Consider the following 112500-nt stretch of genomic DNA (forward strand, 5'->3'; position numbering starts at 1 on the left):
TCGACTTTAAAGTAAGGAAAAAGGAAAAAGGCCAGTTATGTCTTTGTTAGACAGCTATCCCCAAAAAATCATCCCCAGCACTTTTCCATTCAGAGTTCAAGCCTTTGGAGAGAAGAGAAACTTCCTCACTCTTCGGTCTGTGCAGTTTTCATATTTCATATTGCAGAGTTTTGGTCCGGCCGACCTTCATCAGTCCGTCTGAGGAGAGAAACTAAAGTCTTCGGTCTGTTCTCTTCTTGCTATCTTTCCCTCCAGCCTTTCCACCACACTGACTCCAGCTCCCTCTCTCTCTCTCTCTCTCTCTCTCTCCCCTCCCTCGCTCACTCGCTGTCAAATCCTTGTATTGTCGTTCAGCGAGTCTTCAAGTCTTCACAATGAAGCTCCATTCATGTCCTGCAGGAGAGACGCAGCAGCGACTGCTCTCTCTCTCTCTCTCTCTCTCTCTCTCTCTCTCTCTCTCTCTCTCTCTCTCTCTCCCTCTCTCTCCCCCCCCCCCTCTCTCTCTCTCTCTCTCTCTCTCTCTCTCTCCCTCTCTCTCTCTCTCTCTCTCTCTCCCTCTCTCTCCCCCTCTCTCTCTCTCTCTCTCTCTCTCTCTCTCTCTCTCTCCCTCTCTCTCTCTCTCCCCCTCTCTCTCTCTCTCTCCTCCTCTCTCTCTCTCCCTCCTCTCTCTCTCTCTCTCTCTCTCTCTCCCTCTCTCTCTCTCTCTCTCTCTCTCTCTCTCTCTCTCTCTCTCTCTCTCCCTCTCTCTCTCCCTCTCTCTCTGTGCAGCAGCTTCATGGAGAGCGGAGCAAATTAACCGCCTCTGCGTTTTGATGCCAACATGAGCGGAAAAGCAGAATCACAAGTTCACCCCCCGATCTTTTCCTCTTCAAATGAGGTTTTTTTTGTGAAGCTCACGCCGCCACACTGCGCTGTCTGCTGGTGAGCGGCGTGGAGGAGCCCCGGGACGCGCCGGTAATGAGAGCCGCCGTCATCCAGCCGGAGTGTGAGAAGTGTCGTCCTGATGCTGAGTCTCTCAGATCAGACCGGGGAGCAGAGCGTTCGGCAGCTCAGCGGTTCATGGGAAGAGTCAGGCGGCGGGCGCACTGATCCATCAGAAGAGATAAGAGTTATTGCTGATAGACGTGTGTGTCGGTTTGTTCTGAGCGTCAACGTGAAGAACGGACGCTGATGAATCTGTCCGTTCAGAGAAAGTTCAGCTGGTTGAACTTTTGGTTAAAACTGATGGAAATCTGACAACAGACAGCTGTCAGTGGAAATGAACTGAAGTGAACAGAGACGACAGACAGACAGACGGATCAGAGGTTATTATCCAAAACTAACAAAAACTAGCTGTTAAAAAAAACTTTGTGAAAAAAGTAAAACAAAATCAAATAAAAATATACAGGACATTTTTGTAGTTGTAGTCTTTTGGTTTATATTGCAGGGTCTTTGACAAGATCACCGCAGTCACGACTGTTGAATACGCTAAGGTGCCAGAAGACCGAAGAACAGTATTAAGGAAGAAGGTTCTGCACACTTAGATCCATGCAAGTTTCTTTAATAAATCAAGTGCCAAGCTTTCGGGCACAAGACCTTCATCAGGGCAAAGCAGCCTTCACAATGAACTAGGTCCATATATGATCATCAATGCAATCAGCTGTATAGATAACACCTGTGCTGTATTGCTCTTGCTCAGATGGAAGTGTAGTTCAGCAGATGCTTCGTGTGTAGTCCTCTCTAAATACATACAGTAACTAGATGGAACACAAGAGGATGTATAATCCGCATCACAAGTGCGAACACTCAACAAGCACAGTGTGCAAAAAAAATGACAAACAACCAGAAAATAGAAAATATTGTGAAGGCTGCTTTGCCCTGATGAAGGTCTTGTGACCGAAAGCTTGGCACTTGATTTATTAAAGAAACTTGCATGGATCTAAGTGTGCAGAACCTTCTTCCTTAATACGGTTTATATACAGGGTAAAAAAAGCGAATGAATTTTGGGCAGAACATTTTTGGCTGTTTTTTCCTGAATGAAACTATCCTGCAGACCGACCTGTTCGGCTCCCATGAGCCGTATGATCACTTGTATGATCATGTCACACGTATGAGAATGTCACTATTTATTATGTGCTCAATTAACTAATGTACTTTTGGTAATGATGATATGTTATGACCATTTTCAAGTAGAAAAGCCTAACCAGGGACAGGGGTCACAAATTAGCCTTGACTAGAAATCCCGTATGCAACACATCTGTATCATGTTTGTTATGCATTGTCCTGACAAATAAACTAAAAAATAAATAAACTTCTAGCATTACAACTTTAAAAAAATACCACCGCTACCAAAAACACTAAAACTGGAACTGAAACTAAATAAATACTAAACTAAAACTAAACATTTATAAAAATAAAAAAAATACGAACTTGAAAACAAACATAATCTCTACCGCAAAAAAACATAATTCTGATGTTTATTTTTATTGTGTCAGCTAATATGGATAATATTGAAATAAACAAAGACAAAATAAGAAGAAACTAGAACTACCAAACCGGCTGAAAACGAACTAAAACTAAACTGAAATTCAAATAAAGAATGAAAACGATATGAAAGTAAAACCTGCTGCTGGGCTTCCTGTGTCTTCAGACGGTCAGAGCTTCAGATCTGCTTCCTGTCCTGCAGAGAGGGAAAAACCTTCAGACCAGACAGAGTGTTTCGGTTCATTTCTCTGTTACATAACAAACCATGAAACTTTCATAAAGTCAGCAGCTGCAGTGGAAAAACCTTCTGTGTTTCTCAGGCCAGCGGGCTGGAGATGCTGGAGGACACAGCTCTCTTACTCCAGACGGCGGAAACCTGATTTTGTCTCTGATATCCGATACGAGTTTGATATTTTATCTACAGCAAAAAAAACATGGATTCTTCCACTCAGATCGGATTTCAAGTGTTTGTCAGTCAGGTTCTCCAGGTTCAGATCCTGAGTGAGTCTGTTTCAAAGCACCAAGTCGGTCGCATCTCATCACAAATTAGGTTTTTCGTCACTTTCCGCACAACTTTGATTTGACGTCACATGATGTGTCAGGAAGAGCCGAAAGCAGCTGAAATTTTAGTTAGGGGTCGATGGGACCACAACCCAACTTCTGCTAAAAATTATGGCCTCAGTAACTAATTTAACTTCTTGTAATGTGTCTGCAATGTGTCATTAATGGGATGTAATGGATATAAAACGGGGCTTTTTCGGGTATTTTTGGCTGGTTGCAGAGGTGAATGTGGCTCCGTGGCGCAATGGACAGCGCATTGGACTTCTAGGCAAGTGATGTGATTCAAAGGTTGTGGGTTCGAGTCCCACCGGAGTCGAGCTTTAGCTGTTTAGAGATCTGGAGGAGCCGGGGTTGAAGGCTTGAATATAGGGCTGCAGGGCTGAATCCAGATGTCTGGACTTCAGCAGACTTACAGACTTTACGGTGCGCTCCCATGAAGCCCAGGAGGGTTTAGGGCTGCCCATTGGCAAAATGTGTCACGTCTGTAAGGCTCTCATGTGGACTTCTGGGACGAGTCCCACTGTAGTTGAACTTTATGAGGTTTAGAGCGGTCCTCCTCTAGCTGGAGGAGCCGGGGTTTGATTCCCACTGTGGTGGAATCTGCTGAAGAGTCTTTGAGCAAAATGCTTGGAGTGTGTTTTAGACGTTTTAACCTGCTGAACCTGGTCCACTTCTCCTTGGCTCTTCCATCTAACCCCAAGCCCGACCCTGACCCCATGACATGGAAAATGATCTAACCAGGAGAAAAAGTGTTTTGTGAAAAGGAGTTTTGTGACGAAAACTTATTCAGTTATGCTGGTGTACTGGGTTACTGTGGCTCCGTGGCACAATGGACAGCCAATTGGCCTTCTAGCCAAGTGATGTGTTTCAAAGGTTGTGGGTTCGAGTCCCACTGGAATCAAGCTTTAGGAGGTTTAAAGAGGTTTTCCTCTAACTGGAGGAGCCGGGGTTTGATTCCCAGTGTAGTCCAATCTGTTCCAAAAATACTTAAAGTCCTAATGAAATGACATTTGCAGAGCGCCTACCTTCCTTAATGTGATGTATTTCCTGCGAAGAATGCAAAGTACCTCACCAGCAGCTGTTTGTAACAGTGTTAAAGTGTTTTGAATTTGATTTGTAGAAAAATGTGTTTTTTGGATCTTTGTCAACCTGCAGCTCACAGCAGTTTGTTAACACACAGTCTCTGCATCAGAAGCTCAAACAAAACATTTCAGAGTGTAAATAGCATCATGAATCCAATAAATCACTGTGTAAACAAAGCCAGTTGTGTGGCAGCAGTGTGTCAACAGGGGGCGCTGTGCTGCAGACACAGTTAGGGACTGAAACACCTTTAACACTGACCTCTGTAGATATATATACTGTACACACAGATATATGTAGATGTGTGTGTTGGGAGCTCTCCTCTCTGAACAGACGCTTTTAATCTGAAAGCGGCTTATATGGCCGACATCTGACCTGTCTTATATGAGTCTGACAGCTGTGGGGGTTAAAATCCATAACAGTATAGTCCCCCCCCCCCCCCCCCACACACACACACACACCCCACCCTCCTGGGGTCTGACCTCTGGTTTTCAGTCCATTAAGCTAATCTCCGGCCTCCAGTTGTTCCTGGTTGATGAAAGCTCCGATGTGGACGAGGATGTCAGGATTTTCATCATAAATACAACATGCAGTTTACAGTAAAGCCAGAGGTTAAACCATCAGAAGGTTAATTCATTTGTTTGTAACTTCTTCTAATATCATAAATCACATGTAAAAACTAGCAGGGCACTCGGAGAGCGCAGACCTCCGCCAAGGTTCATGCCATTATTGCTTGTTCGTGAGTCCGATCCGGATCCGCTCCAAAGTTTAATGGGTTCTTCCTTGGCCCGTGCTACAGTGGTTTCATTAAAGTTTTATGAAGTTTCATGAAAATCGGGCCAATAGTTTTTCCGTAATCCTGATAACAGACAAACAGACAAACAAACAAACGGCACCGAAAACATAACCTCCTTGGCAGAGGTAAAAATATATATAGATAATTAGTTACCTTGTTCTGAATTATATCACTCACTAAATGATTTGATGGTTTAAGAGTTTGAGAGAAACCAAGGTTTGTTGAATTAAATGTTTTGAAAAATCAACCCAATTAATTTGAAATCAAACATAACCCTGCTTTGACATGAAGGCAAAGCTACATTTTGTTTTTGTGGAACTGGAAAATGTCCTCTGTGGGCTCCTGTACGTCCAGTTTCACCTGAACTAACCAAAAACCCTCCCAGTAAAAATCACTTGACAGCATCAACACACTTCCCGCTGCATGAACCTCTGTGTCGGACAGGATCGTTGCATACGAGCCTCACAGTGCTGTGTGAGTGAAATGTCCTCTGCAGGCTCCTGTAGGGAGCAGGACAGTAGTTACAGTGTGGGTGACTCAGGCAGAAAGAGCCACAGGGGGGACGCTCTCATACAAGATTAATTAGAAGTAGTACTGGCGGATCATTGGTGGATATAAATATATAAAGTCCCAGGGGTGAAATATTCCTCCGTCAGTGTCGTCCGTCAGCCAGATGAAGCCCCGCCCCCCGGCTGCCCTTGGCTTACTTTCACCACCTTTAAACCTCTAAACCTTTAAACCTCTGAAACACTGCTTTCTTCACTTCTCTGTTTATTTTATTTATTTATTTCTCCTTTATATAACCAGGTGAGTCCCACCTATTGAGATGTTCATCTTTTTTGCAAGGCAGCCCTGGCCAAGAGTGTAGCAAACAGATGTTACAAAAATACAACACAAAAACACAATATAAAATTACAAGGAAAATATATACAAATTACACAGTATACAATCTCAAGTAAAACAGCTACAAACTTCAGTTTTTAAAGACTGCAACAGACTTTTAAAATCACCCAGAGGGATGAAGTGATCCAGGTTTGCATCTTTCTGGAGCTGACTCCAGGACCAGGGAGCATAATAACTAAAAGCCATCTTCCCAAATCCTGTGGAAGGGCGAGGGACAGTGACAAGTAGTGAATTCTTAGAGCGCAAGTTGTGAGAACTTGTGATACGATTGAAAGGGCGATTGAAATAGCCAGGGAGTTGACCTATGATGGCTTTGTAGATAAAAATGTGCCTATGAAGCCATCTGTGGTAATATAATGAGGTCAGACCTGTCCTTTCATACAAGTGACAGCGATGAGTGAGTCATTTAGCATTCAGAATGAAACGTAAAGCTCCATGATAAACTGTCTATAGCCTGAATTGAGGTAGCAGAGGCATGCATATGAAGAATATCACCATAATCAGTCATAGGGAGAAATGTAGCTATGACAAGTCTTTTCCTTGTAGCAAAATGAAAACATGTCTTGTTTAGTCTAAAATAGAAACCCAGTTTAATCTTGAGTTTTTTAACAAGGTGTGTTTTAAACGTAAGCTTTGCATCAAGCCAGACTCCAAGGTATTTATAAGATGATACTTGGTCAATACACTTCCCATCAAGGGTTGAGATGTTGGGAACAACAAGCTGGGAGTGTGATCTAGAAAAATACATAAATGTTTACATTTGTTGCCATTCAGTTTTGGTGATTTTTATTCTTTAATATCTCGATGAAATGAAATCCCATTATTTTTATGGAAATGGCATTTTAAGTTGAGCTGGTCATGTGACATAAATGTGGCTCTGTGGCGCAATGGACAGCGCATTGGACTTCTAGGTGAGCGTTAGCGATGTGATTCAAAGGTTGTGGGTTCGAGTCCCCCTGTTTAGAGAGATCAAACTGTAGCTACAGGGACTGAGGTTCGATTCCCAATGAAAAAAACATCTTGATTTGATGTGTTTCCTGTTGAAACAGGATGTTGTGGCGCGACATAACACAGAGAGGGATCATTGAAACGTGTAAACCAATCAGAGATCAGTTAGGAAGAGAAAGGCATTTTGCAGCAGAGGAGCTGGACTGTTCGAAAATCTGTGATGTTTTATTGGTTTTTATTCCCTCCTCCTGGTGCAGCATGATGTCACCATTACAGATATTGTGTTTTCAGGAAGGAGAAGGAATGGGAGTTCAAGTCCCAATAATCTGAGAAACCCAGAAGCTCTCGTGACCCAAAGCAAGAGAGTCGCACGAGCTTCTGGGGCAACAGATAGAAATCCTGTACAGGAAATAGAACGAGGCGGCGGGGAGGTCTGAGCGAGTAAACACAACTATTTTTCCGCTTTTTTTTTTTCCCAAGCAGAGATCCTGTATTGCTACACGGTTACTGGTTAAATCACCTAATTCCACTAATGTTACTTAATCAGAATCAGAATCAGAAATACTTTATTGTAACCCGAGGGGAAATTGGGTTACGTTGCAGTTGCTCACATTTTAGAAGAGAAATATATATAAGCATAGAGAAATTATAAGAAAAATAGAAATAAGAAAATAAGAAATATGTAAAATATGTGCATTATACTACAATATATAACAATAATGATATAGAAATAAGAGAAATAGGAGAAATAAGAAATATGTACAAATATGTGTATCATACTACAATATATACAACAGTGTAAATAATTAAATAATTATTGCACAGTTGAATTATTGCACAAAATTAAATTAACTACCACAATGTAACAATGTTACCTACCGTTAAAGTTTGTAGGGCAGCAGAAAACATTATCAGGCTACTGTTTACAAATCCCGTTATTAACACAGGCGAGTTCGAAGCAAATTGTGGAATTTCACATTTGTTTTACAATTGGACTCTGTGCTCCTGGTCTACTGAGCATCTTCAAGACAGATATGATCGGGCCAATCAGAGCCTTTGTGGGCGGGACTAAAATTTGAACAAATTTGTGCAACGGTTTCATTGGCTTTTCGGCAGAATAGTATTTGTTGAAACACCTCCTTAACCAACAGATTATCTTTGCAAAGACAATATTTTAACAGATAAGGAGGAAATCTCAGCTGAATAATGGAGTGGAACGTTCAGTCTGAAGATCAGACTAATGAAATTCCAGAATGCCAAAATATTAACTTACAAATTATTAACTTACAAATAAAAACGAAAATGAAATTGACCTACAAATGAAAATAAATATTCAAGCCCAAGGCGCCATTTTTTTTTATGGCTGCACCATTACATGAAATGAAAAAAATCTAGATGTGTTGAGCTTCATTTCATCCACATTTCCCTGTTATTCAGCCTGACATGTTTGGTGTCTTTGGAAACCTTGAGATCTGGACTAGAATTTAAACTACAGTTCTGTGGGTTTGAACAAAGCCTGGCATGGGGAAACACGGGGTTTTGTAATGACGGAGCGACCGGCGGGAGGAAGAGGTTTAGGAACTGAACGCACACAGCGGTGCAGAGAGAAGAGAAGCCCGGAGCAGCTGCTGCAGGACGGACGCTCTGTGGGTGAACCGGTCGGTTTCCGGTGTGAGCGTCTACCGAACCGCCGCGCTTCCCCCGGAGAAATAAAGGTTAAAAAATAGGAGCGGTAATTGGATTGAAGCGAGTGCCTGAGGAGGAGTGTGAGAGCGGAGCGCTGCTGGGACTCTCCGGCTGGTGGCAGACTGTTTGCTCAGCACAACACCGGGTTATTTTTAGGCCCGAGGCACGACAGCATCTCCCAAACCACAACCGACCGTACAGAAGTGCTGCGTAGCCGGACGACCGACACTGTAACAGAGTCAGGGAAACAGAGAGAGAGAGAGAGAGGGAGAGAGGGGGAGGGGGAGGGGGAGGGGGAGGGAGAGAGGGAGGGGGAGGGAGAGAGAGAGAGGGAGGGGAGAGAGACAATTAACAAGAGAGAGGGGAAAAGGTGGGGAGAGTGAAACGAGAGATAGAGAGGAAGGATGAAAAAGAAGTTATCATTTTCGTTCAAATTACTCAAATCTGTTAAAGTGCTTTGGTAACACTTTACAATAAGGGTCACTATGTTAAGGGTTAGTTAATGCTTAATAAGGGTTAACTAATGTGTAATTTACTAATGGTGTTCATGTTAACTAAGGTATTAATTATTTAATAGTTTATAAAGATGACTATTAAATAATGTATAAATTAATACCTTAGTTAACATGAACACCATTAGTAAATGATTACCAGACACATTAGTTAACTGTTAATTAAGGGTTAGTTAATGCTTATTAAGCATTAACTAAATCCCCTTAACTTAGAGACCCTTATTGTAAAGTGTTACCAGTGCGGTATAATTACAGATAAAGAGACACAGCAGATATTTTACAGCATTCATATTCATCCAGAATACTGGGAATGAAGCTCCACGCTGTCCAGAAACAGCTCTGCTAGTCAAATTTATTCATAAAACACTTCTCCATAAGTCTCTATAAGTCTCAGAGTATAATTTACAATTTACAATCTCCCATTGGGCATCCCATTTGGTATAAAGTCGCAGGGAAACGGCATTTCTATGGTGTTCTGCTTCTGTAATTCGACCTGTTTCCGGTTGAATCAGGATGTTTGGGACAGAAACACTAAAGATGGAGACAAAATAAATCGAATCTCGCAGATTGACTCTTTAAGACGATTTACGAGCTGTTGGGGAAAATTCTGCATTCATGTGATTCACCAAGCAAACCTCATCTCCTGGTCTGCTGTTATTATTCTGTCTTTTGTCTTTTTCTATCAAAACACACCCTGCCCACCAAACATTTTATCCCTGAAATGTCCTTAATTTCTCATTACATAAACATGAATTATCCATTAAAAATAACAGCTTTAAAAAAGTAAGGTCAGTATAATGGGTTTATAAGTTATTTATTCATGGGTTGATTCACAGAGACACTAGACATTAAAGGATTTTTCATATCTTTTGTGCAGGTTCACAGGTTATTAATGAGTTATTAATGGAAAATGTATTTTACATTAAATTAGAAAGTAAGCAGTCAAACATTAAGGAGAGTTTAAGGAGGTTTTGACGGGATCTCCTCCATTAATAACTCCCTTAACTAATTTTAAGGGGATTTTGCATGAATTAAGGAGTTCAATTAATGTAAATTTGTAAGGTTATTTTAAGGGATTACTGGTTCGTAGAGCCCTGCGTTACGTCCCGCCCCAACATCCTGTTTCAACAGGAAATACGTCACATTAAGGAAGTAGGATTTAAGCATGTTGCTCCAGGACTCTTCAGCAGGTTGGACCACAGTGGGAATCAAACCCTCCAGCTACAGTTTGATCTCTAAACAGCTAAAGCTCGACCCCAGTGGGACTCGAACCCACAACCTTTGAATCACATCCCTAACTTTTGCTTAGAAGTCCAATGCGCTGTCCATTGCCACGGAGCCTCGTTCACACTCAGCTCCACAGCTGTCAGACTCATACAGGACAGGTCAGAGGTCAGAGGTCAGAGGTCGGCCATATGAGCCTCTTTCAGATTAAAATCGTCTGTTCAGGCAGCAGAGCTCAACACACACATCTACATACAGTACATATCTGTGTATATACTGTATATATATGTACACAGATCATTGTTAAAGGTGTTTCAGTCCCTAACTGTGTTGAAACACTGCTGCCACACAACTGGCTTTGTTACCTCCGCCAAGGAGGTTATGTTTTCAGTACCGTTTGTTTGTTTGTTTGTTTGTCTGTTTGTTTGTCTGTTAGCAGGATTACCGAAAAACTACTGGCTCGATTTTCATGAAACTTGGTGGAAGGGTGTAGCACGGGCCAAGGAAGAACCCATTACATTTTGGAGTGGATCCGGATCCGACTCACAAACAAGCAATAATAGCACGAACCTTGGCGCAGGTCTGCGCTCTCTGAGTTCCCTTCTTGTTTACACAGTGATTTATTGGATTCATGACACTATTTACACTCTGAAATGTTTTGTTTGAGCTTCTGATGCAGAGACTGTGTGTTAAACTGCTGTGAGCTGCAGGGTGACAAAGATCTAAATAACAAAATAACAAACAAAATAACAAATAGAAACAGCAGCTGGTGAGGGACTCTGCATTCTTTGCATTAATCGCATCACATTAAGGAAGCTAGCTGCTCTGCTAACACCATTTCACTGTGACTTCAAGTTTCTTGCTCAGGTTGGACCACAGTGGGAATCAAACCCCGGCTCCTCCAGCTACAGTTTGATCTCTAAACAGCTAAAGCTCGACTCCGGTGGGACTCGAACCCACAACCTTTGAATCACATCGTTTTCTTAGAAGTCCAATGCGCTGTCCATTGCGCCACGGAGCCACTTTCATGTAGTGCAACCAACGCATCACAGATGTTTGAACAGTCCTGCCCCGCCCTTCTTTTTTAACTGATCTGAACGAGCCCCAGGTTGATCTCAAAATGCCGTTTTGTTGAGACTTTAATGAACAGAAAAGGTAGAAAAGCTGAAAGCTGCCAGCTGGACGTGCAGAAGCTGAAAAGCTCAAACCGACGATACAGATTCAAAATATCAACTTTGAACATTTACATTTCAGGCGTTAAGCAGAGAGACTTTCAGAGTCCTACAGTAGAACAGCCAGATATTTTATTGATATTTATCAGGATTTTTCCCTGTTTTTGTTCAGGTTCACAGATTATGACGGAGAAGAAAGGCAATATTTCTATGCGATAAGTTTAATAGCTCTGTTAGCCAAATTTCACAGACATGAATACAAGTTTTCCTGTAAATCTCCTTTGTTTTTTGTGTTTGTGGAGGAATATGAACGGCACAGAAGATTAATTAAAACGTTAAAGAACAAGAAAGCTGTGAAAACTGTAGCAATACGCAAACTTTATGAAGTTGTTATGTAATTAATTTGATAGTGTGAAGTTGTGGCATGTAGATATATATGCTGACATCTGTCTTTTTCTTTTCTTTTTCTTTCTGTCTTCAGTTCAGGCATGTTTATTATTTTGTGTCGATACGAGAAAAGTATACTTTCGTTCTGCATTATTTAAAAAATGCTGTTTACTTCAGAAACATTTTCCCTGCATGAAGCTTCTCCAGTAGAGACAGGAGTGAGACTGAGCGTGAAACGATCTGAACCCAGACCTCATCAAACACACACAGATAGATCGATCGATCAGTAATGCCTGGTGGGAAATCGGTGCGGTCGGACTCATCCGGATCAGCCGGAGACGTCGGCTCTCCGCTCGTCTCTCCTCTCGTCTCTCCGCTCGTCTCTCCTCTCGTCTCTCCGCTCGTCTCTCCTCTCGTCTCTCCGTCAGGCTCCTGTGTGTGAGCCGGTCTAATAATAAACGCTCTGGACGGCGTCCGGATGTTTTATTGATGCTGCTCTGCGGCTCGGCTCGCCGCCCGCTGAGCCGAGTCCAGACCGCCGCCGCTGAGACGCAGAGCAGAGCTTCATCTGAACTCAACCTCAGGTGAAGACAACACAGCCGACTCACAGGACTCACCAGAGGAGGAGACTCCAGTCACATGACTTGGACTCGAGTCCCAGTTTTAATAGTTTGAGGCTTGACTTGATGTATGAAGAGAAGACTTGAGACTCGACTTGACTTGACTTGGGTTCTGGTGACTTGGGACTTGACTCTGACTTGTACTCTGATGACTTGAAAAGGTTTCTAAAGTCTTGACTTGAGATCTTGTGTTTGTGTAAATGACTTAGATTGAAAGTGATGAGATTTGTTCCAGCAGACGACTGAATTTAAATTCTGTTTTCTGAATTTGTATGGAATGATTGAATTTATTGAAGTTGAAACTGATTATAGAAATCAAACTCATGATGCTCTTACCAAGTTTTTATCCTATTAAAACCATATTGCATTGAAAAGTCCTAGATATTTAGTTTTCTTTAAGATATTAAATTGATACTGAACTCTTGATTTGTTCTGACTTGACTTGCTGTTCTACATTTAGACTTGAGACTTGACATTAATCACATGGACTTGACTTGGTAATCTACATTTAGACTTGGGATTGACTTGAGACTTGTGCCTCAAGCCTTGAGACTGACTCGGGACTCGAGCAGAGTTGACTTGGTCTCACCTCTGTGAGTTACCGTTCCTCCAAGGTTCATATTTCTTAAAGTTGAACCTTTTCTATCCTTTATTTCTCCAGGGAATCTTGGCTGAGCTTCACACTCAGACAGTTCAGTTCATTCACTCTGGGAGAGACCAGTACTACAGAAGCCCATTGAGGACATACAGTATATTAATACATTCATATATTCATATTTAGGTTTTTTCCCATGGTAACAAGTTAATTTTCTTTGTTTTCTGGAGATATGGAGTTATTTATGTCATTATCATGACATTAGATAACACATTTTGTTTAGTTTTGTGAGATGAGAAAATTAACTCGAGATCTCAGGAAAACAAAATCTGTTTTCTGTTTCTGTTTTCTGTAGATAATAAGATAATGTGAGGTCATTTTAATTGTTACTTTGCCTGAAGCTTGTGGGCGTGGCCTAAATTGACTGACATGTCTGTGACATGTTGGTCGAGCGAGCTTCACTTTACACTGGAGAGAGAGACAGAGAGAGAGAGAGAGCGGCGTGTTGAGGTCGACTTCTGATTTTTTTTTAATCCGCAGCAAAACGGAGAAATCAGCTGATCAACTTTTCTCAGCATTTCAGATTCTCAGTTTCATGTTGGTTTTTACACCAACAATGACAAAAAAAAAACATTTTAATGAGAAATGCGTATTTTTTTTATATATGCATATTTTAGTTGACTATCCCTTTAAGATCCAGTCGGAAAAAAAAATCAATCATTATTTTAGTTGACTTTATCATTATTATTATAACGGTTTTTCTTTTTTTATGTGGTTGTTGCCGTTTGTTTGTCTTATGCTGATGTTGTTTTTCATGTAATATATTTACTTATACATTTCCTGTTAAAAAAGAAAAATCAATAAACATTGATTTAAAAAAAAAAATTCTAAAAAAAAAAAAAAGAGGGTACAAGGCACAGCACAGGACAATATATACTGTATAGGTGGCACTGTAGGTGGTATTGCAGTATTGAAGTAGTATTGAAGTAGTATAGGTGGTATTGAAGTATTATTAGCAGTAGTATTGTACTTGACATTAATCTGCTGGAGCTTCATGCAGGTTAACTGACTCTCAGCCTCTTTCACACGTCTCTCCTCTCAGTCCCCGGACGCCTCTGACAGCTTCACTCGCTTAAGTGCTCACTGCTGTCAGAGGGAGTGTGTGTGTGTGTGTGTGTGTGTGTGTGTGTGTGTGTAGGTGTGTGTGTGTGTGTGTGTGTGTGTGTGTGTGTGTGTGTGTAACACGGCATAGGCAATACTTGTAAAAGCAAAAGAACTGTAAGAGCGTTTGTGTGAAATATGTTTGGAAGCCATTTTGTCCTTACAGGTGAAATAAGTTGTTTAGAGAGAACATCCCATAATGTGGACACACACACACACACACACACACACACACACACACAGAGAAGCTTTAGTATGGTGATAGAAGAAATATCCCTAACAAATAATAAGCAAATAAGGAATATTTCACCACAATGGAAAATCATCAGCAGATCAGATGAAACTGTAATCATCCCTAAGGGGAAAAATACAAATTGAAAAATTAAGAAAAAATAGATGAAATTGGGAACTACAGGTTTCATTTCCATCAGCAGGTCTGAAGCTCTGACTGGATGTTTGACGGATGAGTTTTATGACAGAAGTTTTTTAAAATTAATAATCAAAAACTAGACTCTCTGACATAATCAACATCTGTAACGAGATCTGGAGAGCTGTATGACATAATATTCATGTAACACGCTTATCCATCTTTTACTTTTTTTTTTTTATCATTATGTTTTTTTTTGCTTTTATTTATTCCCCGTCTGTTTTTTTTCCTTATCTAATCATTTTTTGTTGTGGTTGGAATCTGTCAGGTGGTTTATATATATTCTAAAATCCAATAAAAGCTTTGGTTAAAAATAACTTAATAAATCAGAAGTGAATGAAGCTGCTGCTTGTCTCCCAGCAGCCTCACGCCCGCTGCCTTGCTCCAGGGCGGCTGACATGTTGGGGGGGGGGGGGGGGGGTGCAGAGTGTGTCTGGGGATTGGAACCGGCGACCTTCTGTAGTGTCGATCTGTTTTGAAAACATCGGGTTTTCAGACAGAGGATTGGGAGATTTCCTCTTTTCATAGTCTAAATAAACGATAGAGTCATTAAAGTGTAAAACACGTTCAAGTAAAAACACTGTAAACTGTCATTTGTGCTACGGCAATAAGTGAAATTAAGTCAGCAGTTTCAACAAGGTAATTTTAATTCCTTTATTTAAACAGGTAAGTCCCATTGAGATCGAGATCTCGTTTTCAAGAGAGACCTGTGTACACAACAACAAGAAAACAAAACAAACAAATTCATGACAAGTTATTTCCAGACAATCCACATGCAGACAAAATAAGAAAACTAAGAGAAACAAGAACAATCCCTATATAATGCATCACCCAGCACTGCAGCAGCCTAAACGTCTCTATGGAGACAAGTCGGTCCGGTTTGAGTGAGTCCTGAAGCCTGTTCCATCTGTTAGGAGCGTAAAAGGTGAAAGCGGTCTTCCCTGACTCTGACCCCCTTTACACCTTGCATTAAAATGTGTTTTGGGTGATCGGATTGCAATCGGATAGTGCTTGACCACATGAAAGTACAGGTGTAAATGCACCCAAGACGCATCGAGGAAGGATTGTGATCCGATCGGCCAAACCGCCTCCGGAGGTGGTCAGGGACGCATTGTGACCATATTGAACACAAGTGTAAATGCAATCCACATACAACAACTACGTGGGCGGAAATACGTAATCCCACGTGACTGTTCCAAACCAGCGAGGTAGCAGCCATTAGCCAGTTAGCAAGGAAAGCTACTAGCATGGATATTCAAGTCCATACAATAGCGTGGCTTCATGGATGGGTATCATCTTTTTTTTTTTTTTTGGACCCGCGCAAACGAGAGGAGGATGTGACGTTCGGTTGTTTGAGCTGGACAGAGCGATCGGATCTCAGTCGGATCTCAGTGTGGACACTGGAGACACATATTAATACCAGGTGTAAATGTAATCAGGTTAAATCATATCTAGATACAATCTGGATACGAGACGCGTTTTAATGCAAGGTGTAAAGGGGGCCTCTGTGTTCATACGTGGAATATCCAATCTAATGTAAGCCTGAGAACGTGTCTGATGTCCTGTAGCACTGAAACTTAAAAGTGAAGACAAATACAGTGGTAGGTTGACACGTAAGGCTTTGTAAATAAACAAAAGGCAGTGTTGTGGTAAGACACGGCCATCCTACTTTCTCATAGATAATACAATGATGTGTTCTAAGCATGTCACCGGTTATAAATCTAACAGCAGTGTGGTAAACAGGATCAAAGGGTTTGAGTGTCAGGGCCCCAGTGTGCATATAGATCACATCTGCATAATCAAGCACTGATAAAAATGTTACTCGTACAATCTGCATCCTACTACTCATTGTAAGGCATTGCTTATTTCTAAAAAAGAAACCCAGCTTAAACTTTAGTTTCTTAGTCAGTTCACTGACAAATCAACGAGAGAGAGAGGCAGACAGAGAGAGAGAGAGTGACAGAGAGAGGGAGAGAGAAATAGAGACAGTTCAGCTGGTCTCTTGTTGTCAGGTGTCTTTCCTCTGGTAATAACATAATGTTTACAGCACTATTCAAGAAACAGAGTTTTGCAAAGTGCTTCACAGTCAAAGACAAATGAAAGAGACTGAACAAGGTTCCTCTGGAGGTTCCACTCGTCTAAATATTCGTTTTGGTGGAACGTCGTCGCCATGAAACCCTTTGGAGGGAATGGAAGTTTGCACAGAAGTTTTCTAGCTTGTTAGCGTTTTGTGTCTTCCAGATAATTCAGTCGTTCCCTCCGCCAAGTTTGTCCGTCCGTCCGTCTGTCAGCAGGATTTCTCTGAAAGTTTGGCCCAGATTTGCACAAAACTTGGTATGAAGGTTGGTTCTGGGCCGAGGAAGAACGGATGAACTTTTCTTGTGGATAGCAGGGTGTTGTCAGACATGGCGGAGGTCTGTGTTCTACTGAGCACATCGGCCCTCGTTTATCAATCTAAAGTAGAAACCAGCACAGAAATCATCTCAGGACAGGGTTCACGTGTGATTCATGAAACGTTCGTATCTCGCCGATCACAGCGTAAGGATGATCGGGCGTTGATAAATGTGGAGGCTGAAAACAATCCTCATTTAAATATCACGCCCCTAAATGTTCTCCGTTTAGAGGCCTCGCCCCCAGAGTTTACCACATGGAGAGGCGTAATACGTCCAAGAAGAGAAACTTCTCCGACCTCCAAATAGAAACTCTAACGTCACAAAGTCCAACTGAACCAATTAGTTCTGTTTGGCAGCCTGGAAAGTGGCATCAAAGGAAGTCGGAAAAATGCAGTATGGAAAGAAATCACTGCTGCGGTCAACAGCTTTGCAATCGAACTCCAGCTGAGGTTTGAATGTTTAATTTATACATCCGTGATATGTATAGCCTGTAATATAATAGCTTATATAGCAATTCTTTACATTTAGGTGAAGAAAAAATGGTCAGACCTCAAACAAGTAGGCTATCTCAAAATGAAAGAGAAATTAATCTTACACCAGAAAACTGTTAACCCTGTTAATTGCAAACAATTTGAAAATACATATTTATGTTAGGGATGGGCTATATGACACATAGTCGATGTAGGCCTTTACAAAATAGAATATTTTGCCATAGGCTCCATATTTTTAAGTGATGAATATGTGGCTGTATACGCTTAGATGCCAGTCAGAATATATGGTCTAATAACAATTCTCCGACTCAGCAGATTTACTCTGCTGCACCAAGTCCAGCTGACTGGAAAACTTGCTACAGGAGTTGAGACTTGACGTGAGATTTGATCGTAGCTCCGCTCTCGTCCAAACTGATAAATGCCGAGCTGTGCGTGGAAATGACCGAACGCCCAGTTTTCTGTCGGACGTTCATTTCGTAAATGAGGGCCTCAGTGTCCAGTAACGGTCATGCAGTTGTTTAACCACTGTGAAAAGGTTTTAACAAAACACCAGATTCATTTCACATCAATTATTAGAACACAGAAAATGTCGATTTGTTGTTTTACTCACAGAAACTGAATAGGGTTTTGCACTTTGCAGGCGTGGCCCATTTGAAACGTCTCGCAGCATCTCTTGGCTGGTCTTTGGTGTCAGGTGACATCAGCTTCTACAGGTTACAGCAGGCGGTGACATCACATGGCACCACACCACATCACATTGGCTCATCTGTGGTGCCATGTGATGTCACCGCCTGCTGTAACCTGTAGAAGCTGATGTCACCTGACACCAAAGACCAGCCAATAGCAGATGGCAACTGCAACAGCACGACATTTACTGTCATTAGATGGCAGCAAACCCACAGCAGAGTTTAGTTTAGTGTGTTTACAGATGATAGGTTCCTTCAACACTCCCGCATATTGATAAATCTCACATATTGATAAATCTCACATATTGATAAATCCCACATATTGATAAATCCCACATATTGATAAATCACACATATTGATAAATCTCACATATTGAATGCTGAACTTTGGACTCATCATGTCGATCTCACTCTGTAGGGGAAAGGGGAAAGGGTCGTTGCCATGGTGCTGAAGGAGCTTCCTGCTAAAAAGGCCTCCTCAGAAGGAAACCCCCTCCTCACCGTGACAACCAAGGTTGGCATGACGACCACGCACCAGGAAGTGCTCGGCACTTCCTGGTTTGTTTGCTATATAGCACTGTACAGCGTGTCCTTTTTCTGTTTTCATATGTTTTGCTTGTTAAATGAGATCAGATTTCCCAGGCAGCGGAAACCCAGACCTGGGGCTTGAACAGAAATCCAGGTTCTGGACCGGACCAACAGTCCAAAACCAAAAACACTTTGAGCTTTAACTTGTTAGCTAAATTTCCTTCAAAAAAATCTCTACTGGCGTCCTTCCGCCAGTAAGTCAGATGAGTTTTTTTGTCTTCATTCAGCTCCCAGCAGTTCTCCAGACTCACTGCTGGAGAAGCTTTCTGACAAACAGCTGTAGTAAATAGAGTCCAGTCCTTTAGGCTTCAAAAAGGTCAAAGGTCAAACAGTTTCCACAGATGTCCATAATCTGCTTTATTTTCATACCAGCAATCATTTTGTAACTAAGTGAATGAGTGAGTGTCAAATTCTTTAAATGATGGGTCTCATTTAGGGATAAAACTCATTGAAATTTGTTTTGCTGTAAAAAAAAAAAAAATTTTATTTAAATATTTTCGTTTATTTATTTATTTATGAGAATAAATGTCCTCATAAAATGTCCATAGATGTCTCCATACAGCTGCAGCATAATAAAGTCCTCTGACACCATGCGATCGCTCTGAGCGGAAAAAAAACCCAAATTTGATAAATTATTTAATGCAAATCAAGTGTTTCTCCATTGTTTTCAGCTTCTGTGTTCCATTAAAAAACTAAACCAAACTTACTGTTGCTCACAAGCTTAAATAAGTCAGTAAGTCCTGTAAACCAGAGGAACCACATCACTTTGAACCACGTCACTTTGAACCACATCACTTTGAACCACGTCACTTTGAACCACGTCACACTGTAGTGGGAATACTGACTTAAACTGAATGTTGTCAGTTTCTATTCAGTTTCAATTCAGTTTTTATTTAGTTTCTATTCCGTTTCTATTCTGTTTTTGTGTGTGTGTGTATGTGTGTGTGTGTGTGTGTGTGTGTGTATGTGTGTACAGTGGAAGTGCTTGTGTGTGTGCATTTGTCTGTGAATGTGGCTACGTGAATGTGCATGTGAGTACTTTATATATATATATATATATATATATACAGTATATATATATACGGTATATATGTATATATAATCCACTTCTTTATTGAATTTATTCATTTATCTCATTTATTTCTCTTGTAAAGCACAAAAGTGTGATATAAATGACATTTGTTGTTATCATCATCATCATCATCATCATTGTTATGAAGCTTTTCATTTTTTGATTTCATTCAGTTTTTAAGTTCTGCTTCATAAACTATTTAATTATCAGCATCGAAAAGATGCTGATAGAAGCTGTGGAAGTGACTGAGTTTGTTCTGTGGGTTCTGTGGATTATGTGGGTTCTGTGGATTCTGTGGGTTCTGTGGATTCTGTGGGTTCTGTAGGTTCAGTGGGTTCTGTGGATTCTGTGGGTTCTGTGGATTATGTGGGTTCTGTGGGTTCTGTGGATTCTGTGGGTTCTGCGGGTTCTGTGGATTCTGTGGGTTCTGTGGATTCTGTAGGTTCTGTGGGTTCCGTAGGTTCAGTGGGTTATGTGGATTCTGTAGGTTCTGTGGGTTCTGTGGATTCTGTAGGTTCAGTGGGTTATGTGGATTATGTGGGTTCTGTGGGTTCTGTAGGTTCTGTGGGTTCTGTGGATTCTGTAGGTTCTGTGGGTTCAGTGGGTTCTGTAGGTTCAGTGGGTTCTGTGGATTCTGTAGGTTCTGTGGGTTCTGTGGGTTCTGTGGATTCTGTGGGTTCTGTAGTTTCTGTGGGTTCTGTGGATTCTGTAGGTTCTGTGGGTTCTGAGGATTCTGTAGGTTCTGTGGATTCTGTAGGTTCTGTGGATTCTGTGGGTTCTGAGGATTCTGTAGTTTCTGTGGGTTCTGTGGATTCTGTAGGTTCAGTGGATTCTGTAGGTTCAGTGGGTTCCTTGGGTTCTGTAGGTTCTGTGGGTTCTGTAGGTTCAGTGAGTTATGTGGGTTCTGTGTGTTTTGTAGGTTCAGTGGGTTCTGTGGATTCTGTGGGTTCTGTGGATTCTGTGGATTCTGTGGGTTCTGTGGGTTCTGTGGGTTCAGTGGGTTCTGTGGATTCTGTAGGTTCTGTGGGTTCTGTGGGTTCTGTGGGTTCTGTGGTTTTTACCCCACAGTTGTGCCATTTGCTCGTTCACAAGATTAAAAACACACATATTCCATCTGACATGTGGACGGACACGGCTGTGTGGATTAGGATTAGGCAGAGCAGACAGTCACACACACACACACACACACACACACACACACACACACACACACACACACACAGATCTGTGATAGTGTCAGTGTGTTTACAGCCGGAGGTTAAGCCAGTATCAGCCTTCATATCAGACTGGCTGGGATTTACTCTGTTAGACATCAGCAGTCTGTGATGCTCAAGACATTCAGCAGTTATTCAGTGATGGAATTTACTTTTCTGGTGAAGCCCAAGGAGGTTCTATATTGTGAAGCCACCTTCCCCCAACCTGCCTCGTCTACTTCTACTGCAGTTAGGGATTCACTACACTTCCCAGAATGCCTTTCAGCAACCCCCAGAGAAGGGGCGGGGCCTTTTTGCTCTCAGTCAGATGTTGGCGTGAGGACAGATGTGTAAAATTGTGTAAATTGTGTATGTAAATTTTAGGAATATCTTTTTTTTTTTGGTAATTAAATGTTTTTTATTTTTAAATTTTTAAATTTCCCTTTTAGTGGGTGAATGACATACATAGGAGCATACAAAATACTACAGATTACATAACATTTCACCCCCTACCCCCCTCCCACCTACTGTCCCTCCCTCCAAGGGGCACACAAAACAGAGTGATCAAAAATAAAAATGAAAGTAGCAATTAGGGTTGCAAAGGGGTGGAAAAGTTTCCGGTAAATTTCCGGAAAGTTTCCGGTAAATTTCCATGGGAAGTTAAGCTGGGGAATTTTGGAAATATTCCAAATTGGAAACTTTCCATGGGAATTAACGGGAATTTATGGGAATTAACTGGGAATTGAGGATAATTTAATGGAAAGGTATCATATCCAAGCATAAATATTTAATACTAACTTATCAGCTAGCTATCTACTGTATGAATACATTTATATGTGATATTTGTAAGTTAAACATTAGTAATACATCAAATTTTTTCAATATATTACCACATAATATCATCAAAACTTACTTTGTGCAGTCCACAGGCTCAAATGTGTGGCTTCAATAGTCTTGTGCTCTGGGCTCAAAAGTGTGGTCCAGGATTCTAGAAATCATCTATGCATGTGATGGAGGAATGCACAGTGCCTGTAGGGGGCGTGGCCTCAACAGCCCTGCAGCAAGCAGGGTGTCAACTGTACTTGCATGATATCTGGTTGTTTTAGTCAGGATTATGCTAAAATATATTTTCCCCAACTATATTTAAGTTCCCTATTAAGAGCATACCTTCAATTTAGTAAATTCCTGGTTTATTCCTGTTTATTCCCATAAATTCCCGTTAATTCCCGTTAATTCCCATGGAAAGTTTCCAACTTTGAAAATTCCCGGAATTTTGCAACCCTAGTAGCAATATCCAGTTAAATGTAAAATAATCAGGCTTAGGATATTGAGTACATACAAAGTAAAATTGCAATTATACAAAGAAGAAAAAGAAAAAGGGGGTGAAAAATAAACAAAAAGAAAACACAAGGACACTTTAAATTCATGTCCCAATAACAGGCTTTTAACGTCCTGCAGCATTCCTCCACATGTCCAATGTTTGTGTTTTAGCACTATTAACCCTTGCTGTTTTAGGAATAATATATGTTTTAGGAATTTTAGGAATATCTTGAAAGCGTGTTCAATCAGCTGTAGGTTTTGATTCTGAGGGACTGACTGTGACATCACTGATTGGAGGCGGGGCCTGAATTGCAGTTTCAGTCTGTAAAGAGCAGAGCAACACCGACTTTCTGCCTCATGTGATTTAGTGCAGATTGTTCTCTGAACGCTCCAGCAGCTCAGCTTCTACCGCAGTGGTTCTCAACGTGAGGTCCGGGGACCACCAGGGGGTCCTTGAGGGTGTTCCAGAGGGTCCCCCAGCAAACTGATGAATTGTTAAACTTCAGCATTATTTAATTTACAAGAAGTTAACACAATTAGAGAATGTAGAAGAATGACTGTTCTGATCATAGTTTCTCTGTTATCTCTCTAGCTGCAATACAGACAGTCATGGAGTTCTGGACAAAATCATATCTGACAATAACAATATTCTCAGCTTTGGTAGACAAACAGTCACACCAACAAACTAACAAATGAACTTTTGAATGAAATTTACATTTTTTTTTACTTTCTTGCCATTAGCACACATTAACAGGCAATTAACATTACAAAACAAAATCACCTTAAGATTGGGCTTCACTTGACATACATACAGAAGTAGAACACACACACATCTACATATACCTACAAAAATTATACATCTAAACAATAAAGCACAAGATTCCTAACTAAGGTAGTCAATAACTGATGACCATTTTCTTATAAAAAAATAGGCGGTTTTAGTTGTAGCTGGGCAGTCATGTGTTCCATCATGTAAACATGTTTGACTTTTTGTAGCCATTGAACAGTGGTGGGAGGGTTAGGCTTCATCCAATTGATAGTAATTATTTTTCTTGCAACCTTCAACAAAATATGCAGTATATAACACTGGTCTGTGGTAAACAGGAGTTCAGGTGATACTTCCAATAAAAGCAATAATGGGTCCAGGGGAATGTTTCCAGAATTTTCTCCATTTCTTCTTTGACGTTAATAATGTGTTTTACTGTGTGAAAAGACGATTCAGTGTCACCTAAAGTCTTCCTGCAATGAGCCATGATGACTCAAAACTTTCCTCTCAGTTTATATAATACTGACTGACATCTTTTTCACAGTCTGTGTTTTAATTGTCTTGAAAGTCCTTTGTTGAGTTTCTCCTTTGTCTGTTCTGTAGTTTGTGTTCTGGGGTGAAGCTCCGATAAATTAAACATCTAAATGGATCGTAACTCTGAAATCAAAAGATGTCTGCGTATTAAAAATTGAATTTGTTTTGCTTCTCCCAAGTCGACCTCTGTCTGCTTGGACCGTACGCTCTTAAAACGGTTCTGCGTAGAACCAGGAAGTGGTTCTCCAGGCTTTAACCGCAGCAGAACCCTCTAAGAGAACCTGAACCGTTCTAAACCAGCAGCATTAAAATAACTTTTTAAGAACCATGCTGGGTTTTTATTATGCTTTCGACCCGTTTAGTGGGACATTTTATTTTGTTTTTCCCAAATATCACATTATCCTTCCATAATGTCACTTGCATGTTTTATACTGAATTATTTTATTTTATTAATTTCTTCTCCCTATTGTGTTTTTTCCTTTCTTACCTTTCTTTTTATTGCCAACTTCTTTTATTGTTAAGCACTTTGTAACTTCTGCTATGAGAGAATTAATTTATAGAAATTATTGGTAACACTTTACAATAAGGGTACAATAAGCATGAACTAACCCTTAATTAACAGTTAACCAATGTGTCTGGTAATCATTTACTAATGGTGTTCATGTTAACTAAGGTATTAATTTATACATTATTTAATAGTCATCTTTATAAACTATTAAATAATGTGTAAATTAATACCTTAGTTAACATGAACACCATTAGTAAATTACACATTTGTTAACTGTTAATTAACTAACCCTTAACTTAGTGTACCCTTATTGTAAAGTCAGTGTAAACCAATGGGAGATCAGTTAGGAAGAGAAAGAGTTTTATTGGATGGGAGGGACAGAGGGGCGGGACTGTTCAAACATCTGTGATGTGTTATTGGTTGTCATTGGAGATCGGGTGCGTGAAAGTGGCTCCGTGGCGCAATGGACAGCGCATTGGACTTCTAGGCAGGTGATGTGATTCAAAGGTTGTGGGTTCGAGTCCCACCGGAGTCGAGCTTTAGCTGTTTAGAGATCAAACTGTAGCTGGAGGAGCCGGGGTTTGATTCCCACTGTGGTCCAACCTGAGCAAGAAACTTGAAGTCACAGTGAAATGGTGTTAGCAGAGCAGCTAGCTTCCTTAATGTGATGTGATTCATGCAAAGAATGCAAAGTCCCTCACCAGCTGCTGTTTCTATTTTTTATTTTGTTTGTTATTTTGTTATTTAGATCTTTGTCAACCTGCAGCTCACAGCAGTTTAACACACAGTCTCTGCATCAGAAGCTCAAACAAAACATTTCAGAGTGTAAATAGTGTCATGAATCCAATAAATCACTGTGTAAACAAAGCCAGTTGTGTGGCAGCAGTGTGTCAACAGGGGGCGCTGTGCTGCAGACACAGTTAGGGACTGAAACACCTTTAACAATGATCTGTGTACATATATACAGTATATACTGTATATACACAGATATGTACTGTATGTAGATGTGTGTGTTGAGCTCTGCTGCCTGAACAGACGATTTTAATCTGAAAGAGGCTCATATGGCCGACCTCTGACCTCTGACCTCTGACCTGTCCTGTATGAGTCTGACGGCTGTGGAGCTGAGTGTGAACGAGGCTCTGTGGCGCAATCGACAGTTAGCGATGTGATTCAAAGGTTGTGGGTTTGAGTCCCACCGGAGTCAAGCTTTAGCTGTTTAGAGATCAAACTGTAGCTGGAGGGTTTGATTCCCACTGTGGTCCAACCTGCTGAAGAGTCCTGGAGAAAGATTCATTAGACGTTTTAACCGGCAGAACCTGCTCCACTTCCCCTCTAACCCCGACCCCCATGACATGGAAAATTAGCTAAAAAGCAGAAAAAGTCATATTTCATTGAATATGAATTAGAATATAATAGTGTAATCTATTGACAAAATGCCTTTAAATGCATTAAAAGGAGTTTCAAACAAGTAGAAGGCTCTGTCTTTTAAAGGAGAAGAGGTTTTTCTTTGTGACCTAAACTTGTTCAGTCAAGCTGGATTCAGATATGAAAGTGGCTCCGTGGCGCAATGGACAGCGCATTGGACTTCTAGGCAAATGATGTGATTCAAAGGTTGTGGGTTCGAGTCCCACCGGAGTCGAGCTTTAGCTGTTTAGAGATCAAACTGTAGCTGGAGGAGCCGGGGTTTGATTCCCAGTTACCCCACCAACATGGAATGGGTTCTGGTCCGGTTCGTGTACCTCATTTTGAACCGTTCGGAACATTTCGACCAAAAATAAATTGGTTCGGATCCCGAAAAGTTGGTTCCCAGCTGGAACCAAAAAAATAGCAGGTTTTCCGTGACATCAGTGGGACATCAGTGTCATATTCTACAGGTGCACGTAACAGTCGTCTACGTCTTCTTCTCATTAATAGTTGGTCCATGCTTGTTTTTTGGATAAAAACAAATATCTGTAATAACAGAACAAAAGCTCGCAGGTAATCAATGCGATCCGCCATCTTGCTACTACTGTTTACTTCCTGTGTGCATTGTGCCACGCCCTCCACTGATGACGCATCCATGATTACAATGGCTCTGCTCAAAACTGGTGGAAACGCGGGCCGGTTCGCTGGATAGCACCAAGGTTCCAAGAAGAAACTAGTCACAATGGCTCCATCCTTAATGTGATGTATTTCCTGTTGAAACAGGATGTTGGGGCGGGACATAAAGCAGGGAGAGATCATTCAGAAGTCTAAACCAATAGGAGATCAGCTGAAATGGTTTTGAAAAGGTTTTTCTTTCCTCCTGCTGCAGCATGAAGTCTGTTAAAGATCTCTGTTTACCAGGAAGGAAAGGAAAGGAAAGGAGAGGAAAGGAAAGGAAAGGAAAGGAGAGGAAAGGAAAGGAAAGGGGTTTTGATATAAAAATACAACAAAACAAAAAAAACTTGTAAATGTTTTGGTATTTGTTGTTAAATAGCAGTATATTATAATATGGAGAATTAGCTAACAAGGAGAAAAAGCCATTTTTCATTGAATATGAAACATGTCAGTCTAATCTGTTGACAAAATGCCTTTAATATAAGAAAATACATTTTGTTATATAGGAGTTTATTATGAAGTGATTTTTCCTGAAACTTTTTCTCTTTCTTCTTCTGCCCCTTCCTCTTCTTCTTCTCCTCCTTCTTCTTTTTCTTCTTTTTCATCTTCTTCTTCTTCTCCTTCTTCCTCTTCTTCTTCTCCTCCTTCTCCTCCTTCCTCTTGTTCTTGTTCTTCTCCTTCTCCCCCTTCTTCTCCTCCTTCCATCTCTTCTCCTCCTTCCTCTTCTTCTTCTTCTCATTCTTCTCCTTCTTCTTCTTCTCCTTCTTCTCCTTCTCCTTCCTCTTCTCCTCCGTCCTCTTCTTCTCCTCATTCTTCTTCTTCTCCTTCTTCTCCTCTTTCTTCTTCTTCTCCTCCTCCTTCTTCTCCTCCTTCTTCCTCTTCTCCTTCTTCCTCTTCCTCTTCTTCTTCTCCCCCTTCTCTTCCTTCCTCCTCTTCTTCTTCTCATTCTCCTTCTCCTTCTCCTCCTCCTCCTTCCTCCTTCCTCTTCTCCTTCTCCTCCTCCTCCTCCTCCTCCTCCTCCCCCCCCCCCCTCCTCCTCCTCCTGTGTGTGTGTGTGTGTGTGTGTTGCAGCTGGTGGGTGAGCAGCAGGAGAGTCGCCCCCTGCTGAGTCCGTCCATCGATGACTTCCTGTCTGAGAGCCGGAGCGACGCCCCCCCCCGCCCCGCCCCCCCCTCACCTCCAACACCGCAGGTAACACAGGCTCATTAACTCCTCCTCCTCCTCTCCTCCTCTTCTTCCTCCTCCTCTTCCTCATCCTTCTCCTCCTCTTCTTTCTCCTCCTCTCCCTCCTCCACCTCCTCCTCTTTCTCATCTTCCTCCTCCATCTTCTTCTGTCCTCCTCCTGCTCCTTTCCTTGTTTTCCTCTCCTTTCCTCTCCTCCTTTCCTCTTATTTTCCTCTCCTCCTTTCCTTGTTTTCCTCTCCTTTCCTCTCCTCCTTTCCTCTTATTTTCCTCTCCTCCTTTCCTCTTATTTTCCACTCCTCCTTTCCTCTTATTTTCCTCTCCTCCTTTCCTCTTGTTTTCCTCTCCTCTCCTCCTTTCCTCTTATTTTCCTCTCCTCTCCTCCTTTCCTCTTATTTTCCTCTCCTCTCCTCCTTTCCTCTTATTTGCCTCTCCTCTCCTCCTTTCCTCTTATTTTCCTCTCCTCTCCTCCTTTCCTCTCCTTTCCTCTCCTCCTTTCCTCTTATTTTCCTCTCCTCTCCTCCTTTCCTCTTATTTTCCTCTCCTCCCCTCCTTTCCTCTTATTTGCCTCTCCTCTCCTCCTTTCCTCTTATTTCCCTCTCCTCCTCCCTGATCCTCCTCTAACGTCCAGTTCTCCTCCTTTGCTCTCTGTTCTCCTCCATCCTCCTTTTCCCCCCTCTATCCTCCGGTTTTTCCTCCATCCTCCTCTTTCTTTCCTCCTGTCCTCCTCTGTCCTCATCTGTCAGCTCCAACACAGCAGGAGTTCTGCACCGTTAATTAACACCTCTGTCTTCTTCTGTCCTCCTCACTGCTCCTTTCCACTCATTTTCACTTTCCTCTCCTCTCTCCTCCTCTCCCCTCCTCTCCTCATTAAATATGAGTCAGTTGTATCTGTTCAGTTTGCTTCTTTCCTGTTTTCCTGTATCTCCCACAGCAAAACCAAACCAGACAGGTGAGTTCCTGACGCTGTAATTAAATGTTTCAAACTCCATGAGCTGCAAACAGACTCTCCAACATGTCCGGTTTTCAGGAGCTGGAAGAAAGACGGTCTTGTTTTTACATTGATCACCATGAGCTCAGAGTTGATCCATCATGTGATTGACAGAGTCTCATCAGACCAGGTGGAGTTTCCTCAGCCTGTAGAGGAGCAGGGAATCTGACAAAACATGAAAATCAAAATTATTCTGGGAGTTAAGAGGTTTTTGTGTTAGCCGTAGCTGTGCTCTACAACTTTTTCAACAGCTCCAGCCGAGTATGAAAACTGGATTTTCCGCCATTTTGACTTTTTCAGAAAAAAAAAACCCCAAACTAATTTTACAATAAGGGTTTGTCAATATTTGAGCGTTCAGCACCAAAATTGGTGCATAACCCAAACAGACCTAGATACACAAATTCTCTATGAACGAGCCCGATCAGAAAACAATGATTTATTATTGACTGAAATAATTAGATGAGCAATGACTGGCCCAATCGCCATTAAAAAGATGTTGCAATAATTTTTTTTTTTTTTATAATATTGCTACTTCAACTTGCTTGATTGGGATTTGCTTTGGAAAGCTCACTTAAAACAGTGGGACAAGAATGGTTAAAAATAAATGGGAGCGTAACTATGTTCCCAGGGTCCTATGTTCCCAGAGTCCTATGTTCCCAGAGTCCTATGTTCCCAGGGTCCTATGTTCCCAGGGTCCTATGTTCCCCAGTTCAATATTCTGTTAACACACATTAACCCTCCTATTGTGTTCGGGTCAAATTTGACCCGTTTCAAGTTAAAATATTTCATAAATATTATCCAGTTTTTTTTATATTGGAACAAGGCTTCAAAACAGCTATATAAACACAACAAAACCAATGGTTATCATTTTATTTGATTTTGAAGGTCTCTGACCCTAACCCTAACCTGGATAGCTCTGATAAAAAAGCCCTTCTGTTCTTTGAAACAGTTGTGGTCCGGGCTCTGGGTAAACATCTACAAGCAACCAACCTAACCCCTAACCCTAGAACTGGGGAACATAGGACCCTGGGAACATAGGAATGACTCCAAAATGAACCACAAGTAAAACACTTAAAACACATAGAACACAAAGTAAGACATGAGGTAGAAGCAATAAAATACCATAAGCAAAATAAACTAAGAAATATGTACCATGGAGATAAAAACACCCTCTGTACCTGTCATACTGTCACTCCCTTAGACCTGACAGACAGACAGTAGAGCCTCAGTAGAGTTCAGGAGGCAGACGGCCTCTCATGCGTACTTTCCACATGCAAACACATGACAAACAAACAAACAAACAAACACACAGAGTGAGAAACGCCAAGTCGCCATAGTACAGCGCAATCTTGCCATCAGCTATTTAAATTTATTGAAATTTATTGAAAATTTTCTGGTACAGGATATAAATCCTCCACACCACACTCTACAACTCAAAACAAACAACCATACAAAAAAAATACCACAATTTACCACAAGTTTTTTTTTTAAATCACAATAATTTCACAGATAATCACAAATAATCACAAAGCAGCTTTATAATTATACAAAATATCCTTTGTTGACCAGAATTTATCCAATCTATTTTTAAAAGAATGAACTGAAGGAGCACTGCATCCTCTGGAGGCTCGTTCCATGCTCTTACAGCACCAAGTGTGAAGAAGTTTTTTCTCTTTTCAGAGAAACACCTTAGTGGAAATAATTTTAAAGAGCTCCCTCTTAACTCAAACCTATTATTCCAAAAGTGCATGACAGGCTCGGCTGTGATGTCATATATTCTGTGAACAAGCTTCTAGACCTCCATCATGTCTCCTCTGTGTCTCCTGTACACTAGAGTTGGTAGTTGTAATTTTCTTAACCTCTCTTCATATCACATCTCTTTCAGACCTGGAATTAGTTTAGTAGCTCTTCTCTGAACCTTCTCAATGTTTTATATATATTTCAATTTATAAAGACACCAGACCGAACTTGCAAATTCAAGATGAGATCTCACCAAGGATTTATATAATGGTAAAACAATTTCCTTGCATACATTTTGAAAAGTTCTTCTAATTATTGCCAGCATGGAGTTTATCTTTTTAATTTTTTCAGAAATGTGCGTGTGGAATTCAAGTGAACTATCAACCACAGCACCTGTGTCCTTTTCCTCTTTCACTTGCTGAACCACCAATTCTCCAACTGTGTAATTAACCATGTTGACACTTGTTTACTCTTATTATGATTATATAGTAGTGGTATTAGCATCATCATTGTCAGACATCCTCCTCTCCTCTCTCCAGTTCTGTCCACAGCGCTGGACCTGGTGGACCTGAGCGAGCCGGGGGAGAGCAACGGGAGCAACGGGAGCAACGGGAGCAACGGGAGCAACGGGAGCTACAGGAGCAGCGGGAGTACCGGGAGCACCGGGAGCAGCGGGAGCGGCAAGGACCGCAGGAGGAGCCCGCTGAGGAGGAAGGGAAGCTCCAAGAGCCCCCGCCGCCGCCGCCGGCCCGACGAGACCGAGCTCATCCAGGTGGAGGTGGAGCGCCTCCCCTCCAGCCCCCGCACCCCCGAGAGGATCTCGCTGGACTCAGGTACCGAGAGGAAACGCTCTTCCTCAGGTTCAGGCTCATTTTGCTGAAAGCGGTTTGTTCAGTCGGTCGTGACTAAAAGAGTCGGCGGCTGGTTTTAATCCCGGCTCTCTCTGTAATGAGGAGATTCTCCTTCCTCCACCTCTCTGTCCTGTTTAGATTAGTCACTGATTTAATCATCACACAGCAGCCTGCATTCTGCCAGTTTTTACCCAGGACCCAGGACTTATATTTACTTGTTAAAAGGGTTGCCAGGTTTACATCTTGATAAAACCGGACATTGTGCGCGTGTACGTTTGTGCATGTGCACGTGCGCAGATGTGCGTGTACAGTAAACTAAGATGAACAAACTTTACTATTATTACCAACTAATAGTGAGAACAGAAAGTCACAAAAAAGAAAAAAAAACTGTCATCAAAAATGTGATTCTTCTCACGTTGATCTTATTGAGCTGCAAGTGTCTGCTACAAGCTGAATCCACAGCTGACATTTTTCTAAATAATAATAATAATAATAATAAACTTTATTTATATAGCACCTTTCAAAACAAAGTTACAGAGTGCTTCACAAGACAAAATAAAAATGGTGGACAACAATATTAAAAACAATTTTAAAACAGTTTAAAGGTTATACAACATTGGGAAGGAAATATAGGAGCAAAAGAGCTACATATGAGGAAGAGCATAATAAGTAAAATAAAACATTTTAAAATAATTAAAATAATCAATAAAATAAGGAACAAGGGAATGACTTTGTATAATAATAGGTTTTAAGAAGTGACTTAAAAGGTGAAAGTGAAATCAGACCACAAGCCCTGAGAAAGCACACTTATAAAAATATGTCTTTAAGAGGGATTTAAAAGAGGATAAGGAGCCTGTCTGATCTCCTCTGGGTCAGGGTTTGGGTTAGAGAGTTGTTCCAGAGAGCGGGGTCCTGACAGAAAAGGCCCGGTCACCCTTGGTCCTCAGCCCAGATCGTGGAACGGCTAGCAGAGCCTTGGCTGAGGACCTCAGGTTGCGGCCGGGCACGTATGGTGTCAGAAGATCTGAGATGTACTCGGGTGCGAGTCCAGAACGGGCCTTAAAAGTTATCAATAATATCTTAAAATCAAATTTACTGGAAGCCAATGAAGAGAAGCTAAAACAGGAGTAATGTGCTCTCTTTTTTTGTTTTTTTTTAGTGAGGAGTCTGGCAGCTGCATTTTGGACAAGCTGTAATTTATGTAGACTCTTTTGGCTCAGACATGTGTAGAGAGTAGAGAATAGTCCAAATGAGAGGAAATAAAAGCATGTATGACAGTCTCTAGATTTCTCCTGGATAAAATTGAACTGATCTTGGACGGTCTCCTGAGCTGCAAAAAACAAGACTGGACAACTGTGTTAACATGCTTGTTCAAGCTGACTTATTGGCTTGGGAAAGGTAAAATCTGTATATTCCCTCCCAATACTCCAGTTGCTTGATGTTTCTAGTAGATCCATGTGGCCCAAGAACATATTTTGGCCATATTTGATAAGAGTTCAAACGCAGATTACAACAATCAAACAACACATTTTTGATTGACAGGTGTCAATCGCCATCATGATTTATAATTTTCTCTTTTTTATTGAGGGGAGTGAGCTTATACTGTATAAGCATGTAAACATCATATTGCCTCCTGGCCTCTGCAGCATAGACTGTAAGCTACTGAGGAAAAAACAGACACAGACCCAGACTAGTCTAATGAGACAGACAGACAGACGCTTGCTTCTCTTACCTTTTTATCTCCATCACACAGGTCCCATAGAACTCAAAACTTTGCGCTATGCACTTACACAGCCCACACAATAAAACACACACACCCACGTGGGGTGAAATGGTCACTTGTGATTGGTGGAGATTACACCTGCTCTAGTCATGAGCCTATCAGCAACAGATACCCACCAATGATAGGGAAAATCGTCAGGGCTAGAATTAGTGGATTATTATCAACAGAATGATTTTGACATTTGAACATCCGGTCGAGCCGTCTGACCGGACCTGGACAGTCCGGTCGACAACCGGGCATCTGGCATTTGAAGTCTGAGACCTTTTTCACAAACTGACTCACAGCAAGTCACTGAGCTGAGAGGTTTTATAGCAAGAACCACTTTGTACTTTACTTGAGTATTTCCATTTTATGCTACTTTGTACTTATACTCCACTACATTTTAGAGGGAAATATTGTACTTTTTACTCCATTACATTTATTTCACAGCTACAGTTACTAGTTACGTTTCAGATCAATATTTTATATTTAAAACATTTGATCATCTTTATAAAATAACTATAAAATAGCATTGTTATAGATTAGACTACCCAAAAGTATAGCTAAATTGTTAAGATTAGCTTCACGTTGACAACTTTAAAATGCTGCTTACATGTACATGTTTGTCAATAAATCAGTATTAATATTCCAATAATTTATGAAAAATATAACTCTCTAAATGGGGACAGTTTGCATAATGAGCACGTTTACTTTGATACTCTAAGTACATTTTGCTGCCAATACTTATGTACTTTTACTTAAGTAAGATTTTGAATGCAGGACTTTTACTTGTAATGGAGTATCTTTACATTGTTGTATTGCTACTTTTACTGAAGTGAAAGATCTCAGTACTTCTTCCACCACTGATGTCCGGACTTGTGTTGTCACCATAGCAACTAACACTTAAATTCCATAATCAACATTTTATTCTGTACCAGACAAATTACCATGAGAAACAGTGGAAGGGCCGTTCTGTCCATTCTAGTTCTGTGGATACAACAGTGTGATGTTCATGTGGTAACAGCAACATGTGACCCTCCTCTCCTCCTTCTCTCCTCCTGTCCTCCTCAGTCAGCCTGTCCTCCCCTCTGGAGAAGTGGGAGGAGGTGAACCTGGACGGCCTGGTGGAGGCAGGCCGGAAGAGGAGATACGAGAAGAGATGCACCTCCCACCACTCCTCCAGCGAGCTGCTGTGGTAAACAAAACTAACCTCTCTCTCCCTCACTGCTGGGCCTGTCAGAAAGAGACGTGTTACTCATTATTCCTTACTCCTTACCGAAGTAATCAGTTACTCTGCTCGTTCGGTTACTTCTCCATTCCTCCTGAGGTCCGGACTGATCCTCCTAAAGTCAGACGGTCAGTTTCCTCTCCTGTGAGCGATCTGGAACCCAAACAGCGTTGATATTCCTGTCGTCCTTTAACTGGAGGAAATCAAAGCAGAGGGAATTATGTGTATTAAGGCCATTGTGGGTGTTTTTTTTTTACTGCAGTCGGGGGGAGGGGGGTAATGTACTGAGAAAAACCTCTGAGATTCAAGTCAGAAAGGAGTTTTTTCTCTGAATATCTGTCTGCATGTGGACCTTTACCTGTAAAACCGCTGTAATCTTAGTGCGATATCGTGTTTAGATGTTTTTAGTCTTTGATCTGATCCGTTTGGTGTGATGTGTGATGCATGTTGTTCTGCCGCTGCAATCTAAAGTGCAATCTTATCATATCTTATCTTATATATTCCAATATATACTGTATATATTTCACTGTGTATTCAGCCTGACACTGTGGAATACACACAGAGGTTTTATATAAACAGTATTTATAGTATTTATACTCATCACTCCTCTCTGTTCAGGTCTGCAGAGTTTAAAACTGATCCATCAACCAAGAACTCCTTCGACGTCCACAGCTTCGACGAGCTCGACTTCATATCCTCCACACAGGTACTACTGTGATACTGCAGTACTACTGTCTGATACTGCAGTACTACTGTCTGATACTGCAGTACTACTGTCTGATACTGCAGTACTACTGTGATACTGCAGTACTACTGTCTGATACTGCAGTACTACTGTGATACTGCAGTACTACTGTCTGATACTGCTGTTCTACTGTCTGATACTGCAGTACTACTGTCTGATACTGCAGTACTACTGTGATACTGCAGTACCACTGTCTGATACTGCAGTACTACTGTGATACTGCAGTACTACTGTCTGATACTGCAGTACTACTGTCTGATACTGCAGTACTACTGTGATACTGCAGTACCACTGTCTGATACTGCAGTACTACTGTGATACTGCAGTACTACTGTGATACTGCAGTACTACTGTCTGATACTGCAGTACTACTACTGTCTGATGCTGCAGTACTACTGTGATACTGCAGTACTACTGTCTGATACTGCAGTACTACTGTGATACTGCAGTACTACTGTGATACTGCAGTACTACTGTCTGATACTGCTGTACTACTGTCTGATACTGCAGTACTACTGTGATACTGCAGTACTACTGTCTGATACTGCAGAACTACTTCTAGTCTCTTATACTGCAGTACTACTGTCTGATACTACAGTACTACTGTCTGAAACTGCAGTACTGCTGTCTGATACTGCAGTACTGCTGTCTGATACTGCAGTACTACTGAAACTGCAGTACTACTACTGTCTGATACTGCAGAACTACTGTCTGGTACTGCAGTACTACTGTCTGATACTGCAGTACTACTGTGATACTGCAGTACCACTGTCTGATACTGCAGTACTACTGTGATACTGCAGTACTACTGTGATACTGCAGTACTACTGTCTGATACTGCAGTACTACTACTGTCTGATGCTGCAGTACTACTGTGATACTGCAGTACTACTGTCTGATACTGCAGTACTACTGTGATACTGCAGTACTACTGTGATACTGCAGTACTACTGTCTGATACTGCTGTACTACTGTCTGGTACTGCAGTACTACTGTCTGATACTGCAGTACTACTGTGATACTGCAGTACCACTGTCTGATACTGCAGTACTACTGTGATACTGCAGTACTACTGTGATACTGCAGTACTACTGTCTGATACTGCAGTACTACTACTGTCTGATGCTGCAGTACTACTGTGATACTGCAGTACTACTGTCTGATACTGCAGTACTACTGTTATACTGCAGTACTACTGTGATACTGCAGTACTACTGTCTGATACTGCTGTACTACTGTCTGATACTGCAGTACTACTGTGATACTGCAGTACTACTGTCTGATACTGCAGTACTACTACTGTCTGATACTGCAGTACTACTTCTAGTCTCTTATACTGCAGTACTACTGTCTGATACTACAGTACTACTGTCTGATACTGCAGTATTGCTGTCTGATACTGCAGTACTACTGAAACTGCAGTACTACTGTCTGGTACTGCAGTACTGCTGTCTGATGCTGCAGTACTACTGTCTGGTACTGCAGTACTACTATTGTCTGGTACTGCAGTACTACTCTCTGGTACTGCAGTACTGCTGTCTGATACTGCAGTACTACTGATACTGCAGTACTACTGTCTGGTACTGCAGTACTACTATTGTCTGGTACTGCAGTACTACTGATACTGCAGTACTACTGTCTGGTACTGCAGTACTGCTGTCTGATACTGCAGTACTACTACTGTCTGATACTGCAGTACTACTGTCTGGTACTGGTACTGCAGTACTACTGTCTGATACTGATACTGCAGTACTACTACTGTCTGATACTGCAGTACTACTGTCTGGTACTGCAATACTACTGATACTGCAGTACTACTGTCTGGTACTGCAGTACTACTACTGTCTGATACTGCAGTACTACTGTCTGGTACTGGTACTGCAGTACTACTGTCTGATACTGGTACTGCAGTACTACTGTCTGATACTGCAGTACTACTGTCTGGTACTGCAATACTACTGATACTGCAGTACTACTACTGTCTGGTACTGGTACTGCAGTACTACTGTCTGATACTGGTACTGCAGTACTACTGTCTGATACTGCAGTACTACTGTCTGGTACTGCAATACTACTGATACTGCAGTACTACTGTCTGATACTGGTACTGCAGTACTACTGTCTGATACTGCAGTACTACTGTCTGATACTGCAGTACTACTGTCTGGTACTGCAATACTACTGATACTGCAGTACTACTACTGTCTGGTACTGGTACTGCAGTACTACTGTCTGATACTGGTACTGCAGTACTACTGTCTGATACTGCAGTACTACTGTCTGGTACTGCAATACTACTGATACTGCAGTACTACTGTCTGATACTGGTACTGCAGTACTACTCTCTGATACTGCAGTACTACTGTCTGGTACTGCAATACTACTGATACTGCAGTACTACTACTGTCTGATACTGCAGTACTACTGTCTGGTACTGGTACTGCAGTACTACTGTCCGGTACTGCAATACTACTGATACTGCAGTACTACTACTGTCTGATACTGCAGTACCACTGTCTGGTACTGGTACTGCAGTACTACTGTCTGATACTGCAGTACTACTGTCTGGTACTGCAGTACTACTACTGTCTGATACTGCAGTACTACTGTCTGGTACTGCAATACTACTGATACTGCAGTACTACTACTGTCTGATACTGCAGTACTACTGTCTGGTACTACAGTACTACTGATACTGCAGTACTACTACTGCTGAAGTATCTGAGACTGTAGTACTACTGCTACTGTGCCAAAGTAGCAGTAGTAGTACAATACTCCTGCCACTGTGCTGCTGTACCTTGTATAGGAGAACCAAAGTTCTGTTGTTGTAATTCTCTGTGCTCAGCTGTAGGGGGCAGTAGAGGTCAAAGGTCACGTTCCGCCTCTTTAAATACGACTTTGACACTTTCAGAAGTTTATTTGGCCTCTGATGTCTCCTTACTGTCCACTAACAACCAGCGCTGACGGCTGCTGGCTGCTGGCTGACCTTGCTGCCTGTGTGTGTGTGTGTGTGTGTGTGTGTGTGTGTGTGTGTGTGTGTGTGTGTGTGTGTGTGTGTGTGTGTGTGTGTGTGCAGGACTGCGGGGCGACCAGGCAGCGGAGGCGAACTCGTTCTCTGCTGGCCAGGAACCAGTCGCTGGAGGAGGAGTTTGTCAGGGCGAAGGCTGCTGTCGAGGTACACACACACACTCACACACACACACACACACACACACACACACACACACACACACACACACACACACACACACACACACACACACACACACTCACACTCACACACACACACACACAAATCCTGCCAGATACTCACAGTTACATTACTCGTTTGATTTCATTCCCGACCGCTCTCCAGCCTGAACACAGATGCCCGTATCAGTTTGATCCAGTACCATCAGTATCAGTCTGGGCGATATGTCCTGAGAGTCATATCACTATATACTGCCACAGTATATAGCAATAACAATAACAATAACAATAAATTAAACGATAATTTTTTTATTTTTCTAACCCCGGTGCAGAAATACTACATTCACCATTAGCGTCATAAATATAAAAAGTATGCTTTTATTTTGAAGGTTACCCCACCTTACGTCCTGTACTTCCTGTCTCATTCTGTCCTTCTCTGTCTGGCTTGACACTAGGCTTGGGCCGCTATTCGATAATATTAAATACCGCAATATTTCACAAATATCGCTATATTTTCTCGATCGCAATTGTGAAAAAGTTTAAACTTATGAGCCTATAATCTACTAGTGGTAGGATAATAATAGCAAAAAATAATCATAGTTGTAGTGAAAAATTAGAAAAATTGTGTTTCCAGTTGGCTCCCTTTGGCTTTCCTGGAAATGGCAGGAATGAGAAAATTACACCAAACAGCCGTTGTTTTGCTTGAATCGTAAGATCAAATTTCTAGGCTGTTTTTTTTAATTATTAGCCTAGAAATTTGATGTAGCCTACTTTAGAAGAAATAACATGAAATACCAGAAAAAAAAAAGAAAATATATATTGTTCTAATTTGAAGCTCAACTCAATTTAAATGAAGCAACACAAATGAAACCGTTTATGCAAAGTTTGCTACTTGACAAATATATTTACAGAGCAGACTGACATGCAGGACATTTGGTCGTGAGAGAGAGAGGGAGGGAGGGACAGAGTAAATGTTCGGTGCATCAGCATCTGAACCATCTGATCCGTCCAGAGGAAGTCCAGCCTCCTTCCCTCCCTCCCTCCCTCCCTCCCTCCTTCCCTCCCTCCCTCTCTCCCTCCCTCCCTCCCTCCCTCCTTCCCTCCCTCCCTCCCTCCCTCTGCACATCATCTGTCCGCTCTCAGTACATTATGAAGCCGCCATCAGGCAGATTGATGACGCCACGCCGCCACCACCGCCGCAGGAGCCGAGACGCACTTTCACTTCCCTCATGATGGATGAACAGAGAGGAGAGGAGGAGAGGAGAGGAGAGGAGAGGAGAGGAGAGGAGGAGAGGAGAGGAGGGGAGGGGAGAGAGGAGAGGAGAGGAGGGGAGGAGGAGAGGAAAGGAGAGGAGAGGGGAGGGGAGAGGAGGGGAGGAGAGGAGGGAAGAGGAGAGAAGAGGAGAGGAAAGGAAAGGAGAGGAGAGCAGAGGAAAGGAGAGGAGAAGAGAGGAGAGGAAAGGAGAGCAGAGGAGAGGAGGGAAGAGGAGAGGAGAGAAGAGAGGAGAGGAGGGAAGAGGAGAGAAGAGGAGAGGAAAGGAGAGGTGAAGAGAGGAGAGGAAAGGAGAGCAGAGGAGAGGAGAGAAGAGGAGAGGAGGGAAGAGGAGAGAAGAGGAGAGGAAAGGAGAGGAGAGGAAAGGAGAGGATGAGAGGAGAGAAGAGAGCAGAGGAGAGGAGGGAAGAGGAGGGAAGAGGAGAGGAGAGGAAAGGAGAGGAGAGGAGAGGAGAGGAAAGGAGAGCAGAGGAGAGAAGAGAGGAGAGGAGGGAAGAGGAGAGAAGAGGAAAGGAGAGGAGAGCAGAGGAGAGGAAAGGAGAGGAGAAGAGAGGAGAGAAGAGGAGAGGAAAGGAGAGGAGGGGAGAGGAGGGGAGGGGAGCAGAGGAGAGAGGAGAGCAGAGGAGAGGAGGGAAGAGGAGGAGAGCAGAGGAGAGGATAGGATGAGAGGAGAGGAGAGAAAAGAGCAGAGGAGAAGAGAGGAGAGGAGGAGAGGGGAGCAGAGGAGAGAGGATAGGATGAGAGAAGAGAAGAGAGCAGAGGAGAAGAGAGGAGAGAAGAGGAGGAGAGGAGAGGAGAGGAGAGGAGAGGAGGAGAGGAACTAACGGCTGTGGTTGCACTCAGCGTGTCCTAAGTGATATTTGCGGCCCGGTCCTGCTGGCGGTGACTCTCCCACCAGTCATTACAACACGAGGCTTCAGATCTGTGATTTTATCAGATCACATCGTCTGTTCCCGCTCCGTCTCTTCACATTGTGTCTGGGTTTATTTAAAGCCGCACTGGAGGGAAGGAAGGAGGTAACTCAAATCGTTTTGAACTTCATTACCCAGAAATCCTGTGTGGTGATGTCAGTAAAGCGGTCTGTGCTGCTTTATACCAAAGGAAACCAAAGATCTAATGTTGGTGAGTCCAGCTTCCTCTGCTGATGTTCAGGACGCACTTTTGGAGGCACAAGTCTAAATGTAGATTACCAAGTCAAGTCCATGTCATTAATGTCAAGTCTCAAGTCTAAATGTAGAACAGCAAGTCAAGTCAGAACAAATCAAGAGTCCAGTATCAATTTAATATCTTAAAGAAAACTAAATATCTAGGACTTTTCAATGCAATATGGTTTTAATAGGATAAAAACTTGGTAAGAGCATCATGAGTTTGATTTCTATAATCAGTTTCAACTTCAATAAATTCAATCATTCCATACAAATTCAGAAAACAGAATTTAAATTCAGTCGTCCGCTGGAACAAATCTCATCACTTTCAATCTAAGTCATTTACACAAACACAAGATCTCAAGTCAAGACTTTAGAAACCTTTTCAAGTCATCAGAGTACAAGTCAGAGTCAAGTCCCAAGTCACCAGAACCCAAGTCAAGTCCAGTCTCAGGTCTTCTCTTCATGCATCAAGTCAAGTCTTAAAAACTTGTTCCCCACCTCTGTGATGATGTCATCTCTCTGAGACAGTGTAAAGCCTCCACAGCTCGTCTGACACTGATGTTCACGTGTTTCTGAACCTTTAGCTTTGCTCTTCTTTCTTTTTTCCTGCTTTCCTCCATTGTTGTTGTTGTTGTTGCTGTGACTCTCTAACCCAAGCACATCCATTGATCAGTGCTACAATAAATATGCAATCAATCAAACTGCATCATATCTGTCATATCAGAGGTGGACGACACTAATTGGACCAGATTTTATTTTGAATAAAAGGTGAATATCGGCTCCATATTTCAGCTGGACCCCGGTCCATCCAGACATGATGAGCATCAGAGCGAAGTGAAGAGGAGAAAATGAATGTGGAGACGCATTTAAATAAATCCATGCATGAGAAATGCATAACGAGCATTTTCACAGTGATGTGATCTCATCAAATCAAATCAGATCAGATCCCTCTAATCAGATCTGAATAATCACAGTGAACTGACGAGTGTAGAGACGGACAGACGGAGGGAAACTGAGCAGCAGCAGAGAGGAGAAGAGACGCTGCCGGGCGGGAGAGGGGGCTGATGGGAAAATCAGACTGACCACAAACCATGTTCTCACAACGCTGTGGGTTTGAGTCCTCTTCTGCACAGGAAGTGATGCGTTTTACGTTTCCGGTTTGTTTGGAATCAACAGAAGAAGAAGAACTGGGTAGTTAGCATGAGCAGCCATAGCCACCATGGCTGAAGAGACAGAGAGAAGAGAAACTCAAACATCAGCCGCATCAACAGAAAACCCAAGCTCCGCCCACACTGTTTGATTGACAGGTGATCTCTGGGTAGTGCAGTGCAGAAACACCACAGTGATGAGACTTGATATGAAGGAAAACAACAAGGATCTCAAGGATTACAACTTTAAAATAGTCTTCAAAACGATAGAGAAAAGCAACAAAAGATGATGGAAGAAATGAAAACAATGAAAAGTGTTGAGAGACAGTATGTAGGAGTGCTAGGTTTAAAAAAAGAGGTAAAAATACAGTAAAATATGGAAAGTAAAGACAGAAAAAGAAAGTAAAGAGGAGAAATGTGGAGATGTGATTCGAAGCCGAGGGAAGAATGGACCAGTGAGCTCATTTATTAACATAAAGATATATATAAATAAAGATACACCAGAAATACATCAAAATAAAATAACAGGTTACGCAAGTGAGAAACTCTAAAAATATCTCACTCCAAAGAAAGAAAAGAAACAAATGAAAAATCAAAGAGGCGACTGAAGAGGAACCAGATGACAAGAGAAGAGCAGAGGAGAGAAACGGCAGAACAACAACGCAAAGCATAAATAACAAATGACTTGGACGACATGGACTAAAGATAGAACGATGAGGAGAAAGAGGAGAAGAAGAAGAAGGGAGAGAGTGTCTGAGGAGAGACAAATGATGGGAGTGAATGGAGAGAGAGAGAGACAGAGAGAGACAGAGAGAGAGAGAGAGACAGAGAGAGACAGAGAGAGAGAGAGAGACAGAGAGAGAGCACAGTCATGGCTGCAGTTCTTATTTGAGGTTTGGTAAATTGATCCATACAGTAATGATATGAGAGCAGGAATCAGTTTTAAGAGCAGTGAACACACACACACACACACACATAAACACACACACACACACACACACACACACACACACACACATTTCTATGACTACCCTTGTGAGGACCTTCACTGACTCCATGCAGTCCAGCCTTAACCTCAACGCTCACCACAGCACGACTCACCTCAGCCTTCACCTTTAAGGATAAGGCCGGTGTGTTTTAATGCATTTTCTCACCATCAACAAATCCTATGAAAATAACAAAATCAACAATGTGTTTGCTCTCCTCCCGTTACTTTCTGACTTCCCACGTTCTGTTTTTAGCCGTCAACCCGGAAGTCATTGGCTCCAACTGTAAGATAAAAACCTTTAAATTCAGCTCACAAAGACATAGTTTACATTTTAAAAATCTCTAACTGTTACCATGAAAAGTCAGGCTGTTGTAGTTATTACCAAATCAAACTCAAATGGGAACAAATTCTTCATTACGCCGGGGACTATTTTCTGTGCTACGGAACTACTTTCCTGAGATGGAAAACGTGTTTCCAGCCGGCTTATTAAGTTGTTTGAGGAAAAAGTGGTCCGGCCCGGTGCATGGTGATGATGAAATATGCTGCAGAGCAGCAGCATGGCTCTGTGACGGGTTTTTAATCGTTTTTTAATACAATGGAGTTCTATGGCTGCTGGGACATGGCTGCACTGGGACCAGGATACATGGACCAGACTTGTTATCAAAACAAATTCATTGTTGATTTTGTTATTTTCATAGGATTTGTTGACGGTAAGAAATGCATTAAAAACACCAGCCTGATCTTTTAACTTAAATCTAACCCTAACTCTGCTTCTAAACATTTAAAGCTAAAGTAACCCTAAAGGATCAGTTCATAGATTTAGTTCCTCTATATAAATCCTCTCCTCCTATAGTTGTTGGACCCACAGACAGTATTGTCTGTAGTTGTTGGACCCACAGACAGTATTGTCTGTAGTTGTTGGACCCACAGACAGTATTGCCTCCAGTCAGCTGTCAGTTGAAGCTCCGCTGCCTCTTGCTGCAACAAAGAGTCCAAACTGTCAGAATATTCCAGAAAAGCCGTTTGTGAAACAGATCCTGGTTTCACAGCCTGCTGCAGTCTACAGTTAATGTTAGCTGGCTGCATTGCAACACTGCAAAAACTGACAGACTTGTTCAGTTCCTCTCTCTTGTCTCCAGACTCATCAAGCTTATTTTAGGATTTTTTTTTTTTTGTGAAATCATCAATCATCAATTTTACCGGTTTCTACAAATTTTTCCAGGAGAATGTAACTTGTTTCAGGACATTTGTGAGTAAGTGAAATTGTCTTGGAGAAAGTTTCTTGTTTCCAGATTTTCTTCATTGTTTTATGATGATTTTTTGAAAGAATAAGTCATATTGGCATGAATCAAGTGAAATTTACTGAAACCAGCAGATTATCTGCCAGAGCAGTGAGAGAATTCGACTAAAAATATCATGAAATAAGCTGATAGGTCTGGAGACAAGAGAAAATCACTGGACAGCTTGTAATTTTTTTGCACTGAGGAAAACAATGGATGCACCATCTATATATATTATGGATTATATATTAGGATTTTTTCCTTCAGAAGTCGACACGGCCAAACAAGTGTTTCTATTGGTCGTGCAAATTCTCAGGTCAGAGTTCACCACGCCTGATCTCTGCATGAACAACCGGAAATTATGTTTTTTATTCGCCCTTTGCTGTTTTAATTTAATTTTCACACTTTGGTGCGTAGTCAGACCGCACCAGGAGAGAAGAACAAGGTTGTTATGTTTGATTTCTGACATGCTCAATTAATTATGTATAGTGCCTAAAATCTGGCCACCACTTTTGCACTTCTGCACTTACCACTTTTATGATTGTGTTCTCTCTTGTCTCTGTATTGAATGTCCTGTCTGTCTTTAACTTTGTGTTGTGCTGCTGCTGTTGCCCGACCAGGTCTCTCTTGTGAACGAGACCCCGTGTCTCAATGAGATTACCTGTCTAAATAAAGGTTTAATAATAATAATAATTATGTAATGCCACATTTTTACATCCAACAGCAGAATAATGTATTACAAGCTAACAATAGCAGGATTGCACAGGTGACAGTGTCAGTACAGATCTAAAGCATACTGCTGTGTGCCTTCAGTGATCAGGTGTGATGGAGAAGAGCGAAGTAAAGAGATGAGTGCAACGGAAAAAGGTCGTTTTTTTTTTGTTTTTAAAGGACGATGGCGTGCGCGTAGGTGGAGGGAGGCGGAGGTCGATGTGATTTCAGGTTATTAATGTGTAACTAACAGGCGTGTGTGGGTGCTGAAACACAGCTGCTGTGATTAAAAGTGCAGCTCGCCCTCACAGCTCCATTTAATCTACAATGGTCGTGGAGCAGGAGCAGATCTGTGAGCTATTCTGGTGCCTGCAGATCCCTTCCAGTTCAGCTCACTTCAACCGATCAGACCTGATTGACGAGCGACTGATTAGAAAGCCTCTTCCTGCTCTGGATAAATGAACAATTGTTCAACTCGTCTTCACATTTCACGTTTTCTGCACTCAGCTGCAGACGCTCCCATCCAAGTGTCTTACAGTGAGGGTCAGCAGTGTAGAGGAGGCTTCAGTTCCTACATCACCAAGGAGGTCGAGGGTCAGAGGTCACTGCACCCAGATAACAGATGGAATAAATATCTTTGGTTGGATCAGAGGTGTGATGATATTAAATGGCTGAAGCTGGCAGTTGAGCAGAGGTGGAGTTATGAGCTTCAGAGTATGTCATCATGTGATTTATATTGTGAATTTAAAGAGAGACTTTAAGTTTGAAAAGCATCTACTTTGTGAGAACAGGAGGTATGGGCCAGGCTGTTTGTAATTTTCAAGTTTCTAATAGCAGAATTCCCAAAATAACAGGAAGATACAAAGGTCTGGAAAGGAATAAAAGGTTTTGTAATTTATGTAATGACAACTGTCTGGAGGATGAATATCATGTTTTGTTTGAATGTAAAAACACAAGCAATGTTGAGAATAGAAAGAAGTAGCTGCCAAAATACTTTGTAAACCATCCGTCTGTTTAAACTTATATTATTATTGCAGACAGATAAACCGAGGAGAGTCTGTAGACTGGGTGCATTTCTGAGTAATGTTCTGCCTCTCTTTAAATGACTTCATTTGTGCTAAAGATCTATTCCGGCTGTTTACCATTGTACTGCTCTTTTGTTTTATGTTTGTACTCCATACCACCATGTGTGGTCTAGAGTAAATAAAATCTGAATCTGAATCTGAATCTAAAATGTTCCTGTTCCACCAGAATGATCGTGGATGATCTGTGCTGTTTTCTGAGTGGGAGCTGATCATTTCACCTCTGATAAACCTGTTTTTAATCTATAGCTAACCAGAGTAAAATACCAGACTTGCCAACTCTTTTCCAAGGAAAGCTACTGGCTGTTCAGAAAGTCGCTAGATGTTGCCAGATGATGTCATACACTCATTTGCATATCAATATATAACCTGCAGTGCCTGCTGTCAGTGTATGAGAAGCGCTGTGATCATCAGACCTCTTTGGTTTAGACAAGCGAGTGGCAGAAGTCAGCAGATTCGTCATCAAATACTTTAGGATTCATCAGAGTAACGTTGTTCCTCACGGTCGGAAAAAGTCGCCAGATTTGTCGCTTTTGAGAAATTAATTTGCCAGCGGTCTGAAAAGCCGCTAAATCTAGAGACAAAGTTGCCAAGTTGGTAACAGTCACAAATACTTTGGTGTCCCTAGGATAACAAATATGATGATGAAAGATATAAAGAGTCTTGTGATGACTTAAATTTGATCTCTAGCAGCTGCCATAGCTGTTGGTTTGTTAACACTTTCCCATGACCACAGTCCACTGTGTTAACCTGTGGAAAAGAATTATAAATACATAGTTGGTTTTGTAGTCCTAGACAGAAAGATTTTTCAGTGGATCTCACTATTTAAAAATGTTTAATTCAAAGATCTATATGTTTTTAATGATTGGAAACTAGAGATATGATGGGAAAGGTTCATTTCAGTTAATTCAAAAGGCAGTGTGAATCTTAATACCTTTTCAACAAACTCCTTTCTTAGTAACTTTAAAATAAGGGGGCATTAAATGCAACATATTTCAATCAATCAGTCTTTATGTATATAGTGTCATTTTGAAACAAGGTTAGGAAGTGCATTACAAGAGATAAAAGAGCAGTTAACTGTCTGTTTGTATGGTGTGTAACGTTTGACTCGTGTGTGATGTTTTCTTTTCTGAATTGTTCACATTACTAAACAGTGAATGACACTACTGATGCTGTGCTTAATTATTTTGACATGTCAGATTTATATATTCAGTTTTCTTCAATGGAGATGTTCCACTTCATTTTCCACTTAAGGTCCATGTGAAGATTTTGTCTGCTCTGTTAAAACGTTTGCTCTTACAGAAGCGCTTGTTAAAGATATTTTTCACACATTAAAAAAACAAAAAAAACAAAAAACAAATAAATACATAGTAATACAGTATAAATATTTAATGAAATATGATAAAATTGTGGCAGTCAGCAGCTGGTTGAACGTACATAGTACTAACACAGTACTATTGTGTATCTGGAATGATTCCAGTGTATTAACATATGGAAACTTATTGTAAACACAGAGTATAACTGTGGTAGTTTTGTGTTAGTTGAAGCAGTTGCCTACTGCCCGAATTTGTATCATAGTTTTCTCACATTTGCTTAAGTACTAACAGTATTATTGTGTACTTGCATTACTTTTCCATAGGTTAATACACAGATTCATACACTGGAGTCCGGCCGTTGTGTTGCCCTCAGTCTCTCTCCTGGTCTTTACTGAGGCTAATTCAGCCTGACAAGCTCCATGTTTACCGGCAGGGTCAAGACGCCCCAGTAGACCAAACAGCCTTATGGATTTTTCTGCTATCTGTCAATGTGTTGATTTGAGGAAACGGCGTCTCGGCGTGGCGGGCGGGCGGCGGCTCGATATTCAGAACGGGCACGTAAACAACAAAAACAACAAAAAAAACAACAAAAACAACAAAAAACGTGACGTACAGCCGGACGCTCGGTCACGCCGCTTTGACGGACGTTGCAGTAAATTTGGAGAAGTGGCGAGATGAAGGTGAAGGAGTGAGAGGAGCGACCCCAGCCGACCTCCCTCTGCGGTTTCCCTGCTGCTTATTTACTGTGTGATTCTGTCTGTTGCTGATGGATTCTGTTCTGTCTATGTGAGCAGTATCCTGATCGTCCGGGTGACCTTTGGTGTATGTCATCCTGTCTCTTTCCAGTATTTCATTACATATTTTTATGACATTTTTAGGCATTTAGCGGACTCTCTCATCCGGAGTGATTTCCAACAGCAGAATCAGTTCAGTCAATAAGTAAGGAGGTCAAAGGTCAGCGCCACAATGCCCTGACAACAGATTACCAATATAGCCAATATGATAACAGAGCAGCCTGGTGATTACTTAAGTGCAAGGTTTTTTTTTACCCTCTTTGAAAATGGAGTTCAGGGGTCAGAGGTCACAGCACCAGGACAATAGATGGAACGAATATTGCTGTGACTCCAGGGAAAGAATTATGACCTGAGGAGAAAACGGTCTAAGGATTTTTTTTTTTTTTTTTTTTCACATCAAAATAAGAGCAAAAAACTAGAGGAGGAAGACTTGAAGTGCAGTATTTCCTAATTCTCCACTATGAGATCTAGCAAAGCAAAAATACCACAATAAAATATGCATATACCTCTATATTTTCATTTATTTCATACTGCATATGTTCCTTTATTCTTCATATATTTTCATATCATACATTTTTCAGATTTTCCATTAATTTTCCTTGCTTCAGTACGTTTTGCTCACCCTGAATAGATGCTGCCCATTCGTCTATTTAAAAATTCTCTATTCTTATTCATATGCTATGCTGTTATTCATATATTTCATTCATATATTTAGTGTTGTCACTGTTGGTTGCATTAATGCCCCTCATTCACTCTATTTTTATCTATATTTTCTATGCTGTATCTTATTACTATTTGCTGCTACAACAACCCAATTTTCCCACAGGGATCAAGAGAGTTTCATCTGATCTTACCGTATTTTAAAGCAGAAATGCCTGGATAATAATCTTTAAAAACATTTTTGAGGCTCAGATTGTAATGTTTTTTTTTTTTACCTTTAGCACCTGAAATTCCTATAAAAATAGTGAAGAAAAGAAGCAAGGGCTGTAAGAGAGCTCCTGTGTGGAAACTGAGCTTCAGTGTTGTTTTTCTTCTCTGGTGTTTTGCAGTCAGATACTGAGTTCTGGGACAAGATGCAGGCGGAGTGGGAGGAGCTGGCCCGGAGGAACTGGCTGGAGGAGTCGGAGAGCGATGGACCGATTCCTCCTACCGTCTCGCCCATGGAGAAGGTAGGCAGCGTGGCCTGGGGGGGGCAGAGACCGGCCCGCGACTGGAGGGTCACAGGTTTGATTTTCGTGACGCTCAGTGTCCATCCCCAACTTCCATGAGCGAGAGATTGAACAAGGTCCACCTTGTATTCCTTCATGCTATTGCTGTTGTCAGACAAAAAGGTTTTAAAGGCCCAAGGGACACAAAACAGAGAAATCAATAATCACTAGTCCATACCCAGGGATGCGTGCGCCACAAGTACGTGCAGACTTGCCAAAAATGCGCATAAACAGCGTAAATTTGGGAAAATGGAAATATCAGCTTCGTCAGTCCCTGCCTATGCCAATGCTCAATGCCCATGTGCAGTTTCAGATTGATTGGCCAACCCATCGAGGAGCAAAATGGATGCAGACAGACAGACAGACGGACAGAGTTTTCCTCATTTTATAGTAGGATAGTAGGATGTCTAATCTTATATCAGTTTTAGTTTCCACATTTAATAATCAGAGAATATTGTCATTTTGGCAATATTGAAGCATTTAATTTCACTTAGAATAATAATCAAGATGTTGTTGCAAAACGCGCATTAAAGTAATTTTGTTCCTCGAATTATTGAGATTATTAATTATTATTAGTACTTCACAATATCTTCGAGATCGGGATCAAATCAGGATTATCAGCCATAATCATGCAGCCATACTTCAGCCTGTCCCTTTACCTTACACTCCCTCAACACTGTCGCCTCATTTTGTGTCCATTTTATGTCCTATTTGCCCTCAGCTATATGTTCCCTCAACCCTATTTCTGCGTAATACTTTGTTTTCTATACACTATATTCCCTCAACTCTATGTTCCCTCAACACTTTGTACCCACAATACTTTGTACCCACAATACTTTGTTCCCTCAACACTTTGTACCCACAATATTTTGTACCCACAATACTTTGTTCCCTCAACACTTTGTGGGAACTTTTGTTCACTGTTTCCTCATTATGTTCCCTCAACACTATTTTCCCTCAACCCCAGTGTCCCCTTAATTCCCTCCCATCAACCCTATGTTCCCTCAACACTTTGCTCCCTCAATAGTTTCCTCAATATTATGTTCCCTCAATTTAATGTTCCTTCAATCTTATATCCCATCAAATCTATCTACCACAATCTATGTTCCCTCAAACCTGTTCCCTCAACACTATATTCCCTCAACAGTTTGTTCCCTCAACACTGTTCCCTCAACACTTTGTTCCCTCAACACTATATTCCCTCAACCCTTTGTTCCCTCAACCCTATGTTCCCTCAACACTTTGTTCCCTCGACCCTATGTTCCCTCAACACTTTGTTCCCTCAACCCTATGTTCCCTCAACACTTTGTTCCCTCGACCCTGTTCCCACTGTGTTCACTGTGTTCCCTCAACCCTATGTTCCCTCAACACTTTGTACCCTCAACCCTATGTTCCCTCAACACTTTGTACCCTCAACACTTTGTTCCCTCAACACTTTTTACCCAAAATACTTTGTTCCCTCAACCCTGTTTCCTCAACAGTTTTTACACACAATACTTTGTTCCCTGAACCCTGTGCCCACTGTGTTCACTGTGTTACCTAAACCCTATGTTCCCTCAACACTTTGTACCCTCAACCCTATGTTCCCTCAACACTTTGTACCCTCAACACTTTGTTCCCTCAACACTTTGTTCCCTCAACCCTATGTTTCCTCAACAGTTTTTACACACAATACTTTGTTCCCTCAACACGGTGTACCCACAATAGTTTGTTCCCTCAACCCTATGATCCCTCAACCCTTTGTGGGAACTTTTGTTATCTATGTTTCCTCATTGTTCCCTCAACTCAGTGTCCCCTCATTTCTCTCTCATCAACCCTATGTTCCCTTAACACTTTGTTCCCCCAATAGTTTCCTCAATATTGTGTTTCTTCAATTTAACGTTCCTTCAATCCCATATCCGATCAAATCTATGTACCATAATCTATGTTTCCTCAATCCTATGTTCCCTCAATACTTTGTTCCCTCAACCCACTGTCCCCTTAGTCCTCTCCTGTCAGCCCTATATTCCCTAAACCGTACTCCCTCAACACTGTTCCCTAAACCCTATGTTCCCTCAACACTGTGTTCCCTAAACTCTATGTTCCCTGAACACTATGTTCCCTAAACCCTATGTTGCCTCAACACTTTGTTCCCTCAACACTCTGTGCCCTTCACACTTTGTACCCTAAACACAATGCTATGTTCCCTCAATACTTTGTGGGAACTTTTGTTCCTGCAACACTACGTCCCATCCTAATGTCCCCTCAATCCTTTCTGCTGTCAGCCCTATGTTCCTTCAACACTATGTTCACTTAACACTTTGTACCCACAACATTATGTTTCCTCAAAACAAAGTTCCCAGATCACATTTTTCCCTAATAGAGGTGATTCCCACTTAACTGAATTGATGTTGGTGGCACCACAGAATGGTTGTCCATGTACTTTGAGCGCTCTGGTGAAACACTTACACATGTGAAATTGGGTTGAAAAAAAATTCTCTGAAGAAAACAAATTCCCAATTACATTGTGTATTGTAATGGCAATCATTATCATCCAAATGTCTACCAACCATTGCCATGTGGTTATCCAATATTAAGGTGATTAATATTCAGCACTGAATCCCTGCTCTTCCAGAGAGAAATCACAATGCATTTACCATTTTAAAGGGTATTATTAATCATAGATTTATATTCTCCAACTCATGCAAAAATAGATTTTTCTCAACATTAATCCCTAAAACTAATCCATTGGCCTGAGATCAAGATCCCAAACTAAGCACTTCCATACTTAACATGAAGCTATCACTAATCCCAGCATTAATCCCTCATCCAGTCAAGTGTGGAGAGTTTATGGACTCACTACAACGGTTACATCACAACAGTGGCGAAAGTGAAGGGTAATCTGATCTTTAACCTTCCACTACAGACTGCGCCCATCCAGATTATTAAAGATCTGTTATAAGACGTATATATATAATCTCTGTCACAAACTTAACCACCTTTCTTAACCAGTTTTCTTTCAAGTCTGTTTACATTTTTTTTATCTTCTTTGTTTACGAATCCTTGATTTTATGCCTTTTTGTAAAGCACTTTGTAAACTTTGCTTTTAGGTAGGTGCTGTCAGGGTTCAGCCAATATGAGTTTTTGAAGGCTGATGGCAAAATTTTTGGATTGAAACTGCTGATAGTACTCCAAGGATTCAATGCTTTCCCCAGATTTTCAACTTTGTCAGGGTGGAAAAGTCTCCGAAACAGCATTTAGACCATCATGGGACACTAAAACTCTCCACTGAAACCCAGACTTATGAAATTCTTTTAGTGTCAGCAGCTTTTTAAGGCAGAGTGACCCACCACACCTGTTCAATGGTAGAGAAACTTTGGGATAGATTACTGCCTTTGAAGAATTAATTTACAAAACATAATTGAACAATTAAATGAAGAAATAAAACGTGAAAAGAAAATCAAATGTCATATATATCAGCCCGATATCACGGTCTAACCCTACGTGTTATATAAATAAAGTTTAACATTATTTATTGTTGTTATGTGTGGAAAGAAGTGCAGAGAAGGAATCTGACTAGTGACACATCCAATCCTCTATCCAGAATCTGGATTTGTCGATGGGAGAAGATAGTGTCACTCAAACTGTAAGATAGCAGAGGAACGAGAAAGAAGAGAGGGAGGAAGAGGAGGAAGAGACAGGTTTTCATTTCAGCTCAAATCCACTGCATATGTCAAAGTATCGTCTGTTATACTAATATTAAATTACAGTTGTACAGCACTTTTCAGAGGCGGAAAGGGCTTCACAGTCACAGAACTAAAAACTGAACACATCAAACATATTCAACAAATGAAACAAATACCAACGAAGAGAAATAATGACGATGACAGAAAAAAATACATAGATCAGAGGCGAGTCTATAAAAGCGTACGTGACAAATCTGCTTCATACAGCATGTGTGATTTATGTTGTTTACCCTATTAGCCTCAGCCAAGCCATTTCCATTACTAATGGATTTTATTCCACACATAATCCAGCGAGACGCCCCTGTTCTGCTGCCGTCTGTCACAATAATCCATTTCCCACCACTGCTGCCATAGAACATAATAAGCTATATATGACATAATGCATAATCAATGTCCTGCCCACGCACACTGTAAAAGGCTATTTTTTGGTTTATAACAAGGTAAGTAAGGAGTGTTAGAATAGCCTTGAGGTCAGAGATGTGGGCTTGTGACCAGGAGGCTGCGGGTTTGAATCCCAGCCGGGGAAACCAGGTTGAGGAGAAACTCTCCCACTGCCCTACTACTGCTGAAGTGCCCTCTAGCTAAGGCTGGGCAATAATTCAATATTATCGTCTATGGGATCGTGGGGTCTATGGGATGTTGATTTTGGGATATCATGACGCACAATTCTGCTGTCAGAACTGATGATAACAAGCACATTTTATTTAAAAACTCTGACAAAATGAGGTATGGTAGGTGTATTATTTGAAAATGTCAGTTATGTTTTACGTGCAAAGTGCTGCAAACTGCATCTGCATGTACTGTATGGCTTTTAGTTCATATGTGTGTTCGTCTGGATCTTTAACTTCGGTCCTGTCTGCCTACAGGAGGAGAAACTTAATCTGCAAAAAAAATGACTGTAAAAAGCAGTAGAAACCCCCACAGGCTGATACCAGCTCCCATGGTCCCTGCTGGAGTACAGTGTAATGGAGAATATCCCCATAAGGAGTACAGTGTAATGGAGAATAGATAGATAGATAGATAGATAGATAGATAGATAGATACTGCATTTATCCCCTTAGGGAAATTCAAGTGTCCAGTAGCTCACACAATCTGTATTAACATATAACTATAGATTAGAGACAAGACACAATAAAAGAAGGTAATGCAGCATGCACAGGGTTAAAAACCAAAATTACTTAAAAGCAAAGAGTCATATGAATAAATAAATAAATGAATAAAAGGTGCGATATCTCTGTATTCCCACTCATCCTGTGTGTGCCTGTGTGTCACAGCAGTGTGTGCTGTGTGGTGATATTTCATGATGTGACCTCAGTGGTTAGAGGCTGCCTGCGCTGCCAGAATGGCTTCGTCCTTGAATTGTTCGGTGAACATATGGGTGCTGTCAACACCGCCGAGCGCAGCACCCACATCCCCCCCCCCCAACCCCCCCTCCCCACACCCTCCCTCCCCACACCCTCCACCCCCCATACTCCTCCAAAGAGCACTGATGAAAAATGTTGTTTATTTGTTTTCAGTGCATGAAATACCAGCCCATTAATCTTAACAATTACAGACGTCTGCTGGTTTGTAAAAAACAGTAAAGCGTAACACTTTACAATAAGGGTCACTAAGTTAAGGGTTAGTTTAAGCATTAACTAACCCTTAATTAACAGTTAACTAATGTATCTGGTAATCATTTACTAATGGTGTTCATGTTAACTAAGGTATTAATTTATACATTATTTAATAGTCATCTTTATAAACTATTAAATAATGTATAAATGAATACCTTAGTTAACATGAACACCATTAGTAAATTACACATTAGTTAACTGTTAATTAAGGGTTAGTTAATGCTTATTAAGCATTAATTAAGCAATATTTTTTAAGTATGTCTTTAATGGGTAGAGCAAGGCCCTACCACAGCCAAGGTTTACTAAAAACAGCACTCATGGCACTGTTAGATGATTTGGATAACATTGCTGTCAGGTGAAAACCTTGTAACTCCAATTTTCATGTTTCTTTTCAGTACAAATTACCGTATTTCCTCTAATAGTGGCCGGTAGTCAATTAAAAGCCGGGTCTCCGATAATGTCCGGGGCCGTGGTCGACACGAACAAATAAAGGCCGGCCCCAAATACAGGCCGGGGAAAAAAACAAAGGAAAAAACAACGGTGGATACCGGTAAACTCCTGGTGCCTGTTATATAATGTAACTGTAGTTTGTAGTAACGTACAAGTGCCACAAGATGGCAGTATGCCACAAGACGGCTCGGCCGGCGGAAGTCTCCGGAGTGTGCCGTCGTCGATTACCGTAATTATCGGTAATGCGTCGCAGTAACAAAAAAAACGGCTACCTAACGAACCCCAACAGAAGCAGATCAGAAAACAAGGAGGCTTCATACTAAAATATGAGCAAATATACTTATCAAACAGAGGGAATTAGAAATAAAGGCCTGTCTCGAATATAAGCCTGCTTCCAGTAAAGGCCTGGTACCCTCTGCAGCTGAGGGAAATAAAGGCCCGAGCCAATATTAGAGGAAATACGGTAGATGAACAGAAAATGCCAGGTGGTCGAGCTGAAAATGATGATGTTTTTCTCAGTTGATGAAAAATTTATGCTTTGGAGATACAAGGTTTTCACCTGAGAACAGCGGTGAAAGCCTCCACCAAATGGCAGATTGTATGTTAAATTTTAGCCTATAAGACCGAGGTGAGTGGCAAGGTCAGTAAACAACAGAGCAGACAGATATCTGTGTCTGTACAGTGTGTGTTGGTGTCATGGAGGCTCAGAGTGTGTAAGTGATCCGGCCGGCCGACTCCGATTTCCTCCAGAGAGACGAGCAGCCAGGCAGCGCCGCCCTTCAGACCCGTCCGCCCACAGGCAGAGTGAAACGGCATTTTGAGAGCTTCCTGCTTCCTTAATGTGATGCATTTCCTGTTGAAACAGGATGTTGGGGTGGGACATAAAAATCAAAATTGTAAACCAATGGGAGATCAGTTAGGAGAAAGCAGTTTTATTAGGTTTTATTTGATGGGAGGGGCGGGACTGTTCAAAAATCTGATGATTTTATTGGTTCAGTTGTGTGACTGTGGCTCCGTGGCGCAATGGACAGCGCATTGGACTTCTAGTCAAATGATGTGATTCAAAGGTTGTGGGTTCGAGTCCCACCGGAGTCGAGCTTTAGCTGTTTAGAGATCAAACTGTAGCTGGAGGGTTTGATTCCCACTGTGGTCCAACCTGCTGAAGAGTCCTGGAGAAAGATTCATTAGACGTTTTAACCTGCAGAACCTGGTCCACTTCCCCTCTAACCCCGACCCCCATGACATGGAAAATTAGCTAAAAAGCAGAAAAAGTCCTATTTCATTGAATATGAATTAGAATATAATAGTGTAATCTGTTGACAAAATGCCTTTAAATGCATTAAAAGGAGTTTCGAAGAAGTAGAAGGCTCTGTCTTTTAAAGGAGAAGAGGTTTTTCTTTGTGACCAAAACTTGTTCAGTTAAGCTGGATTCAGATGTGGATGTGGCTCCGTGGCGCAATGGACAGCGCATTGGACTTCTAGGCAAATGATGTGATTCAAAGGTTGTGGGTTCGAGTCCCTCCGGAGTCGAGCTTTAGCTGTTTAGAGATCAAACTGTAGATCAAACAAGAGTCCTGGAGCAAGAAACTTGAGGTCCTGTTGAAACAGGATGTTGGGGCGGGACATATGGGAGATGAAAAGGTTTTCAAAAGTTTTCAAATGCCAAAGAGTCACAAAAGTTTCTCCGCTCATAAATGACGATGCAGCCCTTCAGCTGAATCATAAACATTAGAAATCATCAAAGTTTAAATTTCTGTGTTTCCAGCCCGCAGCAGTGAAGCGGTGCGACTCGTGCGACTCGTGCGACTCGTGCGAGCCTCCAGTCTGTTACTCAGACAGATGACTGGATGACTTGTGATGGTTGAGTCAGACTCTTGTTAGTTTCCCCGCTGGGAAAATGTATGAATGCTTAAATTAAGGCCAAACTATGTCTATATATAGTCGGCTTATTAACGGGTCAGTGAGTGATGCCCGTCATGACGTGGTGTACTTTTTTACTTTTTGAATTTATTATTAAAATGATGAGTCAGAAATCAGATGCTATTCCAGCCTCTAGATACTGCCTGACAGCTTTATATGAACTAGAATAAACTAGAATCAACTTGTATAAAAATGAGCAAAATCTATGCTTATCCTTTGCATGACCACAGTCATGATTTTATGATACTGTGATTGTACTATGACTTAAAGGGGGTAACAACAGATATGGTATTTACTGGATGTATTTTTTTTTTTTTTACTATCTTTGCGATAACGGCTGTGCATTATTTTTCTTTCATTTGGGAGGACCTTGTATTTTGGTCCTGTCTTCTCCACATAAGTTTCTTAGGTCCTGTCTCCATCATTTTATTAATCTGTTTGTTGTTGTATTTTTGTATATCTGAAAATCTGAAAATAAATTTTATTTAAAAAAAAATGAGCAAAATGAGAAAAAAACTAAAGAAAGAGAAATGATAAAAGATCAGGTGGATGGCATGCATTAATAAATTAAAATACAATGGAATACAGTACAATACAATACAGTTCAATCCATCAGACATGAGAAAAAACAATCCTGTGAAAATGGATTTAACACTAAATTGAAGTGTTGTGGTGATAGGCGGGACATATAGCAATGCTAGTACATGATTGGGTGCTAATGTTTATGTCACCCAGAAGTTTGCGGGAGCGTTCTATGTTCCCAGGGTCCTATGTTCCCCAGTTCTATTATGTGCTCTCCCAGGGTCCTATGTTCCCAGGGTCCTATGTTCCCAGGGTCCTATGTTTAACCCTAACCCTAACTAACCATATTAAGCGAATACAGAGCTGGGGAACATCTTTTTCAGGTTCCCATTATGTGCTATATAGAGCTGGGGAACATAGGACCCTGGGAACATAGGAATGACTCCCTACTGGGAAACGTTAGCTAGTGTGCTAATCAGATGTGTTAACAACAAGACAGTGATGGTTAGCTGACCAGATGCTATGGTTAGCTAGCTAACAAGCTGACATTATCTAAACACTAAATCAATCAGATGGATCAGTGATGAAATGATCAGTTCAGTCAGAAACAGACAGAAATTAACCGTCTGTTCAATTCTGTTGAGACAGAAACACAGTCAGCTGTTCACAGAGCTGAGAACCTCCAAGATGGCCGCCTGAAAGCCCTCTATATCAGTGATTCTCAACCTTTTTCATTTTTAGGACCCCTAATTTAGTCCACATTTGAGCCATGGACCCCCATTTCATGACATTTTTTTCTCTAGGATCCAAATCTGAGAATATTTTTATTGTCAGATATGATTTTGTTCAGAACTCCATGACTGTCAGACAGATAACAGAGAAAATATGATCAGAACAGTCATTCTTCTACATTCTCTAATTGTGTTAACTTCTTGTAAATGAAATAATGCTGAAGTTTAACAATTCATCAGTTTGCTGGGGACCCTCTGGAACCCCCTCAAGGACCCCCTGGTGGTCCCTGGACCCCACGTTGAGAACCACTGCTCTATATTCCCAACTGAAAGTGTTTCATTGATAAAACCTTGTGTAATGCTGAAGCACTATTGCCGCCGGTGTCTATAATCACTGAAGCGCTGTGTGTCTTTAATGCTGAATCCTGTCGTTCCTGCAGGGTTACTACTTCCACACCAACAACCCGTACAGAGACTGGCCCAATGCGTTCGCTGAGGGCCAGGAGAAGGGCCGGGAGGGAGACCTGAACCACGCCGTGCTGCTGCTGGAGGCCGCCATCTTACAAGACCCGCAGGACTCTGAGGTCAGACACGGAGGATTACAGTGTTTGTGTTTACATTTGTGAGGCTGTTGACGGACGATGGCGGTGAAAAGTGAATTTCCTGCTCAAGTAGAAGTATTGTTACCTTGCTGATGTTTCACTTAAAGTCGAGATGAAATGAAAAATGCATTTTTAACCCTTTTAGATCATATCCCTGGTCATATTGTGCACCTATTTAACAATATATGGCCAAAAAAAAAAAAAAAATCTATTTCTTTGTATTCTTATATCAAAATCCAATCATGTTTTCTTCCTGTAAAACACAATATGCCGTGTGCTTACGTAAGCATGAACCAACCAATTTCAACCAATAATATCATGACATCCACCCATCAATCATTCTTCAACAGAGACAGAGCAATATGGAGAGAGAGAGGAAGAGATGTGTGTTTGGATATCAGTGGGCAAAAACTTTGTTTTCATTTCCAAAACAATGTGGCTGAGGTCTAATTCATTCATCTCTCCCTTGTCCTCCTCCTGATCTAACAACAGGTGAGGGAGGTGTGTGTGGAGCCAACAGTCCTCTGTAGCTCCGTTTCTCTCTGTAGCTCCGTATCGCGCTAATCTCTAAGCCCCGCCCACTGTTAAGCGGTCCAATCAAATGCGAAGGATTTGATTTAAATCCCTCATGTAACTGTACACCGCTCAAATATTCTGTTTCACTGGGAAATACGTCACAGTACAGAAGCTAAAGACGCTCTAACTTCCGTTTCAGTGGGACTTTATGTAGAAGTAAAAGTACTGGGGTAAGTAAAAGTAAGAAGTAGCTTTAAAATGTATTCAGAGTAAAAGTTACTGAGGTACATTTTAGAAAAGAGAACGTCAGCTGTGATCTTTTCCAGTCAGTTCTTAAAGGATTAGAGGGCGGAGTTCAAACTAAATTCTATTACAGTAATTGGAAAATTTTATATTTTTACATAATAAAGTGCACAAAGTAAAGCCAGATTACGCTTCTCTTCTCAGCTGACTGACCGTTCACTGCCTACAAAAAAATTTGTACTCTGTAATGGATGTGAGTGTTAAAATGTAGTTCAGTACAAATTTTCAGTAAAAAAAAAATACTTAAGTAAAAGTAAAGTTACTGACTTTAGAATATACTCAAAAAAGTACAAGTACACAAAAAAGCTACTCAATTACAGTAATGTGAGTAAATGTAATTAGTTACTTCCACCCTTGGCGTCCAGACATCTGAGTTTACCTGGTCGCTCAGCTCTGGAGGAAATGAATGGACTGATGCTGACTGGCAAAGCATTATGGGTACGTTTTGATGTCACCAAACAGCAGCGAGCAGTACCTGCTGTTACTGTTACTACTGGGATCATTTGGGATCTTTGACCTTAATAAGGAGTAAGGTCAAAGGAGTTAACTGGTTTATTCATGGCAACAGTGAGACTCAATCACAGGGAATCAAAGGTTCATGGAAACAGTTTAACCAGAATTCAACCTGAGGATGACACAATGTGAAAAATAGAGATGTTCCGATACCATTTTTTCCTTCCTGATACATTCCGATACCTGAACTTGCGTATCGGCCGATACTGAGTACGGATCCGATACCAGTGAGTTAAAAAAAATATATATTATTATTAATTTTTAACAGCTGTATACTACTAACCCTGTATGGATGTGATATGATTGCTATCATTGTTGTATGGCCTGGCTCAGGTTAAACCACTTTGTAAAACATGAACAAATACATACAGAGAATGAATGCCATAGAACTTTATTATCTAGTTTGACAGTCAGTCATAACTGAAAAAGAACATAAATAAATAAATCTAGGAATAAATAACAATTCCTTTAAAAAAAAACTGTTAAAGTGCAGCCACAATTTAGTAAAATAAAAGACATTTAAAATTTTAAATAGTACAGTAACAATATAAATTTAGTATATAAGTATAGATATCCGGGAAAACGGACGTTTTATCCCGGTGAAACTACTTTAAAGTTGATTTTTTTCAGGGCTAATAAATTACGTGATATCAGATCGGTGCATAGACTCGCGTACTCGCCGATACCCGATCCAACATTTTAGGCTGAATCAGAGGCATTTCCCATACTGGTATCGGTATCGGAACAACTCTAGTGAAAAAGTCGTGAAACTCTAAGACAGATTTACGTGCTGTGGACACGAATCATGTGAAATGACGTTCCTCCACCACAAATTGGATTCTGTGACAAAAAACAAGAATTGGACACAATATTTTCAGCTAATGGCTAACTAAAACAGCTTGGTTAAGGTTTGGGAAAGGCTTTGGTCATGGTTAAAGAAAACTATTTGCTAAAAGTAAAAATTTGACTAGAAATTTCCTTCCTACAAGCTGGAAACTGAACTCCGGTCTCCGTCACTGAAGTGAAACTCATCGTCCATCCAGCAGCCGACCTGCACTGAGACTCTGCTGCCCGTTTACAGTCGTGTCTCCTTCATGGAACCGTTTCACGCTGGGAAAACTGAAATTTAACACTTTACATGCCACCGACATGTAATCTGGTGTCAACAGGTCGTGTTTATTTCACGTATTTGTGTGAGATCAGGCTGAAACGCAGCCACAAGCCTACAGACTGTTTGCAAACTGCTGACAGCTCAGTATCTGCAGAGGAGGATTGTGTTTGACTGAATCTCCTCTGTCTCCTCAGGCTTGGCAGGTTCTTGGCATGACTCAGGCTGAGAATGAGAACGAGCAGGCTGCCATCGTGTCGCTGCAGAGGTAAGATGCTGCTTCCCTCTATATATAGTCGACTCAGGGCCTGGCTTGTGTCTATATATAATGACACAAAACATTCATGCACAAACACAAACGAGATCTGCAACTTCGTCACTGTTCTGCTCTGTTTGGGAAATCAAACATAGCAAACATGGTGTGTCGAATCATGCGGACGGGATAATCTGGTTAATGTTATTTCATCTGTAAGATAAAATAAAATAATGAAATCTTATGGGTTGGGATTTCGTTCTTCCTCTGATCTGTGAGATCTGTGCTGCTGTAAAGTCTGGCAGGAGAGAGAAGAGTCCAGAAAAATAACAACAATAAAATCCTTTCTGCAGTGGTGGAAGAAGTACTCTGATCCTTTACTTAAGTAAAAGTACCAATACAGCAATGTAAAAATACTCCATTACAAGTAAAAGTCCTGCATGGAAAATCCTACTTGAGTAAAAGTACATAAGTATTAGCAGCAAAATGTAGTTAAAGTATTAAAGTAAAAGTAGTGGTTTGGTCCCTCTGACTGATATTTTATTATATATGACATCATTAGATTATTAATACTGAAGCATCAGTGTGTAAGCAGCATGTTACTGTTGTAGCTGCTGGAGGTGGAGCTAGTTTGAACTACTTTATATACAGTTAGCTAGTTTAGTCCAGTGGTTCCCAACCTAGGGGTCGGGCCCCTCCAAAGGGTCACCGGATAAATCTGAGGGGTCGTGAGACGATTAATGGGAGAGGAAAGAAGAAAAAACAAAGTTCTGATACACAAATCTGTTTTCAGTTTTTGGACTTTTTCTGTAATCTTTGATTTTTGCTGAAATATTGGATCATTTGAACATTTATTGAAATGAAACCATGTGAGGTTTAGAGGGAAAAATCACTATTTGGTGGAGCTGTTAACAACTCATAGACATCTGAAATGTGACCCGACTACACACTGCTTTCTGTAAGACGTCAAAAGCCAAAAAGGTTGGAAACCACTGGTTTCATCTTTAACAATGTGTTGTATTTTAAAAGCTTGTTATATTATCCATTGTGTCAAATCTCCATCTGAAAAGTAACTAAAGCTGTCAAATAAATGTAGTGGAGTAGAAAGTACAATATTTCCCTCTGAAATGTAGTGGAGTGGAAGTATAAAGTAGCATCAAATGGAAATACAAAAGTACAAGTATCTCAAAATTGTACTTAAGTACAGTACTTGAGTAAATGTACTTAGTTACTTTCCTCTACTGCCTTCCTTCCCCCCCCCCCCCCCCCCCGCAGGTGTCTGGATCTGCATCCCAACAGCCTCCCGGCCCTCATGGCTCTGGCCGTCAGCTTCACCAACACCGGCATGCAGCAGGAGGCGAGCGACGCTCTGCACCGCTGGATCCGCCACAACCCCCGATACAAACACCTGCTGCCGGGCAGCCGGAGCCCGCTACGGGGTTCCCCGGCCACGCCGCGCAGGGGCCCCCCCGCCCCGCCACCGGCCAGGTACGACCGCATTAGACCTGCCAGTGGCCCCTAGTTTAATTTGACTGTGAATTGACCGGAAGGAATCAGATTAGATTGAAATCCAAATATTAATTCTAAAATGTACATAGTGTTGCATTCTGAACAGATGTTTTGTTGTTGTGACCAATTCTTTATTATGATATTTTTATAGGGGATCAGACAGTGTTACATACACTGCCCGTCAAACGTTTGGAAACACCACATTTTTCTTTATTTTTTTTTACTATTTTCCACATTCTAGAATAACAGTAAAGACTCACAACTATGAAATAACAAAAATGGAATTATGCAGCGACCAAAATAGTGTTAGAAAAAAATCAAAACTATCTGATATTTTAGATTCTTTGCCTTGATGGAAAGGCAAAGGCTTTGGAAAGAAATTCATACATAGGATCAACTTCACTATTTATATTTGACTAAGAAACTCATTTCAAGCCTTTAAGCAGAAGACTGTAGATCAGAATGAAACACAGAACATTCAGTCAGGAGTCCAGACTGCTGACTGGTGGTGTACTTTGTCATTTCATTAAGTATACAACATTATTTTGCCCTCTTCCCCCTCCCATCATACCGTCATCCATTAACAATATAAATCCAGAAAATATATAGGCATACACACATAAATATACACATTCAGAGAGAGAAGAAGAGAGTAGATGGCGGGTGGAGCCTCCTGCAGCTCAGCCTGAGCAGCTGCTGAGTCTTCTGAATGAGAATTAGATCCAGCTGACAGAGAAGTCAGTTCTGCTCTCCACTTTCTGCTTTGCTCTGCAGGACCTTTCTACTTCAGGTGGATTTGTAGCGCAGCAGAAAGTCACACTGATGAGCATGCAGGCCTGTGTGTGTGTGAGTGTGTGAGAGAGAGAGAGAGAGAGAGAGAGAGAGAGAGAGAGAGAGAGAGAGAGAGGAAAGCAGACTTGGTATTTACTTCTAAGACACATTTTTACAAACTTGCATTTAGAGTTACTAAAAACTAGTTGTTGTGCTCATTTTGCTGCAGTAGCTTTGTTAATTTCTCTGTTGGAAGTCCAGTTTGGTGTGTGAATGTTGCTGAATGGGCCTTAACGAGTTCTGATTGTTAACGAGCTCTGGGCCTTAACGAGTTCTGGTTGTTAACGAGCTCTGGGCCTTAACGAGTTCTGGTTGTTAACGAGCTCTGGGCCTTAACGATCTCTGGGTTTTAATGCAGTCAGTAGTTCCAGTCTTCCTTATTACAGCTGATTCTTAACGCATTTGTTTGTCATATTTTACAGAATACAGATAATAATGTGTGTGTGTGTGTGTGTGTGTGTGTGTGTGTGTGTGTGTGTGTGTGTGTGTGTGTGCCCTCCCAGCTCCCAGCTACTGGAGGTGCTGGGTTTGTTCCAGGAGGCGGCGCTGCTGAACCCGGACGGTGTGGATCCAGACCTGCAGACCGGACTGGGAGTTCTGTTCAACCTCAGCTCCGACTTCGACAAGGCAGTGGAGGCTTTTACTGCAGCGCTGTCTGTCAGACCAGAGGTAGCACACACACACACACACACACACACACACACACACACACACACACACACACATCAGACCACATTACAACCATTCATCATCACTGGATCATTTCATCACTGATCCATCTGATTGATTTAGTGTTTAGATAATGTCAGCTTGTTAGCTAGCTAACCATAGCATCTGGTCAGCTAACCATCACTGTCTTGTTGTTAACACATCTGATTAGCACACTAGCTAACATATCTAGTAGCAGCTAGCGTTAGCATGTTCACATTAACATCAGTGTGTTTGCTGGCTAGTTAGCTAGCTAACAGTTTGTTCAGGTTAACTGAGCTGACTCTTCTCAAGCTCCAACTCTTCATGTTTTGGAGTAGAGACTAGGGCTAAAGACAAGACAGTTTACTGTGTCACAGTAACCTACATTTGGAAACAAATCCACCTTATCACACTATTCACTTTTACTGAGAACGTTACTGAATGGATCTACAGCCACACCACAACAAGCTGTGCCTGGGTCCAGACCTTTGACTCCGCCCACTCCACCAGCTGACTGATTCTGGTCTGGCATCGTGACATGAAACAGCGGTTTCTCGGGTGAAAAATGATCGGTCCAATCAGCGCCAAGCCGATTGCACAGAGTAGATTGTCAAGCTGTGCGCCGGAACCAAGGAGGAGTAATAAGCTTGATTAAGAAATTTATTTTACATAGACGGCTTGTTTTCTCAATATCGCCGTGAGATCAGAGAGTCGTCGTACTTTGTTTTTACTTGGCTCCGTGTCGTCAAAGATGCTCTATACTTTCTGAACCGTCTCTGGTGTTGTCATGGCTACGCATCAGTGTCGACTTAAAATGACGTTAGATTCAGGCGGATACGTCGGTCTCTAGTGATTGGTTAGGGAAAATCGAATCCCCCTCCCCCACGGAAATCGGTTAGAGTGGAGGCAATGTCAGACTGAAGATGGAGACAGAGTGGAACGAGTTGACAGTTCAGTCTGATATCAGGTAACAACAAGCTGCATCAGCTGCTCTCTGCTTCTAGCTGCTTGATACACATTTACACTTTATTAACTAACACACAGTTCTCCAGTGTTCCTCCATGATGAAGACTCAGCTGGTTGGGAGCAGATTTGTGATGGAACTGCACAGCCTCTGTTTCCTGACTTTGTCCTGCTCCTCCTGTCTGTCTGCAGGACTACCTGCTGTGGAACCGTCTGGGCGCCACGCTGGCTAACGGCGACCGCAGCGAGGAGGCGGTGGAGGCTTACACCAGAGCGCTGGAGCTGCAGCCCGGATTCATCAGGTCCAGATACAACCTGGGGATCAGCTGCATCAACCTGGGAGCTCACAGGTAGCAGCCTGGAGGATGAGTGTGCAGAGGAAGGGCGTGAAAATGACAAACTTTACACTGAATTGTTGTTGTGGGTCGTGATTTGTTTGTTTGGTGACGTCGACCAAGTCAGATTTATGTAGAATTGAGTTGCTATTGTGTATTCTTCTGCCAGTAGGTGTAGCGGTGACTCTCATTCATTTCATTTCATTCCATTTATTTATATGGCTCAAGACCATGATCACATGGTATGGAGCACAAACAAAACATACAATAATAACAAAACAATAGCACGCGGCATGGCTGAAATACAACAAATGTTACTTAAACAGAGGAAGGACATTCTTCAAAAAGGCACCTAATTTACAAATAACTTTTGGCTTATCTGATTGTAGTAACAAAATGAATTTAAACATAGATGGGCGGTTTAAATAATACCTTTCTCTATAATTAATTATGTGTACATTCTTGCATTCAAACAAAATATGATACCTGTCTCCCACACGGTTATCATTACAGAGGCTGCAAATCCTCTGGTTTCTATCCAGCCCTTTATATCTTCCAATGACCTTGGGGATTCTGGTGTTGTTCACCCTAAAGTTACAGAGAGCCTGTCTATACTTTTGGTTTTCATACAACAGATACTTTTCCAATTTAAGCTCTTGTTTAAATTCTACATAAATATCACATGATGTCATACTTCTGAGCTCACTTTGCCACTTTTGCATGAACTGATCTTTCAGCCTCTGCTCCACAGTTAGTTTCAGCCAGTTGATGTACACCTGACCTCTCACCTCACCTCACCTCACCTCACCTCACCTCACCTCACCTCACCTGACCTCACCTGACCTCTCACCTCACCTCACCTCACCTCACCTCACCTGACCTCACCTCACCTCACCTCACCTCACCTCACCTCACCTCACCTCACCTCACCTCACCTCACCTCACACCTCACACCTCACACCTCATCACATCACCATCTTGTGGTAAAATGTTGCTGTAGTGCTGAGAGCAGGGAGGAAGGCTCTAGGTCTGACAGGATGTGTAATGAAACTTTTTTTTTTTTTTTTTCGCAACTGGATAGTTAAGACCGTCTCCATGTACATGTTGAGTCACCAGGCGGGATGTGATGAAAGTTTGTGTCGTGACTTGAAATTTCACATAGAGTTAAAAAAAAAATTTCTGATTTGATCTGCGGTGGAATATGTAATGAGGCCGCCCAGAAAGGCCTTTTGTCTTGGAGAGTTTTGTCTTGGTGAGTCTGAAGTCTCCTGCTGTGCAGACGCAGCAGGAGACGAGACCTGACCCTGAGGCTCCCGCAGGTTTTCACTGTGAGGGATTTTGACTTTCCTTTTTTTTTTTTTTTTATTGGTGCAAAAACAAAACAGTAGTGACTTTACAGATATAAACAATGATTGAAACGGAGATAAAATACACAAGGGCAGACAATAAATAAACAACAACAGGGTGACGTACAGCACTTGACATGGTACATATATAAAACAAAACAAAATAAAACAAACAAGGATGAAATAGTCATAATAATTATGATGATAGTGACATGATGCAGTTACTGCGATTTAAATTAGTGTTTTAGGGAAGATCTGTTATAGAATGCATGTTTATGTGTATGATTGTGTGTGTATGGGACAGAAGAGAAAAGAAAAAATAAATAAATAAATAATAATAATAATAATAATAATAATGATACATATATTGAAGAATGAATAATAAATAGGTAATAATAAGGGAAGAATGAAAAATAAATAAATACGTAAATAAATAAATAAATGTTTTTTAATTGATATTTAGAAGTGTCAGCTATTGTAGTATGGGGGGTCCTGGCAGGGCTTGAGGACTGTGTCAGGGCATTTTGTCTTTCCAGTGAAGGAAGAAAAGCGAGACAACTGACAAGACTGTTAGCAAGTACAGTAAGAGAGTCTCGCCTCCCAGGTGACAGCAGCAAAACACTGAGGCTGCACCATGTACAGCCTCATCACTGTTCAATGTGTTTGAGAAAAATGGACCTGGTTCCCTTTTCTCTACTTTTCTTGTGAGAAGCTTCCCAGGTTTCAGTGTAGAATACAGGCAGAGCTTTCTAAATCTGCCTGTAATGGCTCCTTATTGTGAAACCACATGGGCTTCACTGTGTTATAATAATAATAATAACTTTATTTGTATAGAACTTTTCGAAAAGCAAAGTGCTTTACATACAATAAAACCCCCAAAAAACAATGGTGCAGAATTTACCACAATCAAATAAATAAAACAGCTGAATAATAAACATAAATAAATAAAAAATAACAAAAAAAGGAATAAAAGGTAATACAGGGGATAAATGGATACAACTAGAAAACAGAGTTGCAACTAAACACAGATGTAAACAGATAAAAGTGAGCGTGAAGAAGAAACACTATTACAAAATAAAGGCTGAAAGACAGGTGTGGACAGGGATTTCTCTCTCCGGATGTTTAAACTCTTTGGTCTAAGCGGGTCGTCTTCCCTCCCTGCAGGGAAGCAGCCAGTAACTTCCTGATCGCTCTGCACCAGCAGAGGCGGAGCCAGCGGCACAGCCACCAGCTGATGTCGGCCAACATCTGGGCCGCGCTGCGCATCGCCGTCTCCATGCTGGACCGGCCCGAGCTGTTCCAGGCCGCCAGCGTCGGGGACCTGGACCTCCTGATGAGGGCCTTCGACATGGCCGACGTCTGAGGGGGGAGGGGGGGGGGGGGGGGGACAACGGACCGGAGGTGAAGCGGGTCGCCAGGTTGGCCGGAAAGGTTTTGCCGGATCGTGTTATTTGGTGGGAAATCTGCTGCGAGACATCCGCGGGTCGTCTCCCGGGAAACACAACGGAGCGGCGGTGGGAAAAACGGGTTGCCAGGTCGGCCCCGGGGGGGTTGCTGTTGACGCGGGACACGTGTGACGGGATGCCAGTTAATGAATGCAGTTTGGTCTGCAGCAAACCAAAGAGCGGGTGACTGCTGGAGACGGCAGCAGCACACAGCAAAGCCCTTTAGCTCACAGCAGCTCCTACATTTATAACGCTGCTGTCGGACTAAAACTATGTATCTGCAAAGTGTTTCGTTTCTCAGCTGGGAAGGGAAGAATGCTATTTTTTCTCTTTTGACGCTGTGTATTTTGGGAAATTATACGCAGCAGTTTGTAAAATGTTTCATGGTTCCCAAAGATCATGAAACTCCCACGACACACATATATGAGCACAGGAATCTTTCAGTTCGAGTAAGAAAAAAAGTACACAGGAATTGCAGTTACGTGGTTTTTCCAGCAGCAGCAGGATGCCAGCCTCTCTCTCTCTCTGCTCGCTTCACTCTACATGACCTTGGCAAAACTCCAACTCAGTGAACAGCAACGCCTCGCTTGAGCCGTTGAGATGGATTTACAACATGATTTTTTTTTTTTTTTTTTACCTGAAGAAGAAGAAGAAGAAGAAGCACAAAATGGCAGAAAGAAGAGGAAAGAGGAGCCATGCTTGCTCTGCAGTCACCTTTATAAGAACTGAAGCCTTATACTCAACAAGTCACACTGTAATCTGTACAGATAGGTGTCAATTCAAACCCGTAATGTCTGGTATATCTTCCATCCAGCCCTCCTTTTCCCATCGTGTCTATTACACTTAAACTGCATTACTACACTTGTAATTTCAAGCAGACTAGATACTCCCTGTAGTTTTGAAGCTCTGGGATCTGATCCCAGGCCAGCGGAGGAACATGTGGCTCTGGAGGTAACAGTCTTCACCACAACACTTTCTCTACGATTAGATAAACTTTATCGATCCGCGAGAGGAAACTGGGTCATTGCAGCAGCCAAGAATAGACGCCAAGGTTTTAAAACAAAGGAATAAAAACTAGGGAAGAAGGAAAGATGGGAAAGGATATAAATAAAAATACAGTACAGTAGAAAAACTATTAAAGGCACATCGTCTTCATGATGCTAATGAAGAGCTTTTTCCGGCTAAAAAGAATTCCCACTGTGTTGTCCATTGACACATTTACAGATTTAAAGATGTTTGCACTTTACAGATCGACAAATTCACAGTCCAGTGCAAAGAGCAGACATGTTGGCTGTTCACATGATCAGGTTTACAGAACATATACACAGGCTGTGCAGATGTGCATTTTTAGCCATTCATATTATCAGATATACATTAGATGTTTCCCTGAGTAAGACGCTACATTATATCTTAACTTGTGAGAACTCGTCTCTTTCTTCCATCTGTGATGAATCCTGGCGGCTGCAGCCTGAGGTGAAGCTGCTGTCTTGATGAAGGAGACAAACAACAAGACATGAAGCTCCACACACTGACAGACAAACACCTGAGGAACTGACAGCAGGTTTTCATCACTACCTCCGTGTTCCTGCAACATTTCTCCTGCAGGTTGTTCCTACAATATCACAATATCAAGAGTTGGTAGTCAGCTCAGCCAATCAGAAGTAGGGCTGCAACTAACGATTATTCTCATTGTCGATGAATCTGTCAATTATTTTCTGGATTAATCGATTAGTTGTTCGGTCTATAAAATGTCAGAAAATGGTGAAAAATGTGGATCAGTGTTTCCCAAAGCCCAAGATGACGTCCTCAAATGTCTTGTTTTGTCCACAACCCAAAGATATTCAGTTTACTGTCATAGAGGAGGAAAGAAACCAGAAAATATTCACATTTAAGAAGCTGGAATCAGAGAATTTTGACTTATTTTTCTTAAAAAATTACTCAAACCGATTAATCGATTATCAAAATAATTGGCGATTAATTTAATAGTTGACAACTAATCGATTAATCGTTGCAGCTCTAATCAGAAGTAAGGTAACACTAGCCTGTAGTCAGCTCAGCCAATCAGATGTAATATAACATTAGCAATAATAATAATAACAAACTTTATTAGTATAGCACCTCTCAAAACAGAGTTACAAAGTGATTTACATGAACAAAAACAAGTAGATAGACAAGTAAATAGACAAAAGACAGTAAAATGACAGCAACACTCTAAAAATAATCAAATAAAATCAAGGCATAAAAACAGATAAAACGGCAAAACCTAGAAGCAATAAGAGCAGAACATGAAAATCACTGCTGATGCCAATCAGAAGTTAAGTAACACTAGCTTGTAGTCAGCTCAGCCAATCAGAAGTCATGTAATAACAGGAGAGCCAATCCCAACTCAGCTGGCTTGATCCAACATGGCGGCGCGGCAGCAGTGCATTATGGTCTACCGCTTGATATTTAACCTTTTAGATAATTTAATGAGACAAAGAAATGTAAAACTCAAAGTAGGATCAGATCTATTTATTAAAAACACATTTAAAAAATAACAACCAATGAAAGCAGCGGACAGCGAGAAATGTCTGTTCACAGGAAGAGGAAATCGCCATAGCAACATAAACACAACCATACAGCGTGCGTATCGTACACACAGCCCACTGCTAAATCTATTTCTTTACAACTAGAAAAACATTATGAGCACAAATCAAAGATTAGATCTTGCTTTTACCACACGAAGATATTGGTAACACTTTACAATAAGGGTTCATTAATTAAGGGTTAATTAACAGTTTACTAATGTGTCTGGTAATCATTTACTATATTAACTAAGGTATTAATTTATACATTATTTAATATTTAATACCTTAGTTAACATGAACGCCATTAGTAAATGATTACCAGACACATTAGTTAACTGTCACTTCACTTTCAACAGATTTGCACTAGTGTGTGTTGGGTCGGCCACGAAGGCAACATTCCCTTACTGGAAAATCTGCTTCAAAGACCCACACACACACACACACACACACACACACACACACACACACACTCTTAACCCTTACCCTAACCTAAACTTAACCCTTATTCTAACATTAAGTCTAGATTTAAGTCCCAACCCTAAACTAGCTCCTTAAAGGAGTGAGGAGCAGCAAACTGTCCTCACTCTGAAGGATTTTCATCATCACTCTATCCTTGTGAGGACATTTGGCTCACATAAAGGTGTAAGTACAACAATGAACACACACACACACACACACACACACACACACACACACATACACACACACACACACAGTTATCAGACATCCTTCGTTCCCTGCAGGCAGCGATCAATCCCTGTTGATTGCTAATGTCTGGCTGTTTAATGCTTCTCTCCATTCTCTCCCGGTGATGTTTTCTGTCACTGAGCGGCTCTTTTCCTCCGGTCGCTCCTGATCTACGACCGGGATAAAAACTGTAATCTCCGGTCCGCCTGGCCGCTGCGGGACGGTGTGTGTGAGGGGGAGACGAGCTGTCCCCCCCGCCTCGGTCCCCGTCCCTGTCCCTGTCCTGGATCCAGACCATCAGTCACCTTAAAGACCCCGTCAAATGAAAAATCACTCCTTTTTTTTTTTTTAACCTTTTTGTCGATGTTGGTGGACTCAGTGACAAAAAACAAAAGACGAAAAATTTCGATTTCTGCACTCGGGGGCGGAGACAAACCTTTCATCCAATCAAATTCCTCCATATCTCATTAATATTCAAATAAGCCCCTCCCACTGACGCTTCCCACCCTGACTTTTCTGTTATTTTTCTGCCCAGCTAAAGATAGACAACGAAATGAAAGATCCATATCAGTCCGGTTGTCGGTTGTTTTGATTGGTCGTACTAATATTTCAGTCTGCAAGTTCACACAGCTCGGCATGAATCACACACACACACACACACACACACACGCACACACACACACATACACACACACACACACACACACACACACACACAGTTGTCTGCTAATTGGATAAATGAGCTACTTGAGCTATTTTCAACGCACGTTAATCATTCAATTACAAATTACCCAAGGAGTTGTCTTTCACTGAAACACACACACACACACACACACATACATACACACACACACACACACACACACACACACACACACGTATCAGTTACTCCCCACACACATGCACACACACATATAGGACAACCTCATTAGACACCACACACACACACACACACACACACTATTCACATTAACTACAGCACATGTTCACATAGGACATGCACCAGACTAGATACTGCAAACACACAGATACTTGCACGCACACACACACACACACACACACACACACACAGAGTCACAGCTGCCTGTCCATCTGGTAGCATCAGTCAGATGAAAGGACGTCAGTGTTTCATCTCTGTTGTCTGGTGTCTCCTCCTGCTGTCTTTGTCCTGCTGGACTTCAAAGTCGGTCGGTCAAACTCCTCGTCTCCTCGGAGCTGAAGCTGCTCCGGGTCGGACGTTACCGTGGAGATCCAGGAGGAGATCCAGGAGGCGATGCTGCAGCGGAGCGGAGCGTCCCATCACTGACCGAGCCGCTGCAGAGTCTCCCTGTTTGTCCAAATTAAATTCTGCTGTCAGTTTGCTCTCTGGAGGGAAATCTTCTCCACACAGGAAGAGACCGATCCAAACTGAAGAGTCTCCGTCCTCCAACACACACTAAGAAGAAAACATTTAGTTTAGGCCTCAGAGGTGTGACCAAGTCAACTTTGATCGAGTCCCAAGTCAGTCTCAAGTCCTGAGGCACAAGTCCAAGTCAAGTCCATGTCATTAATGTCAAGTCTCAAGTCTAAATGTAGAACAGCGAGTCAAGTCAGAACAAATCAAGAGTCCAGTATCAATTAAATATCTTAAAGAAAACTAAATATCTAGGACTTTTCAATGCAATATGGTTTTAATAGGATAAAAACTTGGTAAGAGCATCATGAGTTTGATTTCTATAATCAGTTTCAACTTCAATAAATTCAATCATTCCATACAAATTCAGAAAACAGAATTTAAATTCAGTCGTCTGCTGGAACAAATCTCATCACTTTCAATCTAAGTCATTTACACAAACACAAGATCTCAAGTCAAGACTTTAGAAACCTTTTCAAGTCATCAGAGTACAAGTCAGAGTCAAGTCCCAAGTCACCAGAACCCAAGTCAAGTCCAGTCTCAAGTCTTCTCTTCATGCATCAAGTCAAGTCTCAAGCTATTAAAATTGTGACTCTGGTCCAAGTCATGTGATTCAAGTCCCCACCTCTGTCAGGCCTACTGACCGCGCTGCACAGGATTTCTGTGTAATGAATTCCTTCAAACTTTCAAAAATTCAAACAGTTACCTCTCGCTGCCACAGGGGGCGCCAAAGTGGGAACGTTTGCAGAGTGCAGCTTTAAAGGACGACTCCAACCTTTTGGCAGTTTGTCCCCTTGGTCTCCTTACGCAGCAGGTGACAAGAGGATTGGTACCAAAATCTTCTCTGTGTCTGTAGATAGTTGTGTCTGGTGAGCATGCTAACGCTTTAGCATACAGTATGCTAAGTAATCGTAGGCAACTAACGTTATCCTGAAAGTGAAAAAATGAGAACTTGCAGATGGTTAGTTCATTTTAATGACGAGTCTAAACCTGCCAGGCTTGTGCAGTGGATTGGTAAAATAGACATAAAATATGACAAAAATAATGACCTTTCAATGGTAGCTTTGAGCGAAGTTAGCCAGACAGCTAAATGTTTTGGGCTGTTGATTCGTAATGGACTTCACTAATGATGAGGATTGAGATTTTGTTTTTTTTAAGTCATGAATTTACAGGCCAGAAAATAAAAACCTACACCAACTTTGGATTACTAAAGGGTTTATCCTCATACTTTGGATAATGCTAGTTGCCTATGATTAGCATTAGAGAGCGGTCTACCAGAGACAGAGATGATTTTTCTGTCAATCCTCTCATCAGATATTGGTTAAAGTGACCGGTGGGACAAACTGCCAAAAAGTTGGTGTTCTCCTTTAAAGTAACCTTCTTCTAGTCTCCTTTAAACACTGACAGACAGATTCTGTTACCGGGCAGGAACCTGTCACAGTCCGTGTCAGGTGATATATAATTTGTGTTTCTGCCAATATTTTGTGCCGATATTCAATTTCTTGAAAATTAACTATTTTTATGACAGGCATTTAGTGTGTTGGGACTGGAAGACTGCTGGTTCAAGTCCTGTGAATCTCTGGCCTTGGAAAGTTTATTTATTTATTTATTTATTTACCAGGGACAGTGCACTTTAATCAACATTTCAGTTTTCACATCAATGTAAATGTGCCAGAGTTAGCTAATGAGCTAATTTTCATCTGTAGTCCCCGGGCAGGTTATTACAAATTAATGGCCTAATGTTATCAATACAATGCTTCAGCAAGCACTACAGTATGACACAATACAATACAATACAATACAATACAATACAAGTGAATGTTTAACACTCACATATACGTATACTGTATATACTACCACTGAGGAGCCTTTGAGAAAGGCACCGAACCCCCAACCACTCCTGGGTGAAATAAAGGGTAAAAACTTGACTTGTTTCCATCAGTCCCTGTTCAAACTCTTATGGTCAGGAAGATATGTGGAAGTTTACCAGACAAACTGCACTGAACTCCAGTTGAACAGTTCTACTCCATAACACTGTATGTCCATTTGGATTTAAGAGAAATTATTACCTGAAGTTCATCATTCAGCGTCTAAATCTAGAGGATCCAGACTGTAAAAGAATCTCATTTAATCAACCAAGGTGTTTAAAACGTACAACCAGTTTTGTCAATTTTGTGCTTTCAGAATGTGGATCTCATTTGTTTCAGTTGCTTATTTTCATCATTGTGTCTAATTTGGATCTTTATCCAAGTCGTTTCTGTTAAATCAGTTTGAGCAATATGCTTCTCAGGTGAATAACGACACTTCTGGCTTCAGACCGACTCTGCAGGTCTTTGTATCGTCCGGTAACAATTCAACCTTTTCTGGCCACGTTTTGAACGGGTTCTCTGCTTACTGCACAGAAGATCTCAGATTCAGTGAAACTGCTGCACACAAATACAGCAAAACATATTTATATAGCATCAAAGATTGCATTTTAACTATACTATCAAGAAATATTCTATGTATTCCTCTAGGATAAATGTTTGAAGAGTTCATTTCCAAGAAGCTTAACACATCAATTATGTTCATCATTCATTTCTAAATTACAGAGGCTCCAGTTTGTTAAAGTGTTCTCATTTTGTCAACCAAGGACTTTTGTGACCTGCTGTCCTTTAAAAACTACCATCATTTGCTTTAAATATGTAATAGTAATGACATCAGAGAAGCTGCCAGTGTTTCACCTGGTGGAGAATCTCATTTGGAACTGAACTCTCCATTCGTCCGACTGCAGCAGGAGCATCATGTGACACAGCAGCACAGAGGGAAGCTTCAGGACGTTCACAAACTTACGGATCCCCTCTGGGGTCACATGGTAGAAAAAAAAAAAAATCGATGTGTAAATCCATGCGAACGGATTTGTAAACTGTGGGAACGGATTTGTAAACCGTTTCACAATCCGTTCGCACAGTTTACAATGTTGGTTTTCAAGTGAAAAGCACAATAAATGCTAAATTACACATAAAAGCTGTGAAACTTCCAAAACACAAAGCTAAATCAATTTAACTAATTTCACTATTGTTAAATCTGCCGTTAAATCTAGATAACATTGAACTTACTTGGTGGATGTGGTCACCGCAGTCCATGCAAGGCAGGTCCATTCGCTGAAGAACAGAAGAGTGCATGTAACCGTGAGCATGGATTTGTAAACTGTGCGAACGGATTGTGAAACTGTTTACAAATCCGTTCTTACGGATTTACACATCGAGTTTTTTTTCTACCATGTGACCCAAAAGGGGCTCCATACAAACTTAATCTGTTGATGGAAGAAGTTTTAACAGCAGACACTTTATCAGTGTCAGTGCAAGTCGATGGAAGGGAACTCAAGACTCCCAGCAGCCGTTCCATATACTTCCATAACTGTGGCAATAGTGTGACTTAAGTAATAAATCTGTTTGCAGGGATGTGTGTGTTTTAGGAGTAATGGTTTTACTCCATCGACAAAAACTTTGGCATTAAAATTTTTTGAAAGTCTTGAAGGAAAACTTTCCCTAAAAGTTTGATATGAAAAAAATGTTTCAGGATGTAAAACCTCAGCGGTAAACGTCAGGTTTTGGTGTCAGTCCCTCAGAATCAAAGAGCGAGGGGCTTCTTTCTAGAGCCGCCATTTTGCACAGAGAGACGTTCAACAATCATACAGGGAGAGATCCATCAGAGAAGAGGAGAGAGACCAGTTTCTCCACCCACAGGAGCAGGAGAGAGACCAGAATGCACTGCAGCAGAGAGACAGAGATAAGGGGCGTGGCCTCGATCATAAACAAGTGTAACTCACTGCTGAATGATCAAACTTTCATGCTATTTATCTGAGAATACTCCCACCTTTGATTGAACTCACCAAGTTCCTGCCCCTTCTCTGTGGAGTGTTGAAAGGCATTCTGGGAAACGTAGGAAACTTCCATCACTGACTTAACTTCAGTAGACGCTGACGAGGCAGGTTGAGGGAAAGTGGGTTCACCAAAACAGTAAATTACAACATTTCACCACAAAATAACTCCTGAAATGTGTTGAACATCACAAACTGATGAGATCTGATCAGGGGAGTTTTCCTTCAAGTGTTGTGATCGGTTGATTAGTGATCAATAGGATCAGCTGTTAAAGATCCTGAATCTTCCCTCAGCTTCAGCTTGACTGCAGTTATGATTAAAGTGTGTTCAGCATGTTAACATTTTGTATCCTGGCCATGTCACTCCTTCCTTCATGTATATGACACTGTACAGATTAACTTCATTTCTGTAAAGAGGAATGATTATCACATGTAAACATTAAATTGATATTTTAGGAATTAAAGAATTGATACAGAGGTGAGAAAAAATATGCAAAACCCCTTGATAATTTAACTGTTGATGCGCCATATCAGGCAAATCAATGCTGTTAGTCCTAATATGAATAAAAGACAATGTAACAGTCACTTTTTGTTATTCATTTAAGACAAAAATGGTCAAAACTGTTGGGACTTTGTTAAAGGGAGATTTCCATGTTATTATCTCTACTGAAAGATGCAGTTTGATAATTTACACAAATGGAGGGAGGAGGCTAAACTAGAGCTAGAAGTATAGGTGAAAACATCTGTCATCTGTATGGAAAGTATGAAATTACATCCAAATTCATCTAAATTCAAATCTCCAGTGGGAGGTTTCAGCCACTAGAGGGCGCAAGAGGCTGTTAGTCTCTCAGTAAAAAAACAGATTTACTGCACAGCCAAACAGATTTTCTGCTAAAAGTGGTCTCTCTCAGGTCCCATATAGATCAGGTTTACAAACGCACACACACACACACACACACACGCGCTGAAGTGCCCTTGAGCAAGACACCTGACCTCTGACCTCCTTGTGTGGGAGGGGGCAATAAAATATGACATTATTATCACTTACATCCCATTATTTTGGCCCCAGTGTAGAATACAAGTTTGGTTTGATTGACATGATTTTAGGGGGTCAGTGTCTTGCTCAAAGACACTTCAATAGGAAGTGTTGCTGGGATCAAACCTGTGACCTTTCTGTTCCGGGACGTCTCTCTAACCCAGTGCTATTATTATTGATCATTGTATTATTGTATTATATCTGTATGTTGTCCCATTTTTACTGCATGCTACTGCTCCTCATATTTTTTTAGGTTAATTTTCCTACTGAATTCAATGGGTTGGTACTTACTTTTTAGCAGGTGTACTGCAGTTTTGATGACTTGTAACATTTTCATTGGAAAAAAAAACCCGTCAACTGTCATTTTTCATCCTGAGCATTGTTGATTATTGCTGTTTTACATCATTCTTTATCGATATGAGGTTCAAATATGGTTTCCACTCCAAAACAATAAATTAGCAGGGGGTGACATGTTTTTTTTCTCTCACCTCTGCATATAACTCAGCTCTACATCTGTCTCCTGTGTCGTGTTTTACTGCCGCAGCGTCTTCACTCTTGGGTTTTATATCGCAGTATGAAATCCCTTCTCTCCGGCCTGTTATCTGTGAAATGTGAGCGAACGTCTGCAGCACCTTCATCCCCGCAGGCTCATCAGCTATCTGGGAAATAAGACACCCTCTCTGTCAAAACGCTCACTGATATGGAAGTAAAACTCACCATGGGATGTTGCTGCAGTTATGAGCTTTCGTTAGACCTTCGCTTACATAATAGGAACATTTTAGAGGATGGGGTTATCTGTATTTTCACAGTCCTGTCATGAACTTTAGGTCATTAATATTCCTCAGTAGGGGAAGGCCTCTGCAGCATTTTGGAAGGGAACCAACAGCTGCAGAGCCAGATCAGGATCAGTGGGCGGAGACTGTACAGCATTGTGGAGGTCGATTTCATCTTGACATTTACACAGATTGGACACAACATTAAGACCTGATGCTCCGGCCATGAGGCAGACTGAGCAGACCGGGCTGAAGCGGAGCAGGAAGGTTAAAGGAGTTTCTAGACCTTGACACACTGAAGTTCTGTGCAAAATGACAACACTAAATATTGAAGTGCACCTAATATTTTATTCACATATTGCACTGCTACTGTGAACTGCAGACTGTAGTTTTACTACTACAGACATTTCTCAGGCAGAGCTGCTCTGGAGGCAGAAACAATTTGATTGGTTGAGTTAAACCTCAGTGGGCGGAGCCAAAGAACCACCATTTTGTGCAATTTAGCTAACTGGTATGGCTAACTTGAATGGAAAAGAAGGAACTCTGGTTAAAATATAAAGAAAAAAATATAAATGTCAATTAATTATTTTTTCATTCCTGATATTGAAGGTCAGCAGCTAGCTAACTAGCTTACCTAGATAGCTATAGGCTAGTGGCTAGTTTGAACTTGAAGGTCAGCTAGCTAACTAGCTAACCTAGATATGGATAGATTGCATTTTTTCAGTTAGTAGCAGAGTTAGTAGCTATAGGCTTCATAATATTAGCTAAGAAATATTAGCCATAAAACTCTGGTACTTTGGCTCCACCCACTGAGGTTTAACTCAATCAATGAGATTATTTCTGCTTCTGAGAAATGTAGAGCAAAAACAACAAACCTGCATGTGAACATTACTTTAAACAGGTTTTCTCTCCTGATCACAGGGTTTCCACATAGTTGTAAAACCATTTTTCTATAACTATTCATCAGCCAGCGACGACCTGAATGGGGGAAAACAGTTTATTTTACAAGAAATGTTTTGGGTCAAATGTCAAGGATTGGGCAGGGTCGTTTCTGAACTGTCACCAGTTTACATCCATTAGTTCCCAGATATTAAAACTCCAAGGTGGCCGAACAACTCCAAAATCTCATTTTGCATTTACATTTTACTCATTTATCTGACTCTCTCACCCAGACAGAACGAGAGTAACAGTAGAATAAACTTCAATAGATCAGCAGCAGTAAGCAGTGGTTCATTCTGCAGTGAACACTGTAACATACAGTATCAGGGCCTCTCCTCCAGTAGTAGAGGAAGATAATCATAGCTACCAAAGCACATTACTGCACATTCAACAATAATACAAGTGAAGAGTTCATTACCAAAGTGCTATACAGGATATCCATTTGGGGAAAAAAATCATTACCTGCAGTTCATCATTTAATATCTCTAAAATCCAGAGGATCCAGTCGGTAAGTGTTATTTAATGAACCAAGGAATACAATTTATCATTTAGTTTCATCTTGTGCTATCATTCATTCTGTAGCAGCAGCTGTCACGTTTTCAAAATTTTAAATGTTGGATATCTCAGTTTGGAACAAAAGTCTTCAGTTCAAAATCATATTAGCAGAATCAACTAATAAATCTCAAGTACGCATGTAGCAGTGAGCTTGCACTTTGACAAAGTATAAGAAGCGAACAACCAAGCCTGAACCTGCATGGAAGAGACTCATCCTGTACCAAACACACATGTTGAATACCAGAGACGATATCAAGGGAAAGTCATCATGTTGCCTTCTACTGGTTTGTTCAAATCAGTGAGAAAGCCTTGACCTTTACACAGAGAAATGGTTCTAAAGTTATTTTACAGATTACACTGAATTAAACATGACAGGGACTCTGTTTGAAGATGAAGATACCCTTCCTCATGGTGTCCTGGTGGTTCAGTGGTCTAAGCCATGTAACCTTAGTGTCCTGGGTTCGAATCCGGACCAGGAACTCTGTCACATGTCATCCCTCTCTCTCCCAACCATTCCTGTCACTCTTCACTGTCAAATATCTAATAAAGTCAACAATCAATCTCTGCAGATAATTTACTTAAGTAAAAGTACTGGTGTAAAAATTTACTAAAGTAAAAAGTGTCTCATTTAAGATGTCCTCAGAGTAAAAGTTCCAGAGTTCCATTTTACAATACTTCAGTAAAATTGTACTCAAGTAAAAGTAAAATTACTGACATTAAAAAATACTCAAAAAAGTACAAGTACACAAAAAAGCGACTCACAGTAACTTGAGTAAATGTAATTAGTTACTTCCACCCTTAATCGTAATTATGATGATTGATAGCTTCTAAATAGAGCTTTATAATGTTTTATTGTATTGAATGCCGCAGTAGGTTAAGATGTATAAAGTCATCTATTCAAAAACAGAAGTTCATTTGATGGATTTTGTATGTGTGTGAAAATGAATGGGGATTTGCCCATGAATGAATCCAGCAGGGGGCGCTGGTTGTCACTTTCCCTCCCCATACACAACAACATGTAGAAGTTCTGAGGATCCAACAGTCCTCCAGTCCAGCAGTTCTCCTGTGAATTCCCAGTTCCAGTCCTCAGTTTCCCTGCAGGTACTGGGCAGAGAAAGCTTCCAGTTGGGATTCCAGTTCAGTGGCTCTGTTCCTGTTAAAAATAAAACAATAATTCATTTTGATATTTATTAAATGGGTTGGTAATGCCAGGTTAAATATTCCCACTATCTGGTCAAATAGTATTATTAATACCTTTCCTGGAAATATGTTATTACAACAGTCATTCTCATACTTTCTCTAATTGGAATCCTTTTTAGTGAATTCAATTCTAGTGAAATCTCCTCAGTCACCCCTGGAACCTGCTCATATACCCCTGGAACCCCCTAAAAGACTCATGGAACCTCCTCAAAGACCCCTGGAACCCTCAAAGACTCATGGAACCCCCTAAAAGACTAATGGAACCTCCTCAAAGACCCCTGGAACCCTCAAAGACCCCTGGAACCCTCTCAAAGACTCATGGAACCCCCTCAAGGGCCTGGAACCCTCTCTAAGACCCCTGGAACCCTCTCAAAGACTCATGGATCTCAAGGACACCACTCAAGGACATCTGAAACCTCTCAGTGATCAAATCAACTTGATTTACAGCTCACCTGACACTAACCTGAATTATCATGATGTACTAAATCCCACCCACCTGGTGCTCCAATACATATAAAAAAAACTAAGGATTAACAACTAGTATCATCAACCATCTGGTCTAAGGTCTGACCTGAAGGCCTTGGATCTCCTCTGGATGCTCTCCAGCCTCTGGATCCTGAAGCTCAGCTGCCGGATGTTTCCTTCCAGCTCAGCTTCACTCAGATCGACCCGCTGACTCAGACGGCTGAAGACTGCTGCCAGCTCCCTGAAACACAGACAGGGAGTGAGCCGCACGTTAAATAACAGTCAAGACTGATTCATTTAGAATGTGCTATGAACAGGTTGGTCACAAAGTGATTTACAATAGAGGACGTGAATACCAGAAGTGATGAAAACTAGGAAGGAAGGGAGAAAGGAAAGAAAGGAGGAATGATGGAAGGAGGGACAGAAAGAGGGAAACAAGGAATAACTTGAATTGATTTGGACAGCAGGAGTGTGTGTGTGTGTGTGTGTGTGTGTGTGTGTGTGTGTTTTCCCTCACAGCAGGATCTAAAGCTCTTCATCCTCTTACAGAATAAAGGGGCATTACAGTTCTTTTCAATCATTATCAAGCCACAGAGCAGCAGACAGGCCAAGAGTAAAAGTCCAAGAAGCCATCAACTGAAAGGTGTAAATAAAACTAGAACTACTATTACCTTGCCTAATTTTTAAAATATAAATTATGGAGGAAGAAAGCTGAGAGGTTTCAGTGCTAAAATTCAAAAACAGATGTCAAACAGTGGCGGGCAGACTCTGGTTGTACTCAAGGACTCCTGGAACCCCCTCAAGACCCCTGGAACCTTCTGAAGAACTCCTGGAACCTTCTCAAGACCCCTGGAACATCTTCAAGAACTCCTGGAACCTTCTCAAGACCCCTGGAACATCTTCAAGAACTCCTGGAACCTGCTCAAGACCCCTGGAACATTCTTAAGAATTCCTGGAACCTTCTCAAGACCCCTGGAACATCTTCAAGAACTCCTGGAACCTGCTCAAGACCCTGGAACATTCTTAAGAATTCCTGGAACCTTCTCAAGACCCCTGGAACATTCTCAAGAACTCCTGGAACCTGCGAAGACCCCTGGAACATTCTCAAGATCCCTGGAACATTCTCAAGAACTCCTGGAACATTCTCAAGAACTCCTGGAACCTGCTCAAGAAGTTCCAAATAAGAGTGCCATTTTTACCCCTATAGGCAGATGGTGGCTATCTACGTTTATAATTTACACATCATGCAACAGCAAAACAGTGGCTTCCTCTTTCATAAACCCTCCTTATAGCTCTCTGTTTCACAGGACAGTTTTCCTCAGAGCTTTTCAATCTTTACTTGGGATGTTCGCTTTCAAAAGTTCCTGCCAAGTTGAGGGCCTGAGCCTCAAACCCACAGCCTCAAGACTTTCAAGCAGCTGTGCAGCTCTTTGAGCCACTGGGTCATATACTGTGTCAGTAGGGTTTTTTTTTCTGAGAGCTTCTCAGGCTTTGCTTGGGCTGTTGGCGTTCAAAATTTACTTGCAACCCAGAATGTCAAAAAGTGAAGACAGCTGTCTAGCACTCTGAGCCACTGGGTCATATTGCTTCTGAACTTCTTTTCTGGGAGCTTTTCAGTCTTTCCTCTAGATGCTGGCTGGTATCAAAGGCAGAATCACTTGTTCTCTGAAAGTCTCTAGAAAGTGGGTCTCAAAAAAAGAAAACAACTTCAGATTAGAACTGGGATTGTGGACAGTTTATTCCTTTGAGCTACTGATTGATATGTTGTGTATTGACAGCCTAAGTTTGTCCCTTTTGAGATACTGTTACGCCTCCTTGTGTTTCGTGCATACGTCATTGTAATCCTCAGTCCTGAGTCAAAACTAAATACATGCCCACGTTCAATTCTCCCTGGTCTCATGTTTCCTCACTATTAGTTGTAGTACCAAGTAGTAGAATGAGTATACAACAGAAACTCTAGCATTGCTCGTCTGAGATCATTTCACTTTCCTCTTCGTGCTGGATCTCAAATCAAATATTTACTCAAGAGGACTTGAATATACAATCTGCTGACTTCTGACTAGTTGCTGATCCCATTAAACCAGGCGCCCTCAGATTAAGGTAACACAGCCTGTACTATGACACGCTACAAGAGTGTTGTCTGAGAACTTTTTAATCTTTCCTCTGGATGTCAGCTTTGAAAACTTCAGAGATAACTAGACAAACGATAACTTCTTCAAAGTCATGTAGCTGCTTAGCACACTGACGCAGACAGTCCAATCACTTTATAAGTCATACACCGAAAGCTTTCTACTGTTTTCCCTGTCTGTCTGTTGGCTCTATTGTTAAAACATGAGGTAACATGAGGTATTTCAAACCTAGCATCTTGTGTAACTGCTCATCACAGTAAGCTAACACGAAGCACAGCTTGTGGGCTTGTTCTCTGAGAGGATTTCTTTCCTCTGGATGCCAAAGTAGACTTTGAAGAGAATTAACATTGAGCATCAGACCAACTGTTTCCTTTGACAGCACTCACATAAACTATGAATATTGGAAAATGAATGACACAGAAGTGTATGCCATTGTTTGCCATTTGCCAGTGTTAGAAGTGTTTATTGTTAGTGTGAAAGTGGGAGAGATTGTGATGGCTCAGTTGGCTAATTACAACAACATCAACTTCAGCCTGGGACTTCACTACTGTTCACTGTCTAATAAAGCAGAAATGTAAAAAAAATTCATTCTCCCATTGAGAGGCTATGGCTTTATACTGTGATGATGCTGCCCCCTAGTGGTGATGCTGCATGTGATGGTGACGCTCAATGAATGTACAAGCATGAGCAGGTGGCGGTGTCTCTTCTGTGGCGTTCTATTACCTTCTGAATAGATTTAAAAAAATATCTGTGAATGACTTGTGCTCTCCTTTAATTATTGCCTTTATTTATAAAAGTATGACCAAGTCTGCTTCCCCTGACTGTGAAAATCAAACTGGGAGAAGTGAAGGAGGAGACAACCTTCTCAACAAATACCGTCGAGGAGCCCATGAGCAAGGCACTCCAGCCCTGTTGCTCCAGTGCAGCTGCTCAGTGGTCAGTAGTATAAGACAGTGGTACTGGTCAGCTCCCAGTGTGAATGTGTAGAACTGTATTAATGTGAAGCAGGGTGGGGCAGGAAAGTACTTCTTAAGGATAAATAAATGCAGGCAGAGTAAAGGCAGAGACACAAATATTTAGCGAGTTGTTTTAACCCACATGGAAATAGAATAACCCAGTTCAGTGCAATAATATTAATTGAAAAAGAAAAAATATTTAGTTATAATAAACTGTTTGACTGGGTGAAACATTTTTTTTTCGCCTCATTTTAAATTTCAGATGAATTTTATGAATTTTCATGGGTATGTTTGCACTGAGCTCTCGTCAATTTCAAGCCCTACTCCAAACCCCACTTTAAGAACCACTGCAGTAGTTGCTCACTTACTTTATGGACCTGCTGGGATCATTTCTAGTTAATTAAATCACAATGAAATTAAACCATTCATCATTTTGGTGGGAACTCTCTGAAACCCCCTCAAGGATCCCTGGAACCCCCTAAAGACCCCTTGAACCCCCTGAAAGACCCCTGAACCCCCACTTTAAGAACAACTCCAATAGTTACTCACTTACTTGTGGACCTGGTGGAATCATTTCTGGTGAATTCAATTACAGTGAAAGTAAACTATTCCTCATTTTGTTCGGCACCCCCTGGAACCTCCTCAAGCATCCGTGGAACCCTTAAGGAGCCTTGGAACCTCTTCAAGGAGCCCTTGAACCCATCAAAGACCCCATGAACCCCACTTTAAGAACCACTGCAGTAGTTGTTCCCTTACTTGTGGACCTGCTGGCTGCAGGAGGAGCTGGTGACGGGGACGATGGCCCTCAGCCGGTGGATGGTGTGCTCCACAAACTGCAGCTTCAGCACTCGCTCGCGGCTGGCGTCGGTCCAGGTGAGTTTCTCGTACAGGTAGAGCAGGCCGTACAGAGACAGGGAGAGAGCGATGATCCGCCAGCCCACCGAGCGCCAAACCTGGAGCGCAAAAAGCCGAGAGTGGAACACTAGTTTTCAAATCCTTCTTTTTAGAAAAAAATATTGAAATTGTTTGATTTTACCAACCCATTGCGGTTTATATTGCTCTTATTTCTTTTCTGTCATTTTTGGTTCTGCTTTTATTCTGTTTTGTTCTAATTGTTGGTAGTTTTTATTTTCATTTTTTGCCCTTTTCTTTTTTTCTCATTTTATTACCTCTGATTTACTTCATTGTCTCTGTAAAACACTTTGCTGTACCACGTACCACTCCACCGATGACCAGCACAGTCATGGATGCCCGGGAGGTGAGGGAGACCAGACCTGTCGCTATGGAAACCACCATCTCATCCCTGAAGGAGGACACTTCCTGGAGAGAGAGAGAGGGAGAGAGAGAGAGAGAGTGAGACAGAGAGAGAGAGAGAGAGAAAGAGACAGAGAGAGAGAGAGAGAAAATGGCAGACATCACAGCCAACATGTTTAGGAAAAGTTTTTAGGAATCAAGTGAAAAATGTTAAACATTTAAAGCTGCTCTTGGCACGTTTGGCACGCTGGCAGCCCCAACTGGCAGCGAGAACTAACTGACTAACTGAATGTTGAGGACTTCGATACCCATAAATCATGTGATAATATAAATGACACATCAACCTATGTGTCTGAAATAAAGTTAAATTGAATTGAAAGGAAGTTCTCATACATACATAAAGGGACAGACCAAAATTTCATCTATTGTTCTGGTTGCTAACATTAGATAGTTTGGTGAGGGGAGAGTTACTATAACAAACAGAACACCGGCACTCACAGATCATAGTCTTCTTATTTATTACGGGCAAAAACAAACGCGTTTCCGCTAGACGCCATCATCAGCGTAATCAAAACAGAGGAAATGGCAGTTTATATAGACAGGTGAGGTTCAAACACCAACCAGAAAAGATAATGCATAATTGCATAATCCATCTGTGAATGAACCTATTATGCAATTATGCATTCTCTTTTCTGGTTGGTGTTTGAACCTCACCTGTCTTTATAAATTGCCATAATTGCATAATAGGATCCATCTGTGAATGAACCACCCAGATACGGCCTGTCCTAATGAAGGAGGTGTGACCACAATAATCAGAAAAAACAATGGAGAGAATTACTATAGACATGGTGTGTTTCGTACCTAATTGTGACCATTATAATGCAAAACACTGGGCATCAAGGAGAGGAAGAGATGGAGTTCATGATGGGAAATGAAGTTCTGCTCGATCTCTACAATCTTCAAGACATCAAAACTCTGTATTTGTGGCTGAATTGCCCTCAAATCCTCTTCTTTTTCCGAAATCTTGTGACATATTAGCAACTTCTATTTTGTAACTCATGCTGTATAGAGTAGGAGAGGAAAGTCTGTACCGGATGTCACGTTGACTTCCCTCCCTGCTGACCCCCACCTGAATCCTCGGGTCGCCGCTCGTCAGCGCTCGCTTGGCGTTGGCGGGGCCGATGAAGCGCGTGACGAGGGCCGTCCAGCCCAGAGAGAACCGGAACTCGATGTCCTCCTGGAAGTCTGCGCACAGCGCGGCCAGGTTCAGGTCGTAGGTCAGCTCGAACTTGGTGCTGGGAAGACCGAACTGCTCCTGGACGGCCAGAGACAGCAGAGGGCGAACACTCTCTGAGGAAAAAAACAAAAACAATCCCTGAAAAATACTCATACTCACATCTCACTGGTTTTGTGTGCAGTGCAGATGGCTAACTTTTCTGACTCACACTGGCTGACGAATTCCAAAATGAAGAATTTAATTCCAAAATGACAATATCAACCAAAAAAGGTATCTCTTACAAAATGATTGTTGGCATGAAGGTAAAGCACAGTATGTCAGGAGTTTATCTAAAGACCTCAGCTTGTAAAATAGTTCTCTTATTAAGGATGGAATCATTTGTGTTTTGTTTTTTTTCACTTCAGAATGAAACCCTTCACAGACACTGGCCATTCTCTGTTTACATAAGTTTGATTGTATTTTTTGCGTCTTTGTTTTCTTTTGGATGTTGTTTGGAACTGTTATGTTTCTCATAATGTGGTTTTCTTTTCTCGCGCAGGTCTGCCTCGGAAAAAAGATTTCTGATCTCAATGGGACTAAAGCAGTAAAATAAAATAAATTCAAAAATAATATATCTGGATAGCTAGATACACAGATACAAAAAATAAATAAAATAAAAAAAATAAAAAATAAAAAATAAAACAAAATTTAAAGAAAAATAAAATATAAATAAAAATATAAATAAAATAAAATTCAAGTAAAGTAAAAATTAAATTAAATTAAATTAAATTAAACTAAATTAAATTAAATTAAATTAAATTAAATTAAATTAAATTAAACAAAACTTAATGAAATTAAACAACTAAAATGTAATTTAATTTAATTTAATTGCATTTATTTTAATTGAATTGAATTGAATTGAATTGAATTGCATTTAATTTCATTTAATTTCATTTAATTTCATTTAACTTAACTGCAGTGCAGCCTACCTATCATGTGGTTCTGGTTGTCCTGGATGTCTCTCAGGATGCTGGAGGAGCAGCGATGAGCCAGACAGCCGACCAGCCGCTCCTCCACATGGAGCAGCAGCTTCTGCAGGGAAAACACAGCAGTAAGCCCACCGCTGGGTCCAGAGGTCCACACACACACACACACACACACACACACACACACACCGCACACACAAACACTTAAGCACACACGCAGCACTTGACCTCAATATTGCCTCAGAGGAACTAACGGCGCATTAAGCTGCTTTACTTACAATCCAGTTTACAGTACATGCACAAACATTGTGTGTGTGTGTGTGTGTGTGTGTGTTCGCGCGTGTGTGTGTGTGTGTGTGTTATAAGGTTGAAAGTCAAGTCAGGTAGATCCAGGTACAACAAGGTGAAAGTCACAGAGGGTTTAGCAGTTTGCCTGACTGGCTTCACTGCAGCGATGACAGAACTGGGCATGTTGATTCTGCAGGTCGTGTGTTTTATTTCCTCAGTTGGTATCAACAGACTGACCAGACAAGCTTAAAGTCAGAATTCACAACATTTTCCTCTAGATAACTGTCTGTCCGTCTGTCCTGCTCCTCTCTCTCTCTCTGACTCAACAGTGATCCAACCTATATCCAGTTCAGCTGGTGTCTGGTAGCTCTAGTAGAAGAAGAACTGGGTAGTTAGCGTGAGCAGCGATAGCCACCATGGCTGAACAGACAGAGAAAAGAGGAACTCAAACTGCATCAACAGGAGATCCAAGCTCCGCCCCCCACTGTTTGATTGGCTCTGACAGGACTTACTGCTTTGTAGAGGTCCAGTGTTTCCGGCGTCGGGTTGAAATCCGCCCTGAACTCCTCCACCAACACAGGCAGACTTCGGATCTGGTCTGATAGGGCCGTGGAGACCTGAGAGAGTACCATTATACTGTAGTTAGACAATATATCAGTGGGTGAATCAGAAAACACATTTCCAGAGTTACATACAGTTAATTCCATATTTTGTGATTTATCCCTTATATTTTAGAACTTCAACTGGTAACACTTTACAATAAGAGTACATTAATTAAGGGTTATTTAATGCTTAATAAGCATTAACTAACCCTTAATTAACAGTTAACTAATGTGTCTGGCAATCATTTACTAATGGTGTTCATGTTAACTAAGGTATTCATTTATACATTATTTAATAGTCATCTTTATAAACTATTAAATAATGTATAAATTAATACCTTAGTTAACATGAACACCATTCGTAAATTATTACCAGACACATTAGTTAACTGTTAATTAAGGGTTAGTTAATGGTTATTAAGCATTAAATAACCCTTATTAAGCATTAACTAATCCTTAATTAATGTACCCTTATTGTAAAGTGTTACCCTTCAACTTTAATTGAGAGGTTAATGATCATGCACAGTGTAGTTGAGGTAGTTAGAGGCCTCAATGTTTACATGTTAGCTTAGCTTGCTACTTTTACATTGTTAGCATTATACCTTTCTCACAGTGATTTCCCACAATTTTACAACCATATCACCTTTGGAAAACTGAATACTGGCCGATAGTATACAAGAGCATTTGAGAAAGTCTTTTTAGACGAATTATCTTAATAACAGCCGGATCGTCTTGTGTAGCCTAGCTACTCTTTTGGTTACAATTTCATCAAGATCGTATTCACGACCCAAACACCTGTCTCACCTGCAGGAGGAGTCTACTTCCTGTCTCTCCTGTCTCACCTGCAGGAGGCGTCTACCTCCTGTCTCACCTGCAGGAGGCGTCTACTACCTGTCTCACCTGCAGGAGGCGTCTACTACCTGTCTCACCTGCAGGAGGCGTCTACTTCCTGTCCCTCCTGTCTCACCTGCAGGAGGCGTCTACTACCTGTCTCACCTGCAGGAGGAGTCTACTACCTGTCTCATCTGCAGGAGGAGTCTACTACCTGTCTCACCTGCAGGAGGCGTCTACTACCTGTCTCACCTGCAGGAGGAGTCTACTACCTGTCTCATCTGCAGGAGGAGTCTACTACCTGTCTCACCTGCAGGAGGAGTCTAGTTCCTGTCTCTCCTGTCTCACCTGCAGGAGGAGTCTACCTCCTGTCTCACCTGCAGGAGGTGTCTACTACCTGTCTGACCTGGAGGAGCCGTCCACCTCCTGTCTCACCTGCAGGAGGAGTCTACTACCCGTCTCACCTGCAGGAGGAGTCTACCTCCTGTCTCACCTGCAGGAGGTGTCTACTACCCGTCTCACCTGCAGGAGGAGTCTACCTCCTGTCTCACCTGCAGGAGGAGTCTACTACCCGTCTCACCTGCAGGAGGAGTCTACTACCCGTCTCACCTGCAGGAGGAGTCTACCTCCTGTCTCACCTGCAGGAGGAGTCTACTACCCGTCTCACCTGCAGGAGGAGTCTACTACCCGTCTCATCTGCAGGAGGAGTCTACTACCCGTCTCACCTGCAGGAGGAGTCTAGTTCCTGTCTCTCCTGTCTCACCTGCAGGAGGAGTCTACCTCCTGTCTCACCTGCAGGAGGTGTCTACTACCTGTCTGACCTGGAGGAGCCGTCCACCTCCTGTCTCACCTGCAGGAGGAGTCTACTACCCGTCTCACCTGCAGGAGGAGTCTACCTCCTGTCTCACCTGCAGGAGGTGTCTACTACCCGTCTCACCTGCAGGAGGAGTCTACCTCCTGTCTCACCTGCAGGAGGAGTCTACTACCCGTCTCACCTGCAGGAGGAGTCTACTACCCGTCTCACCTGCAGGAGGAGTCTACCTCCTGTCTCACCTGCAGGAGGAGTCTACTACCCGTCTCACCTGCAGGAGGAGTCTACTACCCGTCTCATCTGCAGGAGGAGTCTACTACCTGTCTCACCTGCAGGAGGAGTCTAGTTCCTGTCTCTCCTGTCTCACCTGCAGGAGGAGTCTACCTCCTGTCTCACCTGCAGGAGGTGTCTACTACCTGTCTGACCTGGAGGAGCCGTCCACCTCCTGTCTCACCTGCAGGAGGAGTCTACTACCCGTCTCACCTGCAGGAGGAGTCTACCTCCTGTCTCACCTGCAGGAGGTGTCTACTACCCGTCTCACCTGCAGGAGGAGTCTACCTCCTGTCTCACCTGCAGGAGGAGTCTACTACCCGTCTCACCTGCAGGAGGAGTCTACTACCCGTCTCACCTGCAGGAGGAGTCTACCTCCTGTCTCACCTGCAGGAGGAGTCTACTACCCGTCTCACCTGCAGGAGGAGTCTACTACCCGTCTCACCTGCAGCCTCAGCTGTGAAGCCTCAGCAGCAGCAGCTGTGTACCTTTGCAGCCACGTCATCTGTCACAGTCTTGATCCGCTCTCTGAGGCTGTCGGTCAGACGGTTAATCTGCCCACGCACAAAGTCCAGCCGGTCTCTCTGCTCCTCCCTCTCCTCCAGGCAGTAGATCCTACAGGGGGTCAAAGGTCATTAGAGGCAGGCAGAGCCACCTATCCCTCTAGAGAAACTACTGTCTGGGAATAAATCACTCCAAAAAGACTGGAAACCTCTGCTGGGGTGGAACTTCTTAAAGGAAAAAGAGTGAATTTAGTGGTTCCTTAAGTGGTTCCTCTCACACCAGTGGTATTGTTAGTGCTAGTGTTTCTCCACATTAAGACTACATTTCCCATAATCCCCTGGGCCTTCTGTCCATCCCTTCTCCTCCCTAATGTAGGGTAGAGGCTACTGATCTTCTTCTGATGGTCTTGTTTGTTTATGGGAGTTATAGTAATGTTTCAAAAGTAATATGGTAATCTTAATGTTAAAATGTTACTCATAGCACTTTCAAGTATTTTTTCTTCAGATTCTTTTCTTCATAGTCCATTAGTATTTTTTATTTATTAAGACAGTGAGAAGAGGACGGTGTTGGACATACAGAGAAGTATTTGGCTGAGAAGTTAATTTCCTTACTTTCTGTCGGCGGAGGCGATGTTGATGGAGTCCATGACGGCCTTGATGGCCTCAGTGATCTGCCAGGCTCTGACAGTGTGCTGCTCAAACTTCGTTTTGATCGCAGACTGGGAGATGAACTCCTGTGGGGTCAAAGGTCATTTTAGGGCAGGAACTGACTCTGGACGACCACAGACGTCTCAACTTTAATTTTGTTGCTGTATCTACACTGGTTTCTAACGTTGGTGCGGGCCGCATCTACATCTGTTCAACGTTTAAATGTTTGCTGAGATTCATTCTTTTTTGCAACCTCTGTTTAATAGATATTATAGAACGTTTGCACACCTGAATATTCCCAAGACAGGTGCGTAGGAGAAGACTGGGAGTCGGCAGTTGAAAGGAAGAAGCTCCTGCATGCTGTCCACTTAATTTACAATTAAAATAGGTTTTATTGGGAACCATGTTTAGGTACAAAGACCTTCATCAAGTTATCTGTTGTTCCCAATGAAACCTATTTTAATTGCAAGTGAAGTTGACAGTTGTAACCTCTGTTTACATTTGTTTTCTTTCCTGGTGTCATGTCCAAAATGAAAAACCCTCAGCGCTCATTATAAATATAATACAACTGAAGCAGGTTTGCGGTGTGCTGAGCCTGAGTTTCGTACCTCGAACGTTCTCTCGAAGCTCTGGAACTCCCTCAGTCTCTCGTGGAAACCTTCTGCTAGAGCGCCGCCTGCAGGAGGAAACGCAACCAAACTCTGTCAGACTCTCAGGTTCAGTAAAGACAGCAGCTGCTTGTTGGTTGAGATCAAGGCGAGTTGAGGGGAGACAGAGCTTATGGTTTGGTTTTGGACCCACAGACAATATTGGCTCCAGTCAGCTGTCAGTTGAAACAATGAGCTCTGTTGCCTCTTCCTGCTAACCAGATGGGGTTTGTCTCATCTATCTGCCTCACCTGTCTGACCTGTCTCACCCGCCTCACCCGTCTCCCCTGTTTCCCCATCACACCCACCTCACCCATCTCACCTGTCTCCCCTGTCCCACCTGTCTCACCTGTCTCACCGGTCCCACCTTTCTCACCTATTTCCCCTGTCCCACCCATCTCACCTATTTCCCCTGTCCCACCCATCTCACCTATTTCCCCTGTCCCATCTGTCTCACCTATTTCCCATGTCCCACCTGTCTCCCCTGTCCCACCTGTCTCACCTGTCTCCCCTGTCTCACCTGTCTCCCCCATCTCACCTGCCCCACCAATCCCACCTGTCTCCCCTGTCTCACCTGTTTCCCTGTCACACCCATCTCACCCGTCTCCCCTATCCCACCTGTCTCACATATTTCCCTTGTCTCACCTGTCTCCCCTGTCCCACCTGTCTCACCTGTTTCCCCTGTCTCACCTGTCCCACCTGTGTCACCAGTCCCACCTGTCTCCACTGTCTCACCTGTCCCACCTGTCTCACTTGTCCAACCTGTCTCCCCTGTCTCAACCGCCTCACCTGTCTCATTCCTCTCACCCGTTTCCCATGTCTCACCTGTCTCACCTGTCCCACCCGTCTCACCTGTCTCACCTGTCCCACCTGTCCCACCCATCTCACCTGTCTCACCTGTCTGTCTCACCTGTCTCACCTGTCTGCCTCACCTGTCTCACCTATCTGTCTCACCTGTCTCACCTCTCTGCCTCACCAGTCTCACCTGTCTGCCTCACCTGTCTATCTCACCTGTCTCACCTGTCTGCCTCACCTGTCTCACCTGTCTGTCTCACCTGTCTCACCTGTCTCAGGCATGCCCTGTGCTCGGTGCATCCTGGAGCTCAGCACCTCCTTGGCGGAGACGAAGAAGATCCTCCCCGGAGCCTCGTCCAGACTCACCACCTTCAGCTCCTCCGCCAGGAAGCTCACACAGCGCTCCAGGTGCTGCTTCCTCACCTGCTCAGAGCATCATGGGAAATAACTCAGCATCTGCTATATGGTGCAGCTTTTAATCCAAAGAACCAGTTTTTCAGAGCTCAGCTGGCAAACTTGAATGCAAAGAAGCTTTTCTATAAATCTAAATGGCAATGACTTCTTTTGTGAAAATGTTCAGAAGAGACACGACTGGAAGAAGGTTGAGAAGCTTTTGTTTCTTATATAAAGTTTTATATAAACCAAAGACTTACATTACTAATTATTTCCCTGGAGGAAATAATTTTCCCCAGGTAAATAAAATCTTCTGAATCTGAATCTGAATCTACTAGAAATCCTTTGAAAAGTACCATCATTTGTTTTGATTTTGTGCAGTCAGTCAGTTTGTACAAGTCATTTTCCCTTGTTTCAGAGTGTGGTTATCTCATTTTTAATTACTTTCACAATGAGAGATTTGAGAGTGAATCTGCAGTCCTGACTGGCAGCATCAGTGATAACTGTATGGAGTGTGTAGAGTAGACACCTTACCTCCTCTATGTACTCAGGCTCGGTCACTGATGCGTCCCATCTGTTGTGGAGGATGAAGATGTTCGGTTTGGAAATCCGCTCGCTGACTTTATGGAAGAAAAGCTTCTCCTGCAGACAGAGAACAGAGAAATATCAAATGCAGCCCAGGCATCAAGAAGACAGGGTTCCTAAGCAGGTCTGGAAAGTCTGGAAAGGTATTAAAAATGAATTTGATCATTTCCAGATCTTGAATAGTTTGGAAATTTGAAAAAAATGTCTGGAAAAGTATGGAAAATGTTGCGGTTCAGGTCCGATACACACATAATTCTAGCTTTTATGTTGTTGCAGAGCCACTTTGAGTCCACAGTTTTTGTTGATGTGAAGAATAATGTTCAGATAGAGGGACGCTCTTATTACCCAGCCGCTGTCAGCATGCATTATATCAAATACCCACCAAAATCAAATCCGGTTAAGAACATAGGGTCTGGGAAAAATATGGAATTTTAAAATGGAAAGCGTGTAGGAACCCTGCCAATCATCTCACATATTCTGATATTTGTCTCTGTGAAGAACAATCTTCATCTATACAGTGATATGACCTAGTTAGCAGGGGCAAGATGTCTATCTGCGTAAATCATATTGAACACCAGACAAAATCTTCAAAACAAATCAAGGTCTGGGAAAAGTATGGAATTTTTTTTATTGAAAATGTGTAGGAACCCTGAGAAGATCTTCTTTTGTTGTTTGCTTTGAGGTGAGATAAGCTCCTTGTAAGGTAACAGAGGTTTTGCAGTTGCATCACAAATCTCCCAGCAACCACAGCTAACTCCATCATGGATATAAATTAAATATTCAACAAGCAGTTAGAAACAGAGAGCTAGCTGAAAAAGCTTGAGCGCTCCTCCTGTGGGTAAAGTGGGTTTGTTGTCGCCAGGTTTACGGTGTGTGTGTGTGTGTGTGTGTGTGTGTGGTGAAACACAGTTTACCAGTTTACTCTTTGTTATCTCCTCTGTCGGTAAAACCTTGTGAGCATGCCAAAAACGTGGGTGTGATTTTGGATGCTGATCTTAACTTCCAGAAGCACATATCTAATATCTCCAAGAATGCCTTTTATCATCATAGGAATATATCTTCCTGTCACAGTCAGATTCTGAAAAGCTGGTTCATGCTTTTATTTCCAGTAGACTAGATTACTGTAATGCATTTTTTTTTGCTGGACTGACAAAGCAGGTGTTAAATAATCTCCAAAAGGTCTGAACACATCACTCCTATTTTAACTTCTCTTCACTGGCTCCCAGTAAAACAAAGAATTTATTTTAAAATACTTCTGTGTGTGGTTAACGGGAAAACTTTTATTTAGAATCAGTATTATTACTATTATTCCCTTTTTAATAATAATAATAATACCTTCTTATCTTATTCCTTTTTATTGTAATACCTTATTATCTTATATGTTTTTATCTTTTTTTTATATATGTTTTTATATGTAAAACCTTCTTATCTTATATGTTCCTATCTCATATGTTTTTGTCATCTATGATCTTTGCCTATTTTTTGCTTTTTATTTTGAAGCACTTTGAGTCTACGCCTGTCGTATGAAATGTGCTTTATAAATAAACGTGACTTGACTAAAGTTTGCCTGATAAAGCCAGTGTGTGTGTGTGTGTGTGTGTGTGTGTGTGTGTGTGTGTGTGTGTGTGTGTGTGGAGCTCTCCTCACCGTGTTCATGAGCGTGGACTCGGCGTTCCCCACCAGGACGAAGACGTCGGCGTCCAGACAGAACTTATCGATCCAGCTGTCCAGCTCCAGAGTCACATCAGTGCCAGGGCTGCAGAAACACTTCATCTGATCATCTGATCATCTGATCATCTTTATTTATCGTTTATTGAACCGAGGCCTGCTGTTCTGCTGGTGTGGTGAATTTAGACTTTGCTCTTTCATGGGTTTTTGCTTGTATGTTTGCTTCTTTACATTGTTGTAAGTAGGGCTGGGCGATATGGTCAAAATCAAATATCACAATATTTTTGACCAAATACCTCGATATCGATATTGTGACAATATCGTAGGGATGACTATTGGTGCTTTCACAAAATATTTACACAATGAGATTTTTGATAAATAATCATCAGTAATGTGGATATAATGACTAAGTGGGTAAAGGCAAATAATAGAACAGCTAGAACAGTCTGGTAAGTTCAGAAAATGACATCACTTTACTGTAATGCAGCCTTTAAAACCAGGAAAAGACACTTATGCCATATCACCATATTACGATATCCAAAATCTAAGACGATATCTAATCAATATAATATTGATATATTGCCCAGCCCTAGTTGTATGTTGTCGGTCTGAAATATTTATGTTTATCACGATGCTGCTCTCAGATTCTTTTTTTTATATTTTATTATGTTGTTATTCCATATTCAGTTCACTTTACATTTCTGTCTATTGGACTTTATTCTCAGAATTCTGATTTTATTCTGACTGTATATGGTTGTTATACATTTGTGAATATTTTTTTCTAATCCTCTTCCATGCAGGATGGATAGAAGGTAAAGAGGAGGAGTCTACCTGTCCATCAGAACCAGGTCGTCTCTCAGCAGAGCGCAGCGGCTTTTGGGCCAGAAAACTTTCACCAGACTGCCAGAGTCCAGAGTGGGATCCATGTGGAGAGCATGAGCCAGCTGGTTCACTGTCTGGGGGGGGGGGGGGAGGAGGAGAGAAAGAGGAGGAGGAGGAGGAAGAAGAAGGGAAGAGGAGGAGAGAAGAAGAGGAGAGGAGGAGGACGAGAGAAAGAGGAAAAGAGAGGAAGAGGAGGAGAGAAAGAAGAGGAGGAGGAGGAAGAGGAGGAGGAGGAAGAAGGGAAGAGGAGGAGAGGAAGGAGAGGAAGAGGAGGAGGAAGAAGAGGAGGAGAGAAGAAGAGGAGAGGAAGAGGAGGACGAGAGAAAGAGGAGAAGAGAAGAAGAGGAGGGGGGAAAGAAGAGGAGGAAGAGGAAGAAAAAGAGGAGAGAAACAGGACAACAGAAGAAGAGGAGAGGAAGAGGAGGATGAGAGAAAGAGGAGAAGAGAAGAAGAGGAGGAGGGAAAGAAGAGGAGGAAGAAAAAGAGGAGAGAAAGAGGACAACAGAAGAAGAGGAGGAGAGAAAGAAGAGGAGGAGGAAGAGGGGGAGAGAAAGGAGAGGAAGAGGAGGATGAGAGAAGAAGAGGAGAGGAAGAAGAGGAGGAAGAAGAGGAGGAGGAGAGAAGAAGAGGAGAGGAAGAGGAGGAGGAGGACGAGAGAAAGAGAAGAGAAGAAGAGGAGGAGAGAAAGAAGAGGAGGAGAAAGAAGGGAAGAGGAGGAGAGAAAGGAGAGGAGGAGGAAGAGGAAGAAAAAGAGGAGGAAGAGGGGGAGAGAAAGGAGAAGAAGAGGAGGAGGAGAGAAGAAGAGGAGAGGAAGAGGAGGAGGAGGAGAGAAAGAGGAGAACAGAAGAAGAGGAGCAGGAGAGAAAGAAGAGGAGTAGGAAGAGGGGGAGAGAAAGGAGAAGAGAGAAAGAAGAGGCAGTGGAGGAGGAGGAAGAAGAGGAAGGCCAAGTAATCACTGAGTCACTGGTATTGATCAACAACCGTTTTGTGCTGTGGGACAGAAACGTCTTCCTTCCTCCCCGGGTCATTTCCCATGATGCCTACCTGCACGCCGCCGCCCCCCCCGTGTCATTTCCCATGATGCCTACCTGCACGCCGCTCCTCTCCCCGGACGCCTCTGCGGTGAGGAAGGCCTCGTCCCCGTCCGTCCCCTCCACCCGCAGGAAGCAGTTGGTGGTGTGTCCGATGCCGCTGGGCAGCACGCGGTCCCGCAGCATGGCGTTGATCACCGTGCTCTTCCCGTTACTCGTCCTGACACACACACACACACACACACACACACACACACACACACACATACACACACACACACACGCACACACACACACACACACACACGTTTTATTTGTACAGTACATTTCATACAAAAAGCAACACAATGTGCAATACACCGGGGGGGGGGGGGGACTCGAGTCACATGACCTGGACTCAAGTCTCAGTTTTAATAGCTTGAGACTTGACTTGATGCATGAAGAGAAGACTTGAGACTGGACTCGACTTGGGTTCTGGTGACTTGGGACTTGACTCTGACTTGTACTCTGATGACTTGAAAAGGTTTCTAAAGTCTTGACTTGAGATCTTGTGTTTGTGTAAATGACTCAGATTGAAAGTGATGAGATTTGTTCCAGCAGACGACTGAATTTAAATTCTGTTTTCTGAATTTGTATGGAATGATTGAATTTATTGAAGTTGAAACTGATTATAGAAATCAAACTCATGATGCTCTTACCAAGTTTTTATCCTATTAAAACCATATTGCATTGAAAAGTCCTAGATATTTAGTTTTCTTTAAGATATTAAATTGATACTGGACTCTTGATTTGTTCTGACTTGACTTGGTGATCTACATTTAGACTTGAGACTTGTGCCTCAAGACTTGAGACTGACTTGGGACTTGAGCAAAGTTGACTTGGTCTCACCTCTGGCAATACATGAGCAATACATGTATAATTAAATCAAATAAGAACATGCATAAAAACATACATGTTACACCTGGACCCCACTTGAATCATCTTCTTCCCCTTCTACTCTTAATTAAGAAAAAAAAAATCTCTGATTCTACAAATGCTGCTTATTCCTATCAAAGTCTCAGCTGATGATGAGACTATACAGTCGGTTTGACGACTGGTGAGAAAAAGCATTTATTGTGAGTCCACATCCAGACTGTTAGAGGCTTCTGACGGAAGCCCAGTGAGGACAAACATTCAAACATTTTAGTTTCATTTTATATTATTTCATTATGTCGAGATAACACATTTTGTTATCTTGATATATATGACTGATTTGATTTTTTATTAGGATCTCTTTTAGCCCAGCTGGGCTATTCTTCCAAGAGTCCTCAACATAAAACCATCACTTTAATAGATACAAACAGAAACAAACAATATTTGTACAATTAAAACACTTAAAACCCACAATTAGCCCCATACACTGTGCAACACACAAAAACAAACAAAAAAAAACAAACATTTAAACATTAAAACAACAAAGTACAACAATTGATGTCCTGTATACAGCAGGGAACCCACCTTATATACAATGAACTATATCATCATTAACTACATATTTCTATTGTCTCACATACATTAACTTAAGATATATTTTTTTAATTATCCATAGGCATTCCCCTAGTGGTGTCAGGTATTCCACCTTTGACAAGCCTGATAAGAGAAATATGAGGGGTGGAAGTAACAAAAATCAATTCAGTGTTTAATTTATAATTTTTTAGTGTTTAATTTATAATTTTTTTTATTATTATCCATAGAGATAATGAGAAAATTATGTTGTTATCTCGGGATAACAACATCATTTTCTCATCATATCAAGATAAGAAAGTAAAGGACAGAGAGTATAAAGCATATTCAAATTATACAGTGTAAAAACATGAACTGAACAAGAACACATGATCACCAGTATCACCAGTATCACCAGTATCACCAGTATCTACAGAAACATGAAACTCACCGGCCGAAGAAGGCGACCTTCATGTGCCGGCGGACCAGCACCTCCCTGATGGTTGCCAGTTTGGTGGCGCAGGTCTGCATCTCCAGACTCTGCTCCTCCACAGCCACCTGGCCCAGGTCTTCGCTCCTCCAGGTCTCTGAGGACAGGAGGGACCGGTCAGTCCAACAAGTCCTGCTGGACCTGATCCTCCAACATGTCTCACATCTACACCATCCAGTCTGTCTATCAACACGTTGTTTTTGTTTTTGCAGCATACTTTACATACAGTACAAAAGGAAGAGTAATGGACCACATATTTAAATTTCATTACATCTAAAATGTAAAAAAAGGAAAATGGATGAGAGATGAAAAAAAAAGAAAAGAAAAATCAGCAATAATTGCCATTTGAAAACAAATATTCGAGGGGTTTCTTTACGATTCCATATGTGTCATTATGCAGAGTTTTCTTGTTCTTTTTTCTGGGGTCTGCCCCAAAGGTTTAAGATTCAGAAACCTCATTCCTGCACTCTGGTGACTTTTTATGTATAATAATAATGAAAATATAGTGCAGAAAACTGCATCTACATGTTTTAATTTAATTTAATTTAATAAAAAGTTATTTTTGGACCCCCAGGCTCCATACAGAAAGCAACTCGACAAACCCTGCAGAAGACAAAACCTTTCCTTTAAAACTTTAAATTAATAATAAGAAAGATGGATTCATATTTCACAGCGACTGAAACTTGCAGGCAGATTTATTTTTCTTCAAATTTCAAACATTTCTGTTTCACGGTGTACGCACGTTTGGCTCCAACCAACTGAATTAATAACGTAACCATAGAGACCAAGGAGGTTTTAGACGACTTTTTTTGGTCTAATGTATTTTGTTGACCGTTCAGACACAGCAGTGACAGTAGTACATTTACTCAAGTACTGTACTTAAGTACAATTTGAGGTACTTGTACTTTACTTGAGTATTTCCATTTTATGCTACTTTGTACTTATACTCCACTACATTTCAGAGGGAAATATTTTACTTTTTACTCCATTACATTTATTTCACAGCTATAGTTACTAGTTACTTTTCAGATCAATATTTTATATTTCAAACATTTGATCATCTTTATAAAATAACTATAAAATAGCATTGTTATAGATTAGACTACCCAAAAGTATAGCTAAATTGTTAAGATTAGCTTCACCTTGACAACTTTAAAATGCTGCTTACATGTACATGTATGTCAATAAATCAGTATTAATATTCCAATAATTTATGAAAAATATAACTCTCTAAATGGGGACAGTTTGCATAATGAGTACGTTTACTTTGATACTCTAAGTACATTTTGCTGCCAATACTTATGTACTTTTACTTAAGTAAGATTTTGAATGCAGGACTTTTACTTGTAATGGAGTATCTTTACATTGTTGTATTGATACTTTTACTGCAGTAAAACATCTCAGTACTTCTTCCACCACTGCTGACCTCTGACCTCTGACCTCGAGAAAACACTGAGACATAAACATTCACATCATTGTCAGTTAACTCTCCTCCCATGATCCTCTGCAGGAACAGACAGAGTGAGGTTTGAGTCTCTGACCGTCGACGAAGGCGGAGCCGTCCTTCACGAAGTCCAGCAGCTGGTCGAACACGGAGGTGATGGAACGCTTCGCCACGACGAAACGCCTCAGAGGAGACGGGTCCTCCACGTCCATGACTCCTGACACACACACACACACACACACGCACACACACACACACACACACACACACACACACACACACGCCACAAAAAAACAGACACAACAGACTTACACCTGCACATATAACACACTTTCTCTCTCTGGCCTCCTCTCTAGCTCTCTCTAACACACACACACACACACACACACACACACACACACACACTCGCAGACATACACAGACACCACACACACACACACACACAACTTGCATTCTCATGCATGCACACACACACATACTGTAAAACATACACGGACACACACGCGTACAAAACATGCACTTGTACGCACACACTTTTTGTCTCTGGCTCTCTCTCCAACACACACACATTCACACACACACACACACACACTAAAACAAACACACACTCACAGGTAGACACACACACACTTTCTCTCAGCCCGACTGTCTAGCTCTTGCTGATGTGCAAACAAAAACACACACACACACACACACACATATTCACAACGAGCACACACTAAAATACACACACACACACAAAAAAACCACGCTCTAATTCACATGCAAACACACACATACACAACGCAAGCACACACACACACACAACCTATACACACTCACGTAGACAGTCTTTTCTCTGCTTTTTAGTTCTCTCTAATTCAGACACACACACACACACACACACACACACACACACAGAAACACACACAGATACTTACAATGAGCATAGATACACTAAAATACACACACAACACACACACACACACACACTAAAGCAGACACACTCACATAGACACACTTTCGGTTTGCTATGCTTTCTAGCTCACTCTAATTCACACACACACACACACACACACACACACACACACACACACACACACACACCAAACCTGTTCAGCTGCAGAAACTCTTCTTCATGTGTTCAGATCTTCCTGCCGGCTGCGTTCCATCCTGCAGCCGATCTGATCGCTGCTCCATCCGCACACACACAGCAAATCCCCCTGTGTGTGTGTGTGTGTGTGTGTGTGTGTGTGTGTGTGTGTGTGTGTGTGTGTGTGTGTGTGTGTGTATGCACGTGCAGACAGATCCTCTTAGCAGGACTTAGAGCTGCTTCACCTGCAGGTCTGTCTCACCTGGATCAACCCATTTCTCTTCTTTTCTCTTCCCCCCTTTTCTTGTGCTTTGTTCCAATTATTTTTGATGTGTCTTATTATTTTTTTTTGTTAATAAAAACTGTCACTCGTCCCTCAGGTGTTTTACAGGTTGAATGAATTGATTGAATGAACTGAAAGCTGAAGTGGAGCACACTGAACGCTTTTCCTCCAGTGCTGCATACAAGCCAGTTCACTTACCTCCATGATAACAACCAAGGAAACCATTTAAAACTACTTGGATTGTGATTTTGAGAGAACTGGTTTTATATTCTGTTGAAGGAAACAAGTAGGAGATTTTTCAAAGACAAAAAACATGAAAAGCAGGAAACGGTTTCTAAACATCCTGAACTTTCCTTTTAATAAATAGAATTTCACTCCAACTCAAAGATCCAATGAGATCCATCAAAATGATTCCTGTCAGGAAAATAAAGAGTCACTAAGTTAAGGGTTGGTTAATGCTTAATAAGCATTAACTAACCCTTAATTAACTAATGTGTAATTTCCGAATGGTGTTCATGTTAACTAGGGTATTAATTTATACATTATTTAGTAGTTTATAAAGATGACTATTAAATAATGTATAAATTAATACCTTAGTTAACATGAACACCATTAGTAAATGATTACCAGACACATTAGTTAACTGTTAATTAAGGGTTAGTTAATGCTTATTAAGCATTAACTAACCCTTAACTTAGTGACCCTTATTGTAAAGTGTTGCCAATAAAACTGATTGAATATCATTCAAGCTGTACTGTATTTGTAGACCTTTACTGACAAGACAGTAATATTTCAGAGCCTGTAGTGACTTCCTGCAAACAAATGGTTAGCATTAGCATTGCTTAGCATTGATTTAAAATAACAAAGAAGAAGAAATGTGACTATTTCTCTCAGCACCAAGTAAAGGCGACTCTCTGGCTCCTCCTGCTGGACTTACTGAGTGAATACATCCAGGGAGCCACTGATGGAAAATACAGTAGTACCAAAATATCCGACTCAAGTAATACTGTCACTTTGCTGAAATTTGACTTCAGTAGAGGTAAAGTTATTGGTGTGAAAATCGACTTAAGTAAAAGTAAAGTGTGTCATTTAATAACTACTCAGAGTAAAAGTTATTCAGAGTAGGAGAATATTGTTAGATGTGAACTTTTCCATGCAATTCTAAGTACAAACTAGTTCAGACTAGAAAACGTAGGAAATAAAGTAAAACCCTGAGGCTCTGTCCTGCAGACAAGAGCATCGAGCTGAAGGCAGAGAAGAAGGAAGCCCTGTTTCATACTGATATTTTATATTTTTTATAAAACTCAAATTAACCTCCATTCATAGCAAAGAACAACTGAGCAGTTTCATTCACAACGATACCCACCAAGTGACACTCTGGACACAAAACTCACATGATCAAAATGCAAATTTTTCAAAAATCTAACACTTCTTCCAGTTGCTTGGATACAGTACACATAAACCTAAGATCATTTGTTCATTGAACTAAAATCACCTGTTCAAAATGACACAACTTAACATCAAAGTATTACCATTTCAAAATGCAATTCACACATTACATCTGAGATGACTGTCTATTCATTTCATTACAATGATCCAACTATCAATTGATACAACTGCTCAAAATAATAAGTAACTGTTGCATTACTCTTAATGCATAGTTTTATGGAAACTGACGAACAATATTCCATGTTTAGACCATGAAAGTTTCAGGATAACGAGATCCATTGACACCAATTACCGTGGAACATGAACCAACTGGACTACATTATCTATGGATGTAATATTTCATCATCACTCTTTACAGTAAGTGTATGAGTAATGAATTTTAGGCAAGATGTGTTTTTTTTTTGGATGTGAAATAAAGCGGAACCCTTTGAGGAGAGAGATATCTAGTAATACGGGGAACGAGTCTGATAATCCATATCAGCATGCAGGCAGAGCTTCATTGAAAAGGGCAGTTCTACCAGAGAATCTCACCCAACTGTGAGCAGCGTTTCATCAGACAGCAGAGCATCAGACCACTCCCTGCCTTATCTGCCCTGTGTGTGTGTGTGTGTGTGTGTGTGTGTGTGTGTGTTTGACAATAAGCTGGTGAATGAGTCTCTCTACCTAACCCCTCTCTTAAGTTTTTACAATTAAATAAAAATCATCATTGATGGCAGAACTACAACTACTGTTACTATTACAAAAGAAGAAGAAGAAGAAGAAGAAGACGGACAGGGGAAAAGAAAATTAAAGAAAAACATATGGGTTCACTCACAGTGTGCATCTAAAAGTGGGAGTATTTGTTGTGTTCTTTTATCTTTCTATTTTACTTGATTTGATTCTTTTAATGCAATTCATTTTGCTTGTTCTTTTATATGAATTTTATCTTTTTATCTGTCTTCTATCTGCCTTCTATTGATGTAAAGCACTTTGAGCTGCATGTTGTGTATGAAAGGTGTGATTATTATTACAAATACTAATACTACTACAACTGCTACTACTACTACTACTACTGCTAGAATGACTAATATTACTACTACTTGCTACTACTATTACTGCTACTACTACTACTGCTAGTACTATTGTTGCTACTACTGTCTATTCTAAAGTTTCTGACATCATTTCTGAAATCAAATTAAATCTCTTTCTCATGTTCTCTTTCTTTTCAGATCCTAAACACAACAGGTTGAAGTGCAACAGATATTCTACATTCAGTTTCCCAGCACTGTTTAAGGAGCTGGAGCTACAGCATTGGCATTAGGACCCAGGGGAGATCAGGTCAGAGGAGGGAAAACTAAGTTAGAGGAGAAAATAAATGGAGGAGGAGGTGTAGGGGGTGGAAAGAAGGAGAAAAACAAAGTCCTGAGGCAAGGAAAGACATAACCGATGGGGGAAGAGATAAAAAAAAAAGAAAAAAGAGAGAGACAGAGGGACGCTGGAGAGACATTAAGGAGAGGACTGCAGAGAGATGGAGTGACAGCTGCAGATCCACAGACAGATAGAGGAAGATTGGGTTAGGGAGGAGCTGAGGAGGAGGAGGAGGAGGAGGAGTAGGAGGAGTCTGGACGCAGGGGAGGGAGATAAAAAGCAGAGGAGGAGGAGGTGTGCAGACCAGACCGTCCAGACAGAGGTGGATCAGAGCTGCGGCGAAGGAAAACACGCTGAGATCAAAAGGTCGGACCGGAGGAGGAACGCCATCACTCATCTGCAGCATCAAAGAGGAGAGGAGGAACCGCCGTGTGCCGAAAGACAAGACGGACGAGAAGAAGTGGAAAAAGTGAGGGAGAGAGAGGGAGAGAACAGGGCTGTGAAGAAGAAGAAGAAGAAGAAGAGGAGGAGGAGGGTTACCGGGGTATACGGCACCCATATACCACCCACAGTGCCAATACCACACACACACTCACTCAGATAGACACACTGCCTTTGCCACACACACAGTATTTATGTCTGGCAAGGTGGCAAAAGCTTACACTGGCAGCTTCTCACACACTTTCTGCGTACAGCGAACGCACCGCAGCCAGGCTCTGACATGCTGACATGCTGGAAAGTTAACTTTGACCAGGGGTGGAGATGAAAAAACACACAAAGGGACGTTGAAAGACGAGAAGAAAAGGGACGTGAAAGCAAAGCGAGCGACTAGACCTTCGAGAGGAACATCAGAGAGGGGAAAAAAAGATAGTGGAAGACACTGAAAGACACTAGAGGAAAACAGACAGAAGAGAGCTGAAGGGACCGAGCGTTAAAAGGACGAAAGCGGCATCTCGGGACCTTCAAGAGAAACGTCAGAGAGGAAGAAGATCCAGGAAAACCAAGAAAAAACAATTCTCTGGATCTGCAACCACCATAACATCAACATACATCACAAGAGTTACAGATCAATAACTCAACATCTAGACTGCAAACTTCTCATCATCTACCAGCAGAGGAACCCAGATCATTAAAGTTTCATCTAACCTAACAGAGAAGACTTACAGAACCGCAGATCCATCATGGGAACCTCCTAGGCTGACGGAGACGAAGAGCTCAACACCTTTGTGAAGGAGCACCACCAGGCCTGCGGCTCCACCCCTCCACCCCCCAGCATGCCGGCCGGGTCAGCCCAGGGAAGGGCCTCTCCGGGTGGGGTAAGAGGGCTGCTGCTGCTGCTCCCTCTCCTCCTGGGACTGATGATGATGATGATGATGATGATGACGACGGTGGTGGTGGCGGAGGCGGAGGCGGAGGCGGAGGCGGAGGTGAGGGCGAGCGCTGCAGAGAGCGAAGAGAGTGCGGAGATCCTGGAGGAGAACGACGCTGCCAGCACCGAGATCCCGGTAAGTCCCCGGTTTAAAACTAGAATTATAATCGCTTGATTTGCAAAGTCTAATTAAAGCACAGGAATTCTTCTTGGTGGCTTTGGTGCAAAGATCAACTAATATAGTAGCACAGGTGCAGGACAACAGGACTTCATATAGGGGCAAAGGGGACAGTTCAAGACATATGACAGTAAACTATACATCCCAGTCTACATATCGTGTGAAAACTTTACTTTTGGTGATTTTCATGTTTTAGCTCCAGTTGAAGGATTCCCTGCTCCTCTGTTGGATTGAGAAAAATCCACCACCCTTTGGTCTTATGAAACCCTGACCGGATAAACTCTAAAACTCATGGTGGTCAATCTGAAAACAAGGCTGTTTTTTGTAGTTTGTGAAAAGTTGACATTTGGGAGATGCAAGTTTTCACACAACAGGGATGATATTTTACCTTTATTTAAAAATTCAAAGCTCCTTAAAGCATGACATGCCATGGAATCTCATCGTTCAATCCTTTGGGGGATAAAGATTGCAAATTAAATATCCGGTATACTTCTCTTCTATTAAGAATTTCATCAATGTTACCACCTCTCTCTGGCAGAGTCACCTTTTCAATGCCCTGGACCTTTATTTAACCAGAAATCTGTTTTTTCTAGAGAGACCAGGCCAAGAACGCAGCAGCATGACAAACATCACCATTGCAGACAAACTGCATTCTCTACAACAATGTCCATAAGGCAAAAACACATTTTAAATCCTATATAGGGAAAGTGCAAATTCAAACTTTAGATGAGTGCTCAGAAGGCAGCAGCACTGGCAGGTACATGATCCTACTGTCCATCCTCACTGGTCTGTCTGCACTCTACACAAACACATGAGCTTTGTTTTATTTAACAGTCAAAGCTCATTAATCACAAAGGCCACAATTCTGTAATGTGTCGGTCTAATAAAACACCACAAAAAACTCAAATCTGCAAGTTTTGAGGAAGAAAGGAATGCTTATTTTATTGAAAGATTATTTGTGGGCATTTTTGCCTTTATTAAACAGTAGGTAGTAGAAGTAGAAATGGGGAAGAGAAGAAGAGATGACAAGGTTCTGGGTCAGATTTGATCCCAGAACATCATGTTTACATGGTGCGCACCTTAGACCACTGAACCACCAGGACACCCCCATGCTTATTTTCTCCTTTATTTTCTCCTTTATTTATTTTTTAAATCATTTGCAAGGGCTTGAGGGTGATGAAACTCACTGAACACAAACATGACAATTGACCTTATTCACATGGTGGCCATCTTGAATACTCAGGGTGGGAAACACTACCGACCAGCTGTTCTCTTGTTGTGTACCAAGATACATCATACAAACATTTATCATTTCACAGATTCCCCACTGAAAAACATATTTGACACTAATGGAATTCAAGAATCGAGAGGAATATATAATGTTAATATATTTAGTCCATTATCACTAGCTACCAGAGTCTAGCCTAGGTAGCTTACTAACTAGCTAGTAGCCTAACTAACTTTAACTTCCCTGTCAAATTCAAAAAGTCGTTGTGATTGTTCACAAGATTGCTAGCTAATTTGGTAACTGTTAGGTTTATCTGTATTTTGTCCTCACTGATGTGTTTAAGTAATGCTACTTTTATAAGCTATAGGCCATATGCCAATCTTCCGGGTCGACTTTCCCACCAAGTGTTCAAAATGGCCGCCGTGTGACTAAGGTCAATGAGAACAGAAAAAAGCGAAAATTGCAGTTATGTGGGTAGACAGCAGCAATATAATGTGGAAAAGTGATGGAGCTAGCTGAATGAAAGTGGAGTAAAAACGAAGTGCGACGATGATGATGAGGGAAACATATTAATGTGGCGTGGCATGGGCCTAGTTTTGCTGTGATTATGGTGGGTGAATGTCATGTTCTCGTCTCCCATGTCCTCCAGGAGCTGCTGTCCTCGGAGCTGTCCAGACTGTCTCCTCACAGCTCCTGGCTGGTCTTCAGGAGAAACTCCAACAAGGGAGACAACAGGAGAACCAAACCCTCCAAGAGAAACTCCAAGGTCAGTTCGCTCTTAGACAACGCAGTCTCCGAAGATTTTGTAAAATGAGCAAGAAGTCTGAGTTTAAAGCTGAGGTTAGGTAGCCTGGTAAGACCATCCTGATCACCTGACCTCACATTCTGTTTCGCTCCACGGATCAGTCCGGACTTCGATTTCCTGAAATTACAATGTAACCGGGCCAATCAGGGACTGCGTCGTAGTTGATGACGTGAAATACAGGCCGCCGCTGGCAAAACAGTAATGGCGTCTCCCGAAGCAACGAGCGGTAACGTTAACGTTAGTAAACACAGCCATAAGTGCAGTTATTGCAGAAATAGACTCAATAACAAGAATTAAACAAGAACAAGAGTATGCACTAGCGGAGTTTTCGCCGTTCTTCCGACTGGATTTGGCATGTTTTGTTACGCTGATTGGCTGAAGGATTTTGTCTGTCAAGGCAAGTACTCCCGCCACTGAAATCGATGTGGGCGGCTAGAAGTCCAGACTGATCCGTGGAGCGAAACAGAATGGGAGATCATGTGATCAGGATGGTCTTGGCTAGAGGTTAGGGTTAGACAGCTAAAACTTTGAGTAAGGTTAGCTTTGGGGACTGACAAGGTTTTGGCCATGGTTAATTGTGAGAAACTTTAGCTAAAAACTACAACTTCCCTCCCAGTAGAGAACTTGTTGTCATTAGTTGGGAATTGAACCCGGGTCACTGGACTTTGGGCTAAATGTCTCCGCCCATCCAAACCCTATTAGCAACTTTCACTATGTTTACTTACTGACTTACTTACTGACATCTGCTGTGAACAGACTTCAAAACTGAATTTAGTATCATTGCATCCCTAACATGCATTAAGGGTTGGTGAGTTTGGCGGCTGCTCAAAAAGTTGCCAGATGATGTCATATGCTAATTTGCATATGCATATTTGCTACAGCCCCCTTCCTGCTCTTAGCTGTACAAATTTGTTGCCAGATGCTTTGGGAGTCAAAACATTAACACTGGTCCAAAAAAGTAGTTAAATGGGGGGATGCTAGGGTGCTAAATCTAGCGATAAACAGGTGGCTAGTTTGCTAGTTAGCTAGCTGTAGTTAGCTGGTTATCTGTAGTTGACTTGTTAGCTGTACTTATTTAGTCAGCTATAGTTGGCTAGTTTAGCTTTAGTATGCTAGTTCTCTGTAGGCCTAGTTAGCTAGTCAGCTGTAGTGTGCTAGTTAGCTTTAGTTAGCTAGTCAGCTGTAGTGTGCTTGTTAGCTGTGGTTGGCTAATTAGCTGTATGCTAGAAGTACCAGGATGGACCATGCAGTGACACAGTAGCTTGCTGTTCAGCTGCACAAGGTTCCACACATTCACACTGGGAGCAGACCAGTACAGCCAGTCTCCTACAGTCAGACACTGAGCAGTTTGGGCTACAGTGCCTTGCTCAAGGGCAATTCACTACATGACTAAATCACTACATTCAGCTTTCAGTTACCGTGTTAATTCAGACAGCATGGTTACATCTGTAGAAGATCTTGTACATATTAGTGTGTGTGTGTGTGTGTGTGTGTGTGTGTGTGTGTGTGTGTGTGTGTGTGTCTCTGCAGCATGGTCTCCCAGGCCCCCCAGGCCCTCCGGGGCCCCGGGGCCCCCCAGGCCCCCCCGCCCCCCTGCTGCCCCAGCAGGAGCAGCTCATACAGGAACTACAGCTCAAACTGAAGGGTGAGAAACACAGAGCCACACACACTCTGCCTGTTGGACAGAGGCATATACATACTAAAACTAATACTGATACTGATACTGATACTAAGATAAATACTAATACTGATACTATTACTAATACTAAAACAAATACGAATATTGATACCAATACTAATATTGATCCTGATACTGATATTGATATTGACACTGACACAGATGCTGATACAGATACAGATACTGATATTGATAGATACTGATATTGATATTGATATTGATATTGATATTGATACTGACACAGATACTGATGCTGTTCTGGCATCATGCTGTCAGGGTTCGGTGCTTCGGCTGAAAGCGTCCATCCTGTGGTGAATGTTGTGTTACAGTTGATGTGTGTAATGAACATTAATACGATAATATCAGTAAAATAAATCATAATTAAGTAAAAAAAAATAAGTGAAAAGCTTTTAGTCCAGATACAGACAGTATAGTCTGTTCATATCAGCCTGCAGAGGCTGGTAATGTGAAAACTGCTAAATACCAATAAGGTAATAAAACTGTAATATAAAAGAAAATCTTCAAACAATAACATAATAGCATTTTTGCCAGTAACATAATAACTTGACTGCATTATTGACTGGTTATTACATTGCTGACTCCGTAGCCATTTGTCATCTGAATAATGTAATAACACCAAAATCCCTTTACATATCTTTTCCACATCAGGTGTGCAGCAACAATAAACACTAACAGTAATATTCAACTGGACTAAATGATTATATTTTGTGTAAATAAGCTGATATTCACTGTACTGTTGTAAAATGGGAATATTAACCTTTTTGTCTTTCTGTTGCTGTCATCAAAACATCAGACATCAAAACATCAGACATCATCTTGGCTCATGGCACAAAGTCACAGTGTTTCGTGGCATGTTTACCCGCAGCATAACTTATTATGTTATTGGCAAAATGCAATACAAATTTTTATTATATTATTATTAGGTCAGAGGCTTTGTTGACATTTAGTTTTATGACATTATCAGAGTTTGTTATGTTACAGACCCGACTGACACAAACTGTATTTACATTCAACTCACTGTTCATTCCCATCATTTATATTTCAATTTTTCAGTTTTAGTCAGTGTTTGCTGTATGTAGGTTATACAAATACAGTGCTAGTGTTAGTGTGTGTATGTATGTGTGTGTGTGTGTGTGTGTGTGTGTGTGTGTGTATGTGTGTGTGTGTGTGTGTGTGTGTGTGTGGGGAGGCAGGCTGTCTGAGTCCTTAATAGGGGTAATTTTGCGGAGCGTGGATGTGACTTGGCTCGGCTGCAGGATTCCTGACATTCCTTCAGACTTGCTGGTGTGTCTTTGTTACTTTCTGTGTGTTTCTGTGTGTGTGTGTGTGTGTGTGTGTGTGTGTGTCTGTATGTGTGTGTGTGTGTGTGTGTGTGTGTTTGTTCGTTCATGCATGTCGCTCTTTTTCCACTGCTGAGTTGCTTCTACGTGTGTGTGTTCACATTTCATACTGGTTTATGTATGAGTGGGACTCTGGGAGGTGTGTGTGTGTGTGTGTGTGTGT

At 41.6% G+C, this 112500-nt stretch overlaps 3 protein-coding genes and 6 non-coding genes across 9 annotated transcripts in view; 7 read left to right on the forward strand and 2 right to left on the reverse strand.

Moving 5' to 3' along the window:
* The first annotated feature begins 3254 nt into the window (after positions 1-3254).
* Positions 3255-3340, forward strand: trnar-ucu (transfer RNA arginine (anticodon UCU)). The gene is given in 2 exon segments: positions 3255-3291; positions 3305-3340. It is a non-coding gene; the product is annotated as a tRNA-Arg (tRNA).
* Positions 3341-11108: 7768 nt separating this feature from the next.
* trnar-ucu (transfer RNA arginine (anticodon UCU)) lies at positions 11109-11194 on the reverse strand. The gene is given in 2 exon segments: positions 11109-11144; positions 11158-11194. It is a non-coding gene; the product is annotated as a tRNA-Arg (tRNA).
* A 7335-nt stretch (positions 11195-18529) lies between these two features.
* Positions 18530-68097, forward strand: pex5lb (peroxisomal biogenesis factor 5-like b). The gene is given in 15 exon segments (XM_071523098.1): positions 18530-18619; positions 27237-27326; positions 27329-27356; positions 30618-30680; positions 30762-30911; positions 33763-33886; positions 34538-34625; positions 37741-37839; positions 48643-48762; positions 58206-58349; positions 61005-61075; positions 62336-62548; positions 63904-64069; positions 65246-65403; positions 67899-68097. Coding segments are annotated over 15 exon segments (1785 nt in total). The 5' UTR covers positions 18530-18547.
* On the forward strand, positions 24536-24621 carry trnar-ucu (transfer RNA arginine (anticodon UCU)). Its single transcript is given in 2 exon segments — positions 24536-24572; positions 24586-24621. It is a non-coding gene; the product is annotated as a tRNA-Arg (tRNA).
* Positions 25640-25725, forward strand: trnar-ucu (transfer RNA arginine (anticodon UCU)). Its single transcript is given in 2 exon segments — positions 25640-25676; positions 25690-25725. It is a non-coding gene; the product is annotated as a tRNA-Arg (tRNA).
* trnar-ucu (transfer RNA arginine (anticodon UCU)) lies at positions 55602-55687 on the forward strand. Its single transcript is given in 2 exon segments — positions 55602-55638; positions 55652-55687. It is a non-coding gene; the product is annotated as a tRNA-Arg (tRNA).
* trnar-ucu (transfer RNA arginine (anticodon UCU)) lies at positions 56037-56122 on the forward strand. Its single transcript is given in 2 exon segments — positions 56037-56073; positions 56087-56122. It is a non-coding gene; the product is annotated as a tRNA-Arg (tRNA).
* Positions 68098-81077: 12980 nt separating the features above from the next.
* mfn1a (mitofusin 1a) lies at positions 81078-101779 on the reverse strand. The gene is made up of 17 exons (XM_071523095.1): positions 101665-101779; positions 100085-100220; positions 98209-98371; positions 97070-97194; positions 96218-96326; positions 94520-94627; positions 93862-94015; positions 92759-92826; positions 92115-92236; positions 91488-91614; positions 88998-89102; positions 88201-88303; positions 87125-87345; positions 85960-86061; positions 85498-85694; positions 81763-81897; positions 81078-81144 (listed from the first exon to the last, which is right to left on the reverse strand). Exons 1-17 carry the CDS (start codon positions 101777-101779, stop codon positions 81078-81080), a joined length of 2157 nt encoding a protein of 718 aa, XP_071379196.1.
* A 5213-nt stretch (positions 101780-106992) lies between these two features.
* The window catches only part of LOC139647230 (erythroferrone), a 14217-nt gene continuing 8709 nt past the window's right edge, over positions 106993-112500 (forward strand). Inside the window, exons 1-3 of the mRNA XM_071523096.1 lie at positions 106993-107223; positions 109143-109259; positions 110829-110943. Of these exons, the coding sequence (XP_071379197.1) occupies positions 106993-107223; positions 109143-109259; positions 110829-110943 (463 nt within the window). The remainder of the gene's footprint in view (positions 107224-109142; positions 109260-110828; positions 110944-112500) is intronic.

The sequence above is a fragment of the Centroberyx affinis genome, unplaced genomic scaffold (genome assembly GCF_046629955.1).
Source record: "Centroberyx affinis isolate AG114_WGS23_722 - 3 ecotype Tasmania unplaced genomic scaffold, CSIRO-AGI_Caff_v1 ptg001064l_1, whole genome shotgun sequence".
Lineage (NCBI taxonomy): Eukaryota > Metazoa > Chordata > Actinopteri > Beryciformes > Berycidae > Centroberyx > Centroberyx affinis.

Bases quoted from the DNA above. Each gene is read 5' to 3' on its own strand.
- mfn1a (XM_071523095.1), bottom strand. From the start codon at position 101,779: ATGGACGTGGAGGACCCGTCTCCTCTGAGGCGTTTCGTCGTGGCGAAG. The intron at 89,103-91,487 runs GTACACAGCTGC...GTACTCTCTCAG, and splicing joins CAGATGACGTGGCTGCAAAG to GTCTCCACGGCCCTATCAGA. The intron at 85,695-85,959 runs GTACGTGGTACA...TTTGCGCTCCAG, and splicing joins TGCTGGTCATCGGTGGAGTG to GTTTGGCGCTCGGTGGGCTG.